We start from the raw sequence: 144179 nt of genomic DNA on the forward strand, positions 1-144179 counted from the left end.
CCTGGGTTGCCCAGTCGTCAGGATCCCCCTCTCGGCCTTGCTGATAAAATCCAAAGGAATGCTGAGCATGACGTTTGGCATCAGGTTGGCTGCAGGAGCTGCCAAAACAGTGTTTGCAAGGCACCAATCCGCCTTCGGGGCTCCACTCCTGATTTTGGAAGGTTTACTCCTTTACACATGGTCGTTGAGTCTATATAAATGTATAGACCTCCTCCGCCCTGGCCGTTTGCTGGTTTGTTCAGCTCATCCGCCCAACGGTGCAGTGTAAACACCAAGTCTACGGGTATTACATACCCAGGTTTGTAGTCAGAGTTGTCCTTCTCCTAGGAAGACGTCTGGCCAAGGATGTTGAGCTCTTCCTACCCTGCTAGATGGCCGATGGGCGAGTGCCCTTTGGCCTTTGGCGAATCTTGTTTTTGCTTCCACCAGGGTGTCTAGCCACCCACCTCAACAGCCCCAGTTGGGGACTGATGGGAGTGCCAGTTGAGTCGCCGGCAGCCCGACCCTGAAACAGGTTGTACTGGATTACAGGTTACCAGTAGGTAGGACGCCGAGATGAGCGGTCACACCCTCTTTCGCTCCCGATCGGGAATTCAAACAACTGCTCGGATTATCCCACACTTCCTCCTTTTTGTACTGTGGATCACAGATTTATATTTTAAACCTCCTCGGATACTTCACCCTCTTGAAAATGAGAGTCAAGAACGCGAAATGGACATCCATAGTGACTTTTATCTCCACGACAATACATCGGCGAAGCACCTTGGTTTTGGAGCTAACGTGTTAGCATCGTGCTTGACTGCACATCGAGGCAAAGTGAACATGCCCCTGACTGGAAGGATAGACAGAAAGTCAATAATACTACTATTACTTCTACTATCAGGAGACACTGAACTCAACCCTGGACCTGTAACAACACGGTTAATGTTGTCCCGACTGGCGAAGACTAGCAATGCTACTGCTAGCGTCGCCATCGAAGCTAACTCAGCTACCGGCTCATCTCAGCTCAAGCTCACCTGTGCTCCAGCGGTCGGCGGCTCGGCGGAGGACTTCGCCCCGTTCATCGACACGGTCGGAGGCTCGGCGGCGGCGTTGGAGGACGACCCAGTCATCAGAGAAGGCAGCGACTCAGCGGCGGTAAACGACGCGGCGGCTGCGGTGGACGGCGACCCAGCCATCGGTGATGGCGGGGGTCCACGCGGCCTCTCCCCGGTCCATGACGGTCGAGGACGTGGCATACACTGGATTTAGAGGCGCCTTTACAAAAACATTTTCGTTGTTCTCTTTGTCTTCAAAAAAGCCCGCCAAAAATAAATCCACCACCAGCAACCCTACCTGGCATCCCCCTCTCCCCCTCTCCAACTCCGCTCCTCCCCCTCCCTCCCCCTTCACCTGGAGGAAGAACAATATGCCTCTCTCTCTCTCTCCTTTCTCTTCCTTCTGTTCTTCAACTTCAACAGCAATAATAACCAACAACTTTTCTGGTCAGTACCACAACATAGCGGACTCTGATGCCCTTTTTGGTTCCAGTGGACTACACATCATCCACCTTAATGTGAACAGCCTCTCTGGAGCCAAACTCGACCAAATCAGAGAAATGTTCCTCAACACGAAGGTAAAAATCTTGTGTTTCTCTGAAACCAAATTTGATCAAAGTATTTCTGACTCAGAGATAGAAATAGAAAACTTTTCGGTTATCAGAAAGGACAGGAATAAACACGGTGGGGGCGTTTGTATGTATATTCACCAAGATATTAAAAACATAACTCGCACTGATCTTAACCACAATGACCTGGAATCTGTGGGCGGAAATCAAATTTAAAAACGCTAAGCCGGTACTAATAGGGACTGTTTATAGACCCCCTAATCAGAGTGATTTCTATGGGGTTTTGGAAGAATGCTTGGCGGGGACAGACAACGTGGAGAAAATTATAACTGGGGATCTGAACACAGATATTCAACACAAAGATGCGCCTGTCTTCAGATCCTTCAGCAAGTTTTGTAATCTGCACGGTCTTTCCCAGCTAATAGCGCTACTTACAAGGGTGTGTGATTCCACCCAATCAACCATAGATCTCATTCTCACTTCAGACCGGCCTAAAATAAAAAATAGTGGGGTCATGATCTGTGGTCTTAGCGACCACTATCTAACCTTCTGCACCCGCAAAATAGCTAAACCTAAAGCCAATGGCCACATAACAGCCCAATCCAGATCCCTCAAAAAATACTCCAATGACAATTTCAATTTAAAATTAGATGAGTGGGACTGGTCCCCTGTGCTCGCGAGCAACCTGGTCGATGTTGCTTGGGATCGCTTCAAAACGGCGTTCCTAAAGATACTAAATGACATGGCTCCCGTGAAAACAGTCAGGATCTAAGCCCGCTCGGAACCATGGATGAATCCGGACCTATTAGCTGCCATAAAAGACAGAGACAGGAAATACTCTGAATACCAAAAATGTAAAACAGAAGTAGATAAACAACCCAATAATATCAACCTCAAATTACTCCTTTCAACTCTCAAAAAGCAATGCAATAAATTAAGAAATAAGTCAACCAACCTGACTAAATCCTTAAAAAAAAATTACATTAACGACAAAATAGAGGAAAACACAAATAAGCCACGTGAGCTCTGGACAATTCTCAACAACCAGCTTCCTGGTTGCAGCCAGAAACTTAAAACAAGACTCACCAACATCAGCATCAAGGAGGGTGACTCCCTCATTACAAACAAAATGGAGGTAGCTAGCAGACTTAACATCTTTTTCACCAGCATGGCCGCAACCCTTGTCAACGAGCTGTCCCACCACTCTGGTCGCTTTGGTGTAGAACACATTAAAGCCTTCTACAGAAAGCTAGGAGTATCCAACGATGATTTCAAATTAGAAATGGTCACAGCTGATGAGGTGTTTAAAAAATTGAGCACGCTCCATCCTAACAAGGCCACCGGCCTTGATAATATTCCCTCCAGATTCCTCAGGGACTCTGCCTCCATCATTGCCCCGATCATCACGCACATAATAAACCTATCAATTACACAAGGCCAAGTACCAAAAGATTTTAAGATTGCAAGAGTAACTCTCCTCTTTAAAAAAGGAAGCAAATTGGAACATGGCAACTACCGACCTGTTTCTATTCTCCGAAAGTAATGGAAAAAAATGTTTATGAACAGGTCGATAGTTACCTTGCCACTAATAAACTCATGTATAAATTCCAATCCGGCTTCAGAACTAACCACTCCACTGACACTTGCTTTCTCTATCTGACCGACCACATCAAACATGAGGTGGACGTGGGCAAATACTGCGGCATGGTCATGCTGGACCTTCAGAAGGCTTTTGACACCGTTAACCACACTATACTGTTGGATAAGCTCAGAGCAATCGGATTTAACAAAAACTCATGGAGCTGGATGCAATCTTACTTGGAGGGGAGGGAGCAGGTGGTAGAGGTGAACGGCACCGTGCCCCCCCCCCCCCCCCCTCTCGGTGAGCTGTGGAGTCCCCCAAGGCAGTATATTGGGACCTTTACTGTTCCTAATATACATAAACGACATGTCATCGGCATGCGACTGTGAATTGTTTTTGTTTGCGGATGACTCTGCCTTGCTGGTATCCGGCAAGGACAAGTCACAGGTGGAGAAAATCCTCAGTGCTGAGCTCTGTAGAACTTGCACCTGGCTCGCTGACAACAAGCTATCCATACACTTGGGTAAAACAGAATCCATCCTGTTTGGGTCCCACATCAACCTCAAGAAAGTCAATGACTTCACCATAAAAGTGGGTGACATTGTTATCACCAGGAAAGATGAGGTCACCTACCTAGGTTCCATTCTAGAGGCTAACCTTTCCTGTGATAAAATGGCAACCAAGGTAATCAAAAAGGTTAACCAACGAACGAGATTTCTCTACAGAATCTCCTCTCTGGTCAACAAAAGCACCTTGAGGATTCTGGCGGGAACTATCGTTCAACCCTTTTTCGATTACGCATGCACCTCGTGGTACCCTAGCACCTCCAAAACCCTCAAATCTAAACTCCAAACATCTCAGAACAAGCTAGTCAGGTTACTTCTAGACCTCCACCCCAGATCCCACCTCACTCCTACCCACTTCTCTAAAGTGGGCTGGCTCAAGGTGGAGGACAGAGTTAAACAACTAGCACTGAGCCTAGTCTATAAAATCCGCTACACCTCCCTGATTCCGAAGTACATGTCAAACTACTTCCTTAACGTAAATGACCGCCATAACCACAACACCAGGGGGAGCTCCACTAACCACGTTAAACCCAAATTCCGAACTAACAAAGGTCTTAACTCATTCTCTTTCTATGCCCCATCAATGTGGAATGCGCTCCCAACAGGTATAAAAGAAAGGGCATCTCTATCCTCCTTCAAAACCGCAATAAAAGTTCACCTCCAGGCAGCTACAACCCTAAACTAACACCCTCCCCGGATTGCTAACAATCAAATGTAAACAATCAAATGCAGATACTTTTTCTTATGCCTTCTGATCTCTCTCTCTCTCTCTCTGTCTCTCTCTCTCTCTCTCTCTCTCTCTATGTCCACTACTTGATGTCCATATCCTAACCCCCCCCCCCCCCTCCACACCCCTGATTGTAAATAATGTAAATAATTCATTGTGATTATCTTGTGTGATGACTGTATTATGATGATAGTATATATGATAGTATATATCTGTATCATGAATCAATTTAAGTGGACCCCGACTTAAACAAGTTGAAAAACTTATTCGGGTGTTACCATTTGGTGGTCAATTGTACGGAATATGTACTTCACTGTGCAACCTACTAATAAAAGTCTCAATCAATCAATCAAAAAAGATCCAACCAACCTGACCTGACCAAACTGCATACTAGGCATTGATATTAATGAATATTGTGTTAAAATTATTTAATCTCAATTAGTAGTTTACGGTGATTAAATTTAGTTCCCTATGAAAATTTTTATAAAATATTAGGGATGGCTACCAAATTAGTTACTTTTTTGGGTACCAACTGTACCGTTTCATGTAAAGTCAAACAGTGCCAGGCTGGAACATTCCTGCACACATAGCATTTCTAGTACAATAATACATTATTCACATAATGTTTTTTCTGTAGTGACTGTGCCAGAGGTGAACATGCATTCTACTGAGGTGGCAAATCATGACGCGTTCAATCTGTCGCAGCACCAAGCAAACAATCTGAAGATCCCCATCATATCAATTCCTAGATATGATCGAAATTATTTAAGGCGCACTACACAAATTAAACGTAACGTTATTAATATCACTACTACGGATACCATTAACAAAATATTTCTCAAAACAGCCCACTACCTATAATGTGGGCTTTTTAAACATCAGATCATTGTTATACGTTATTAGTTAATGAGGTCATTACGAATTAACTATACGAATGCACATATCGCTCGTCCCGTTAAAAGCGTCTCCTTAAAAGAGGTGAGGGGTCGCACTAATTTACAATGAAAACCTTAACCTTACACCTAACCTAAGTTATGAATATAAATAATTTGAGGTGCTTACTATGAGGTCTGTCCCACCGCTACCTCTCTACCTGGCTGTTATCTACCGCCCCCTGGGCTCTATTCAAACTTTATCAGTGAATTTTCAAAGTTTGTCGCTAATCTAGTAATGCATGCAGATAATATAATTATAATGAGATATTTTATATCCATATGAATACCACGTCAGACCCTCCGTGCGTGGTGCTCCAGACTATAATTGATAGTTGTGGTCTTACACAAATAATTAAATGAACCCAAGCATCGCAACGCTAATACGATAGATATAGTCCTTGTCCGTGGTGTCACCACCTCCAAAGTTATGGTACTCCCGTACAATAAAGTAATGTTCGATCATTACCTTTATAAAATTCGAAGTTCTGACTCACTGTCAAATCTACAATAACCACTGCTTAGCAGCCATAACATTAATGCTGTAAAAGCTATGGCTCTTGCTGGAGTACTGAAACACACAGAAAGGACCCAGGACCTTCATATTGTGAGCCACATGCACTAACCTCCGTTCCACCGTGCTGCCCACATAGTAACCAAATTAATAATAATTATGACTAAAGTGGTGAAGCTGTATTTTAATCTTTTTTTAAATTGTATTGACAGTATTTTCAAGAAACAGGCTCCAGCACCCCTCGCAAACTCGAACGGGACAAGCGGTTTAAAATGGATGGATATATATTATTATTAACATTGTAACTAAATTAATAATAATATATATGTTTCTTGAAAATACTGTCAATAAAATGTAAATGAAGATTAAAATACAGCTTCACCACTTTAGTCATAATTTTTTACTTTTAAGACATTCCTCTATGACTTTGGCTCCACACTTCTATTTGATATAGTCATTTCTGCCACAAGTGGCGGAAAAATGTATTACAACAGAGTACCATTGGGGCCCTTACGGACCACAGCTGAGAAACGATGGCAGAGCCGTGAACAATGCTTGGTTAAGAAACACTGTTTTAAAGGACTCAACAACAGAAAAGACCGGCACAATTTGCTTGATGGCAAAGACTACTTTCTAATGATAGCAACACACCGTAGCCAATACACTACTGCCATCTAACGTCTTGGAATTGTAAAGCTACTATGTAATACTAGCAAATAATGTACAGAAGTTTAGAAAACTAAATAACTGTTATAATAAAAATGTTTAAATGTTTTGTTTTAAACAATTAACATTTATTAACACATTTGAACACTCACAAAAGTACCTAAAATTAGTACTTGTGAGTATCGGTACCTACTAGGGTTGTACGGTATACTGGTATTAGTATAGTACCGCAATACTAATGAACCGTATTCGGTACTATACCGCCTCTAAAAAGTACCGGCCCCCACCCCCCCATCGTTGTCACGTCGTGTCATTGCTGGTTTATGAGCAGAGGAGCATGTTCGGCAGCGCACCGTCACAGAGTACTTACAAGCAGACACAGTGTGTAGACAGAAAAGGGGGAATGGACGCATTTTGGCATAAAAACTAACGATAAAGGTGAAGTTATAACACTGAAACGTCCTCAGGAAGAGGTGCTCTGAGACATGGCTAGCTAGCTAGCAGCTAAAGTCCATCTGCAGTCGGCAGTGTTTTAGCTACTTCTAAATCACTAATCCTCGCCTCCATGGTGACAAATAAAGTGAGTATCATCCCTGCAGGACGAAGAATAGCTAAACATGCTTCACTACACACCGTAGCTCACCGGCATCATTCCTGAATGTAAACAAACACCATGGGTGCATCTGCACCTAAAATCCACTGTAATGATACCAAGTACAGGAGCGTATCTAGTCGATACTACTACGATTACATCAATATTTTTTAGCATCACAAAATCTTCTTTTGTTTTAAAAAATGTATATTATGTTTACAAACTCAGAAAATATGTCCCTGGACACATGAGGACTTTGAATATGACCAATGTATGATCCTGTAACTACTTGGTATTGGATTGATACCTAAATTTGTGGTATCATACAAAACTAATGTAAACCATCCAAACAACAAAATAATAAGTGATTATTACATTTTAACAGAAGTGTAGATAGAACATGTTGAAAGAGAAAGTAAGCAGATATTAACAGTAAATGAACAAGTAGATTAATAATTCATTTTCTACCACTTGTCCCTCATAATTTTGAAAAAATAATAGAATGGAAAATGACACAATATGTTACTGCATACGTCAGCAGACAAATTAGGAGCCCTTGTTTGCTTACTTACTACTAACAGACAAGTTGTCTTGTATGTTCACTATTTTATTTAAGGACAAACTTGCAATAAGAAACATATGTTTAATATACCGTAAGATTTTTTGTTAAAATAAAGCCAATAATAAAATAATTTGTGGTCCCTTTAATTACAAAAGTATCGAAAAGTATCAAAATACATTTTGGTACCGGTACAAAAATGTTGGTATCGGGACAGCACTCGTACCTACCGTATCGATTGATACTGTATGTGAAAGGTGGCCATGCCTAAACAATTTTATAATATGTATTAGTGCTGTCAATTTCTAAAATCAGATTAATAACAAGGTTGCTGTGGATTCATTTTGATTAGTCACACATTAATATTAATCCTAAAGTGATCCGTCTTATTTTGCATCAGCAAAGAGACCCGAGAAATAAGCAGCAATGTAACCAGCCTTTGTTGCTAGGCAGATTTCAATCATAACACAACACAACTTTCTATTATGTACACTAATTTCATTGATCATAAAATATAAATATGAGCAAAACAGCACCTTCTGGTGGAAGCCAGGCAGTGTGTTCATGCTGGCACAGTGAGGGTTAAATCCTGCCCGGGGAGCCTGAGAGAAGTGCAGCAGGCAGCAGGCAGCATCATCCTCTCAGTCGGTCCACTCTCCTACTGGATGGAGAACACTCTGCGGTCCTGAGGAGGAGGAACCGAACCCAAGTCTTCACCGACTGGGTCTACTTGTTGATTCACCAGGAGAGGAGGAGGAGGGATGCACACTTGACGTGACGTGTCTGTCGGGGGAAAAAATAATCAGAAAAAAAGAGCTCCATTGCTCTCCAGATCCACGCTGCTCATGATGCCTTCATCACAGCCTCAAATCCAGACGGTTTGGCAGCTTTTTGACACGGGTGACACCGGAAGGGAGATGCTGCACGATAGCTTGGTATGTTCACATATTTTTATACATTCTATTCTGTTTTTATTTTTCTAATATTTGTGAAACTTTTTTTGGATTCTATCGAAAAGTCATTGTTTACCGTTTATTGTTGTGGTTGTGAAAGTGATGGTTTCAGCACCAAAGTCAGTGGACAGCGACTTCAGCACTGGATAGCTCACACGCTGTCATTAAAACATCATACTGGACAAATAACTTGCAATCATACAATCATTTGTAGACATTTGATTATTAATAACATTCAAATCACTTTTTGTGTTACATTTATTTAAGTCCAATTGATACTATTGGAATACAATTCATTAAAAAAAACATCCCTCACTGATGCACTTCTATACCCCAGTGCAAATATAAACAATGTTCTGTATATATATTTTTATTATCCTTGCAATTCATTTTAAGAGAATGGCGAAAAAATGCAATTACAGCTGTCCCTCGCCACATCGCAGATTTTGGGGGATATTTGTGGTATTGTTAACGCGTATTCTACCATTCTTTGCTCCGAAAATAAACATGATCAAGCATTAAAATGGCTAAAAAAACTTTAAACTATCAATATGACAGGATTATTGGCCACTAGATTAGACCGAATCAATCAGAGCGTATTGTGGCCACTGATTGGCTCAGTCCCAAGCAGCATTACCATAGTGGATTAGAAGAGTGGAAAAGTGACTAAAGGGTTTTATTTCAAATCTAGAGGGCTCTCATAGAGTTGAAAAAATTATTTAAAAGGCAAAAAATCATGTTCTTGAAATCATTTTTTATTGCATCAAACACATTTTCTCAGGTTTCTAGGAACATTACTGTCATATTGAGTAAAAAAAACAACTAATTTTGTGTTTGCAAACCTTACAAAAGCACATGTTTCTATTAAAACTCACAAAGATACATTAATATAGGTATTATTAGACATTGCATGTTTGGTTTCGGCGTTATGCTTGAAACAATTTTTTATTGCTTCAAACTAATTTTCTCAGGATTCTAGGAACATTAATGTCATATTGAGTAAAAAAACTAAATGTTGTGTTTGCAAACCTTACAAAAGCACATGTTTCTAGTAAAACTCACCACGATACATTAATCCAGACATTATTAGACATATTGCATGTTTGTTTTTTTATATCCTCCAGCTATGAAAATATTTGATCCATAATTAATTATTTCTAATTTGCGGAAATTCATTTATCGCTGCCATGTCCGGAACCAATTAACAAATTAGTACATTAAAAATAAATACTTAAATACCTGCTTGACTTATGATTTCAAAGAAAGTTATCCATCAAAGTGTACACTGTAAAAATGACAATATATTTTATGGTAAAAAACTGGAGGCTCAATCCCCAAAGTTTTTCTGTAAAAAAAACAGTTTAACCGTTTTTCTATTTTCCGGTTAAAAAAAACTGGCAGCCTAACCGCATGAATTCAACTAATACTGTAAAAAACACCATAGTTTTACAGTAAATTTAATGCGGTTAGGCTGCCAGTTTTTTTTTTTACCGGAAAATGTACAGGGTTTTTTCAACAGTGTATGTAAACATATAATGATGAAATGCATAGGCAATTGTGTAACAATATCATTAAATGAATCCTTATATATTTATATTCATATGTAGAATTACTGTTACCGTAACTGCAGTGTGGCCCTCAAATAAACAGAGACCCCCCAGTGTGGCCCAGTATGAATACAAATAAAATACAGTAAAACAAAAAAACACTGTAAAACAAATAGTTAAATTATATGTTTAACCTTGGGTGCAGAATAACAAACATACTATTTTTTTTTACCAGCCCAGCACTAATGTTGCGTGCCACTGCAGACAATGAGAATATTTGGGTACATTTCCTATATTATTTTTATGACTGACAGGATGGGGCTAGGAATATGTGTGTGGTAGAATTCCATAGTGATCAATTGATTTTTGTGAAGTATGAATTATTAATTATACATTTTCATTGATAAGGCATAAAAATAAAAAAAATACCTGTTTTCGACCTTCAAACCCCATTTCCATATGAGTTGGGAAATTGTGTTAGATGTAAATATAAACGGAATACAATGATTTGCAAATCATTTTCAACCCATATTCAGTTGAATATGCCACAAAGATAACATATTTGATGTTCAAACTGATACATTTTTTTTTTTTGTTGCAAATAATCATTAACTTTAGAATTTGATGCCAGCAACACATGACAAAGAAATTGGGAAAGGCGGCAATAAATACTGATAAAGTTTAGGAATGCTCATCAAACACTTATTTGGAACATCCCACAGGTGAACAGGCAAATTGGGAACAGGTGGGTGCCATGATTGGGTATAAAAGTAGATTCCATGAAATGCTCAGTCATTCACAAACAAGGAGGGGCGAGGGTCACCACTTTGTCAACAAATGCGTGAGCAAATTGTTGAACAGTTTAAGAAAAAACTTTCTCAACCAGCTATTGCAAGGAATTTAGGGATTTCACCATCTACGGTCCGTAATATCATCAAAGGGTTCAGATAATCTGGAGAAATCACTGCACGTAAGCAGCTAAGCCCGTGACCTTCCATCCATCAGGCTGTACTGCATCAACAAGCGACATCAGTGTGTAAAGGATATCACCATATGGGCTCAGGAACACTTCAGAAACCCACTGTCAGTAACTACAGTTGGTTGCTACATCTGTAAGTGCAAGTTAAAACTCTCCTATGCAAGGTGAAAACCGTTTATCAACAACACCCAGAAATGCCGTCGGCTTCGCTGGGCCTGAGCTCATCTAAGATGGACTGATACAAAGTGGAAAAGTGTTCTGTGGTCTGACGAGTCCACATTTCAAATTGTTTTTGGAAACTGTGGACGTCGTGTCCTCCGGACCAAAGAGGAAAAGAACCATCCGGATTGTTATAGGCGCAAAGTTGAAAAGCCAGCATCTGTGATTGTATGGGGGTGTATTAGTGCCCAAGACATGGGTAACTTACACATCTGTGAAGGCGCCATTAATGCTGAAAGGTACATACAGGTTTTGGAGCAACATATGTTGCCATCCAAGCAACGTTACCATAGACGCCCCTGCTTATTTCAGCAAGACAATGCCAAGCCACGTGTTACATCAACGTGGCTTCATAGTAAAAGAGTGCGGGTACTAGACTGGCCTGCCTGTAGTCCAGAACTGTCTCCCATTGAAAATGTGTGGCGCATTATGAAGCCTAAAATACCACAACGGAGACCCCCGGACTGTTGAACAACTTAAGCTGTACATCAAGCAAGAATGGGAAAGAATTCCACCTGAGAAGCTTAAGAAATGTGTCTCCTCAGTACTGAGTGTTGTTAAAAGGAAAGGCCATGTAACATCGTGGTGAACATGCCCTTTCCCAACTACTTTGGTACGTGTTGCAGCCACGAAATTCTAAGTTAATTATTATTTGCAAAAAAAAATTACGTTTATGAGTTTGAACATCAAATATCTTGTCTTTGTAGTGCATTCAATTGAATATGGGTTGAAAAGGATTTGCAAATCATTGTATTCCGTTTATATTTACATCTAACACAATTTCCCAACTCATATGGAAACGGGGTTTGTATGTGTTTTACCAATAGAGAGCCCACATAGTCACATTTGCAACATTTTAATCTATTATAGTAATCTTCATTGAGGCGTTATGATTGGTTTGGTCTCCTTTAGCGGCCAATTCTACTGTATATTAAAATTGTTTATTCATTTGGCATTTTTTGTGGTTTGAAAATACTTAATTTAGCCCAAAAATATGTGGAGTATGCTTAGAAAAAAAATCTGAAGTCAAGTCGCAAACTGAAGGAGCGGTGTGGCGAGGGACGTCTGTCTGTCTGTATGTATGTGTATATATATATATATATATATATATGTATATATATATATATATATATCCATCCATCCATTTTTACCGCTTGTCCCTTTTGGGGTCGCGGGGTGTGCTGGAGCCTATCTCAGCTGCATTCGGGTGGAAAGCGTGGTACACCCTGGACAAGTCGCAACCTCATCGCAGGGCCAACACAGATAAACAGACAACATTCACACTCACATTCACACACTAGGGCCAATTTAGTGTTGCCAATCAACCTATCCCCAGGTGCATGTCTTTGGAGGTGGGAGGGAACCCACGCAGTCACGGGGAGAACATGCAAACTACACACAGAAAGACCCCGAGCCCAGGGATCGAACCCAGGACCTTCTTATTGTGAGGCACATACACTAACCCCTGTGACACCGTGCTGATACCGTAATTAAGTAACAAAAATAAAATAGCTGTATGATTAAACAAAAATGTTTAAAAATTGTGCACAATCCTTAAACTTTTTCATGGGGTTTACGTTGCTAAAAAGTAACAGCGGTGCAGTAGCGAGTACAGTAAGTCTATTCTCGCCTCCACCCTTGTCAGCAAGAAAAGCGGCTGTGCCTCCTAAAGCAGATTAGAATATCTATTCTGTTGTCTGATGAGTGGATAAACCAGCTGACATTGCTGCTGTACAGTAGGACACCTCCACTGTACCTTCACCGCACAATGAGAGTGGAAGGAAAGGTCAGTTGCTAATATTCCATAACAGCAACACCACAGCACAAAAGCTCTGTACTGTACAATGTACAAACATGATACTGTTTAGTAATATGAATGATTAAAGTTGTTTACAAAATGTATAGAAGAAGGTTGACATCCATTGTGTTTGATATCAGTTATCCTAGATGTTAATTTAACATTATTTACTGTATACCAGTGTCCAATGAAATGTATCATTAATTGTTTATTTAGCATTATATAATGAATACCGGTGTCTCATATCATTCATTCTTTATTATTCATTCTTTATTATTCATGTATCATTATTTAACGAATGCTTATTTACCCTGAATCGATTAATTTATTACTATTTCATAAAAGTATTACGTATGAAGTATTATACAATTTATCCTACATTTCTTTATTCGTCAATATTTAATGATTACTACAGTACCTGCTATTATTTATCCTGAATTAATTCATTTTACAATTTATTAACCCCACAGTGTCTGATATAACTCCAGGAAAACATTCAATGGGCAGGGATGGACTTCAAGCCAAGCAAGTCATGCAGCATCTCCATCATAAAAGGCCAACTAACAGGTGAGCGGTTCCACATCAGCGAGGAACCAATTCCAACACTCCTAGAGAAGCCCATCAAGAGCCTCGGAAGATGGTATAATGCAGATCTCAGAGACACCCAGCAACTTGAACAACTGCGGCAGGACATGGCTAACGGCCTCAGGCAGATTAATAGCACTGCACTACCAGGGAAACTGAAGCTCTGGTGCCTGCAGTTTGGGTTGCTACCCAGACTCCGGTGGCCGTTAACTATGTATGAGGTCTCAATATGCCATGCTACTCGCTTGGAAAGGCTAGTGAACTCGCATGTAAGGAAGTGGCTCGGACTTCCAAAGTGCTTCAGCAGCGTTGGACTCTACAGCAACGGAGCCCTGTCGCTGCCAATTTCTAGCCTGGTCGAAGAGTTCAAATGTGCCAAGGTGAGGCTGGAGATGTCCCTCACTGACTCCCGGGACCCTGTGGTGAGAGCCGCCGCTCCTTGCCTCGTTACAGGGTGGAAGTGGACCCCAGTCACAGCTGTGCTACAGGCCAAATCAGCTTTGCTCCATCGTGACGTAGTGGGCCATGTCCAAGAAGGCAGAGGAGGCTTTGGCCTTGGAACCGTAACTCCTCTCTGGCAAAAGGCATCTGCAACCGAACGTCGAACTATGGTTGTAGAGGAAGTGCGTCGTCAGGAGGAAACAACCAGACGTTCCAAAGCCGCAACACAAGCCAAACAGGGCCGCTGGACAAGGTGGGAGGGTGTTGTAAAGAAAAAACTCACGTGGAGCGAACTTTGGGGAATGGAATCCAACAGACTGAGTTTCATCGTTCGAGCAACATATGATACGTTACCATCTCCCATAAACCTACAATAATGGTTTGGAAAGGACCCATCCTGTCCCCTGTGTACAACCCCAGCAACACTCAAGCACATAATGGTTGGCTGTAGAACCAGCCTCACTCAAGGCAGATATACGTGGAGACATAACCAGGTCCTCAGATGTCTAGCTGACAAACTTGAGTGCAGGAGGATATCCATCAATGCCCAACCCATCAACAACCAGGAAGTGTGCCGACACCTACCAGCGTTTGTTCGGGAGGGGGAAAAGCTGAAGACGAGACCTTCAAATCCTGATCTAAGCCCATTGAATGCAGCCAGGGACTGGCAGATGCGAGTCGACTTAGATCAGAGGCTCATTTCCCCCCCGGCGATCGCAACGACCACCCTGCGTCCAGACCTCGTCCTATGGTCTGAAACCTGCCATACAGTCTATATTATTGAACTGACAGTTCCGTGGGAGGATGCCATCGAAGAAGCGTATGAACGCAAGAAGCTGCAATACTCCAACCTTGCAGCTGAGGCAGAGGACAGAGGCTGGAGGGTAAGGGTGCGCCCAGTGGAGGTGGGCTGTAGGGGCTTTGTAGCAAGCACAACAGCAAAGCTCCTTAGGGAGGTTGGAGTCAGGGGGCAGGCTCACAGACAGGCCATTAAAGAGTTGGCCAACACAGCAGAGAGGACGAGCCATTGGTTGTGGTTGAGGAGGAGTGACACCAGCTGGGCTGCTAAGGCTAACACCTAATGGGATGCACACACCCAGGGATTTGATCGCCCTGGGGTGGGCCCTTCCTCGGCAGAGGGTGTCTTGTGGTAAGCCGGGCCGAAACACAGAGTGACGCTGGGGCACACAACTGAAGATGTGTCCCAATGGTGGAAAAGCCTCCCAGCAGTGTCACTTAGCCTCATTTAGGTATGCGGTCAGGTGCAAGCCTGGCTCAGGGATGAGGACGCCCCTGCCATGCAGAGTCCCCAGGGATTGTACCAACTAGTCCTTTCAACAAATGTATCATTACCTTATTTACTATAAATACGAGTGTTGGATATTATTTATCCTAACTTTATTCATCTACCATTATTTAATGAATACTAACATATTATATGATTCATCCTTAATTGTTCATTGATCATTATTTACTGAATACCAGTGTCTGATATCATCCATCTTTAGTTGTTCATTAAAATGAGTGTATAAGATTCCAGTTTATTTATCTATTTATTTTTATTTATTTGTATTTTTTTCTAAATATTGTTGTTAGTTACCTGTTCTGCGCCGAGTACATAATCCGTGCCCAACATTATGCTTGTGCAAGGACAATACATATTCTTATTTGACCTCATTTTTTAATTATATAATGAATACCAGTGTTTGATTATTTATCTTAAATTGACTCATGTATAACTATTTCATGAAAAAAGAGTAATACCGTATATCATTTGTCCTAAATTCCTTTTTTTGTCATTATTTATGAATACTACAGTGTCAGTGTCTGATATTATTTGTCCTGAATCCATTCATTTAACATTTAATTAACCCCACAGTGTCTGATATCATTCATCCTGAATTAATTAATTTATAATTATTAATGTAATACCACAGTGTCTGATATTATTTAACCTAAATTAATTTATTTAACATTATTTAATGAATAACAGTGTCCTAAATTAATTCATTTATATACTTTTTTATGAACGCCAGTGTCTGATATCATGTATCATATCCATATCCACTCGGCATCAATTGCATTGGTCACCCAAGGGGGTCCCCACATCTGCGGGTTTCACGTTATTCCCATTGGGTTGAGTTTGATTCTTGCCCTGATGTGGGATCTGATGTCGTTGTGGCTTGTGCAGCCTTCTGAGACATTTGAGATTAAGGGCTGTATAAGTAAACTTTGATTGATTGATTGATCATACAATGACTTCATTCATTTATCCTTACTTAAAAAATACCACAACGAATACGAATAGTGTCTGATATCATGTATCCTATCTTCATCTATTCATCGCCAATTAATATATATTAGTGTCTGATATCATTTCTTCTGAATTCCTTTATTTATCATTATTTGATGAGTATCACTTATCATTTATACGGTATTTAATGAATACCATAGAGTCTGGAATGATTCATCCAGTTTACAATCATCAATATCCAATGAATAGTTGTGTCTGATAATATTTATCCTGAATTCAGTCATTTATTATTATTTAATGAATCCTGCAGTGACTGATATCATTGATCCGGAATAACCCATGTATTATTATTTTATGAATACCAGTGTCTGATATTGATAATTCAGTTTAGTTTCATTTATTTGGAACATGCATCTGATACAATGTAATGCATCACATATTTCCAGTTGTTTCTTTACAGCACGTCCAAAAAGGAGTAGGAAGAAGCTGAGTTTATTTAATCCTACCCCTTTCATACCATAGCAATTTTATCCCATTTCCTTGTTCTCTGTAACAGAACAGTGAATAAATAATCAAGAAATAATATACCATAGTAAGTAAACAAATATTAAATACATAAATAATCTTTATCTAAAAAAAAAAGGGTTGAAGATGTTCATCATAATTCTTGTTCTGTGTACTTTGTGAACAATTGTAGTTTGAACAGTCTCTTAAACTGAATCATATTTGTGCTTTGTTTGATTTCTTTGCTTAATCCATTCCATAATTGAATTCTACATACAGATATACTAAAGGTTTTAAGTGTTGTACGTGCATACAAATGTTTTAAATTAGATTTTCCTCTAAAGTTATACTTCTCCTCTTTTGTTGAGAAGAATTGTTGTACATTCTTGGGTAACAGGTTATAGTTTGCAATGTACATAATTTTAGCAGTTTGCAAATTCACCAAGTCGTTGAATTTCAATATTTGTGATTTAATAAATAAAGGGTTAGTATGTTCTCTATATCCAACATTATGTATTATTCTAATTGATCTTTTTTGTAACACAGTTAGTGAATGAAGCGCACATTTGAAGTTGTTTCCCCATATTTCTACACAATAACTCAGACATGGTAACACTAGCGAGCAGTAAAGAATAAGAAATGATTTTTGGTCTAGAACATGTTTTGCTTTATTCATTATTTACGTGTTTCTTGCTACTTTATGTTGTATATTTTTTTTACATGAGATTTCCAGTTCATCTTATCATCTATTATTACACCTAAAAATGTGTTTTATTTTACCCTTTCAATATGTACTCCGTCTATCTGTATTTGTGTTTGACTTTCTCTTCTACTGTTACAATGTTATAATGCAATGTTATAAATGAATGGATTCATTCATTTATATTCATTAAGTTGCGGGGCCAGCACGGTGGAATAGGGGTTAGTGCTAGTGCTGATACGAAGGTCTGGGTTCGATATTTTTGTGTAAAGTTTGCATATTCTCCCCGTGATTGCATGGGTTCCCTCCCGGTACTTAACATTGTCTATCAGTGTTGGCCCTGTGATGAGGTGGCGACTTGTCCAGGGTGTACCCTGCCTTCTGCCCGAATGCAGCTGGGATAGGCTCCAGCCACCCCAAGAGGGACAAGCAGTAGCAAATGGATGGATGGCATTAAGTTGTGGCTTAAATGTTGTTCTTTTTCCAGAAGGAGAAGAGTGCAGACCCCGATGAGGTCCCCCAAAAGACCATGTCTTCTTAACCCCGACCGCACCGCACCTACATTCTTTGGTACAAGTGAAAGATGATCCAAACGGTGTCCAGGTCGGACAGCACGTTGCTGCCAGACGCCATGGACATCATCCGGAGCAAGCACACCCGCCGAGTGAGGCTCAACGTGGGGGGTCTCCTCCATGAGGTCCTGTGGAGGACCCTGGACCGGCTGCCCCGCACCAGACTGGGCAAGCTGTGGGACTGCAACACCCACGACTCCATCATGGAGATATGTGACGACTACAGCCTGGACTGCAACGAGTACTTCTTCGACAGACACCCCGGCGCCTTCACGTCCATCCTCAACTTCTATCGCACGGGGAAGCTGCACATGATGGAGGAGATGTGCGCCCTGTCCTTCAGCCAGGAGCTGGACTTCTGGGGCATCGACGAGATCTACCTGGAGTCCTGCTGCCAGGCCCGCTACCACCAGAAGAAGGAGCAGATGAACGAGGAGCTCAAGAGGGAGGCGGAGAACATGAGGGAGAGGGAAGGCGAGGAGTTTACCACCACGTGCTGCTCGGAGAAGAGGAAGAAACTTTGGGATCTCTTGGAGAAACCCAGCTCCTCGTTTGCTGCCAAGGTAAAGTCTGAATCATTCCATCTTACACACCTCCTCATGCACCATCAATGTGTGGAACATTAGGAACTCACATAGATCATCTTGTCTTATAGAAGACACTTCGCCTTTCTTCCTTTGTCAGTTCATGCTCAAAGACTAGATAGGACCGCTCTCATGCTGCACCACAAACGAGCAAAACCATTCTTGTCAAGGCATGATCAGGCATGTCTCTATCTTAGAGAATAAATACTGTATTTTCCGGACCATAGGGCACACGGCCGATGAGCAGGTCTTTTCAGGTTTATTTTCATACAAAATTATTATTATCAGATTATAGGGCTTATTAAAAGAGTCATATTATTATTATTTTTTTCTAAATGGAAAACACTTCTTTGTGGTCTACATAACATGTAATGTTGCATAGATTATGTTTTACAGATCATCTTCAAGCTGCTTTCTGACAGTCGCTTCAGGATGCACCGTTTTGTGGGCGGTCTTATTTACGTGGCTCACCTTCGACAGCGTCTTCTCCCCGTCATCTTTGTTGTAGCGGTGTAGCGTGCAAGGACGGGAGTGGAAGAAGTGTCAAAAGATGGAGCTAACTGTTTTAAGGACATTCAGACTTTACTTAAATCAATAACAGAGCAGCATCTTCTCATCCGTGGCTCACTCGTGCAATAACAACGGTGGAAATGTGTCCCGCGAAAAACCGTCCGACCGGAACTCTGTAATAACTAAAGTTCCGTGGCTGAATAATGTAAACTCACGACACTGGTATGTTTTAGCGCTTTCATGGCGAGTTTACTGACAGATATAAGTAAGAACTTTAAACTACTTTATATTAGAAATGGCAACAGCGGAGGATGAATGTCCCATAACAAGAAGATAGAGAAAAAGAAGAAGCTTATCCACTACATGGACTACAAAGGCGGAAGCGCGCAAATTTTCAGAACTTATGCATATCCCAAATACAGATCAGCAGGTACCAGAAGGTAAGAAAAGTTGCTTTTGCATAATATTGCGAAACAAAACGCCAGATAATACGTCTTACCTTGTACACACCATAATAATACTTGTATGTTGAAGCACAGTACAATCCATCAAGCGGTGCGGATTCATAGCTTACCAAAGTCGTACTAAAACATTTTGATAGATTTTTCAGTGCCGTGTGTAATGTTCTATATTTTCAATGGAACATATAACATTTGACTGGTTACACTTATCATTTCACCATGTACCAAATAAAATAGCTTCGAGGTCTGTAAGCACAACCAACATTTTTCCGTACATTAGGCACACAGGGTTATAAGGCGCACTGTCGAGTATTGAGAAAATAAAAGGATTTGAAGTGCGCCTTATAGTCCGAAAAAAACGGTACTTTAAACCCTGCACTATCCTCTGAAACTAAGGCTGTCCTATCTCGTCTGTGAGTATGAACTGATGAAGCGTTTTCAAAGACAACCTGAACAGTCCAATTTACAATGTCCTACAAATGGTACCTTTACTTTTGTAAAGTCAGAATTGTTCCATACACTTCTTATTAGGGATTTGAATAACAACTGGTTTGCTTATGAATTTAACGTGTAGTGAAAAGGATCGCTGATGAATCGTGTCTTGAAGCAATTGAGGCAAAATGGAGTTTACTACTGGACTACAACCAGCAGAGGCGCTGTTGAATCTTAACTAGTTTGACTTATTGAACGACACATCTTTTAAAATGATGGTTTGGCGTTTCTAAAAGAGAGACTCCCATCTCATTAAATACTGTAAAACAAAAATGATCTTTAGATAGTATGGTAAAAAAAAGCACAGTTGCCAGAATTTTATCGTAAAATTTACTGGTGTACACAAAAGTATTGTAAATTTATAAACGCTGCCGCTGTTATTTTTCCGATAACATTTTAGCAACTGAGCTGCCAGTTTTTTGCGAGTTTTTTTTTTAACGTAAAATCTATGATTGTTGTTTTTACAGTGCATTACTGTACTGTAAATGGTAAAACAGTACCACTTTTATTTCGACAGTAAAATTCTTGCCACTTATTTGACCGTTTTGTACCGTAAAATTTACAAATTATTTTCACAGTGTAAATGCTACAAATACTGCTAATTTTACTGTAAAATGTACAGTGTTTTTACCCCAAATGAATGTAAATACCACTATTTTTTAACAGTTTTTTTTTTTTTTTCACCCCAAAATCTACGACTGTTGTTTCTACAATGCATTACTGGAAATAAAAAAAAACGGTATCACTTTTATTTTTTCAGAAAAATCCTGGCGACTGGGCTTCCTTTTTACTGGAAAATCTACAAATTGCTTTACATTGTAAATGCTACAAATACAACACATTTTACCATTTAATTGACAGTGTTTTTTTCCCACTTTTTCCACTGTTATTTATAAAGGTAATATTAATTTAAGGCTATATAATGCTAATAGGCATCACGGTGATGCAGTGGTTCGCGCTCCTGCTCACAGCAAGAAAGTTTTTTTTTTTTTTACCGTAAAATGTACAGTCGTTGTTTTACTGTGCATTGCTGTACGTGAAAAAAACGCTACCACTTTTTTATTTACTGTAAAATTGTGGTGACTGAGCTGCCAGGTTTTTTTTTTTACCCAAAAATCTATCAACTTTGTATTTTTACAGTGTAAGTACTACAGTATTTTTTTATTGGTTATTTTTCACATACTGCGATGAGGTGGCGACTTGTCTAGGGTGTACCTTGCCTCCTGCCCGAATGCAGCTGGGGCAGGTTCCAGCACTTCTGTGACCCTGAGAGGGACAGAAAATGGATGGATAGATTTTTCACATAGTCAATCAAGGAAGGTCAGAAGGTCATTATTTTGCACATTTGTACCTAATGAAGTGGTTGTTGGGTGTAATGATTAGGAGTGCAATCAGTGTTGTCAAAGACAAATTATCATATCAGAAGCTTAAAATCATCGTATTTTGAGAAATATTATTATAAATAGTAGGGATATTAATTTTACAACAACTCAAGATTTAGTTTGATTCTCAATTCTTGGGATGACGATCCGATTCACAATCAATTCAAACTGATTCTCGCAACATATTATTTGCTCTATAAAACATTTTCAAAACAAGTTACAGGTTACAAAAACAACCCTTTTGGCTGCTGTATAACATAAGGGTGGGGATGGTCAAAAACATTTTTTTAAAAAATAAATTCTTGAAAAAATGTAATTATAATGAATAAAAATCACAATTCAAATGTGAATTGATTTTTTACACCACCCCTAATACATCACAATACACTTTTATTTGTAAATATTCTAATGACACTAACAAAGCTGGCAGAAGAGCATCCTCACCTGGCTGTAAAAAGGCATGTAAGGGAATGCACAACATTTGCATAGCCATGTTTTGAAGGAGTACAATTATCCTTCATTTTGGGATTAGGGAAACAAATTAAGGCCCGGGAGCCACACGTTAAGCTTTTCAATTTGGCCCACCGGATATTCCCAAAAATTTTTTTTAGATCTTTAAGATGGAAACTGTAGCTGCCATTATGATGTGCAGTGATGTTTTCTAATGACCGTAAATCTTGAACTATATAAAGTATTTCAATGGTTGGAATCTGCGCTTTTGCATGATATACTAGTTACTATGGTAATCTAATTAGTTACTATGGTAATCTAATTAGTTACTAAAGTAATCTAAGTCACAGCAGCTCAGACGAGGCACCAAGCAGTGTGGGTGGGGAGCGTTTCCACACAGTGTTTCCAGAGCGGCCAGCCTGAAATGCGGGTGTCAGGGACAGACGCGGAAGGAGATTTTTACAACAAAGTTCTAAAGCTTAGTGATATATCAAGTGTATCAGATTGTAGGTGGGTTTAGTTTTTACCCTTCACGTTCATATTTCGCTGTGTTTGTTGCATTTTTGTTGCGTTTCGCTTGATTGTAAAATATATCGATGGAGAGGTCTGTCATAACGTTTTTAACATTCAATGAGACATTATTGTGAAGTTTTGTATTAGTGTTCCTAAAAATAGATATACCGGCCCCCAGACACATTTTTTTCTCTAAATTTGGCTCCCCGAAGCAAAATAATTGCCTTGCCCTGGATTAGGGGGATTATTGATTGTTCATTAAATTATTGTATTAATACAATCATTTGTGTACAAAAATTCAAGCAAAGTTTCCTTTCAGTTTGCATCCAGAGGTTGTAAATCTTTGTGTTGAAATGTGACGTTGCTTCCAGTGCCATGTTGGAGATTTTTATCTGTAATTTTCAGCCTCAGCAAAAAGAAGTAATGAAAAAAAAAGAATCCACTTGGAAGAGAAATATTTTCATCTACTAACCCCAAAACCAGTGAAGTTGGCACGTTAGGTAAATGGTAAATAAAAACAGAATACAATGATTTGCAAATCCTTTTCAACCTATATTCAATTGAATAGAATGCAAAGACAAGATACTTAACGTTCAAACTGGAAAACATTGTTATTTTTTGCAAATATTAGCTCATTTGGATATTGAGGCCTGCAACATGTTTCAAAAAAGCTGGCACAAGTGGCAAAAAAGACTGGGAAAGTTGAGGAATGCTCATCAAATCAACATTTCTCAACCAGCTATTGCAAGGAATTTAGGGATTTCACCATCTACGGTCCGTAATATCATCAAAAGGTTCAGAGAATCAGGAGAAATCACTGCACGTAAGCGATGATATTACGGACCTTCGATCCCTCAGGCGGTACTGCATCAAAAAGCGACATCAGTGTGTAAAGGATATCACCACATGGGCTCAAGAACACTTCAGGAAACCACTGTCAGTAACTACAGTTTGTCGCAACATCTGTAAGTGCAAGTTAAAACTCTACTATGCAAAGCAAAAGCCATTTATCAAAAACACCCAGAAACGCTCCAGGCTTCGCTGGGCCCGAGCTTATCTAAGATGGACTGATGCAAAGTGTAAAAGTGTTCTGTGGTCTGACGAGTCCACATTTCAAATTGTTTTTGGAAACTGTGGACGTCGTGTCCTCCGGACCAAAGAGTAAAAGAACCACCTGGATTGTTATAGGCGCAAAGTTCAAAAGCCAGCATCTGTGATGGTATGGGGGTGTATTAGTGCCCAAGGCCTGGGTAACTTACACATCTGTGAAGGCACCATTAATGCTGAAAGGTACATACAGGTTTTGGAGCAACATATGTTGCCATCCAAGCAACGTTATCAAGGACGCCCCTGCTTATTTTAGCAAGACTATGACAAGCCATGTGTTACAACAGTGTGGCTTCGTAGTAAAAGAGTGCGGGTACTAGACTGGCCTGCCTGTAGTCCAGACCTGTCTCCCATTGAAAATGTGTGGCGCATTATGAAGTCTAAAATACCACAACGGAGACCCCGGACTGTTGAACAACTTAAGCTGTACATCAAGCAAGAATGGGAAATAATTCCACCTGAAAAGCTTCAAAAATTGGTCTCCTCAGTTCCCAAACGTTTACTGAGTGTTGTTAAAAGGAAAGGCCATGTAACACAGTGGTAAAAATGCCCTTGTGCCAACTTTTTTGCAATGTGTTGCTGCCATTAAATTCTAAGTTAATGATTATTTGCAAAAAAACTATTAGTTTCTCAGTTCGAACATAAAATATCTTGTCTTTGCAGTCTATTCAATGGAATATAAGTTGGAAAGGATTTGCAAATCATTGTATTCTGTTTTTATTTACGAATTACACAACGTGCCAACTTCACTGGTTTTGGGTTTTGTACGTTTAAAATTTGGGAACTCATTGTGTGCTGTATGTAATCAATGTCAGCCATGTGTGTTTTTCTAAGTCAATGATTAACATCTCTTCCGTGAGACAACCTTTATTGTCTCTCATTATTGGATTTTTCCCCTCTAAGTGTTGTTTGGTCCCTGGAGATTATTAACGACACTTTCTTGACGACACCTATTGTTTAATTTATTGTTACATATTTATAGAGCAGCAACTCTCCATTCAATCTTGCTGCTCTTAATATAGTGGAGGTGCGTCACTTGGGATCAATACACACGCCGTGCTTAATGAAGCATGTTTCAAGTCAAATGTGGCTTTAATGAGACACAAAAGCAGTGTAGACTGTAGACCGGAGCTTTAGGATGCCTGCATTGTTCACGCTTCTTGTCAGCCTTTGATATATATATATATAATTTTTTTACAGTGTAATGTGGGCTGATAGTTGAAGCGCGTATCATTGGCTGCTCCGCACTTTGAAATGTATCAGCAAGACAGGAAGGGAGCTTCTAAGCGTGCCCCGAAACAAGACATGGCGGTCAAAACATGACTAAAAGGAAACTTCAAACGCCTCCTGGAAAGAACTTCTTGCATAATTTAACTGGCTCATCTCCTGACATGACCTGAATTTGAATAGATCTTAATTATTGTTTCCTGCGCAGATCACGTTGGTGGAAGGCGAGCTTCATGAATGACACTTGCTGACCCTCCCTCCCCTCATCTAATTTTAGTAATGTGTAATTATTAACTGTCGTTTTTAGATGAAAAATAATAGTGAAAACCACAGCGCTCTCTCACAGGGGCTGTTTGCCAACATCTAAGAGGATGCCTAAGGGGCGCTACCTTTGCAAAGTGTTGCAAGCGTTTAGCACATAAAGATGGAAACTACACCCATACGTAACCAGTGTTTGGACAATTACTTTAAGAAATTGATTAATTACAGTAACTCATTACTTTGCCAAAAAGTAATAGAATTACTAACATAATTAGTCTTTATTAAATGTAGTTAATTACTACCTTCAAATATCAGAATCAGAATCAGAAGTACTTTATTAATCCCCGAGGGGAAATTGACATTTTTAGCACAATCCCATTCAAGATCAGACAAACATTACAGGGAGACAGAAAAAGGATCGCTGCCATCGGGCCTTTTGGCTCCTTGAGTGGCTGCCAAATTTGCCGATACACCAGGGCAATGCCCAGCCCAATCAGCAGGTGCCCTGCGATCACGGTTCCAAATAGGTCCAAATATCAAACAAATGCAGTTGAGATGTTTCATGAGACCAGAGTGTGTGTGTGTGTGTGTGTGTGTGTGTGTGTGTGTGTGTGTGTGTGTGTGTGTGTGTGTGTGTGCTGTGTGTGTGTGTGTGTGTGTGTGTGTGTGTGTGTGTGTGTGTGTGCTTTTAAAAGGCGGTGCCTGTTGCAAAATGGCATTTGACGTCAGCGCCCAGACAGAGCAGGATTAGCTCAGCTGTGTTTGTTATTTCAGACTCAGTTTGCCGGCAGTGACGGCAGTTCTGTTGAATCTTTTCACTGGATTGTTTTAGTACTCTTGAATAAGGAGATTGAATGTGCTTCCATGGCGGCTGTCTTTTTTGTCCTTGTCCACAAATGGGCTATTTTAGAATTGCAAGTTTGTCACTTCAATCGTTGGTTTGTTGCTCATTATTCCCACGTAGTAGTAGTGTGTACGTGTGTGCGTACTTACATGTTGTGTGTTTGCTGTGTGATGTTACCTCATCCTATTTGATATCAAGTTCATTTTAGTGTGGGGCTAATTGTTACTTTTATTAGTAAAAATGTACTTCCTGCATTGAACTTGCTGCGCCTCTGACTCTGTCATGTTGACATACAACCACATCATAAGTAGCATGCCACGTTACATCAAAATCCTCGCTAACGGCGTTATAACGTAAGTAAAAGTGATTAATTAGATGACTCATCACTAGTAATAGTAACAACGTTAGTAAAGCCATTATCATATAACGTCGTTATTCCGAACACTGAACGTAACACACATTAGTTTTGTGTGTGGCCAGCTCATGATTACCATTGAGCTAAATGTGGCTACTATCATTAATTGTATTTTATATCATAACAACAACATGACTCAAAATTTTTAGTTGCTTCTCTTGGACCGTTAGTGTGTGTGTGTGTGTGTGTGTGTGTGTGTGTGTGTGTGTGTGTGTGTGTGTGTGTGTGTGTGTGTGTGTGTGTGTGTGTGTGTGTGTGTGTGTGTGTGTGTGTGTGTGTGTGTGTGTGTGTGTGTGTGGTGTGTGTGTGTGTGTGGGGTGTGTGTGTGTCTGCACGCTTTCTGTGCTTGAGTTACACCTTATTTTAGTAATCGAGTAATCTGTTGATCAATTTGTTCCATTAATCAAAAATATCGGATAAAACACACCTAAAAGTCTCAATGCATATTTTAGGGGAAATATTTGAAATAAAAAAACATTTTCTGCCTTCATTCTTTTTTCTAATAAATGCAAATGAAATTGCACTTTTGACATATGTATCTAATAAAAATTTGAGCGAAAAAAATCCACCCTGCTGTTCGCCACCACACACATCACAGCACCCACACACCGCCGCTCTCATTTGCTCTTTAATGCAGCCGCCATGCAGAAACTATGTCTGCTTATTTAAAGTTCTGTGCAATCCATTTAATATTTTTTTATTACTTACACTCATTAGACGATTAATCAAAGCAACATGCTATAAATCACATTTTTTTCTTCTTGATTTAATCCATTAAACGTTGTTGTAACGTCGTGGTGACTGTTTTACCCTCATGTTTACTTGTTCCTGGTGTGTGCTATTTTAGTTCCTGTCCTGTGCCCTCATTTTGTTATTTTCACTTCCTTCTATGCACACCTGCTACCTGGCTGGCTCACATGAGCCTGGTTGCCAATCTGGCTCCTATTTAGAAGGAGTCTGTCAGACAGCGTCGGTTCATTGCTGTTTTTCTTGTCACATATTAATGCTAATACTTGGTCAAAAAAGTTCCATGACTTGTGCTTTTCTTTAGCATTCGCTTTCTTTGTTTTTTTCTTCTTCTGTTTTTCTGTTTCTTTTGTTTAGTAGTTTATTTTTCTTAGTATTTTTCTCACCATCTCCCGTCCATCTCAACTGCTGCATCTTGGGGTCACATCGCTGCTGAAGATACCTTCTACTCTTCATCCAACTCATGCTAGTTGCAGCCCTAACTGCAATTAACAATTATTTTGATAGTGGACTAGTCAGTGATTGTTTTTTTGATTAGTTGACTGGTCAAATTATTATTGACGTTGTTTGATGTTGAGTCAATGACTTGATTTTATCTCATTTTTAAAACCTATTACAGTAAACTCCATTGTAACACAATAATCATAAATTACAGAGAAACAAATATTTTTTATTTTTTTACACAAAGTACATAACCACGGTGACAATAAAACAACAGACTTCAGTGACAAGCATGAATGTCAGACAAATTCCTCAAACTGACGAGCATTTTCATATAATTTCATTATAATTTTTGAAAAATATAGTAATTTAAAAATATGTACTATATTTTTCGCACTATAAGGCGCACTTAAAATCCTTTCATTTTCTCAAAACTCGACAGTGCGCCTTATAACCCGGTGTGCCTAATGTACGGAATCATTTTGGTTGTGCTTACCGACCTCAAAGCTATGTTATTTGGTACATGGTTAAATGATAAGTGTGACCAGTAGATGGCAGTAACACATAAGAGATATGTGTAGACTGCAATATGATGGCAGTCACACATAAGAGATACATGTAGACTGCAATATGACTCAAGTAAACAACACCCTATGGTTCAGAAAATACAGAATATCATGTTAAACAACTAATGGTAAAATAAGCTAGCCCGTAATTTTCTTGTAATACTTTTTTTGGTTTAAAAAACTTTTAACAAATTGCAAACAGGCCCTTTAAATGTAAATATTCTCTTATTACATACATTTTAGCCCGAAAACAAACAACAAAACAAAACGTAATATTGATTTAAAGGATCAAAAAGAAAAAAAAAATAGAGACAAAGCAATGATATTGTGAGACATAATAAAATGTTTTAAAATAATATAATTAAAATGAAAACATTTTTATTTTTTATTTTCAATTGAAAAACGATCGCAAATCAGAGAGGAACCATGATAAATAGATTTTGGAAAACTGCAAAAGTCGAAGTAACGACTTTCTATTTAACAACAAAGTCAAAACAACAACAATTAGATGAACTGGCCTCGTATGCAGCCCCCCTGCCTACACGCACACACACTGTCATTACTCTGTGGCGCACTCACAGTTTGAAATCACAAAACTCCTTAACAGCCAGGTCACTACAATGATTAGTAAATAAAAAGTCAAATATACTTGACCTTATCAGTTAATCTTGTTTGCCTGTAGCAGAAGAGAGGGAGAGGCAGTGTCGACAACACTGTGAATACTGCTTGAATGTTTCAAACTGCACGTTGCTTGTCCATTGCTGTCTTTGGACTCATTCCAGCGCTCAAAACTTGAAAATGCTGTTAAAAAATAAGCTAAAATCACACAAGACAAAGCATATTTTATTCAGTCTCGGGTTTATAAATCAAAAAGTTTGTACAATGAGGGGTTCATAAATTGAGGTTCAAATGCACGGGAATAAAAGGGCCCAGCAAAGAAGTACACAATATTTCCTTGGAAACATTTGCAGGTCTGAACTTGACACCTTATCAGCATGTAAAGCCATATCAAAATCTCCGGATATGTGGTACTTATTCTTGTACTAACTTACAGCAAGTCTGCTGTGACAGGATGTTTCAAAAGCAGCTCGAATCCCAGATCAGGACCTGAGCAAATAGAAATCTTGGCTGTTTGCTCTGCTGCTGCTCACGATGCCTTCTAAAAAGGACAAAAAGCAAGGAGCATTACGGAATAATCACTGTCGTCAGTCAATCAATCCACAACTCAGACAGCTTGTGACGGAACCAATGAGCCAAGAAGACTTTTTGTCCTATAGTTCCAGTTTAGACCATAGGTGTCAAACTCAAAGCCTGCGGACCAGATCTGGGCTGCCACATCATTTAATGCTGCCTGAAAAAACCTGGTAAAAATGTGTGTTACCTATTTTTTTTTAAATTTTTGACTAAATGCATTTGCTCTCTTAAGTGTGACAGAAAAAATACACATCTTTTAAACTTTATTGTTGTCTGATCATGCCAAATATCATATTATATATATACATTATATTGCCAAAAGTATTTAGCCGCCTGCCTCTACTCACATATGAACTTGAAGTGCCATCCTATGGAATGGTCCAAAATGTTTTGGTATCCTGGAGCATTGAAAGTTCCTTTCACTGGAACTAAGGGGCTAAGCCCAACTCCTGTAAAGCAATCCCACACCATAATTCCTCCTCCACCAAATTTCACACTCGGCACAATGCAGTCCGAAATGTAGCGTTCTCCTGGCAACCTCCAAACCCAGACTGGTCGATTGCCAGATGGAAAAGCGTGATTCATAAGTCCAAAGAAGGCGTCTCCACTGCTATAGAGTCCAGTGACGACGTGCTTTACACCACTGCATCCCACGCTTTGCATTGGACTTGGTGATGTATGGCTAAGATGCAGCTGCTCGGCCATGGAAACCCATTCCATGAAGCTCTCTGCGTACTGTACGTGGGCTAATTGGAAGGTCACATGAAGTTTGGAACTCTGTAGCAATTGACTGTGCAGAAAGTCTTTGCATAATGCGCTTCAGCATCCGCTGACCCCTTTCTGTCAGTTTACGTGGCCTACCACTTGGTGGCTGTGTTGCTGTTGTTCCCAAACTCTTCACTTTTCTTATAATAAAGTTAACTTTATTATTAAATATTTAGGAGCGAGGAAATTTCACGACTGGATCTGTTGCACAGGTGGCATCCTATGACAGTTCCACGCTGGAAATCACTGAGAGCGGCCCATTCTTTCACAAATGTTTGTAGAAACAGTCTCCATGTCTAAATGCTTGATTAGGACACCTGATTCTCATCATTTGGATGGGTGGCCCAATGCTTTTGGCAATATAGTGTATCAGGCGTGTCAAACTCGTTTTCATTGAGGGCCGCAGCGCAGTTATGGCTGCCCTCAGAGGGCCGTTTTTTACAGTGAATAATATACAGTATGAATATAGATGTGTATATATAACACATGTGCATAATTGTCTGTCTTTCTTTACGTACGCTGCACAAAACCAAATCTTTAGAATGTACTGTATAAAACTGTCAGCTCAGTCGCCACAATTTTACCGAAATATTTGCAGTTTTTTTTATATATCCATCCATCCATCCATCTTTTTCCGCTTATCTGAGGTCAGGTCGCGGGGGCAGCAGCCTAAGCAGGGAAGCCCAGACTTCCCTCTCCCCAGCCACTTCGTCCAGCTCCTCCCGGGGGATCCCGAGGCGTTCCCAGGCCAGCCGGGAGCGATAGTCTTCCCAACGTGTCCTGGGTCTTCCCCGTGGCCTCCTACCGGTCGGACGTGCCCGAAACACCTCCCTAGGGAGGCGTTCGGGTGGCATCCTGACCAGATGCCTGAACCATCTCATCTGGCTCCTCTCAATGTGGAGGAGCAGCGGCGTTACCTTGAGCTCCTCTCATGGCAGAGCTTCTCACCCTATCTCTAAGGGAGAGCCCCGCCACCCGGCGGAGGAAACTCGTTTCGGCCGCTTGTACCCGTGATCTTGTCCTTTCGGTCATGACCCAAAGCTCATGACCATAGGTGAGGATGGGAACGTAGATCGGCCGGTAAATTGAGAGCTTTGCCTTCTGGCTCAGCTCCTTCTTCACCACAACGGATCGATACAGTGTCCGCATTACCGAAGACGCCGCACCGATCTGCCTGTGGATCTCACGATCCACTCTTCCCTCACTCGTGAACAAGACTCCGAGGTACTTGAACTCCTCCACTTCGGGCAAGATCTCCTCCCCAACCTGGAGATGGCACTCCACCCTTTTCCAGGCGAGAACCATGGACTCGGACTTGGAGGTGCTGATTCCTATCCCAGTCGCTTCACACTTGGCTGTGAACCGATCCAGTGAGAGCTGAAAATCTTGGCCAGATGAAGCCATCAGGACAACATCATCTGCAAATAGCAGAGACCTAATCCTGCAGCCACCAAACCAGATACCCTCAACGCCCTGACTGCGCCTAGAAATTATGTCCATAAATGTTATGAACAGAATCGGTGACAAAGGGCAGCCTTGGCGGAGTCCAACCCTCACTGGAAACGTGTCCGACATACTGCCGGCAATGCGGACCAAGCTTTGACACTGATTATACAGGGAGCGGACCGCCACAATAAGACAGTCCGTTACCCCATACTCTCTGAGCACTCCCCACAGGACTTCCCGGGGTACACGGTCGAATGCCTTCTCCAAGTCCACAAAGCACATGTAGACTGGTTGGGCAAACTCCCATGCACCCTCAAGGACCCTGCCGAGAGTATAGGGCTGGTCCACAGTTCCACAACCAGGACGAAAACCACACTGTTCCTCCTGAATCCGAGGTTCGACTATCCGGCGTAGCCTCCTCTCCAGTACACCTGAATAGACCTTACCGGGACGGCTGAAGAGTGTGATCCCACAATAGTTGGAACACACCCTCCGGTTCCCCTTCTTAAAGAGAGGAACCACCACTCCGGTCTGCCAATCCAGAGGTACCGCCCCCGATGTCCATGCGATGTTGCAGAGTCTTGTCAACCAAGACAGCCCCACAGATCTCATCTGAGCGGATCTCATCCACCCCTGGCTTTCCACCGAGGAGCTTTTTAACTACCTCGGCAACCTCAGCCCCAGAAATAGGAGAGCCCACCACAGATTCCCCAGGCACTGCTTCCTCATAGAAAGAAGTGCTGGTAGGATTGAGGAGGTCTTCGAAGTATTCCCTCCAGCGATCCACAACATCCGCAGTCGAGGTCAGCAGAACACCATCCCCACTATACACAGTGTTGACATTGCATTGCTTCCCCTTCCTGAGGCGGCGGATGGTGGTGCAGAATCGCTTCGAAGCCGTCCGGAAGTCGTTTTCCATGGCTTCCCCAAACTCCTCCCATGTCCGAGTTTTTGCCTCCGCGACCGCTGAAGCCGCACACCGCTTGGCCTGTCGGTACCTGTCTGCTGCCTCCGGAGTCCTATGAGCCAAAAGAGCCCGATAGGACTCTTTCTTCACCGATGGGGAGGGATGCCGTGGTGTAATTGTGTAATAAAAATGTGTTGATTACACACACACACACACACACACACACACACACACACACACACACACACACACACACACACACACACACACACACACACACACACACACACACACACACACACACACACACACATTTATTGTATTTGTTACCTTCTTGAGACCCCCGCCTACCTCTTTAGGACCACCCTTTCTAGATATATAAATATTTGTATTTACAACATTAATAATATATACTTACTATGCAAATATAAAAAAGGTAAGCTTTTAGTGAATTTTTTGTTTGTAATTGGTTTTTAATCTTCATTATTTACTTCAAGTTATTACAGTATGTCTCTATATAAATATTTATTTTATTTTTTTAGAATACATTTTGGCCAAAGGGGGCACATTTCAATTTCTTACACACACTTGTTATTAAATATGTTGGCCAGAGGGGGAGCACTTCAAATTGGTACACACACTTGTTATTTCATATGTTGACCAGAGGGGGAACACTTTTAAAACCGACACACAGTCAATTTGAAAAATCCCTCCTTTTTTGAGACCACCCTAGGTGAGGGATCAGACAAAGAGCAGCTCGAAGACCTCAATGAGAAATAAAAACTATGGACCCAGATTTCCCTCGCCCGGACGCGGGTCACCGGGGCCCCCCTCTGGAGCCAGGCCCGGAGGTGGGGCACGATGGCGAGCGCCTGGTGGCAGGGCCTGTCCCCATGGGGCCCGGCCTGGCACAGCTCGAAGAGGCAACGTGGGTTCCCCCTCCAATGGGCTCACCACCCATAGCAGGGGTCATAGAGGTCGGGTGCAATGTGAGCTGGGCGGCAGCCGAAGGCAGGGCACTTGGCGGTCCGATCCTCGGCTACAGAAGCTAGCTCTTGGGACGTGGAACGTCACCTCGCTGGGGGGGAAGGAGCTTGAGCTAGTGCGCAAGGTGGAGAAGTTCCGACTAGACATAGTCGGACTCACTTCGACGCACAGCAAGGGCTCTGGAACCAGTTCTCTCGAGAGGGGCTGGACTCTCTTCTACTCTGGCGTTGCCGGCAGTGAGAGGCGACGGGCTGGGGTGGCAATTCTTGTTGCCCCCCGGCTCAGAGCCTTCATGTTGGAGTTCAACCCGGTGGACGAGAGGGTAGCTTCCCTCCGCCTTCGGGTGGGGGAACAGGTCCTGACTGTGGTTTGCGCTTACGCGCCAAACTGCAGCTCAGAGTACCCACCCTTTTTGGATTCACTCGAGGGAGTACTTGAGAGTGCTCCCCCGGGTGATTCCCTCGTTCTACTGGGTGACTTCAACGCTCATGTTGGCAGTGACAGTGAAACCTGGAGAAGCGTGATTGGGAAGAATGGCTGCCCGGATCTGAACCCGAGCGTTGTTTTGTTATTGGACTTTTGTGCCCGTCACAGATTGTCCATAACGAACACCATGTTCAAACATAAGGGTGTCCATATGTGCACTTGGCACCAGGACACCCTAGGCCGCAGTTCCATGATCGACTTTGTAGTTGTGTCGTCGGATTTGCGGCCTCATGTTTTGGACACTCGGGTGAAGAGAGGGGCGGAGCTTTCTACCGATCACCACCTGGTGGTTAGTTGGCTGCGATGGTGGGGGAGGATGCCGGACAGACCTGGCAGGCCCAAACGCATTGTGAGGGTTTGCTGGGAACGTCTGGCAGAGTCTCCTGTCAGAGAGAGTTTCAATTCCCACCTCCGGAAGAACTTTGAACATGTCACGAGGGAGGTGCTGGACATTGAGTCCGAATGGACCATGTTCCGCACCTCTATTGTCGAGGCGGCTGATTGGAGCTGTGGCCGCAAGGTAGTTGGTGCCTGTCGTGGCGGTAATCCTAGAACCCGTTGGTGGACACCGGCGGTGAGGGATGCCGTCAAGCTGAAGAAGGAGTCCTATCGGGTTCTTTTGGCTCACAGGACTCCTGAGGCAGCGGATAGGTACCGACAGGCCAAGCGGTGTGCGGCTTCGGCGGTCGCTGAGGCAAAAACTCGGACATGGGAGGAGTTCGGGGAAGCCATGGAAAACGACTTCCGGACGGCTTCGAAGCGATTCTGGACCACCATCCGCCGCCTCAGGAAGGGGAAGCAGTGCACTATCAACACCGTGTACGGTGAGGATGGTGTTCTGCTGACCTCGACTGCGGATGTTGTGGATCGGTGGAGGGAATACTTCGAAGACCTCCTCAATCCCACCAACACGTCTTCCTATGAGGAAGCAGTGCCTGGGGAATCTGTGGTGGGTTCTCCTATTTCTGGGGCTGAGGTTGCTGAGGTAGTTAAAAAGGTCCTCGGTGGCAAGGCCCCGGGGGTGGATGAGATCTGCCCGGAGTTCCTTGAGGCTCTGGATGCTGTGGGGCTGTCTTGGTTGACAAGACTCTGCAGCATCGCGTGGACATCGGGGGCGGTACCTCTGGATTGGCAGACCGGGGTGGTGGTTCCTCTCTTTAAGAAGGGGAACCGGAGGGTGTGTTCTAACTATCGTGGGATCACACTCCTCAGCCTTCCCGGTAAGGTCTATTCAGGTGTGCTGGAGAGGAGGCTACGCCGGATAGTCGAACCTCGGATTCAGGAGGAACAGTGTGGTTTTCGTCCTGGTCGTGGAACTGTGGACCAGCTCTATACTCTCGGCAGGGTCCTTGAGGGTGCATGGGAGTTTGCCCAACCAGTCTACATGTGTTTTGTGGACTTGGAGAAGGCATTTGACCGTGTCCCTCGGGAAGTCCTGTGGGGAGTGCTCAGAGAGTATGGGGTATCGGACTGTCTGATTGTGGCGGTCCGCTCCCTGTATGATCAGTGCCAGAGTTTGGTCCGCATTGCTGGCAGTAAGTCGGACACGTTTCCAGTGAGGGTTGGACTCCGCCAAGGCTGCCCTTTGTCACCGATTCTGTTCATAACTTTTATGGACAGAATTTCTAGGCGCAGTCAGGGCGTTGAGGGGATCCGGTTTGGTGGCTGCAGGATTAGGTTTGCTTTTTGCAGATGATGTAGTCCTGATGGCTTCATCTGGCCAGGATCTTCAGCTCTCGCTGGATCGGTTCGCAGCTGAGTGTGAAGCGACTGGGATGAGAATCAGCACCTCCAAGTCCGAATCCATGGTTCTCGCCCGGAAAAAGGTGGAGTGCCATCTCCGGGTTGCGGAGGAGACCCTGCCCCAAGTGGAGGAGTTCAAGTACCTCGGAGTCTTGTTCACGAGTGAGGGAAGAGTGGATCATGAGATCCACAGGCGGATCGGTGCGGCGTCTTCAGTAATGCGGACGCTGTATCGATCCGTTGTGGTGAAGAAGGAGCTGAGCCGGAAGGCAAAGCTCTCAATTTACCGGTCGATCTACGTTCCCATCCTCACCTATGGTCATGAGCTTTGGGTTACGACCGAAAGGACAAGATCACGGGTACAAGCGGCCGAAACGAGTTTCCTCCGCCGGGTGGCGGGGCTCTCCCTTAGAGATAGGGTGAGAAGCTCTGCCATCCGGGGGGAGTTCAAAGTAAAGCCGCTGCTCCTCCACATCGAGAGGAGCCAGATGAGGTGGTTCGGGCATCTGGTCAGGATGCCACCCGAACGCCTCCCTAGGGAGGTGTTTAGGGCACGTCCGACCGGTAGGAGGCCACGGGGAAGACCCAGGACACGTTGGGAAGACTATGTCTCCTGGCTGGCCTGGGAATGCCTCGGGATCCCCCGGGAGGAGCTGGACGAAGTGGCTGGGGAGAGGAAAGTCTGGGCTTCCCTGCATAAGCTGCTGCCCCCGCGACCCGACCTCGGATAAGCGGAGGAAGATGGATGGATGGATGGAATAATATATACATACTATGCAAATATAAAAAAGGTATGGTTTTAGTTAATCTTTTTTTCTTTGAATATTTAGTTTGTAATTGATTTTTAATCTTCATTATTTACTTCAAGTTATTACAGTATGTCTCTATATACATATTTATAAAAAAAAATGTTGAATAAATTTTGGCCAAAGGGGGCGCGCATTTCAATTTCTTACACACACTTGTTATTACATATGTTGGCCAGAGGGGGAGCACTTCAAATTTGTACACATACTTGTTATTTCATATGTTGACCAGAGGGGGAACACTTTTCAAACCGACACACAGTCAATTTGAAAAAAACCCTACCTTTTTGGGACCACCCTAATTGTGATAGAATTCACCACCAGGGGTGTAAATGAGACATTCTCTATTAGATGCAATGGTTTTCCATATTGGGACCATGATTTATGTCCTAACTTGTTCACCGGTCCTCATATGGAAGGCACTTTTCCTTGTTGATGTCTCAAGAAGGGTAGAAATTAGACATGTCTGATAATGGCTTTTTTGCCGATATCCGATATTCCGATATTGTCCAACTCTTAATTGCCGATTCCGATATCAACCGATACCAATATATACAGTCTTGGAATTAACACATTATTATGCCTAATCTTGTTGTGATGCCCCGCTGGATGCATTAAACCAGAGGTCTCAGACTCAATTTACCTGGGGGCCACTGGATGCAGAAATTGGGTGAAGCTGGGCCGCAAAAAAAGATTTCTTAAAAAAATCTAACAAGCACTTTTTAATGAATTCACCTTCTTTGAATGGCTATCCCGCCCTAGCAACATACTTGCCAACCCTCCCGATTTTTCCGGGAGACTCCCGAATTTCAGTGCCCCTCCCGACAAACTCCTGGGGCATCCATTCTCCTGAATTTGTCCCGATTTTCACCCGCACAACAATATTAAGGGCGTGCCGTGATAGCACTGCCCTTAACGTCCTCTACAACCTGTCGTCTCGTCCGCTTTTTCACCATACAAACAGCGTGCCGGCCCAGTCACATGTTGTATGAAGCTTCTGCAAACACACGTAAGTGACTGCAAGACATACCTGATCAACAGCCATACAGGTCACACTGAGGGTGCCTTTGCGTGCCGACCCAATCACATAATATCTACGGCTTTTCAATTCACACAAGTGAATGCAAGGCATACTTGGTCAACAGCCATACAGGTCACACTGAGGGTAGCCGTATAAACAACTTTATCACTGTTACAAATATGCGCCACACTGTTTACCCACACCAAACAAGAATGACAAACAGATTTCGGGAGAACATCTGCACCGTAAGACAACATAAACACAACAGAACAAATACCCAGAACACCTTGCAGCCCTAACTCTTACGGGCTACAATATACACCCCCGCTACCACCAAACCCCAAGCCCCCCAACCCCGCCCACCTCAACCGACGGGGTTTGGTGGTAGCGGGGGTGTATATTGTAGCCCGGAAGAGTTAGGGATGCATGGGATTCTGGGTATTTATTCTGTTGTGTTTATGTTGTGTTACGGTGCGGATGTTCTCTTAAAATGTGTTTGTCATTCTTTTTTGGTGTGGGTTCACAGTGTGGCGCATATTTGTAACAGTGTTAAAGTTGTTTATACGGCTACCCTCAGTGTGACCTGTATGGCTGTTGACCAAGTATGCCTTGCATTCACTTGTGTGAATTGAAAAGCCGTAGATATTATGTGATTGGGTCGGCACGCAAAGGCAGTGCCTTTAAGGTTTTTTGGCGTTCTGTACTTCTCCCTACATCAGCGGCGTTTTAAAAAGTCATACATTTTACTTTTTGAAACCGATACCGATAATTTTGAAACCGATACCGATAATTTCCGAGATTACATTTTAAAGCATTTATCGGCCAATAATATCTCTAGTAGAAATACAAGAACACACACACGCACGCACGCACGCACGCACGCACGCACGCACACACACAAACACACACACACACACACACACGCACACAAACATATATGTAGTTGATTATACATAATATTAGTGCTGTCAAATGATACTTTTTAAACAATCAGATGCGTCACATTGGATTTTTCCATTAATCATGATTAATCACAGGTTATTTCCCTTATGCATAATTTAAATACATTTTTGAAAAAGTGGCCCTCTAAAGAAAGGCATTACTGCGATGTGGCCCTCATTGAACATCTAAACGATGGCGGTCCTTAAATGCGGTATTATTTCACTGAAGTGTTGTATTGCAACAACTTTCTGCCTGATTTATCTCTCAGCACCGATGAAACTTTAATAGCACATTAATAAGGCTTGACTTAGCTGCAGGATGAGAATGTGTGCAACCTTACAGATCATGTAACTGACAGGAGCGCTCACTCGGTCGAGGCATTCTCACGCCAGCGCAGCAGCAGAGGACGTGCGCACATGCAGCGTTTGATGGCCCAGCTCCCTGCTTTGAAGTGTTGAGGCGTTATTGAATAGTTTGAGGCCCACTTGAGTGCGCTGATGCACTGCAGGCCCCGCTGCCCTCTAAATAATTAAACTAACAATATGGGCTTCAGGAAATCCTGCACGTAATCAGTGCATCAATAAAACATAGTCCGCCGCGGATACATGCTAAGTGTCGTTACTTTAGTTCTGAGAGGCGCAATGTATGAGGGAGTCTATTTTGTTCTGATGTAGTTCTAAAGAGATGAGCAGCCATGAGCCTGATCAAATTGTTATTTTTCACCAGATAGAAAAACGCATCACTCGATGTGAAGCACTGTTGTTTTCCGTCACAAGCATGTTTAATGCTAGGACCACTGTTTATAATGACTCCAGGGGTACTTTGCCACAAACCCCATACCATCACAGATGTTGGCTTTTGAACTTTGCACCTATAACAGTCTGGATGGTTCTTTTCCTCTTTGTTCCGGAGGACATGACGTCCACTGTTTCCAAAAACAATTTGAAATGTGGACTCGTCAGACCACGGAACACTTTTCCACTTTGCATCAGTCCATCTTAGATGAGCTCAGGCCCAGCGAAGCCGGCGGCGTTTCTGGGTGTTGTTGATAAATGGCTTTCGCTTTGCATAGTAGAGTTTTAACTTGCACCTACAGATGTAGCGACAAACTGTAGTTACTGACAGTGATTTTCTGAAGTGTTCCTGAGCCCATGTGGTGATATCCTTTACACACTGATGTCGCTTTTTGATGCAGTACCGCCTGAGTTGAGTTGAGTTTGAGTTTATTTCGAACATGCAAGGATACAACATGATACATCACAATTTCCAGTTTCTCTTTTCAACATGGTCGAAAAAGAGTAGGAAGAAGCAGAGCTTATTTAATCCTACCCCTTTTATTTTACATAACAGTTGCTAAAACTTTTGTTCACTTCCTGTTCTCAATTTATTCACAATATACTCCATAAGTAATCACAATAGAAATAAATAAATGATACTCGGTGGAGTAAGTTACATTTCATATGGTGAGATGAGTAAGATTATTTAGAAAATGAATGGATGGATGAAATAAATTCAGAATGTTTATCATGGTTCTTCTTCTTTGTACTTTGTAAACACTCTAAGTTTGAAGAGTTTCTTGAAGTGTATCATATTAGTACATTGTTTGATTGCTTTGCTTAATCCATTCTATAATTTAATTCCACATACTGATATACTGAAGGTCTTAAGTGTTGTACGTGCATACAAATGTTTTAAATTAAATTTTTCTCTAAGATTATATTTCTCCTCTTTTTTTGGGAAGAATTGTTGTATATTCTTCGGTAGCAGGTTATAGTTTGCTTTGTGTATAATTTTAGCTGTTTGCAAATTCACTATGTCGTGGAATTTCAGTATTTTTGATTCAATAAATAAAGGGTTTGTATGTTTTCTATATCCAACATTATGCATTTTTCTAACTGATCTTTTTTGTAACGCAGTTAATGAATAAAGTGTACTTTTGTAGTTATTTCCCCATATTTCTACACAATAACTCAGACATGGTAACACTAGCGAGCAGTAGAGAATAGCTTGTTGAGAAATGTTGTTCTTACACTGTTTGAGAATTTGTTCACGCATTTGTTCACAAAGTGGTGATCCTCGCCCCATCCTTGTTTGTGAACGACTGAGCATTTCATGGAAGCTGGTTTTATACCCAATCATGGCACCCACCTGTTTCCAATTAGCCTGTTCACCTGTGGGATGTTCCAAATGAGTGTTTGATGAGCATTCCTCAACTTTCTCAGTCTTTTTTGCCACTTGTGCCAGCTTTTTTGAAACATGTTGCAGGCATCAAATTCCAAATGAGATAATACTTGCAAAAAATAACGTTTACCAGTTCGAATGTTAAGTATCTTGTCTTTGCAGTCTATTCAATTGAATGTAAGTTGAAAAGGATTTGCAAATCATTGTATTTTGTTTTTATTTACCATTTACACAACGTGCCAACTTCACTGGTTTTGGGGTTTGTACTTTTCATAAGAGTAATTTTTCGCCCAAATTTAGATCATGTTTTCATATACCTCACTTATCATACGACTGAACATTGCATGTAACAAACAAGTCAGTTTGCCTGTGTATTGTTGAAGAAGCAAACACAAAATGTCTGATGTTTTTTTATATTTATTTATTTTATTTTTTTAAATTTTCATAAAGAAATACAATCAGGTGTGCTTACGTACTGTATCCCTGCAGATTGTATTGATCTATATTGATATATAATGTATATATAGTGTTTTTAATAATGATTTAATAAAAATAAAAACAATACTTGTGCGGCCCGGTACCAATCGGTTGGGGACCACTGGTCTATGGGATGTTCGTTTTCCCGAGTTGCAAGGAAGGTTGGAGTGGACAAGACGTGCCGGTAAAGACATGATTTTATTTTAACACTAACAAAAGGTACAAAACTAAAGGCGCGCACAAAGGCGGAGAACAAACTTGACTAATGAAACAAAAACTAAATTGTCCAAAATGTCTTTCATCTTTTCCCACTTGGATTTTTGTGGGTGCAGAAAAAGAAACCATTTTCTGGCATGGGCGTGGCATGAAAATCAGATGGCTTGACATGACTTGTTCTAATGTCCAAAAACATGTTCTGATAAAGTTTAGTTATTGACATGGAGTCTTTAGTTGGGAGCGGTTGACTGAAAAGAGAGTTGAGGAAAAAAAATCTGTGTCTGTGATGTCATCCTCTGGCGATGGCGTGACGTCATCCTGGAGAAGCCGGGCAGGAAGTAGCCTGTTTCCGCCCGGAGGGGGAGGAGCTTGCGGGAACGAAGCGACCCGTCCGCTCGCGGAAGTCTTCCCAAACGTCCTTCGTCTTGGGCGTCGCTTCCGCGGCTGGGGCGACGTGCCAACGTCTTCGGACCAAACGGAGCTAAATGCCTCTTCCATCGCGTGCAGGACCGTCCACGCTCCCTCGTCCAAACCTCTTGCGGAAAAACTTTTTGATGCTGGCAACATTCTGTCAGGACGTGGTCTATGGGATGTTCGTTTTCCCGAGTTGCAAGGAAGGTTGGAGTGGACAAGACGTGCCGGTAAAGACATGATTTTATTTTAACACTAACAAAAGGTACAACACTAAAGGTGCGCACAAAAGCGGAAAACAAACTTGACTAATGAAACAAAAACTAGCACTTGGGCAAAAAACTATGAACATGAAACAAATAAACACTTACTGTGACAAGAATATAGACAAAACTCACTTGGCATGGAACTATGGTAGCATGGGTAACGTGGGTAGCAGAAGTCATAGAAGTCAAACAGAGTTAACAGATAGCATGGGTGTCAAGGAGGTAATGTCGCCAGACAGACTGCCTGGCAACTGAAAGCTTAAATAATACCGACATGATTAATGACAGGTGTGTGAGTCCAAATGAATCAGGTGCGTGACATGGACAGGTGAAAACTAATGGGTTGTCATGGAAAGAAAACAAACAAGAGTACACATAGAGTCCAAAAACCAAACCGAACATAACCAAAACAAAACATGATCACACAGACATGACAAAGAGTGGGACAGGGGGATACATATACAATCATGTGTGCTTACGGATTGTATCCCTGCAGACTGTATTGATCTATATTGATATATAATGTATATATTGTGTTTTTTATGTTGATTTAGTGAAATAAATAAATAAATAAATAAATAAATATATATATATATAAATATATATATATATATATATATATATATATATATATATATATATATATATATATATATATATATATATATTTATATATATATATATATATATATATATATATATATATATATATATATATATATATATATATATATATATATATATATATATATATATATATATATATATATATTCTTTTTTTTTTCTTGTGCGGCCCGTTACCAATCGGTCCACAGACCGGTGGCCCGGTGGTTGGGGACCACTGCTGTAGGTGACTAACAGATATTTAGTAGAGCTTTGTTTTACAGCTCTCACATCTGTAGTTGACTGAGTATTGCCTGGTTTAGAGCTGTTTTGAGATGTGTAGTGAAGCCTGTTTTCTTTTTACAAAGTTAATTTTATCCACTTTTTACCTAATTACTGTAATTTTGCACTTGTCCAACTTAATGCCATTTATCACATACAACAACTTAACATGTGTCCCATGTCTGTACTGTAGGTGACTAACAGATATTTAGTAGAGCTTTATTTTAAGATATGTAGCAAAGCCTGCTTTTAATTTTTTTTTTTTTTACAAAGTATACTTTATCCACTTTTTACATAAACACTGTAACTAAGCACTTGCCCAATGTATTATACACCATACATCACATACAATCACGTTACACTAAGGAGTGGGATACTTATGTTAGCGACACTAGCATAGCTATGTGGGCTTAAGTCATCAGTCAGGAATATGAAAAGTGTACTATAAAGTAGCTAGTAACAAACGTGTCTGCATCATTTAATTTACTGCGCCATAAGCTTAACCTACTGAAATATTGTGGCCAGTAGCTGTCACCAAAAACAATTACCACTCCACTTCAACTTAAATACAGCATAAGTCCATTCTAGACCGCTAATAATACATAGTTTAGTGTTGTTCATACCTACCATTGTTCTCTGTTTGACTCATTTTGCTTGATCAGGACTTTTCTAACATTCTAAAATAACAAAAGTATGTATGATTTGTCAATGATGAACCTATTTCTATGAAATGATCTCAAAGCCAAACACATGGGACTTTACCTTTCACGGGCTGTGAATTTCTTGCATATTCCAGGAGTTATTACTGTTGGAGGATTTTAATTCTTAGAAAAAAATCCTCGTAGGCAGCAGGTTCTGGTCCAGAACGGAATAGTGATGACTGACACTTTTCTTGGGGCTGAAGCTCATTGAGCTAAGTGCAGGGGAAGATTTTCCTCTCAGCGAGTGAGCCGTGACTGGAGGTCGTTTCCCAGATGGCCGCCTGACTGCACTGGAGTATAGTCAGAGACGTCAGTGTCCTCGGCACTTTGGGCCCGTTGGGCGTGTAGACTCTTTTTTGGCCAGAAAGCGGAGGAAATGTATGGCGAAGGCATGGAGTTGTTAGGCGTTTATGTGACTTCCCACATAAACAGAGGTACATGCGGTCTAACGGTAACACAATTATTATTCCATAGTGACCCTCTGTGGCTGCGAGTAAAGAAGAAAACGTTTTCCACTCACTGGATTAATGCTGTTAATAAGCTGACATGGGACAAGCTAGCAAAGCTACAGGAGTGTGATGGCATCACTTGCTCTCCGATCAGTGACTCACCCTTGACAGATGCTTGGAACAGCAGGAACACAACATCAATGTTTGACTGTAAACGTCACTAAAGTTGGCTTAGTGGGTTTAGAAAGGATGTTTCTCTTTATTTTTCTTAAGCTGTGGTGCCTCCCACAAACTTGGTTTTAAAGTGAACTAGGGTTGTCACGATACCAACCGGTACCGGTACCAAAATTTATTTTGATTCTTTTCGATACTTTTCGGTACTTTTCTAAATAAAAGGGACCACAAAAAAATTTCATTATTGGCTTTATTTTAACACAAAATCTTAGGGTACATTAAACATATGTTTCTTATTGCAATCGAAGAACAATTTTGTCCTTAAATAAAATAGTGAACATACAAGACAACTTGTCTTTTAGTAGTAAGTAAACAAACAAAGACTCCTAATTAGTCTGCTGACGTATGCAGTAACATATTGTGTCATTTCTCATTCTATTATATTGTCAAAATTATGAGGGACAAGCTGTAAAAATTAATGATTAATCTACTTGTTCATTTACTGTTAATATCTGCTTAATTTCTCTTTTAACATGTTCTATCTACAGCTCTGTTAAAATGTAATAATCACTTATTATTCTGTTGTTTGGATGCTTTACATTAGTTTTGGATGATACCACAAATTTAGGTATCGATTTGATACCAAGTAGTTACAGGATCATACATTGGTCATATTGAAAGTCCTCATGTGTCCAGGGACATATTTCCTGAGTTTATAAATACAATATGAGTTAAAAAAAAAAAAAAAAAAAGAAAAAAGTGTGACGATAAAAAATATCTATGTAATTTTAGTAGTATCGACTAGATACACTATTGTACTTGGTATCATTACAGTGGATGTTAGGTGTAAATTCACGCATGGCATTTGTTTATATTCAGGAGTGCTAGCTTGCTGTTAGCTATTGTATCCTCCTACAGTGTGTAGTGAAAATGGAGGCGAGGATTAGTGATTTAGAAGTAGCTAAAACACTGCCGACTGCAGATTGATGTTCGCCGCTAACTGGCTTAGCACATCTTAAAGCACCTCTTCCTGAGGGCGTTTCAGTGTAATAACTTCACCTTTATCGTTAGTTTTTAGGCCCAAATGCGTCCGTTCTCCCTTTTCTGTCTACACACTGCGTCTGCTTGTAAGTACTCTGTGATTGGGCGCTGCCGAACATGCTCCTCTGCTCGCAAACCCAGCAATGTCACGACGTGACAAACTTACTTACTTACTTTTCAAACAGAGTATAGTACTGTTTTTGATTTATTAGTACCGCGATACTATACCAGTACCGGTATACCGTACAACCCTAAAGTGAACAGAAGTCTGCATGGAGAATGTGTATATGCAAACTACGTCCGCTCACACCTCCCTCTCCAAACCCACCTGCGTTGTTTGCCACGCACTTATCAGAAATTGTAACCTTGCCTCGACCACAATGGCTGGGATTGGTCAGACATGATTTCCTGTGTGTGTACAACTTGTTCAGAGGGCGTACGCAAACGTCTTCTGCTCTGATTTCGAATAGTCATTCGCAATCAGCATGGCTGTTCTGACGCATCGGTTAGTTCCAGCTCTGATAACATATGGCGCCAGAACACTTCCAGCACGATATGGTAACCCCCAAAAATATTGACATTGTAGAAAAAGTTGTATTGGCACCGAAACAAGTTTTGGCAACAAATAAATACAATTATTGAAAAAATACAAAATTTTTGGTTGATGTTTTCGATGCCAATATTCACATTGTTGTAGACGTTTATTGTTGTGTGTTTCAAAGGTTTTTATGATTGCTTCTCTTTTTTACGATTTTGTTTCTTTTTTTTCGGTTTCGCTTCTTTTTTTTACAGTATCAAAATAATGGCCTTTTTTTAGCGTGAGGGGCTTATAACCAATGCCGATGCCAATTAAGGTTCTTCAATATTCTTTTAGTATCTTAAAGGGGAACTGCACTTTTTTTGGAATTGTGTCTATCATTCATTCTAATGTAAAAGAAGAACTCATGTTTTTCTTTTTTTTTTAAATGCATTCTAACTCGTAAATAAATGTCAGCAAAAGTCAGCTAAAATGGAGCCAAAGAGAATTGCTTTATTCCGCCTATAAAGCGCTCTAAAAAAATTCAAAAGCCTCCATCACTGTAAATATATATCTAATATAGTAACAATCACATTCATAATAACATGTAATATTTATGTATTTTGCTCATTTTAAGCATTCAACAGTGTATTAATCTCACAGACGCATCACAACGTTGGCTTTTCCCATTCACAACAAACCTAAGCATCATGTAGCAGTGTTGCTACGTGCTAAATAAGAAATACAAACTACTAACATAATAAAACAATCACTTACTATACAATCTGCTCTCACTGGGGAGGCCGACTGATGGGATGTTCATATCTTTCCGTTTAGATGACGAATTAATCATAACACTCACAAAGGGTTAAAAAAAGTGCCCCAAACGAGCATCTTTTCGTGTCTTGCCATCTCCGAGTATAAATTGAACGTCAAAGTTGACCAACTTCTCGGTTTATGTCAACAACCTTTTACTCTCCAGGTGAAAGGCATGATTTATAATCTAAAATTACCTTTCACAAACTTTGAGGCAAAGCAGCAGCTCACCAATGTCAATATAGTAGCATAGGCTAGTTAGCTAACTGTGATCACGCCGCCGCTATAAAGAGTTTGTTTGCATTAGCGCTCATAATAACAATATCGCTAATATGTAGTTAATATTCAGGTCACGGGATGTGAATGGAGTATTGTTGGCAGTTTTTGGATGTTTTTAAGAGGTTTTTATGAGTGCAATGGTGTACTCCCATTAGCTGCTTTGTTAGCCACTTTGTACTTAACAACTTCCAATGCATAAAAAAGAAAAATATGTGTTCTCGTCTTACATAGGGACTGTGAATGAGAGGCAGAATAAAAAAAAGGGTAGTTTCCCTTTAAGTATTACGATTAAAGGCCTACTGAAATGAAATTTTCTTATTTAAACGGGGATAGCAGATCCATTCTATGTGTCATACTTGATCATTTCGCGATATTGCCATATTTTTGCTGAAAGGATTTAGTAGAGAACATCGACGATAAAGTTTGCAACTTTTGGTCGCTGATAAAAAAGCCTTGCCTGTACCGGAAGTAGCGTGACGTCACAGGTTGAAAGGCTCCTCACATTTGCACATTGTTTTCACCAGCAGCGAGAGCGATTCGGACCGAGAAAGCGACCATTACCCCATTAATTTGAGCGAGGATGAAAGAGTCCTGGATGAGGCAAGTGAGAGTGAAGGATTAGAGTGCAGTGCAGGACGTATCTTTTTTCGCTCTGACCGTAACTTAGGTACAAGGGCTCATTGGATTCCACACTTTCTCCTTTTTCTATTGTGGATCACGGATTTGTATTTTAAACCACCTTGGATACTATATCCTCTTGAAAATGACAGTCGAGAACGCAAAATGGACATTCACAGTGACTTTTATCTCCACGACAATACATCGGCAAAGCACGTTAGCTACGGAGCAAACGTGATAGCATCGGGCTTAACTGCAGATAGAAACAGAAGAAATAAGCCCCTGACTGGAAGGATAGACAGAAGATCAACAATACTACCAAACCCTGGACCTGTAACCACACGGTTAATGCTGTCCAGCCTGGCGAACGACGCCATTGAAGCTAACTTAGCTACAGGACCTCGACAGAGCTATGCTAAAAACATTAGCTCTCCACCTACGCCAGCCCTCATCTGCTCATCAACACCCGTGCTCACCTGCGTTCCAGCGATCGACGGCTCGACGAAGGACTTCACCACGATGATTGGTGCGGTCGGCGGCCCAGAGACGGAGGAAGTCAACCCAGACAGGTGAGGACAGCGGCGCGGAGGCGGACGGCGTTGTAGCTTTCGACGACACCCCGGCCGCCATCAGAGTCGGCAAGAAACATATATTTCCCCAAAGTTACGTACGTGACATGCACATATCGCCACACACGTACAGGCAAGCGATCAAATGTTTGGAAGCCAAAGCTGTACTCACGGTAGCGCGTCTGCTATCCAAGTCAAAGTCCTCCTGGTTGTGTTGCTGTAGCCAGCCGCTAATACACCGATCCCACCTACAGCTTTCTTCTTTGCAGTCTCCATTGTTAATTGAACAAATTGCAAAAGATTCACCAACACAGATGTCCAGAATACTGTGGAATTATGTGGTGAAACCAGACAACTTAAGCTGGCCACTGTGCTATTCCAAAATGTCTGCTTCAACCCGTGACGTCACGCGCAAACGTCATCATACCGAGAAGTTTTCAGCCGGATATTTCCCGGGAAATTTAAAATTGCACTTTATAAGTTAACCTAGCCGTATTGGCATGTGTTGCAATGTTAAGATTTCATCATTGATATATAAACTATCAGACTGCGTGGTCGGTAGTAGTGAGTTTCAGTAGGCCTTTAAGTATCAAGAATAAATATGTTTCACACTGAGTAAGAGCAAGTCAAGAGTAGGCATTCTACTAGGTAAGCTAACTGCTAAGATCGCTTGAAACGACACAATAAATAAGTGCTTAGCGAATAATAATGTAAGCATACTTTTGGGACTAATTCCCTGCACACAGGAGGACTTTGAGGGCAAAATCCAAAGGATAGTTTTTCTTTAGTTTAGTTATTGTGTACTATTGACCTTGTTTTGATTAAACAGTTGCATGTCATAAAAGAGAAAACGTTTAAATATTGTGTTCATATTGTTAAAGTGTCAATAGCACTCACCTTAGACCAGGGGTCTGCAACCTTTACCACTCAAAGAGCCATTTTGACCCGTTTTACAAATTAAAGAAAACAATGGGAGCCACAAAACTCTTTTGAAATTTAAGATGAAATAACACTGCATACAAAGTTTTTTTTTTGCTTTGTGCTATGTATAAACCAGGGGTCTCAGACACGTGGCCCGCACCTTAATATGAACATGTAATGTTAGTGCGGCCCGCAAGTTTTACATGAATGGCGCTTGACAGCATCACACTTGCCAACCCTCCCAATTTTTCCGGGAGACTCCCGAATTTCAGAGCATCTATTCTCTTGAATGTCTGCTGATTTTCACCCAAACAACGATAATAAGGGCGTGCCGTGATGGCACAGCATTTAACGCCCTCCACAACCTGTACAAACAGCGTGCCGGCCCAGCCACACGTTGTATGAGGCTTCTGCTTGCACACGTAAGTGACAGCAAGGCATACTTGGTCAACAGCCACACAGGTTACACTGACGGTGGACGTATAAAACAACTTTAACACTGTTACAAATATGCGCCACACTGTGAACCCACACCAAACAAGAATGATGTTGAGTATTAAACTCTGCGACTGTTTTTTTCGGATATTGACCACGTTGGGGTTCCGGTCAGAGAACACACAGTCATCATTTGGACTCCTCCAACTTTAATGGTGCATATTGGTGTAGGTTCATTTAGTTAGTTAGTTAGTATCTGTAAACCACAAGCAAACACCCATCAACATTTATGTCATTTAACTAAACAACAATATATATATATATATGCCTATATATATGCTCAAAGTAAAATACTAGAGACATAATATATTGCATTTCCACAATGGCATATGAGCTAGCCACATTAGCAGCAGCAATGCTATCCTTAACAGGGAGATGTTAGCTCGTAGCATTCTGACAACACAGCATCAATAATATTATTAAAACACCCCTAAATGTTACACAAACACAGTGATGTCTATTAATAAACGAAATTAGTCTTATATAATAATCAACATACTCACATCGTCAAAGACTAGAGCACCGATTAAACGTAGCAGAGAAAACAAGTCAGCACACATTAACACACGTCAAAAGGGAAGCAGAAGTGACCCCTACAGGAAGGAAGCGGAAGTGACACTGTCATGAAATGCTTCAAAATAAAGTATCTGAAACGTAGATAACATGGGGAATTCTTAACAAATGACAAACACATTTCGGGAGAACATCTGCACCGTAACACAACATAAACACAACAGAACAAATACCCAGAATCCTATGCAGCCCTAACTCTTCCGGGCTACATTATACACCCCATTATACATATATGTGGCTGAGCTGGCACGCTGTTTGTACAAGTTGTAGAGGGCGTTAAATGCTGTGCCATCCCGGCATGCCCTTATTATTATTGTTAGGGTGAAAATCGGAGAATATCTGGGAGAGGCACTGAAATCTGGAAGTCTCTCGGGAGTGTCGGCAAGTATGCAGCTGAGCCGCATCAGAGTGGTCAAAGAGCCGCATGCGGCTCCGGAGCCGTGGGTTGCCGACCCCTGCCTTAGACAAATGGAGAAATGTAAAGTTAATACATGTGATCGGTATCGGCCAATTCTCCTCATGGATGATTGGTATCGGAATTGGCAGCATAAAACCCTATTCGGAACATTCCTACTACAAAACCCAAAACCAGTGAAGTTGGCACGTTGTGTAAATCGTAAATAAAACAGAATACAATGATTAGCAAATCCTTTTCAACCTATATTCAATTGAATAGACTGCAAAGACAAGATACTTACCATTCGAACTGGAAACCTTTGTTATTTTTTGCAAATATTAGCTCATTTGTAATTTTATGCCTGCAACATGTTTCAAAAAAGCTGGCACAAGTGGCAAAAACGACTGAGAAAGTTGAGGAATGCTCATCAAACACTTATTTGGAACATCCCACAGGTGAACAGGCTAATTGGGAACAGGTGGGTGCCATGATTGGGTATAAAAGCATCTTCAATTAAATGCTCAGTCATTCACGAACAAGGGTCACCACTTTGTGAACAAATGCGTTAGCCAATTGTCGAAAAGTTTAAGAACAACATTTCTCAACAAGCTATTGCAAGGAATTTAGGGGTTTCATCATCTAAGGTCTGTAATATCATCAAAAGGTTCAGAGAATCTGTAAAAAAATCACTGCACGTAAGTGGCAAGTCTGAAAACCAACATTGAATGCCTGTGACCTTCGATCCCTCAGGTGGTGTTGCATTAGTAATAATAATTATAATAATAATAATACCTGGGATTTATATAGCGCTTTTCTAAGTACCCAAAGTCGCTTTACATGTAGAACCCATCATTCATTCACACCTGGTGGTGGTAAGCTACTTTCATAGTCACAGCTGCCCTGGGGTAGACTGACGGAAGGGTGGCTGCAATTTGCGCAAACGGCCCCTCCGACCACCACCTATCATTCATCATTCAATTCACCGGTGTGAGGGGCACCGGGGGCAAAGGGTGAAGTGTCCCGCCCAAGGACACAACGGCAGCGATTTTTGGATGGTAAGAGTCGATGAGTGAACCTGCAACCCTCAGGTTTCTGGCACGGTTGCTCTACACACTACGCCATGCCGCCCCTAGTTAGTGTGTAAAGGATATCAGCACGTGGGCTCAGGAACACTTCAGAAAACCACTGTCAGTAACTACAGTTTGTCGCTACATCTGTAAGTACAAGTTAAAACTACTATGCAAAGCGAAAGTCATTTATCAACAACACCCAGAAACGCCGCCGACTTCGCTGGGCCCAAATTGACGAGCTGACGAGTCCATATTTCAAATTGTTTTTGGAAACTGTGGATGCTGTGTCCTCCGGACCAAAGAGGAAAACAACCAGCCGGACTGTTATAGGCGCAAAGTTCAAAAGCAAGCATCTGTGATAATATGGAGGTGTATTAATGCCCAAGGCATGGGTTACTTACACATCTGTGAAGGCACCATTAATGCTGAAAAGTACATACAGGTTTTGGAGCAACATATGTTGCCATCCAAGCAACGTCTTTTTCATAGACGCCCCTGCTTATTTCAGTGTGGCTTTGTAGTAAAATATTGCGTGTACTAGACGGGCCTGCTTGCAGTCCAGACCTATCTCCCATTGAAAATGTGTGTAGCATTATGAAGCCTAAAATAACACAACGGAGACCCCAGACTGCTGTACATCAAGCAAGAATAGGAAATAATTCCATCGGAAAAGTTTCTAAAATTGGTCTCCTCAGTTCCCAAACGTTTACTGAGTGTTGTTAAAAAGAAAGGCCATGTAACGCAGTGGTAAAAATGCCCGTGCCAACTTTTTTGCAATGTGTTGCTGCCATTAAATTCTAAGTTAATGATTATATGCAAAAGAAAATTACGTTTTCCAGTTCGAACATTAAGTATCTTGTCTTTGCAGTCTATTCAATTGAATATAAGTTGAAAAGGATTTGCAAATCATTGTATTCTGTTTTTATTTACGAATTACCACACTTGCCAACCCTCCCAAATTTTCCGGGAGACTCCTGAATTTCAGTGCCTCTCCCGAAAATCTCCCGGGACAACCATTCTCCCGAATTTCTCTCGATTTCCAGCCAGACTTAAGGCAAACCCCCTCCAGGCCCGTGCGGACCTGAGTGAGGACAGCCTGTGGTCACGTCCGCTTGGCCAACAAAAAAGTAACCACAGAACACTATACCGTATAGTGCTCTGTGGTTACTTTTTGGTTGGCCAACGGTTTACGTTGTATCGCGCACCCTGACCGCAAGTGTGGTAGTCGGTTCTGAAGTATGAAGTAAAGAGACGTAACTTCATCACCTCGCCTGGTTATTGACTCCAACCCAGAATATTACACTGCCCATACCTACGCTCCTTCAAAGGCTGTGCTACTGGCTGCAAAGCATTGCACTTTCAAATACAACGATGAGTAGAGAGGAGTGTTATGTGTGTATATGTGTAAATAAATGAACACTGAAATTCAAGTATTTATTTTATTTATATGTATATATATATATATATATATATATATATATATATATATATATATATATATATATATATATATATATATATATATATATATATATATATATATATATATATATACATATATATATATATATATATATATATATATATATATATATATGTCTGTGTGGGAAAAAATCATAAGACTACTTCATCTCTACAGGCCTGTTTCATGAGGGGTTCCCTCAATCATCAGGAGATTTTAATAGAAGCATTCACATACCATGGTTTATATAGGGCACAGTACGGGTAGGTACAGGCAGGCGTAGGGGCGTGGTGATTGGCTCATGTGTTACCTAGGAGGTGTTTCCGTCTGTGACGGCATGCTGATACAATTTCGCTGCGCTTGTTGAGGGATGACAGGTCTGGGTGGTATATAATAAACAGTTTCTCTTTTAAGCATAGGTTGCATCTTTTATTACCACTGTTGTAAGGTGTGCTGAATGCAAGAATTTGCCATGTGATTGAATATTCAACATTATTGTCTTTGAGGTTCCAAATGTGCTTGCTGAGTTCTGTAGTATTCCGCAGGCTTTGGTTCTGAAAGAAGCCTTGTGATTGTTCCATCTGGCTTTGAACTCTCCCTCGGTTAATCCTACATACGTGTCAGATGTGTTAATGTCCTTACGTGTTACCTTTGATTGGTAAAGGACTGATGTTTGTAAGCACCCCCCGTTGAGAGGGCAATCAGGTTTCTTGCGACAGTTGCAGCCTTTGTTGGTTTTGGAGTCGCTCTGTCTAGGGGCAGACGGCCCCTTTGCAATTTCTTTGTTGTGATTTGAAATAATTTGTCGTATATTGTTCATACAGCTGTAGCTCAATTTAATGCTGTTCTTGTTGAATACTTTTCTTAGGGTGTTGCCTTTGGGGAAGTGTTTGTCGATCAGAGTGAGGAATTTGTGGCCAATATTAGTTGAGCCGTTTTTGCTGTATGGGGGGTTGTACCAGATAATGTTGTTTCGTTTTCTGCTCTTTTTTGGTTGGTTTCCTGGCGTGGGTTCATAGGTGAGGGTGAAGTTGTATCCGCTTTCATCAAGTGCTTTTTGGTACGGGGGGGTTGCTTGGTCGAATTCAGCTTTGCTAGATGACAGCATCGATAGCCTTTTATTAATTCCGGTAGGTATTCTTTTCGTGGTGGCGGGTGGGTGGTTGCTGTCATGGTGCACGTATTGGAGTGTTGTGTTGGATTTCTTTGAATGGTTGGTAGCTGTTATTTCTCAGGTTGAAAGTGACGTCGAGGAAGTTGACGGTTTGCTTGTTGGCTTCAATCGAGATCCGTAGGCCATTCTCTTTGAAGATTTCGCATATGCGCTTCTTGGTATTCTCGCTGCTCCTTGGCGAGGCGCGACACACTGCCAGTCCGTCATCACGGTAAATACCAAGGTTCAGGTTGAGGCTAGCGAGCTGGGAGAGGAGGAAACTCCCAACGAGTTCACACGTTTCTGCTCCGTCAAAACTCCCCATAGTAACGTCAAATGTTGAATTGTTCTTTTTTTGCCATGGTGTACTGTTGCGGATGAGTATGGAGTTCTTTGCGTGGATGATGATGTTTCTTTCGTTGCCTGTGATTGAGTCGTAGTCCGAGGCGAAGTCTAGTGCTTGAGTCAGTAGGTCTTGCGTGATGGAAGGGTAAAATTATTCAATATCGAAGGAGATAAAGTTGTGCTGTTGTTTGTCTTGGATGTTGTTAAACCATTTGATTACTGCTGCTGTATTTCTCCATTGGTTGAGTGGTGTTTTGTCTGTGATTTTTGTGTTGACTCTGTCCAGGATTATTTTGCTGATTTTTCCTATTTCGGATTTAGTTGGGTTTATTAGTCGGCATGATGGGTTATTTGCAAAGTTGGGTTTGTGGTCCTTCAATGTGATGAAGGCTTCCTTGTTGACTGTGGCGTCCACCCTGTCCTCAATATCCAGTTCAGCCGCGATCCGTTTATTTTCCAGGTGGATGTTCTGTAAAGTGTTGGGTTGTGCTTTTTTGTATGATTTGGTGATGCTTCTGTCCAGTAAAGTGTTATCAATCAATCAATCAATCAATCAATGTTTATTTATATAGCCCTAAATCACAAAAGTCTCAAAGGGCTGCACAAGCCACAACGACATCCTCGGCACAGAGCCCACACAAGGGACGTTGATGTGAATGACTATGAGAAACCTTGGAGGGGACCGCATATGTGGGTAACCCCCCTTCTAAGTACAGTCCCTAGTGGATCCACATAACAGTGAGAGTCCAGTCCATAGTGGGGCCAGCAGGAGACCATCTCGAGCGGAGACAGGTCAGTAGCGCAGAGACGTCCCCAACCGATGCACAGGCGAGCGGTCCACCCCGGGTCCCAACTCTGGACAGCCAGCATCTCATCCATGGTCACCAGAACCGGAATAACCCGACGAGGGGGCAAAGGAGAAAAGAAAACGGCAGACCAACTGGTCTAAAAAAGGGGGGTCTATTTAAAGGCTAGAGTATACAAATGAGTTTTAAGATGGGACTTAAATGCTTCTACTGAGGTAGCATCTCTAACTTTTACCGGATGGGCATTCCAGAGTACTGGAGCCCGAACAGAAAACGCTCTATAGCCCGCAGACTTTTTTTGGGCTCTGGGAATCACTAATAAACCGGAGTTCTTTGAACGCAGATTTCTTGCCGGGACATATGGCACAATACAGTCAGCAAGATAGGCTGGAGCTAGACCGTGTAGTATTTTATATGTAAGTAGTAAAACCTTAAAGTCGCATCTTAAGTGCACAGGAAGCCAGTGCAGGTGAGCCAGTATAGGCGTAATATGATCAAACTTTCTTGTTCTTGTCAAAAGTCTAGCAGCCACATTTTGTACCAACTGTAATCTTTTAATGCTAGACATAGGGAGACCCGAAAATAATACTTTACAGTAATCGAGACGAGACGTAACGAACGCATGAATATTGATCTCAGCGTCGCTAGTGGACAAAATGGAACGAATTTTAGCGATATTGCGGAGATGAAAGAAGGCCGTTTTAGTAACACTCTTAATGTGTGACTCAAACGAGAGAGTTGGGTCGAAAATAATACCCAGATTCTTTACCGAGTCGGCTTGTGTAATTGTTTGGTTGTCAAATGTTAAAGTGGTATTATTAAATAGATGTCGGTGTTGAGCAGGACCGATAATCAGCATTTCCGTTTTCTTAGCGTTGAGTTGCAAAAAGTTAGCGGACATCCATTGTTTAATTTCATTAAGTACGCCTCCAGCTGACTACAATCCGGCGTGTTGGTCAGCTTTAGGAGCATGTACAGTTGGGTGTCATCAGCATAACAGTGAAAGCTAACACCGTATTTGCGTATGATGTCACCTAGCGGCAGCATGTAAATACTAAAGAGTGCAGGGCCAAGAACCGAACCCTGGGGGACTCCGCACGTTACCTTGACATAGTCCGAGGTCACACTGTTATGGGAGACGCACTGCATTCTGTCAGTAAGATAAGAGTTAAACCATGACAAGGCTAAGTCTGACATACCAATACGTATTTTGATACGCTCTAATAAAATATTATGATCGACGGTATCGAAAGCAGCGCTAAGATCAAGAAGCAGCAACATAGATGACGCATCAGAATCCATCGTTAGCAATAGATAATTTGTCATTTTTGCGAGGGCTGTCTCCGTAGAGTGATCTGCCCTGAAACCGGATTGAAAAGGTTCACAGAGATTGTTAGACGCTAAGTGTTCATTTAGCTGCTGTGCAACAATTTTTTCGAGGATTTTCGAGATAAACGGAAGGTGGGACACCGGCCGGTAGTTTACCATGAGGTCAGGATCGAGGTTAGGTCTTTTGAGTAGAGGATGAATAACCGCTTTTTTGAATGCTAGGGGAACAGTGCCAGAGGAAAGTGATACGTTTATAATATTTAGCACTGATGGACCTAATAATACAAAAAGCTCCTTGATAAGTTTCCCAGGAAATGGGTCAAGTAAACATGTTGTTTGTTTTGTCCCATTTACACATCTTAACAATTCCTCTAATGTTATTTCATCAAAGAGAGAGAAACTATTTTGGAGGGCGGTATCCGTCGTATATACAGTCGTATCTGTGTTAATAGAACCCAGTTGTAGCTGGGATGCATTGTCTTTAATCTCCTTTCTAATGACTTCAATTTTCTTATTAAAGAAATTCATAAACGGCGTGGCGAAGTTGGTAGAGTGGCTGTGCCAGCAATCGGAGTGTTGCTGGTTACTGGGGTTCAATTCCCACCTTCTACCTTCCTAGTCACGTCCGTTGTGTCCTTGGGCAAGACACTTCACCCTTTGCCTCTGATGGCTGCTGGTTAGCGCCTTGCATGGCAGCTCCCGCCATCAGTGTGTGAATGTGTGTGTGAATGGGTAAATGTGGAAATACTGTCAAAGCGCTTTGAGTACCTTGAAGGTAGAAAAGCGCTATACAAGTATAACCCATTTATCATTTATTTATTTATATAAAGTCATCTGCCGAGTGGGTGGAGCTACTGGGAGGAGTCCCTTGTTGGGTTAGCGATGCTACTGTACTGAACAAAAATTTAGGATCATTTTTGTTGAGGTGGATGAGATTTGAGTAATATTTAGCTTTAGCTAAGGTAAGCATGCGTTTATAAGTTATTAAACTATCACTCCATGCTTGATGGAAAACCTCAAGTTTAGTTGCGCGCCATTTACGTTCCAGCTTTCTACATGATCATTTATGGGCTTTAGTTTCTTTTGTAAACCATGGGGTACGCCTTTTAGGGGCCCTTTTTCGCTTTAGCGGTGCTACACTATCAATGGGGTCGCGCAGGGCGTCGTTAAAGTTGTTAATGAGGTTATCAATAGAGCCAACATAATTTGGGAATGGTGCCATTACCGAAGGCAGTAGGCCAGCAAGAGTCGTCGTTGTGGCAGCATTAATGTTGCGGCTGCTATAGTAGTTATTATTATTATTAGTTTGTTGACAATGAGTCAGAACTTCGAATTTTATAAGGTAATGATCGGACATTACTTTAGTATACAGGAGTATCGTAACTTTGGAGGTGGTGACACCCCTGACAAGCACTAGATCTATCGTATTACCGTTGCGATGCGTGGGTTCATGTATTATTTGTGTAAGACCACAGCTATCAATTATAGTCTGGAGCGCCACGCACGGAGGGTCCGATGGTATACATATAGATATTAAAGTCCCCCATTATGATTATATTGTCGGCGTGCGTCACTAGATCAGCAACAAACTCTGAGAATTCACTGATAAAGTCCGAATAGGGCCCAGGGGGGCGGTAGATAACAGCCAGGTGGAGAGGCGGTGGTGTGATAAACCTCATAGTGAGCACCTCAAACGAGTTATATTTATTATTTAGGTTAGGTGTAAGATTAAAGTTTTCATTGTATATTAGTGCGACACCCTCTCCCCTTTTAAGAGGACGGGCAACATGTGCATTCGCATAGTTAGGAGGAGATGCCTCATTTAGCGCAAAAAAATCGTCTGGTTTGAGCCAGGTCTCGGCGAGACCAACGACGTCAAGTTTGTTGTCTCTAATGACCTCATTAACCAATAGCGTTTTGGAAGATAATGATCTTATGTTTAAAAAGCCCATATTATAGGTAGTGGGCTGTTTTGAGGATTGTTTGTTAAAATTATCCGAAGTAGCAATATTAATAATGTTGCGTTTATTATGCGTAGTGCACTTTAAATAGTTTCGACCATATCTAGGAATTGATACGACGGGAATTTTCAGATTGTTTGCTTGGTGCTGCGATAAACTGAACGCATCATAGTTAGCCACCTCAGTAGAATGCATGTCTACCTCTGACACAGTCACAACAGAAAAAACATTATGTGAGTTGTTTTATTCTAAGAGAATTGCTATGTGTGCAGGGATTATCCAGCCTGGCGCCGGCTAGTTCTAGTTTAAATGACTTCTTACCCGGACACTCCACGCTTCTTTGAGGATTAGCCTTTCGCTTTGTTGTTAGCCCCACTCGGCATCCCCGCTTCTGCTTCCGCTCACACCGCTTACGTCTCCTCCATTGACGGTCCCCGCTAGTACTTGACTCCGCTGCTACAAAGGCCGCTCGATGTAGCCCGCGAAGTATTCCCATGCTAGCGAGGAGGTCCACCGTACATGCATCTTTCAGTCTATAACGACCCGATCTATCCACATCCAGAATTGTCTGTCGGTCGTATGTGATCACAGAGTGTCCACGCTTTGAGCCAGCCATGAAATTGACAGAATTGACGGGTATTTTTGCCAAATCGCTCTACACTCCCAAGAGCATCTGCAAGCCGCTGCCATCAGGGCCCCGCCATCTTGCCATCTTGTTATGTTCTGGTATGTCCATTCTGTAGAAGTGTGTGGTTTTATCGGCGGCTATGATGAGGTTGCTTACTTTCTTGATGCGCTCCGTGTCATTTTTCAGCTTGGTGAGGAGTGGGTTGCGGACTGGCTTGAATTTGACTGATTGTATCATTTTGAGCATGTCGTTCTCAAAATCCTTTAATTCCTCAACTGTGGGTGGGTTCTTGGTAGATTTGAATCCGTAAGTTTTCGTTTGTGTTCCTTTTGTTTCAGGGTGGAGGAAAAAGTGTACTTTCCACCGCATCCTAGTAGTAGTAGTCTTGTGATTTTTTTCCCACACATACATATATTGCGCTCAACCACGGTATCGAGCACTATTTTTTGGATAATCTAATTAAGACATATATATATATATATATATATATATATATATATATATATATATATATATATATATATATATATATATATATATATATATATATATATATATATATATATATATATATATATATATATACTGTATATATATATAATAAAATACATATATATATATATATATATATATATATATATATATATATATATATATATATATATATATATATATATATATATATATATATATATATATATATATATATATATATACCTAGAATTCACTGAAAGTCAAGTATTTATTTTATTTATATATATATATATATATATATATATATATATACCTAGAATTCACTGAAAGTCAAGTATTTCTTTTTTTATATATATATATATATACCTGTATATATATGTATATATATATATATATATATATATATATATATATATATATATATATATATATATATATATATATATATATATATATATATATATATATATATATATATATAAAAAGAAATATACTCCCCCCTTAACCCCACCCACCCCGACCCCGCCCACCTCAATCCCCCCAACGTGCCAACTTCACTGGTTTTGGGTTTTGTATTTTCCCAAGGTCTTACATGTTTTTTTTTTCGGAATATGGTACTTTTTCAGTTTTTCCTTTTAAGAAGACTTCTTCTACAAAATGACAACCATGCTTTCATTTTTAAGCAATCAGCTGCAGCGTGCTGGTAGACTAATGGAGCTGGCCGCTGAACACCATTAGCATTATTGATTTGCAAGCAGGCTTTTGATGACGTCCTGATCAGTGTGAAGAAACACATGAATGGAAACTCACATTGGGATAAACGGCTGCACGTCAATACAACACACACATACACACATACACGCACACACACCTGCAAACACACGCACACACATATGCACAGTTTTTGTTACATTATATTGTTTGCTTGGAGGGTCTATTTATGAGAGCAATCTGTTTATCTGTCTATTGAATCTACAGTAATAAAATGTTCCCATGATTTTTAGTATGATAAATTCAAAAATGGGATTAAAAATAATCACTCTTTCTACAATGCACTAAAACCTATGTGTCAAAGTCAAGGCCCGCGGGCCAGATCCGGCCCATGAATGAATTATCTATGGCCCCCGGGATGATATTTGATTAGCAGGCCACAGCCGCCTGCTGCTGTTTTGTACGCACCAATACTCCATCAGTGTTGGCGCTAGGAATTTTCAAAATGGGGTCCCAGGGACCCCATCAAGTCATAAAAATGGGGTCCCACAGTAAATTTTTGGGGTCCCACTTTTTTGTAAGCATTTTGAAAACAAATGATAAATGTATGCATTATCCTGTTATATCTCACATTCTATATTGTGTTTTGGAAAAAGGTTCTCATAAATGTCACTTAATTCATTAAAAAAAAAAAATACATAAGAAAACAAATTTTTATGCATATGTAAATATATTCAGTTATAAACATTCATTCACTTTCTTTTTACTTCATGGATCTAAACTTTACCGCTGCCGGTATTTTTTTCTATATTTTTATTGTAATATTTTCAGAATGTGTTTGTTCTATTTTTGGCCAAAGTAAGACAAAGAAAACAATCTGAAGTTGTCTTTAGTTTTTAGTTTTAATGCCATGATTTTAATAGTGCGGCCCGCGTGTGCACAGATTTTCCTCCATGTGGCCCCTGAGCTAAAATGAGTTTGACACCCATTAGAATGGTGGATTTTTTACTAATAATGACATTTTGACAAGGATTTGACCATGTTAAAATGTATTAATACACACTTTTAATACTTAGGAATTTGACATTTTAACCCCCAGAAAAAAAATACTACATTACACAACTTTTTATTTTACTTTAGTAACATTTTAGTAATATTAATCTAGCATATCCATCATTATATTATACATAAATAGATAAATAAGGATTTTGATACAGTATATAAAGTACAATTTGGTTCATACATTTTTTTTAACGCATTTATTTTTATTAAATATAGAATACAATAACAAATAAATAAATAAATTATTTATTTGACTCCGCTGCTACAAAGGCCGCTCGATGTAGCCCGCGAAGTATTCCCATGCTAGCGAGGAGGTCCACCGTACATGCATCTTTCAGTCTATAACGACCCGATCTATCCACATCCAGAATTGTCTGTCGGTCGTATGTGATCACAGAGTGTCCACGCTTTGAGCCAGCCATGAAATTGACAGAATTGACGGGTATTTTTGCCAAATCGCTCTACACTCCCAAGAGCATCTGCAAGCCGCTGCCATCAGGGCGCCGCCATCTTGCCATCTTGTTATGTTCTGGTATGTCCATTCTGTAGAAGTTTGTGGTTTTATCGGCGGCTATGATGAGGTACAGTAACATTACTATTTATGTGTGTGGTTTTAATTTAGTGATAAATTAACATTAGTACATAATAAAATATATTTTGATATTTTCTTAAATGTCATTTTGTGCATTACTGAATGTATTATACAATCTTTCATTTGAATTATATTTCACAATTGTAATTATATGTATTATGTATATATTAATACAACACTTATTATAATGCAATACATTGTTATTCATTAAACTATTTATTTACGACAGACACAACAAACCAAAAATATAAATTGCATCTCCATTACATTATTGGAATTCCTAAAAATACAAAAAACATTTTGTGTGTCCGAAAAGAAGCAGAAAGAAGCAAAGCTCACAGTATAATGTCTTGCCCCAACACTCAGCATTTCATCAAATGTTATTTGTATCACTGCATTACACCTTTAAGATATGTTGTTTATTTTTTATATTAATTAAAATATATTACTTTGTAACATTACGATTATTTAAAATAACTAGACATATTCAATAACATATAATAATATGTATAGACAACTGTGTATGATATTGTTATAGTATTGTGTTTAATATTTTGTATTTGATAAAAAAATGATTGTTTTACTGTCTTTTTGAGAGCCATGTGGCTTGTTCCCAAATATGTAACTTGTATTTTCTGCATCGTCGCCATAGAGACAGAGGTGATATTCAACAATACATTAGTCTTTGGAGTGAGCCAGCTGGGCAACGTGTTGAAAGTGTCCAGAGAGCGCGCTGAAAAATGGCAGAATATGTCAACCCAACAGACGGCATTTTGGTTTAGAATATTTGCATTACGTCCAGGAATATGTTACCAAAGCTCTTTATAAGTATATTTTAGAAGCTTTTGGCGACATTTTAATTAATAGAATTAGAGGATATAAAAATGTGTTCAACCCAGCAGACGCAATTTTGGTTTAGAATGGTTTAGGTACGTCACATGATATGTCACGGCTGCCCTTTCAAATTATATTATAGAAGCTTTTGATGAGTCAATGTTAATATTAAATAAGAAACTATACAAATTGATTACCGTATTTTCCGGACCATAAGGCGCACTGCCGATGAATGGTCTATTTTTGATCTTTCAGCATTAATGGCGCCTTCACAGATGTGTAAGTTACCCATGTCTTGGGCACTAATACACCCCCATACCATCACAGATGCTGGCTTTTCAACTTTGCGCCTATAACAATCCGGATGGTTCTTTTCCTCTTTGGTCCGGAGGACACAACGTCCACAGTTTCCAAAAACAATTTGAAATGTGGACTCGTCAGACCACAGAACACTTTTCCACTTTGTATCAGTCCATCTTAGATGAGCTCAGGCCCAGCGAAGCCGACGGCGTTTCTGGGTGTTGTTGATAAACGGTTTTCACCTTGCATAGGAGAGTTTTAACTTGCACTTACAGATGTAGCGACCAACTGTAGTTACTGACAGTGGGTTTCTGAAGTGTACCTGAGCCCATGTGGTGATATCCTTTACACACTGATGTCTCTTGTTGATGCAGTACAGCCTGAGGGATCGAAGGTCACGGGCTTAGCTGCTTACGTGCAGTGATTTCTCCAGATTTTCTGAACCGTTTTTGATATTACGGACCGTAGATGGTGAAATCCCTAAATTCCTTTCAATAGCTGGTTGAGAAAGGTTTTTCTTAAACTGTTCAACAATTTGCTCACACATTTTTTGACAAAGTGGTGACCCTCGCCCCATCCTTGTTTGTGAATGACTGAGCATTTCATGGAATCTACTTTTATACCCAATCATGGCACCCACCTGTTCCCAATTTGCCTGTTCACCTGTGGGATGTTCCAAATAAGTGTTTGATAAGAATTCCTAAACTTTATCAGTATTTATTGCCACCTTTCCCAACTTCTTTGTCACGTGTTGCTGGTGGCATCAAATTCTAAAGTTAATGATTATTTGCAAAACATTTTTTTTTTATCAGTTTGAACATCAAATATGTTGTCTTTGTAGCATATTCAACTGCATATGGGTTGAAAATGATTTGCAAATCATTGTATTCCGTTTATATTTACATCTTACACAATTTCCCAACTCATATGGAAACAAGGTTTGTAATAGAGAGCCAAATACTAGAGTCTGTGAACATTGCTCCAAAGTCAGGATTTTTGTTGACTTAATGTGCATACAAAAGTAAACATTGACAGGTGCAAAGGCAGCAATATATGATAAAACAAGACGGCAGCTAAAGAAGAACTTCCCTATTCATCCCCGAAAAAACCCGCCAGGTGAACAGCTGACTTTTGTCATAATTTTGCCAAGTAAAATTCAGATTATTATTATAATATTGCCAACATTTTTATGTTTTCTTATATAATTGTGACTTTTGTCAAGTAAAATTACGACTATTTTCATAAAATTGCCAAAATGTTAAGCTTTTTTTTGCAAAATTGCAACTGTTATTGAGTAAAATTCCAATTTTTATCATAATATTGCACAAATGTTCAATTTTTCTTGTAAAATTTTGACTTGCGTTGAGTAAAATCACAACTTATATTATAATACTGCCAAAAAATTTCTTGTGAAATAGTGACTTTTTTATATTTGCATAGTATGTATATATTATTAATGTTGTAAATACAAATCTTTATATATCTAGAAAGGGTGGTCCTAATGAGGTAGGCATTTTTCAGAGGTCTCCACAAGGTATTTAATACAAGAATGTGTGTGTGTGTGTGTGTGTGTGTGTGTGTGTGTGTGTGTGTGTGTGTGTGTGTGTGTGTGTGTGTGTGTGTGTGTGTGTGTGTGTGTGTGTGCTTAGGCGGCTGACATTTTAAAAAGGTGAGGGGTCAAATGCGAGGGGATGAAGACTACTTTTCTGCGTGGCTTCATTCATTATTTAGACGTGGCTGTCAGGGTCGGAGCATCACTCAAGGCAATGTGTGACGACAAGTGGTCTGTGGCGTTGCAAGTTTCCAGAGAGCGCACTGGAAAGCTCTGCCGTTGTTTTCATCAGTCAGGACTCTAAAAGGGTCTGAAAAGGTGACTTTTTAGTCAGGAATGCAAAGCATGGGTGAATAAGCCGATGGGAATCACAGATTGCGTTTGTGGGCCTCTTGTTGTAAAAACACGCTTTAAGGTCCTCGTCATCGATGGTGACAGCGCAACAAAAGCGCCGCTCCTGCATTTTTTTAACAAGAAGAAAATGCTGTCAGTGAGAAAGTCAAGGTGTCGGTAGGCAGACATTGTGCTTGCCTCCACTCGTACGTCCCACACCTTCCGAACCATCTTCTCGCTTGGCTTGAATTGTCAAAATGGATGACAGAATCAAAGGGGCCCCCATATGTCAGCTGTGCTACTCAAGAACAGTCTGGGCCATCATTTCAAGCGCCGGTCTTAAAGCAAACGTCTGACACACGTGCAGGTGAGGGCTTTCCTGCCAGCAGTAATTACCTGAGATGTCCACGGATGAGCAGTCAGAGTCCAGAGGGTCCATTTACAGTGTTTTCCAGTCGCTAGGACACATTTCCCAACACTTAGACTTAGACAGTTCTCCAAACCAACTTTTAGCTCGTCACATCAGTTCATTTCACTTTCAAAATGCACTAAAACTACCAAATCACTTCATACATGTCTCAAATCAACTCATTCTTCCAGAACACTAACAAAGGTTGACAGACAACAAACACACTTTTTCACCCACAAAACAATGACCTAAAAAACACTAACAACGGGTAGCATTTTACAATGTTTTCTTGTGTAAGACAAGGACATCACAGCAACATATACTGTATGTTACTGCAATCAATCAGACATGATACAGAATGCTTCAATATATTTTATGAATTATGTTCTTTTTTTTGCACTGAGTAATTCCAAAATACAAGAATTTGTATACACACCATCCACTGATACAGATACAATAGTTTTGCTAATCTAGGGCAATACACCTAGGAAATAATCTTCTGGAATGCCTGATCCATCCCTGGCAATCTTCTGCTGATATGTCCAGGCATTCAGCATCCATTGCATCCAGGAGGGACATTTGATCATGTGGATGGTGGTCAAATACGATTTAAAATATATTTCATTAAAATATTACTGTAGAATTGTAGCAAATTGCTGTCTTATTCAAGTTTGTGTTATGTTATTGTTTTGAACTTAAGTTGAACAGTTTTGAAAACAGTATGTAAGCATGTGCAAATTGGCCTGAAGTACACAGAGCTTTGGCGGGTGTTGTGTCGAAGTGAGAAAATAATTAATGTAATTTGAAAGATGTAGCCATTGAATACATTTTGTGCCAAAGCAGTGATAACTGATCCTCAGTTCAGCCCATTTATTCTTCTGTTGTGGTCACTGTGTGAAGAGTTTTGAAAAAGTGACCCAAGTATTGGGAAATGTGTCCTAGCGACTGTAAAAAAAACTGTAACACCTCCAGTTTCTCTCAGCAGACACACTACACAGCCTCAATCAGAGCCAGTGTCCGCTTGCGCTGGCAGCAAACATATCGCCTTGCATGGTTCCATCCTTCAATGGCGTCGACTTTTCACAAGCATGTGATGCCATACAAAACCGTTTTGTCCCAAAATAAGGACATCTGAACTTTGTTATGCACCAAATAATCAGACCAACCAAAGCAAACAACAGGGAAAAAAGCATGCAGACATAACAAATATGGGGAACCCATTAATGTCGAGACTTGACACCCCTCAGACTGGCTTACTGACGTCGACATAAGCGGTTGTGGACGTAATGAAAACCAACCAAACAGTTGCTTGCAAATGTACTTGTACCTTGAGCAGGTTTCACTGTATTATCATTTTGTAATACTTCATGAAAGCTCTTTCAAAGTATATTTTAGAAGCTTTTGGTGAAACCTACCATATTTTTCGGACTTTAAGGCACACTTAAAATCCTTTAATTTTCTCAAAAATCGACAGTGCGCCTTATAACCCGGTTATGCTTACTGACCTCAAACCAATTTTATTTGGTACATGGTGTAATTATAAGGGTGACCAGTAGATGGGAGTCACACATAAGCGATACGTGTAGACTGCAATATGATGGCAGTAAACAACACCAAAACTTTAAATGTTCCATTGAGAATATAGAAGATTACACGTGGCGCTCAAAAATCTGTCAAAATGTTTTAGTATGACTTTGAAGCCACACCGCTTGATGGATTATCGGCGCATTAAACATACGAGTATTTTTATGGTGCGTGTTAAAGGACCGCAAAATGGCACCTACTAACAGACATATTACCTGGTGTTTTGTTTCGCAATATTATGCAAAACCAGCTTTTCTTACCTTCTGGTACCTGCTAATGTCTATTTGGGATCTACATAAGTCCTGAAAATTTGTGCGGGTCCGCAATTGTAGTCTGTGCCAACACCGTAGTCATAAGCTTCTTCTGTTTCTCTATCTTCTTGTGTGGCATTCATCTTCCACTGTTGCCATTTCTAATATAAAGTAGCATAAATATCTGTCAGTAGACAGATATTTGCTGTAGTGAGTTCAACCCACGGAACTTTAGTTATTAGAGTTCCGGTCGGATGCTTTTTCAAGGGAAACATTTCCGGCGTTGATTTGCATTATTTAGCCACGGATGAGAAGATGCTGCTCCGTTATTGATTGAAGTAACGTCTGAATGTCATTAAAACAGTTAGCTGCATCTTTTGACACTTCTTCCACTCCAAAGGTGAGCCACGTAAATAACACCACCCACAAAACGGCGCATCCTGAAGCGACTGTCAGAAAGCGACTTGAAGATGATCTGTAAAACATAATCTATGCAACATTTTGACCAAAGAACCACCATTACATGTTATGTAGATCACAAGGAAGTGTTTCCATTTAAAAAACCAACATAATAATATGACCCCTTTAATGCGCCTTTTGTATGAAAAAAGACCTGAATAGACCCGCTCCTCGGCAGTGCGCCTTATAATCCTGTGCGCCCTATGATCCGAAAAATACAGTAAATTGTTTAATTAAGCAGCATATTTAAATAGCCAATGTGTTCAACCCAGCAGGCAACATTTTGGTTGGGAAAATTTGACTTACATCACACAGTAGGTCACAAAAGCTCTCAAAAAGTACACTTTAGAACACAGGTGTCAAAGACGTTTTCACTGAGGGCCACATCGCAGTTATGTTTGGCCCCAGAGGGTCGCTTCTAACAGTGAATACTATTATTACACAATTTTTTAATGCATTTTTTTAGTAGATTTAAAAACTAAAATGTAAAAAAAATATGGTAAATTGCAATAATTTCACCTCAAAATGTAGTGTATATTACTGTAAATAGAAAAAACAGTACTGCTGTTTTTATGGTTAAAAAAAGACAGCTCAGTTGCCAGAATTTTACTGTAAAATATACATTTGTTTTTTTACTGTAAATTAAAACAACTACAATTTTAAAGTACATTTTGGCACCTGAGCTGCCAGTTTGTTAGTTCTTTTTTTTACCGCAAATCAACAACTGTAGATTTTTTGGTGTAATACTGTAAATGCCAAAACGACACCACAGTTTCTTACAGTAAAAGAAGTACAGTTTTTTTCATTTAGAGAAAAATGCTGTATAAACCACAATACATTTCACAATTTTACCATGAAATTTATTGTAAATGTTTCATTGCACAATTTGATGGATAACTTGCTTTAAAATCATTATTAATAGTATTGATTTCTATTTAAAAAATGGTTTGAATGTTTGACAATATATTTTTGCATAATTAGACAATATTTAACTTAACATAATTTGCGATTACATGGAGTACATATATTTTTTTTCTCCCAAAATAGAAAGAAATAACACACTTAGTAAGAAAAGTTACAGTACTTTATTGATACATATTATTTCCAGGCTTTCAAGGGCCAAATAAAATGAATTGGCGGGCCAGGTCTGGCCACCGGGCCTTGAGTTTGACATCTGTTCTTTAGAAGCATTGGGGTAAATTTGAGCTGGTGAAAATAACAGAATAAATAGTCAACGTAACGTGTTCAATCCCACAGACTACATTTTGATTTGGAATATTTGAGGTTTGCCGAGTGATATGCCAGGAACAATCTTTAAAAGTATATTTTGAAGCTTTTGGTGAAATTTATAAAAATAGCAGAATATAAAATAACTTACAAGTAAAACCCAACAGATGGGGGGTATATATTTTCAAGTATTTCTTTATATATATATATATATATATATATATATATATATATATATATATATATATATATATATATATATATATATATATATATATATATACACACACATACACTACCGTTCAAAAGTTTGGGGTCACCCAAACAATTTTGTGGAATAGCCTTCATTTCTAAGAACAAGAATAGACTGTCGAGTTTCAGATGAAAGTTCTCTTTTTCTGGCCATTTTGAGCGTTTAATTGACCCCACAAATGTGATGCTCCAGAAACTCAATCTGCTCAAAGGAAGGTCAGTTTTGTAGCTTCTGTAACGAGCAAAACTGTTTTCAGATGTGTGAACATGATTGCACAAGGGTTTTCTAATCATCAATTAGCCTTCTGAGCCAATGAGCAAACACATTGTACCATTAGAACACTGGAGTGATAGTTGCTGGAAATGGGCCTCTATACACCTATGTAGATATTGCACCAAAAACCAGACATTTGCAGCTAGAATAGTCATTTACCACATTAGCAATGTATAGAGTGTATTTCTTTAAAGTTAAGACTAGTTTAAAGTTATCTTCATTGAAAAGTACAGTGCTTTTCCTTCAAAAATAAGGACAGTTCAATGTGACCCCAAACTTTTGAACGGTAGTGTACATATATAAATAATCCGTTCATGAATGAGTATATTTGTTCGGCCACCGTGTTCAATGGAGAAGTTTGATCTACAAGATTTGCAGGCAGCATACCCCTTCCCCTTCGAGCTGTCCTGGATGAACTGAAATTATTTTTTCCAATCATTTTGGAACTTGCAAGTGTACTTCTTCTTCTTACTCGTCGTCGCCATGTCTCTTTTTCGTTCTTCTGCTTTGTCTCTGTTATGTTTTTGGACATTACTACTTGCCGTAGTTTTGAAGCAATGCATGATGGGAATCCGGATGTTGTGTGTCAGTGTATTAACGTGCCGGCTGGAAGAAACACACGCTGAGAAATAGCACCGTGCCTGCCTACTTTATGGGTTATATAGACTGACCATACGTCCTCTTTTCCCCGGACTCTTTTGCGGGGCTGTCCGGGCGGAGTTTCTTAAATGCCTCAAATATCCGGCATTTTGAGTTAGGGTTGCGTGCATTTTCAATGTAAGTTCAGGGTTAAGAAGGGGTTAAAAACAAAACAAATTGTGAAGGTGTGCGCACGCAGCAGCATTCGTGAGGGAGGGGCAGAGACAGAGAGAGTGAGAGAGCGAGGGAGTGGAGAGACAGACAAGACACCCGGTTTGCTTGTTTTTTTTTTAATTGTATCGATTATCGCTTTCCGCCAGTGTTTTGTTTTGTTTATATTTGCCGGGTCAAATTTCCGTCCCCGTTTATTGCGTTTTTATTTTGATTCGCCAAAAGTTTCATCAATGACAAATACTGCCTCAGTTTGCACTCGGACAAGTTTACCACGAGGGGCTGTCAAAATAAAGACTTCTTGGTAAACACTAAGGTGAGTGTAAAGTCAACATTTTAAACTCCAGTAAATGAGTTATTTTAGTCTTTGTGAGTCTGTGGAAACTTCACTTTTATCTCCCGCTGGATCCACATCGTTCGAGGATGGAGACAGGTTAGCTGTTAGCTTCAAGCTAACCAGCACCCGAGCAGACTCCTCCACCTCAAAAACATACATTGCAGGTCAAAAAACGGGGCAATTGTTTGCCTTTTGAATTTTTAATGTGAGAGGAGTGTTCAAAAGGAGTCTCTTGGAGAAGTGGCTGACAAGTTAGCATCGCTGACGTCATCGCCATCATTGTTTACTGAAGCAGAGATGGTGACTGTGCGTTATGATAAACGCGCATGCGTCACCAGGCTCTGCTTTTTATCAATAGATTTATCAGATTTAATTTTTTATTATCTATAGCAGGGGTGTCAAAAGTGTGCCCCGGACACCATTTGCGGCCCACAGCTAATGTTTTAAAGGCCCACGGCACATTCTAAAAATACTATTAAAATAAACAAAAACATAACAAAAGTGAAATAAAAAAGCTTAAAGGTGAAATTTAATTTAGAAAAAGTTGCAATGTTGACTAATAAAACAAAGCTGTTTTTTTTTTCTTTCAAACTGCCATTGCTCAAAACATAATATTGAATCAAAATCAATGTTATTATGAATTATTGACCTATTCAAGGTTCCGATTACTTCACATCAAATATTCCACTTTGAAAAATATTTTTGGTGGAAGATTTTGCTTATTTTGTGTTTGCCATTAAAAACATAGTTTTGTTTGACAAAAAAGGGCAGAAAACAAACAAACAAAAAACACAAACAAAAACCACAACACAAAAAAACACTAAAACATTTTGAAATGAGGGATAGATTTGAAGTTGATGTAGACTCCAGAGATTTAAGTGTTAAATATAAAATGTATGTATGCCCTGGCACACCATTATCATCATTTCATGACCGAAGCAAAACCCTTTTTTACACTTTTATACTGAAATAAATACACCTACAACTTATTAAATAAAAACATAGAAAAAGCTACCAGCAGCGGTAAAGTTTAGATCCATGAAGGAAAGAAGAAAGTGAATGATTGTTTACATTTACATATGTATACAAATTTGTTTTATTTTTTAATTTATTTTTTTAATGAATTAAGTAACGTTTATGGCAACCTTTTTCCAAAACACAATATAGAATGTGATATTTAACAGGATAATGCATACGTTTATCATTTGTTTTCAAAACGCTTACAAAAAAGTGGGACCCCAAAAATGTACTGTGGGATCCCATTTTTATGACTTGATGGGGTCCCTGGGACCCCATTTTGAAAATACCTAGCGCCAACACTGCTGTCAACAGAGGAGAAAAAATGCTTTATTTAAATAAATATATTATTTATAAAGCAAGTTCGAGTATCATTGGCAAATTTTCACCTAGTCCCGGCCTTGGCACACATATATGTGTCCTCTTTTTGGGATTTCAGAATATGTTATCTAGGTTATAGATAAACCTATGGATAACAGAGACATATATAATAGTCTCCTTTTCAGGTGAGAGAGGACGCTAAAGGCAGTGCCTTTAAGGCACGCCCCCAATATTGTTGTCCGGGTGGAAATCGGGAGAAATTCGGGAGAATGGTTGCCCCGGGAGATTTTCGGGAGGGGCACTGAAATTCGGGAGTCTCCTGGGAAAATCGGGAGGGTTGGCATGTATGGTTGTGCCAGGCTGCCAATCAGGGACAGGTGAGGGAACCGAGCGTTTAGGGAGACATGCAGGAAATGGAACCAAAGTAAGAGCGCTGACAGGAAATAGACACAAACACAGAGGAAAACCCAAACATAACCAAAACTGTCACTAACAAGCCTGACAAATAAAAAATTACCTAAGTGTTTAACCCCGCTGAAAAAAATTTGGCTTGGGTTATTTGAGTTACAATAAGTTACATGACACAGAGGCTCTTTAAAAGTACATTTAAAAACTCTTGGTGAAATCTAAATGATTAAAAATAACGAAATATAAAAATAGACTATATGTTCAACCTGGCAAACACTTTTTTTTTGGCATGCAAGATGTCATAAAAGCTTTTTAAAATTACACTTTAGAAGCTTTTAGTGAAATGTGAGTTGATACATACAGCAGAATATAGAAATAACCTACACAGTCTTTTTCAAGTGTTTGGAACGGACCAGAGTTGAACCACAAGTGTGAACGCAGCCTGAGGCTGAGGTCATCGTTTGTTTCATTCGTGTGCTCGAGTGGGAGTGAGACAAGCGCTTCCATCTCCCGGGAGTCCCCTGATTGATAAAACAGAAATATTATTTATGCCAACACAGGGAGTCCACCATGAGGAGTTCCCTTTGATACAGCATCCAAATGTCCGCCTACGCTTTGTAATCTCGTAAACATAGCGCAAACAAGACATCCAGACTGAGTGTGGCGAAAAGCAGGAATAAATAACTCTCTGATTAGTGCCCGGGAGCAGGTGAGCGTCCCGAACACTAATCAGAGGCAGGTGAAAATAATCAGCACCCATGGCAACCAAGAACACACAAACCCAGGGGTGCTGAAACAGAACTTAGGTAGTCTATAACTAAACAAAACATGATCCGGGCAATGGATTGTGACCTTAATAGGCTCCAGTTTACCTGCAATAGACAATAAATAGATGAAGTTTATTTTAGAAGTTGTATTTTTTCATACAAAAAAAACTCATAAGAAATTAATGCAAACAAGAGATATATCCTTTTTTAAAGATATATATTAAAACTTAAATATGTATAAATGTGTAAGTCATTGCCACATTTACGTAAACATTGTATATTAAAAAAAGTTATGTTAAATATTTAAAAAATAAATATATAAACCCATAATTAGGTGTAGCTATTTATTGTTAATTATTTTCAATAGGGTGTTGTGTGTGAAGAAGCGTGTGTCAAATGTAAATTATTGAATGACAAGGCGCCTTATATGACATTTTACCCCAAATGTATTAATGTTTTTATTTTATTTTTTTAATAATCAGTCCAACAAAATAATACCCAATTTCCATCCATCCATCTTCTTCCGCTTATCCGAGGTCAGGTCGCGGGGCAGCAGCCTAAGTAAGGAAGCCCAGACTTCCCTCTCCCCAGCCACTTCCTCCAGCCCCTCCCGGGGGATCCCGAGGCGTTCCCAGGCCAGCCGGGAGACATACGTAGTCTTCCCAACGTGTCCTGGGTCTTCCCCGTGGCCTCCTACCGGTCGGACGTGCCCGAAACACCTCCCTAAGGAGGCGTTCGGGTGGCATCCTGACCAGATGCCTGAACCACCTCATCTGGCTCCTCTCGATGTGGAAGAGCAGCGGCTTTAGTTTGAGCTCCTCCCGGAGGACAGAGCTTCTCATCCTATCTCTAAGGGAGAGCCCCGCCACCCGGCGGAGGAAACTCATTTTGGCCGCTTGTACCCGTGATCTTGTCCTTTCGGTCATAACCCAAAGCTCATGACCATAGGTGAGGATGGGAACGTAGATCGACCGGTAGATTGAGAGCTTTGCCTTCCGGCTCAGCTCCTTCTTCACCACAACAGATCGATACAGCGTCCGCATTACTGAAGACGCCACACCGATCCGCCTGTCGACCTCACGATCCACTCTTCCCTCACTCGTGAACAAGACCCTGAGGTACTTGAACTCCTCCACTTGGGGCATGATCTCCTCCCCAACCCGGAGATGGCACACCACCCTTTTCCGGGCGAGAACCATGGACTCGGACTTGGAAGTGCTGATACTCATCCCAGTCGCTTCACACTCGACTGCGAACCGATCCAGGGAGAGCTGAAGATCTTGTCCAGATGAAGCCATCAGGACCACATCATCTGCAAAAAGCACAGACCTAATCCTGCAGCCACCAAACCAGATACCCTCAACGCCCTGACTGCGCCTAGAAATTATGTCCATAAATGTTCTAAACAGAATTGGTGACAAAGGGCAGCCTTGGCGGAGTCCAACCCTCACTGGAAACGGGTCCGACTTACTGCCGGCAATGCGGACCAAGCTTTGACACTGATTATACAGGGAGCGGACCGCCACAATCAGACAGTCCGTTACCCCATACTCTCTGAGCACACCCCACAGGACTTCCCGGTCGAATGCCTTCTCCAAGTCCACAAAGCACATGTAGACTGGTTGGGCAAACTCCCATGCACCCTCAAGGACCCTGCCGAGAGTATAGAGCTGGTCCACAGTTCCACGACCAGGACGAAAACCACACAGTTCCTCCTGAATCCGAGGTTCGACTATCCGGCGTAGCTTCCTCTCCAGTACACCTGAATAGACCTTACCGGGAAGGCTGAGGAGTGTGATCCCACGATAGTTGGAACACACCCTCCGGTTCCCCTTCTTAAAGAGAGGAACCACCACCCCGGTCTGCCAATCCAGAGGTACCGCCCCCGATGTCCACGCGATGTTGCAGAGTCTTGTCAACCAAGACAACCCCACAGCATCCAGAGCCTTAAGGAACTCCGGGCGGATCTCATCCACCCCCAGGGCCTTGCCACCGAGGAGCTTTTTAACTACCTCAGCAACCTCAGCCCCAGAAATAGGAGAGCCCACCAGAGACTCCCCAGGCACTGCTTCCTCATAGGAAGACGTGTTGGTAGGATTGAGGAGGTCTTCGAAGTATTCTCTCCACCGATCCACAACATCAGCAGTCGAGGTCAGCAGAACACCATCCCCACCATTGACATTGCACTGCTTCCCTTTCCTGAGGTGGCGGATGGTGGTCCAGAGTCGCTTCGAAGCCGTCTGGAAGTCGTTTTCCATGGCTTCCCCGAACTCCTCCCATGTCCGAGTTTTTGCCTCTGTGACTGCTGAAGCCGCACACCGCTTGGCCTGTCGGTACCTGTCTGCTGCCTCTGGAGTCCAATGAGCCAAAAAGAACCCGATAGGACTCTTTCTTCACCGATGGGGAGGGATGCCGTGGTGTAATTGTGTAATAAAAATGTGTTGATTACACACACACACACACACTTCAGCTTGACGGCATCCCTCACCGATGGTGTTCACCAGCGGGTTCTGGGATTACTGCCACGACACGCACCAACCACCTTGAGGCCACAGCTCCAATCGGCCGCCTTAACAATAGAGGTACGGAACATCGTCCACTCGAATTCAATGTCTAGCACCTCCCTCGTGACATGTTCAAAGTTCTTCTGGAGGCGGGAATTGAAACTTTCTCTGACAGGAGACTCTGCTAGGCGTTCCCATGCAGACCCTCACAATGCGTTTGGGCCTGCCAGGTCTGTCCGGCATCCTCCCCCACCATTGCAGCCAACTCACCACCAGGTGGTGATCGGTAGAAAGCTCCGCCCTTCTCTTTACCCGAGTGTCCAAAACATGAGGCCACAAATCCGATGACACAACTACAAAGTCGATCATGGAACTGCGGCCTAGGTTGTCCTGGTGCCAAGTGCACATATGGACACCCTTATGTTTGAACATGGTGTTCGTTACGGACAATCTGTGACGAGCACAAAAGTCCAATAACAAAAACACCACTCGGGTTCAGATCCGGGCGGCCATTCTTACCAATCACGCCTCTCCAGGTTTCACTGTTGTTGCCAATATGAGCGTTGAAGTCCCCCAGTAGAACGAGGGAATCACCCGGGGGAGCACTCTCAAGTACTCCCTCGAGTGAATCCAAAAAGGGTGGGTACTCTGAGCTGCTGTTTGGCGCGTAAGCGCAAACAACAGTCAGGACCCGTGCCCCCACCCAAAGGCGGAGGGAAGCTACCCTCTCGTCCACTGGGTTGAATTTCAACATGCAGGCTCTGAGCCGGGGAGAAACAAGAATTACCACCCCAGCCCATCGCCTCTCACTGCTGGCAACGCCAGAGTGGAAGAGAGTCCAGCCCCTCTCGAGAGAACTGGTTCCAGAGCCCTTGCTGTGCGTTGAAGTGAGTCCGACTATATCTAGCCGGAACTTCTCCACCTCCTTCCCCCCAGCGAGGTGACGTTACATGTCCCAAGAGCTAGCTTATGTAGCCGAGTATCGGACCGCCAAGTGCCCTGCCTTCGGCTGCCGGCCAGCTCACAATGCACCCGACCTCTATGGCCCCTGCTATGGGTGGTGAGCCCATTGGAGGGGGGACCCACGTTGCCTCTTCGGGCTGTGCCCGGCCGGGCCCCATGGGGACAGGCCCGCCCACCAGGCGCTCGCCATCGTGCCCCACCTCCGGGCCTGGCTCCAGAGGGGGGCCCCGGTGACCCGTGTCCAGGCGAGGGAAATCTGGGTCCTTCGTTTTTATTTTTCATGGAGGTATTCGAGCTGCTCTTTGTCTGATCCCTCACCTAGGACCAGTTTATTTTGGGAGACCCTACCAGGGGGCATAAAGCCCCCGGACAACATAGCTCCTCGGATCATTGGGACACGCAACTCCTTTACCACGATAAGGTGGCAGCTCAGAGAGGAGTAATACACAATAATACCATAATAATTCCAATTCCAAAACAAACCTGGCGCAGCAACATTCAGAATAGCAATCAACAGAACAATTAAGGACACACAAACATGACACAAAACAATCCAAAAATAGTCAAACAAAAATGAATAATATCAACAACAGTACCAATATTAATAAGAATTCCAACATAACAGTGATAAAAAAAATCCCTTATTTACATTGTCATCACAGCCATTTATAAAAAATACAATAAAAACATTTAAAAGATAAACAATAGTGTCACAGTGGCTTACGCTTGCATCACATCTCATAAGCTTGACAACACATTGTGTCAAATATTTTCCACAAAGTTAAAATAAGTAATATTTTAGGTTCATTTAATTGTTTGTATAATGGATCCCATATTCCAATATATGACTCATTATCTAAACTAAATGCAGTTTTTTCTACTGATATCATCTCCATAGCTTGTGTATACCGGTCAGTATGACTTAGACTATCCACATCTATCCTTTTTTGTAATATTACATATGCATATTGAAAGAAATGCATTTTCACTCTTTGATGACATGTTACTAAACTGATGCAGATCACCAAGAATACACGTTTGCAGTGTCATTGGGATGTTTATATTTAGGAATGTGATTGCTTCTTTTGTTGTTTTCAACCATAACACTTTTATTCTCTGACATTCCCACAATAAATGAACAACAGTTCCCTCAGCTGCCCGACACGTCATACATAAAGTACTTCTGGACATGTCATTTGCTGCCGCTGATTAGAATATTAAGATACATTTCTCCCGTGACTTCAGAAGGTCGTGAGTTCAAGTCCATGTCGGGTTTGAAGTAAAGTTCCCAAGTTTATGTTTTAATGATGTTGGAATTGTTTAATACACTTTACTTCAATATAGTAATTAAAAAGTGGATTGTTCATTGTGTTGTTCAAGGTAATATGTTAATGGTGCCAGGAAAACCCATGATTTCAGCCTTTCCAAGCTTCTCTTGGACCACCATTTTTTGACCTCAGTATTTGTTATGGCCATGGTGCACACAAATACACACCCTACACACGCACATGCACACACACTCACACACACACACTCCAACACACACACACACACTAGGGTTGTACGGTATACCATTACTAGTATAGTACCGAGATACTAATGAATCATATTCAGTACTATACCGCCTCTAAAAATTATATCCCCCTCTTTTTTTTTTTTTAAACGGGCATGACGGCGCGTCGTCACATCCTGACATTTCTGGTTTTACGAGCAAAAGAGCATGTTCGGCAGCGCACAGTCACAGAGTACTTAAAAGCAGACAGTGTGTAGACAGAAAAGAGAGAACGGACGCATTTTGGCTCAAAAACTAACAATAAAGGTGAAGTTATAACACTGAAATGCCCTCTGGAAGAGGTGCTTTAAGACATGGCTAGCTAGCTAGCAGGTAACATCAATCCGCAGTCGGCAGTGTTTTAGCTACTTCTAAATCACTAATCCTCGCCTACTACTACTACTACTATACTACTTGGTATTGGATTGATACCTAAATTTGTGATATCATCCAAAACTAACAGAAGAATAAGTGATTATTACATTTTAACAGAAGAAAGTAAGCGGATGTTAAAAGAAAATAAACAAGTAGATTAATAATTCATTTTCTACCACTTGTCCTTAACAATTTTGACAAAATAATGAAAGGAAATGAAAATGACACCATATGTTACTGCATATGTCAGCAGACAAATTAGGAGTCTTTGTTTGCTTACTTACAAATAAAAGAAAACGTGTCTCGTATGTTCACTGTTTTATTTGAGGACACAATTACAACAAGAAATATATGTTTAATGTACCGGAAGTTTTTTGTTAAAATAAAGCCAATAATGCCATTCTTTGTGGTCCCCTTAGAAAAGTATTGAAAAGTATTGAAATACATTTTGGAACCGGTACCGGTACCAATATATTGGTATCAACACACACACATACACACACACACACACGCACACACAAACACACACACACACACATACTGGTTATCATTTGGAATGGGGACCAAGTTTTTGGTCATCACTTGTGGAGACAAGGGAAAAAATATATTAGTTTTAACTAAGGATGGATACCATACAGAATTATAGTACTATTAATGCCAGGATAACACATGTTTCACTTTTCAAGAAAACTCATTTAAACTTTCATTTTTACTTTTTATTTTGAACAACATTGAACATAAAGAACATAACAAAACTGTTCTACTTAACCAGTCTTGCTGATTATCTCTTAATCTACTATTTTACCTGCAATCTCCTTTTGTAGGCCGTAATGCGGTTGTACACATAGAACTTCAATGCTTGCCATTCCCGGTTTTGGAGAGCTTCCTGTTCGTCCCTCAAACATTTTAAACAGTCACTCTTTCCTGGTACAATACCAGAAGGGATGAATCGCTTCATGTGCTTCGACAGCCTTCGCCTCTTTCTGTGTCCAGGGTCGCCTTTTCTGGGCAGCTTTACCTGCAAGTGACCATACAAAATATGTGTATGAAAATAAAAGAAATAAAAGAAGATTAAGAAATTAAGTTATACATTGAGTTGAGTTGAGTTGTTATATTTCATATGATGAGATGAGTAAGATTATTTTGAGAATGAATGAATGGATGGAAGTATAAATTCAGAATGTTTATCATGGTTCTTCTTCTTCAATGATGGAAAAAAATTATAGACAAAGGAAACAACAAAGATGACAACATACCATTGGAAGAATGTCTCACTGCACGATGTCGTGATGATGCATCCGTGTCTTTTGAAAGTTGTGTCAGCCTCTTGGGGGGCGGGATGTGTTTATTCTCAGTGGCTGGAAAGGACACCTCTTCTGTGGGTTCAATGTAATAAACATTCAGTGTCATGCTTACCATAGGCCACATTTAATAAACCACAAAAATGAGTATTGACATAACATACCATTGTCAGGACATGAATAGTGTTCTTCCTCTCTGGTGAGATCTTCCTCTTCAGTTTCCAAAACACATTCTGTGGTACACATAAAATGTTAAGCTTATAATTGAGTTCAAACCAAACAAACAACAAAGATGACAACTTACCATTTGGACCAAGTTCTTTCCATGGAACTCAGATAATCGACCTTGCTCGAGTGCCATCAAAACTTTGCAGATTTTTGCCAGCTGCAGCATACTTGCCAACCTTGAGACCTCCGAATTCGGGAGATTGGGGGCGTGGGGGCAGGGTTAAGGGGGAGGAGTATATTTATAGCTAGATTTCACTGAAATTAAAGTAATTATTTTATATATATATATATATATATATATATATATATATATATATATATATATATATATATATATATATATATATATATATATATATATATATATATGTATATATAGTACAGTAAACAGTAATGAAAACACAGTTCTACTAACTGTACTGTACTTGCTGCTTACTTTTAAAAAAATAACACTTACCTTTCACTATTTGAGTAGCTTTTGTTCTGCCATTTGAGTACTGGCATAATCCCAGGAATGTAGGTTCATACGACTTCTTTGTTTGTCTTGTCTTTATTGCACAAGATGTAATTCAACCACACAACAGCTCCAATGTGTGTCTATCCCTTTTCCCGGCAAAACTCGAACACCCACTTCCTATTAACAACGTCACTTCCCTATCCCTCCCGGAAGTCCCGCCCCCCAGCCACAGTCAGGGGCTAACACCCCATAGCCAGCCGCTACAGCATTAACGTGCCGGCTGGAATAAACACACGCTGAGAAATAGGTCCGTGCCTGCCTACTTTATGGTTTATAGATAAACATATATGCAGTAAATATATATATATATATATATATATATATATATATATATATATATATATATATATATATATATATATATATATATATATATATATATATATATATATTCAGGTGAGAGATGACGCTGGAGATTTTCGGTAGAATGGTTGTCCCGGGAGATTTTCGGGAGAGGCACTGAAATTCGGGAGTCTCCCGGAAAACGTCGGGAGGGTTGGCAAGTATGAGCTGCAGTGTCTTTTCAGGAAGTCTATAGAACTCACGATGGATTCTAATATCATGGCCAAGAAAGTTGGCCAGCTGGTCCATCTCTGTGTCTGTCATGTTTAGCACAGTTGAAAGGGTGGCAGCATGTTTTCGTAGTTTCGTGTATGTAAGGGAAACAGGACACTTTGCATGACATGCTTTTGCATAGTCTCGTATGCAGTCAGAACCACAGAAATGTGTCATCGCTGTGGGTCTTGCAAACAGGTAACTGTTGTCTTTGAGAACCCCACAAGTTTCCCTGTACTTATCGAGAAGTTCTAATGCACACACCATTTTTGGAGTCAAGAGAATAGGAACAGGTCTGCCTCGTTTTCCCCTGATGACAATCCTTGAAAAATGTCTGCAGTTTTTTTTCCACTTCAGAGAGAGCCCAATCAACATCTTCATGAGGATCAGTTGTGTCTCTTGACAAAAAAGCCAACAAGGGCATGGCTGCTACCTCTCCTTCTCTCCGTCTGTTAAAAAGGATGATCTGTGTCAAACATACTTTTGTCAGGTCTGACCAGGCCTTTGTGGAAGAATTTTCAGATAGCGCACTGCTGCACTCATCATGCATTTGACTGAGAAACTGATGCATTTTTGAACATCCTCAGTGAAGGGCATAAGTTGTGGTACATTCACTTCTCTTCGGCTATATTCCTCAGGGCTGTTGCAGAGATCAACTCGTTCCACTTCTCACGATGGACATCTTGGAACTGAGTGGCATTCCTTACCAACTCTTCATTGTTGTTTATGAAACCTTGTGCTTTCAAGAGTTTGCTGACTTTAACCAGATAATTCCCAAGTTTAGTTGCCAGTGATGGAATGCAGAATTTGTTAGTGTCACTATCATAGCCACAAGTACATTTGACAGCTTTGACCATCTCCAAGTAGTTCTTAGGATCTACAAAATCCTCCATTTTTTTCAAAGTAGTTACTCTCCTGGCATTATGAATCAGTCTTCCTAATTCCCGCATCTTCTCTCTGACACATTGTTGATTTTTTGCTGACATACCACTTTTGTTCAACAGTTGCTGCCCAACATCTGTGATGACATGGTCATCTTTTATTATTTCTGTGATTGGATCAGGAATCATGACACTTATTACTCCCCACAGTTGTTTGGATACACTTGAAGGCACAGGCCCAGTATATGTGCACATCAGTGACATGCAGTGACGGCGTGGCGAAGTTGGTAGAGTGGCCGTGCCAGCAATCGGAGGGTTGCTGGTTACTGGGGTTCAATCCCCACCTTCTACCATCCTAGTCACCATACATGTTCACATTATTTATTGACTGTATCTAAAAAATATATTTTTATTTAAATTAAGATATGAAATAATCCTAAATGAAATACAATGACTTGGTTTATATTATTGTATATACTACGTCATAAAATCAGTGTCAGTTGAGTCGGTCCATAGGTTGCCTGTAGGGATTTTTAATGTCCAGCAGATGTCAGTATTTAGTGACACAGTATCGACACAATATCAATACAGTTTTGCAATGTGTCGAAACGCTTCATGGCGCCTCATTAACCCATCACTATGTTCTACTGTACATCTGTCTTTCATCTAAAATGTGTGAAACAAAATCAATGTGAGGTTTTTAAAATATCCTTAATCTCCAATGTCCAGCATAACTATACATATAACTTCTTAAAAGGCCTTATAGACAACCAATTAGCATTAAATTAGAGCAACTTTGACTATAAACCAGTCCAAATGCCAAAAAAACCCACAAAGTGATTCACAAGCTTTTTTTTTAGCAAGGCTCATGTTCTTAATTAAATGCACCCGTTGGAAAAGGTTTGCTTCGCTGCTAATTTTTTGGCTTAACATGGTCATAAACACATTAATCTTCTACGAATGATAGTCAATAACCTCCATTTGTAAGAAAGATGTGCATACCTTTTGGTTTAAACAACACATGTTCGTGTCTTGTCGGCCGACATGTCCTGCACCTTCCTGCACTGCGCTCACACTTCCTTCGTTTGGTGCAACAGGTGTACATTGTTAAGTAATCAATGAAGGAACAGCGAGTGCAGTACCAGCTGCCCAATTAGCCCAAAAAGCTTAAAAATCACTTCGGCATCTTCAGAATGGATCTGACTATTATTTAAAAAGGTTTCCCTTTAGGGGACCTGTGTTTGTATCCCCATAACGTCAAAGGTCCCCTAAAGTGACTTTGTAAACAGAGCGACGTCCCCAATACGTAAGCATTGCCAGAACACACACACACACACACACACACACACACACACACACACACACACACACACACACACACACACACACACACACACACACACACACACACACACACACACACACACACACACACACACACACACACACACATTTCCCACCCAGCCTCTGGCTTCCTTTGAAACATGCAACCTGTTATGTTCTCACGCTTTCTGCCTGTGAAACACGCTCCTTAAATAGGTGCACTAGTGTTGGAAGTTGGAGCAAGCAAATCATTGTTTCCTAATCCTACAATTTAGTCTAGAAAACGTTTTTTCCCAAGATTTGTTAATGTATTTTAATTGAATTGTGCAGGTTTAGGCCTTCCTAATGTTGTGGCCATTGCTGCATTTCAGCCCCGCAGCACGACTGGCAGGAAATGTTAGTCGACTTTCTGGTCCTGCTGTCGTTGCTCAAGAGCAGTCTTACTTAGTCTTGAGTCTTGACGGAACACAGCAAGCAAAAGCCTTTCTGAGGCTTCGCAGACAAAACATGTTTCACACCGAAACGCCAAAGAGTCGTGGGAACTCTTGATACAAAATGTTTCACAAACTCAAAAAAATTGTTTCGCAAACTCAAAAATGTTTAAAAAACTCATAAAATGTTTCACAAACACTCCTGAAGTAGAACATTTTTTTTTCTTCAAGTTAATACTTTTGGCACGGTTTTTACACTTTTTGGTTTCCCACACGCAGAAACAGTAGTTTGCACTCTTTAACGACAGGGGGCGCTGATGAGTCAATAAGAAATAACAGAAGAAAAATATAAATATTTCTCTAATGCATAGGTGTCAAACTCAAGGCCCGGAGGCCAAATCTGGCCCGCCACATTATTTTATGTGTCCCACGAAAGCCTGGAAATAATATGCGTTAATAAAATGCTTAATCTTTTCTTAGTAAATATATTTGTTCAATATTATCAAAATCTAAATATTGTATCATCATGTATTTCAAAAAATTTTTTTGTTAAAATAAAGATAAATACTGTACTTAAATATCTGCTTGACTTATGATTTCAAAACAAATTATCAATCAAATTATAGACTGTAAAATTGACAATAGATGTTACGGTTGCATTATGCCGACTGAGTTTTTCACCGTAAAATCAACTTTGGTACTATTTTTTTCCATATACAGTAAGACACTAAAAGATTTAAAAACAAACAAAGAAAAACATTAAAACAACAAGATTTTACTGGCAGCTCTGTTGTTTGAATTTTACCGCTAAAAACAGTGCTATTTTTTTTCCATTCCATTCATTCAATTTTTTTATATGCTGTAAAAAACCCATTACTTTTACTGTAAAATTCTGATGACTGATCTGCCAGGTTTTAAAGTAAAATTTTAATTTTTTTTTGCAGCTTATATAAATAAAATATATTGTTAATATATATATATATATATATATATATATATATATATATATATATATATATATATATATATATATATATATATATATATATATATATATATATATATTACTCATTGTTAAAAGCGGCCCGCTGAGGGCAACCATAACTGTGATGTGGCCCTCAATGAGTTTGACACCCTTGATGCAATGGAACACTCATGATCATTTCTGTGTTGTTACTATCTGCTTCAGTAATTGGTTCTTTGCTATAATTTTTCATATCACATTTGTACATATTCTATTTGCTGATGTTGTTCTGTTGTTTTTGTTCTTATTGTTGTTGTCTCTCTATCTTAACCATTTCTAGTCCCTGCAATTTCCCCCTCTGTCTTCCTTTTTTTTTTCTTTTTGTCCCCTCCTGCTCCAGTCCGGCTGCACCAAACATTAAATAAATCCATTTAATAAAGTCAAATAAGAATAAGGCAACAAAAGAAGTATCCCACACTTCTGTTTTGTAAAATAAATCTGTATAACAGATATGGGCATCTACAAAACCCAAAACCAGTGAAGTTGGCACGTTGTGTAAATCGTAAATAAAAACAATGATTTGCAAAACTTTTTCAACCTATATTCATTTGAATACACTGTAAAGACAAGATATTTAACATTTGAACTAGTAAACTTTGTTATTTTTTGCAAATATTAGCTCATTTGGAATTTGATGCCTGCAACATGTTTCAAAAAAGCTGGCACAAGTGGCAAAAAAGACTGAGAAAGTTGAGGAATGCTCATCAAACACTTATTTGGAACATCCCACGGGTGAACAGGCTAATTGGGAACAGGTGGGTGCCATGATTGGGTATAAAAGCAGCTTCCATGAAATGCTCAGTCATTCACAAACTAGGAGGGGGCGAGGGTCACCACTTTGTCAACAAATGTGTGATCAAATTGTCGAACAGTTTAAGACTAGGGATTTCCGATAATGGCTTTTTGCCGATATCCAATATTCCGATATTGTCAAACTCTTAATTACCGATGCCGATATCAACCGATACTGATATCAACCGATGCTGATATATACAGTCGTGGAATTAACACATTATTATGCCTAATTTGGACAACCAGGTATGGTGAAGATAAGGTCCTTTTAAAAAAAAAAAAAAAATAAAAATAAGATAAATAAACTAAAAACATTTTCTTGAATAAAAAAGAAAGTAAAACTGTCAGGCTTGTCCCTGACAGTTTGGTTATGTTTTAGTTTTCCCTCTGTGTTTATCTTTATTTCCTGTCAGCGCTTTTATTTTGGTTGTTTCCTGCTTGTCTCCCTGAGCGCTGTGTTCCCTCAGCTGCAGCTGATTGGCACCTGGCCACACCTGGTGTCAATCAGCCAGCTACTATTTAAACCTGCCTTGCCATCCAGTCTGTGCTGGAGTATAGTCGCTAGAGCTACAACCTGTCTGATAGCTATTTACAGTTTGCTGTCTCCTAGCTCCTTGTTTTGTGTTTTCCTTTTAGCCAGATCCTGTTAGCCGTTAGCTATTTCCAGTTTTTCTGTTTTCTGGTTCCTGTTTCCAGTTTGGCCTTTCCTGATTCCTGGTTTGGGTTTTACTTTTATTTTGGACATTAAATTATGTATTCCCGCACAAAGCCTGCCTTCTCTGCATCTTGGGGTTCGTCACCAACACTCCGTGACAAAAACAATATAAAAACAGTTGCATAGAAACTAGTAATTAATGAAAATGAGTAAAATTAACTGTTAAAGGTTAGTACTATTAGTGGACCAGCAGCACGCACAATCATGTGTGCTTACGAACTGTATCCCTTGCAGACTGTATTGTTATATATTGATATATAATGTAGGAACCAGAATATTAATAACAGAAAGAAACAACCCTTTTGTGTGAATGAGTGTAAATGGGGAAGGAAGGTTTTTTGGATTAGTGTACTAATTGTAAGTGTATCTTGTGTTTTTTATGTTGATTTAATAAAAAAAAGATTAAAAATAAAAAAAGATACCGATAATTAAAAAAACAATACAGATAATTTCCGATATTACATTTTAAAGCATTTATCGGCCGATAATACCGGCCTGCCGATATTATCGGACATCTCTATTTAAGACCAACATTTCTCAATGAGTATTGCAAGGAATTTAGGGATTTCACCATCTACGGTCCGTAATGTCATCAAAAGGTTCAGAGAATCTACAGAAATCATTGCACTTAAGCAGCAATGCTGAAAACCAACATTGAATGCCCGTGACCTTCGATCCCTGCATCAAAAACCGACAGCTGTGTGTAAAGGATATCACCACATGGGCTCAGGAACACTTCAGAAAACCACTGTCAGTAACTACAGTTCGTTGCCACATCTGTAAGTGCACTCTACTATGCAAAGCAAAAGCCATTTATCAACAACACCCAGAAATGCCGCCGGCTTCGCTGGGCCAGAGCGCATCTAAGATGGACTGATGCAAAGTGGAAAAGTGTGCTGAGGTCTGACGAGTCCACATTTTCTGGACCAAAGAGGAAAAGAACCATCTGGACAGTTATAGGCGCAAAGTTCAAAAGCCAGCATCTGTGATGGTATGGGGGTGTATTAGTGCCCAAGGCATGGGTAACTTACACATCTGTGAAGGCACCATTAATGCTGAACGGTACATACAGGTTTTGAAGCAACATATGTTGCCATCTAAGCAACGTTTTTTTCATGGACGCCCCTGCTTATTTCAGCAAGACAATGCCAATCCATATTTGCACGTGTTACAACAGTGTGGCTTCATAGTAGTCCAGACCTGTTTCCCATTGAAAATTAATAACAAAAACAAACTATTAAAGAATACCGTATTTATTTTAAAACCCTACAGATCTGTACAGAAACCTGAGCGATGTACTCAGCAGCTTTAATACTTTATTTACATCAAATACATCAATTCACAAAACTGATCATTTAAAAGTCTGCTTTTTGTTAGGCCATAGAAATATATTTAAGTGCCTTGTTTAAAAAAAATAAAATAAACATTTAAAAAAATAAGAAGTACAGTACAGTATATCAAACAAACCTTTAACAATGAGATAGGCTCCAGCACCCCCCGCGACCCCAAAAGGAACAACGGTAGCAAATGGATGGATGGGGATGGGAGTCAGTAGCGCCCCCGTGCGTCATTCATTGCAATGACAAAAGAGTGAAAGTGGTTGAAATTGTGGCGTTAATACTTCTACCCCTTGTTCATTTTTATATTCTTGTTCCCTTTTAGGTATTTTTTATACATAACATTAATAAAACATGAAAATATCACTGAACATGACGTCGCAAGGCTCTGTCGATAAAAATTGCAAGTCCAGGAAGTGACGTAGTCTTCGCGCATGCGTGGACCGATCATGTCTTCTGGTACCGATCACGTAGTGACAGTGTCTCTTCTTGTTCTTGTTTCTGTTCTTGTTCTTCTTGTTTTTCTTTTTATTGTTCTTCTTCTTCTTCTGTAATTTCTTATTAACGGCATAAGCTCTATTAGCCTTAAAGGAGCTTTAAAGGAGCCATATGTAAAAATGTGGCCAGAAATGGTACTGCAATGACGGTCAAAATTCTGTAGTCCTCTCCCCCTTTCCCTGAACGAGGTAGCCAGTATGCAGCCGAATCCAGCTTGATCGACTGGGCTACTCCAAGGAACTTCAAACTTCCACTGCCTCTTACTAGGAGTTGAGGTACTGGGACCATAATAGCGAATAGACAAGGGTTTTTTCAATAACAAATCACTAACCAACATATTTTACACAGACATTAGGCTATTTTCAGGAAGAAGTATGCCATGCCTGGGTACAATATCACAACAAATGGCAATCATATGATTATTGTCAGTACTATCAGAAAACAAAGACTAAAACAAACTACAACCAACGCTAGCAATGGTTATACTGGTGAAAATAAGTAGAGCATGCTTAGCAGCCTAATGTACGCCCAAAACTAAAGAGGAGACATTTTACCAAGGTATGCCTGTAGGCTACTGTTTCAGATTGCCATATAATTTGGTACATATAGTCCACAATATTCAAACATGAATGAGAAATTATTTTATCATGTGATTTGGCTGTCTCCATACATTTCACATTGCCATGATGACAGCCGTGCTAATGTTGGAACCCATTTCCTCAGCGTATCAGCATATTGAGAACGAAATAGGCACTGACACTACCCATATCCACATAGGTTTTATTTGTCGAAAATATATTTTGCCCTGTCAGTTGGATTACACATCGACATACAGGCTAACAGGCATCTATTTCCCCCTTTAGCTAATATGTCGATGTGTCATTGACCGGGCTGGCATGCTAAGCATTCGTTGCATACTAGCTTTGTTAGACAAGATCATACACTGTATTGAACAATATAGTTTACATACGAAATGTCCATTTATATTCATTACAAATAATGAGAAAACGTAAATGCCTCACTTACCGTATTTTTCGAACTGTAAGGCACTCTTAAAATCCTTTCATTTTCAAAAAAATCGACAGTGCGCTTTATAACCCGGTGTGCCTAATGTACGGCATAATTCTGGTTGTCCTTACCGATCTCAAAGCAATTTTATTTGGTACATGGTGTAATGATAAGTGTGACCAGTAGATGGCAGTCATACATACGAGATATGTGTAAACTGCAAGATGACGCCAGTAAACAACACCAAAACTTTAATTGTGTCACGACCTGAACAGGACTCTGGACACAGATGCAGGAGTTTGACAACAAATATATATTCCAAAGAAGGAAAAGGGTCAAAAAGGGGAGAAACTTAACAGGCTATCAAAAGCCGAGCTTACCTAACCTCTAAACTAACAAAAATCTCAATGAACTCAAAACGCTCCAGCTGCGGAGGGAAAAAGGTTGCAAAGAGAAAAAATATGCAAAATATAACAAAAGGCGCTCCAAGGGAGGCAATGCTAAACAACTAATCTTACCTGACAAAAAGGGTACGAATAACGTGGCAATGGCTGTGGACATGGAACGCTGGCGGTTCGCACAAAAGATACGAAAACACTCTGGCACAGGACAGAAGGAAGATGAGCCATTTATACACATGAGGGTGGGTGACAGGTGGACACAATCAGGCAATCAGGAACTAAAAAAGAGTCCAAAAACCAAGCAAAACATGGCCAAACAAAAACATGATTAACACAGACATGACAAAATGTTCCATTGAAAATATAGAACATTACAAACGGCTCTCAAAAATCTGTCAAAATGTTTTTAGTACGACTTTGGTAAGGTATGAAGCCGCACCGATTGATGGATTGTCGCCGTATTAAACATACGAGTATTATTATGGTGTGTGTATGAGGACCGCAAAATGGCACCTATTAGCAGATATATAACCTGCCGTTTTGTTTCGCAATATTATGCAAAACCAACTTTTCTTACCTTCTGGTACCTGCTGATGTGTATTTGGGATCTGCATAAGTCCTGAAAATGTGCGCGCATCCGCCATTGTAGTCCGTGAAATGAGCATATTCCGGCTGAACTACTGTTACCAGTTATTAGGGTTGGGTATCGAGTATCGAGTATCGATTGGAACCCGGACTAACTTTCCGATTCTCCCGGAATCGTTCAAAAGTTTAAATTTCGATTCCTAGTTTCGATACCCAGTCGAAAAAAAAGAATAATCGCCGACCGGAAGAAGAAGCCGCTCGGCTACATAGGCTCGGCTGTGCTAACACTTCCGGCGGTGGGCGCTTCTTTGTTGGTGTGGTGTTCACACCAACGAAGAAGCGCCCACCGCCGGAAGTGTTAGCATAGCCGAGCCTATGTAGCCGAGCGAGTCAGTCAAGCATGGATAGCGGGCGTCGGCGGTCGAAAGTGTGGCTTTATTTTACTAAAAAAAATGAAATATCGGCGAAATATAACACGTGCGACAGGACTTTTTCGTGCTTAGGAGGGTGCACGTCGAACATGGTGAAGCACCTCCGAGTTCATGAAGTACAAATATATGCATGTCCCGTCTTCGACGCGCTGCGCCGACCGTCCTCCTCCTGCTGTCAGATCCCGCTTTCTCCTATTTATGCGTTCAAGCTTCTTCCCCACCCAGCGAACGTGTATTTTCCACAGCAGGAGACACTATCTGTCCAGAACGCTCACGCATCCTGCCTGAGAAGGCGGATATGGTCATTTTCCTAAACAAGAACTGTCTCTGATTTTATACTGTACCTGCTGCTAATCTGGACTGGGTTTTGCAAGTTGTTTCTTATTGTTTATTTGCTTTTCTGCACCAGGTTAGCCCAACAGTGGGAGCACGGTAACATGTTTAAGTACCTGCAGCATCATACACTTGTGTGTGTAAATGTGTTTTCATGAGGTTTCCTGCAGCATCATACACTTGTGTGTGTAAATGTGTTTTCATGAGGTTTCCTGCAGCATCATGCACTTGTGTGTGTAAATGTGTTTTCATGAGGTTTTCAAAAATAAAGCTCTCTTGAGGAAAGTGTACCCCTGTGAAAATGTATTTATAATATTTATATTCAAGTTCATAGATTTGATATTTATATTCTAGTTGAAAACAGCCCTGTGAGGAATTTATAGTAAAGTTCATAAAAAGTTAATAGAATTAAAATTGATGGAGAATGTCAGACTATTTCATTCAGAAAGACTGTATGTAGGTTAGCTAGCTCATTTAAAATATCCAAAACTTTTTTGACCCTGCCTCTTAAAAGAATCGGAATCGAGAATCGTCAGGAATCGAGAATCGAAACAAAGAATTGGAATCGGAATAGGAATTGTTCGAATTCAAACGATACCTAACCCTACCAGTTATAGAGGTATTCGAAGGAACATGATTTATTAATGCCTTTTGACATATCAGGGCCATTTAATGATGACTTGACATGGAATTATTACATATGGCTCCTTTAAATTGACTCAGTCCTTTTAGTGTATTTGTGAAACATTTTCATCACCTCGACACATCATCTGACACCCGTCTCTCAGATATAGGCCAGACAGCAGGTTAGGCATCTTGCTTCTACTGGAAGTGGGCCGCAGAGGAGGAGAATTTAGGTTTAATAAAGGTAGAGCAAAACTGGAATAAAGGTCAATTAAAAGTTTAAATAAAAGGTAGAAAAAACGGTTAATAAAGGCAAAATGAAAGTGAAATATAGGTAATATAAAGTATGAATGAAAGCAGAAAAAGATGGAATAAAAGTTGAAATGAAGACAGAATAAAAGTGAATGAAAAATAAAAGTTCAAACAAACGATGGAATAAATGGTTAAATAAATGTAGAATGAAAGGTAGAAGTAGAACAAAGATGGAATAAAAGTCAAATAAAGGTGGAATACAGGTAAATAAAGGTACAATGAAAATATAATACAGGTAGAGTAAAAGTAGAATAAAGGTAAACCAAAGGTAAAATAAAAGTAGAATGAAAACAAAATATAAGTAAAACAAAAGTAGAGTGAATATTTTAAAAAAGGTAGAATAAAAGTAAAAAAAGGAAGAATAAAGGCCAAATAAAAGTACAATAAAGGTGGAATAAATTTAGAATAAAGTTGAAATGTAGGTGGAATAAAAGTTTAAATAAACTGTACTATAAAAGGTTAAATAAAGGTAGAATGACAGTTAAATAAATACTAGTAGTATAAAAGTAAATAAAAGTAGTGTAAAGACAGAATGAAAGTCAATTAAACATAAAATAAAGGTAGAATTCAAATGGAATGACATGTTATAAAAGGTAGAATACAAGTAAAAAAGGTGAAATAAAGGCAAAATAAAAGTAAAATAAAGGTTGAGTAAAAGTAGAATGAAAGCAGAATAAAAGTAAAACAAATGTAGAATAATAGTAGAATAAAGGTAAAATAAACACAGAATAAAGGTAGAATAAAGTACAATAAATGTATGATATGTGGAATAGAGGTATAAAATGTAGAATAAAGGTAGAATAAAGTATAATAAATGTAGGAAATGTAGAACTGAAGTAGAAAATGTAAAATAAAGGTAGAATAAATGCAGAATAAATAGCCCCAAGCAGCATGGATCAGAGTAATGACGTGGACTACACGTCAGCCGCTCCATGTTTGGGAGGTGGAACACAAGCAGAGATTAAAGTGAGCACTTTGAACAAGGTGAGTGTGAGTCTGTGGGAAATGAGACTCTGCCTGTCCACACTTATGACGCGTGTCAGGTTAGTAGTGTGTGTGTGTGTGTGTGTGTGTGTGTGTGTGTGTGTGTGTGTGTGTGTGTGTGTGTGTGTGTGTGTGTGTGTGTGTGTGTGTGTGTGTGCGTGCGTGCGTGCGTGCGTGCGTGCGTGCGTGTGTGTGTGTGTGTGTGTGTGTGCATGTGCGTGTGTGCGCGTGTGTGTGCGTGTGCGTGTGCTCTCATGAAGACACAATGACAGGTTGGATTAGCTCGTTGGATGATAAGAATGCTTTTTAATTTGAAATTCTCTACATCTTTTTGTTTCTGGGAAACATCCAATTAAATTGAAAACAAGTCAAGTCAGGAAAAATTGGAATTTTAAATGAATTAGCTCCACCCGAACAGGGTGTTGAATTGGAATTACAGGAAGTGGAATTAAATTCATTGCATTGCAGATCAATTATTTATAGAAAAAAAGGAACAGGAATAGTCTATCACAGTTTACAAAAGTGTCAGCTTAAATAATAATTAAAAAAATACTAAAAAAAAACCACCAAAATGTTACACAATTTCCCTCCATTTTGAATACTTGAATAAAGAAGAGCATTCTGGGAAATGAAGTGTTTTTCCAGTATTTGGCTGGTTGAAGTTTATTTCCAACATGTATACAGTTTCAAAATGTTACATCACATATTTTACATATTTTCTTTTTTTTCCTTCAACATTTGAAAGTTACAATACATCAAATTAAATTATGTGTTTAATAGAAGCTGCTTTTATTCTTTGTTGTTTCTTCATTGTTCCATATTTACATATTTCTATGAAATATGTGAATACATAGACTGTAAAGCATGATTCTTGAACACAAAAAAATTATTGTAAAATTGCAATTCTACTTCCTGTCTGCAACCAAAGTTCTATTCAAATTCATGGAATTGATTTGGAATTTGGGGGATATTTTCGATTCAGAAAGCTTGTTCATTATTTTGTCATATTTTGATCAATAGGTCTATGGATGGATGGAGGTCTATTTATGGCCACCGCATTTTTATCAATTACACACGGTTGGTCTTTTATTCTGTTTTAGTCAGGACATTTATAAAAGGTAAACATGGTAGGCTATAGGCTATTAGGTATTAGCAGCTACACAACAGCTAAGCACACAATAGCACACAAGCTAGACATACGTAATAATAATCTAACAATATTGCAGTCTAAAACAGCACATTTGTCAAAATAAACAAGTATTAAATAATTATAGTTGCATATTACTTACAAATAGAAAGTCTCCAGAGTAGAAGTGTGTTACAAAGTATCCAGTAACAAACGTGTCCGCATTTAATTTACAGGATCACAAGCTTAAATTCATAAATTGCTGTGACCACTAGGTGTCGCCAGAAAAACAATTACCACTTCATTTCAACTTAAAGACAGCAAAAGTCCCTTCCAAACGGTTCATAATAAATAGGTTAGTGTTTTTCATACCTACCATTGTTCTCTATTTGACGAATTGCACTTGATCAAATGTTTTCTTACATTACACACTACAAAATAATAAAAGTATGTATGATTTGTGCTTGTATCGTATCGGATCAAAATCTTTACCGCCCAATACTCAAAGCTCCAAATCGGTACGGTATCAGAATTGAAAAAGTTGTATGGGTAACGGTAACAATTGTCAGCATTATGGTTATTTTATCGTTATCTTTATCAGTGTTGGCCCTGCGATGCGATGAGGTGGCGACTTGTCTAGGTTGTACCCCACCTTCCGCCCGATTGTAGCTGAGATAGGCTCCAGCGCCCCCCGCAACCCCGAAGGGAATAAGCGGTAGAAAATGAATGGATGGATGGATTATCAGTGTCACTATCACTATTGTTACAGATATCATGATTATTGTCATCGTAGCCATCTGCTCATCATCTTATTTTTTCATCAATATCATTGATACCAATATTATTAGTGTTGTTGTCAATGTGGTTGTCATTATCATTACCTTTGTCATTATTATTTTCAGTACCATCATTATCGTTATGATTATTGCTATCGTAATTTTTATTGCTACATTACACAGATCGTAATGGTCATTGTCATCATTATCAATTAATTTTCACTACTCTCATTATCATTATTAATATTATCATCAGCATCGTTGTGATTGTGAATACCATTTTAGTGATCATTACATTATAATGCATTATTATTAATTAATATTATTGATATTGATATTTTTATTATTATGATTGTTATTATTATTATTATAAAAAGCTAATGTTAATAATAATGATAATGAAAATGATCATCACAATGACAACAACATTAATATTGATAATAATAAAACATATTATGATTTCAATGACATTGATAATTATTACTATTTATTATTATTATTATTGGGGACGGCGTGGCTTGGTTGGCAGAGCACTAAACTTGAGGGTTCCAGGTTCAATCCCCCGGCTTCCACCATTTATCATTTATTGTATTATTAGTAGAAGTAGGGCAGCACGTGTATGTGTAAGGTCCTGGGTTTGATCCCCGGGCTCGGGGTCTTTCTGTGTGGAGTTTGCATGCGACTGCGTGGTTTCCCTCTGGGTACTCCGGCTTCCTCCCACCTCCAAAGACGTGCACCTGGGGATAGGTTAATTGGCAACAATAAATTGGCCCTAGTGTGTGTTAGAAACATTCTGGTCACCTTATGTGACCAGAATGCCATTTGTGCCATTTGTTTACAACTGAATGGAATGCTTACACGGGGAATTCCTACTGATTTGCACTGGGGGTAGTCGATCCACAGCGATCGTGCTGCCACACAATGAGGGGAATTTATACTTCAACGACTGTCGTTGGCTCTGACAGTTAGGATTGCTCGTTTGCATCAAAACAGTTGTTTTTCTCACTACAATAGGGCGAAACCATCCTTGCCCAAGCACACCCTCCTGGTTTTTGGAATATAAATATTTGGAGTTTTGGCACCAGCCGCTGGACTAGATCTGACCAATCTAAGGCCATGTCTACACCAAGTCGTTTAACCCCTTAAACGAATAATTATTTAGCCTAAGCCCGTTTTAGCCAAACTAAACCAGATTTAAGGTTCCACTCCTCGGACAATTTTTTACGTGGCTAAGTGCGCCGTGTATTTCTTGAATCTCCGGCACTTAGCTTTGTATGGACTCATTGATTGCTTACAAACTGAGTTTGGAGAGGAAGTAACGCCAGAAAGACCGCGCCCCACACAGGAAGTGACGTCAGAATTAAAACGCCACAGCCAGCTTCATAATAAAGCGGTTTCGTAACTCGGAGCTAACCACTGGAAATATGAAGGCGAGTCATCCAGACATGCCCGTGTTTTTCTTTCCGTCTGTGCAGACGCTTGTGGATATCACACGTGACTACTTTAAGAGAAAGCGATTGCAGCTATTTCGGATACTACACATCTCAGACGGCAAGATAACTTTCCAATGTCTGGGCCAGCTGTGATTCTACTTACCGAAAAACTTTTTCCATTTGTCGAAGGAGAGTCAACGAGAATGCGAGCTGCCGTGGATGTGATTAAAAAAGGTAGCGTGTGTGTATTACCTGGCCGTCGAGGGAAGACTACGGAAAACATCGAATGCATTTCGACTGGCAAAGCAGACTGTATCAGTTATTGTCCGCCATGTATGTCGCAGATTCAACGTCTAGGTCCAGAGTATATGAAGTCACTAAAAACGAATGGACAATGAAGGTGAAGGCAAAAGAGTGAGGAGTGTCCTGACCAGATATCTAGATCACTAGTTTGATTGACGTAAAATTTTCTTTATCACATTGTTTACGTGTCTAATAAAGATGTGATTAATTTATGATGGCACAGGTGTGATTCACTACAATAGGGTCCCACAGCACACTGGATTCCAGTTAATTGAAATACCACAACACTGGATATTGTTTAGATAAGTTAAATTTAAGAACTTGCACACAAAGTAGCACCGGAGATGACTATGACGTGTGCATTTTCCGCGCATACGTATTAGGTCGCGTTGCGCCGGCGGACGGAGGGGGGGGTGGTCTTAAACGGTGGCACTGTTGTGTGTGGATACGGATAAGGTTAGGTGGGATTTACCCTGGATAACCTTATCCAGTTTAGTGTAAACAGGGCCTAAGTCCTTGAGCATGAACTGATGAGCGGCGAAATGTCTTCCAAGACAAACTGATTGAATACCCTGAGATGACAATGACCTGCATGAATGAGAACCTTCATAGACATGTTTCTAAACATTTTGGGTTACATACCCTAAAAATGGTGCGGGAATATGAAAGGTTGGCTCGTAAGGTTGCAGACTACCGCAACCACCTAAGGTTTAACCTGATATGTAGACAAAATGGCCTCAAACCCACAAGCCTACGCCTTCGTTCTACCATGAAAGGCCACAGGACAGACACAATCCTGTTGAAAGCGCAAAAGCAACTTTTGAATGAGAGAGTAAGACAAGTCAATTTTACAATTGAAAACCTCAGAGTAAAATCTGATGAATTACTCCTCAAATTGCAAAATATCTTACCTGAAGAGATCTGAGAAAAGGTGAAAAATTTCACAATCAAAGCCCAACTTGGAGAACACAACAGCACCAAAGCAAGACAAACAAGAACATTTCAAAAACTACAACTTAGTAAGAACACCCTTACACCGCAAGTACTCATCTGGAGACAAAGACCTGGGAACTCAACTGATTATTAATCACAGAATAGATGGGTAAAGAATTTGTCCAGCGGAAATCTTACCCAACCAGCAAAAGACGTATTGGCAAAACGGTTGAACTTTGCCATGACTCCACATCAGGCTCCTACAGTTGATTTGATCACAGCGACGGAATCAGCCAGTAGGAAAAACAACCTAACAGAAACCGAAGGGGAGAAAATATGGCTGAAAGTGACAGCAGCTCTTTCTAATGCCAAGCCTCCACCACCAAAACCTCTCCTTTGAGGAGAAGAAATCAGTAACATCACTGAGCAAGGATGAAAACATCACAACCCTGCCACCTGACAAGGGGAGATGCACAGTCATTCTCAACACAATTGACTACCAAAACCAGTTGCTTACACTCCACAAAGACTCCAACACATGAAATACTCAAAAGGGACCCCATAAGTGGGTACACCAGAAGAATCATCGAGTGCTTACAAACTCTACAAAAGTCAAAAGCCATCAACCGGGCATTACCGCTTATACCCACAAGAAACCATCCCTGGTATTTATGGCCTTCCAAAAATACACAAAGACCCATTGTCAGCAGCATTAACTCTGTGACATACAAAATTGCTAAGAATGTGGCCAGCATCTGAGCACCTTTGGTCAGCAAAACTCCACATCATGTCCAAAACTCAATTGACTTTGTAGCTAAGATCAGAGATTTGAAACTGGACAAAAATGAAACTATAGTTTTATTCGACGTCACCTCCCTGTTCACCTGTATTCCAACCCAGGATGCAGTAGAGACAGTGAGGCAACGTCTACTAGGTGATTGCACCTTACAGGATAGATCCACACCAAACCCCAAACATATTTGCCTTTTGCTGGAACATACTTTCAATTCATAGAAACTTTTTCTGACAAAAACATGGTTGTGCCATGTATCCCCATAAGTAGCAAACCTTTACATGGAGGACATGGAAAAGAGAGCTTTGAGCTATTTTAATGGAGCAGCACCAAGTTATATCTGGATGACACATGGGTGAAAATCAGAAACCAAGAAGTGCAATCCTTCACCGAGCACATTAACTCAGTGGACAAAAATGTCAGGTTCACACATGAGGATGTCAAAGACAGTAAGTTTCCTTTTCTGGACTGTGATGTCCACATTGGAGAAAACAGGGGTCTCCATGTTGGGGTTTACCGAAAACCCACACATACCGATTGTAGAGCATTCACGTAATGCTCTCTTAGTATATTGTACCTTGGCAGCCACCGTATTTGTTATTGTGTACCGCGCATGCGCAAGCCGGTTCTTGTCTATATATGCTGTGAGATCAACCAGTATGGCTGACAGCTGTACCAGCGAGTTGAGAATAAACACCATCCCTTTATGAAGTATTTCCCTCCGTCTGGTCATTCAACACCGATCAATACCTAATTTTTGACTCACACCAGCCACTGGAACACAAACTGGGTGTTATCAGAACCCTACAACACAGAGGTGACAATGTTCCAACCAGTCCACAGGCCAAAGAGAAAGAGCATAGGCATTTGAGGGAAGGCATCAAAACCTGTGGCAACCCCAGCTGGTCATTTGTGAAAAGTGCATCCAGTTCCAGAAATAACAAAAACAGAGTGGATGAGGAGGAAAAAGGTGACAGATGCAAAAATATTGTCATTCCATAAGTATCAGGTCTATCTGAGAAACTAAGAAACATTTTTAACCAACACAACATCCCAGTACAATTCAAACCAGACAGCACCCTGAGACAGAGACTGGTGCATCCTAAAGACTGGACACCCCACACCCACAAAAACAATCTGGTGTATGCTATCCAGCGTAATGATGAATGCACTGTTCATTCGATTGGACAAACAAAACAACCACTAAGCCGACACATGGCACAGCATAGAAGGGCCAACTCTTCAGGTCAAGACTCAGCTGTCTACCTGCACCTCAGGGAGAAGCAGCACTCCTTTGAGAACAAAAATGAAAGAGGAGTGAGGGAAGTGTTGCGTTGAACAGCATTCCTCCAATGGGGAATTCAAATTGCTAGTCTCTCCCAGATTCTTTTTATGGCAATAAGCTGATGTTTATATTCAATCACCAGGCAGACGTTGGTATTTTGTGGTTTATTCTCCAAGCTTAGAGGACAAACGTGAGACCAATCTAGTACACCAGCGTTCCCCCGCCCGGTCTAGCTCGGTCTCCTTTCCAACTCATGGAAGTGCTGTGATTTTCCCCTTCCTCCTCCTCCCCACCTGCTGTTTCCCCAGTATAGCTGTGCTCCTTATCTTAGGAATGTAATGGCAGTCTCAACAAAGAGAATAAACAGCGCTCTGACTCTAACCAAGGACACTCGAATCCAAGTACTTTGTACCACACGAGACATTAGCTGATGTAAATATGACTATAGGAGTTTTAGAAAGAAGTAACACTTAAATATGGATATGATTCTGATCTGCTTCCCACAAGTCCCCCTTTAAGATCTTCTTATAAGATCTTTATTACTTGTACAAAACTTATAAAGCACGCCCCACATTAAAGTCTTAAAGTTACCACTTTGCTAGACCCCCTTTAGTGACACTTAGCACAAGGGGATGTGCGGTTCTGGATGGTCTTGAGGGAGGTCGGGGCAAGTTGTTCAGCAAGTCCCTCAACTGCGTCACGAGTCAGGTTGGTTAGTCTCAACGGCGGTGGGGAGTTAGAGAGGCCGCTGAAACAGGAGTTCCAAGGGGTGTTAATTTGGTGACTGGGGTCATCAGTCTAACCATAGCACAAAGCCCAATGGCTGACGTCGGGATTCTAATGTACAACCTGTGCTCCCCACAACACCAGAATAAGTCAGCTCGTGCCCAAGGGCCTATCCTTGAGCCATCTATCAGTGTGGTGCACCAGTAACGGTTAATGTCACCCAATTTGTTGGGGGACGAAGAGGGTCCTGTAATTTGAAAACGCGTGTAATTCAGCTTTTGGGCCACAAAGGGAAGAAGTCGAGTGGCATTGTCAACAGAAGGGTACACATGTCAGTCAACTTAAAAGGGGCGGCGTAAGTGTGGGAAAAGGGACGTCCAGCGGAAGAAGCAACACAGTCACCCAGGTTTTGGCATCCACCTGAGCCACAGGTTGTCTGCACCCGCTCCTAAGGTCAAAGTTACCAGGCCTTCGGTGGTGATGTCATTAGCACGCACAGATGTGAGAGCCTTTGAAACACCACCGAGGTGGGGTGGTACTTTAGGTGCTACAGAGGGTGTAGAGGTAGTTAACGCCCTCTCAAGGACATTAATTTGAATAATTCCTTTAGAGTCTGTATCAGTCAGGTCAACCCCCAAAACAACATAAAAGGGACGATGGGCACCACTTACCATAGTATGTTGTCTGCATCCGACACCAATGGTTCAGGGTTGGGTCGTAACAAATATAGAGGTTATTACCACGGTAATAGCTATTGTGTCTCCCGTACTTAATCACACTGCACAGGTAAAAAAATAAGTCTTGCTATCCCCTTTGACCCAGTCTATTTAAAGTCCGCTGTATGTTCTTAGACACTTGTCAGTCACTGTCGTCAGGAAGGATGAACTGAGACACAAAGACAGTAGAACACGCCCAAGCACCAGTCCGTCAGAGAATACTAGTCGGGTGTAACATCCTGCCTTTCGTCTATCAATATCAGAGTAATTTAGGTAACAAAACGGGGATAAACATCAAACTTTTCACTTAATGTAACGACACATATAGTTATGCTGAAAACAAGCAAGAAAAACTAAGAACCATTTAGCATACTGGATTGGTCTCACACAAGGATATACAATATAGAAGTTGAAAAGAGTAATGTAGGTAGAAAATCTCTCTCGTCTCCTGGGCTGTGGGGCAGATGATGTGGCGAGGGGGTCAAGAGGGGCAGATGTTGTGGCGATGTCAGCAATGACATCCGCTGGTAATCTGTCAGGTTCTTCAGCAGTAGTGCAGAGGGAGAGGTGGTACCAGGTGTCCCCTTTACCAGCCAGGCGAAGGGCGTGGGACGTCCGTTCCATGACCTTGAAGGGACCAGTCCACCTGGGCTCCGTCCACTTGCGTTTGATGACCTTGATCTTGACCCTCTCAGCGGGCGGGAGGGAATCTGTACAGAAGAACTGGCACACAAATTCTGCAATTTTTTTTGTAAAATACCATTTTGGTTTTACGTTGATTCCTCCTTCCATGGGGCTGCTAGTCCTGGGAAGCGCTGACCTGTATGCAGCTCATAGGGTGAAAAACTCTAAGGGCAGTAAAACAGTTTTATTCACGGACCTTTGAATGATCATTAACGCTAATTGCAACATGTCAATCCAATTAAATTTGGTCTGTGCACAGATTTTAGCCAATTAGTTTTTGATGTTCTGGTCCAACCTTTCAACCTTACCTTGGGACTGACGATGGTACCCCAAACCTGTGTTCTAGTCCGAAAGCCTTTTCGACCAAGGCTAAGTGAGTTTTGTTTTTTTAAATGGTTGCCGTTGTCTGACCTAATCTTTTTGGGGAAACCATGTCGGGGTAATAGGTCATTCACAAGTCATTTAATTACTGATGTTGCATCCTCTTTTGAGGTTGTTGTTGCTTCCGGCCAACCACTGTGATTGTCAACACAAGTCAGTACGTACCTTTTCCCTTGTACCGTATTGATCATATCAGTGAAATCAAAGACTATACATGGTTCACCCTCACCTCCTCCATATTCTAAATTTGATATACTAAAGTACTATCGATGTGTAAAATCGTTATTTTCAAATTAAAATGAGTTATAACTTCTTACCCACGGGAAAAACGTTAAAACTATGGAATGTGTCAGAGTCGGATGATTGTCGATTTTGTTCCAAGGAGTCTGTATCCACCCTCACTCACCCCCTCCTGTTTCTGAAAAAAAGGACTGTGTTAGTCATACTATCACTTTCAGAAACATCTAAGAAAAAGGTCAGCTAATAGTCAAGTAGCGGAGGACAGGTCATATTTGAGGTCAATGAAAGTCTCTTCAGCCTCTATGGTCCACTGGGGGGTGGTGTTAGGGTAGGGGACCCCTTAGCAATATCACAAATATCTCAAACTCAACTAAACCCTAACTTTTATGTAACTTATTCAATATGGTGAAAGTAACAAAATATGCTTATATTTATATTGTCACCAATACTAGAAAAATACTACCCTTATGGCGGATGCTTTAGCAATAGTATTTTTGAAATTTTACCACACCTGGTGGCCCCAATAATTCATTCATGTTGTAGAAAGTCGAATGATGCGGACATGTTTGTTACTGAATACTTTCTATCAGACTTCTGCCATGGCAACTTTGTGTATGTAATGAGCAACTATAATTATTTGATATGCTTATATGTAGAGATGTCCGATAATATCGGTCTGCTGATATTATCGGCCGATAAATGCGTTAAAATGTAATATCGGAAATTATCGGTATCGTTTTTTTTATTATCAGTATCGGGGTTTTTTTTGTTGTTGTTTTTTTTAAAAAATTAAATCCACATAAAAAACACAAGATACACTTACAATTAGTGCACCAACCCAAAAAACCTCCCTCCCCCATTTACACTCATTCACACTCATTCACACAAAAGGGTTGTTTCTTTCTGTTATTAATATTCTGGTTCCTACATTATATATCAATATATATCAATACAGTCTGCAAGGGATACAGTCCGTAAGCACACATGATTGTGCGTGCTGCTGGTCCACTAATAATACTAACCTTTAACAGTTAATTTTACAAATTGTCATTAATTACTAGTTTCTATGTAACTGTTTTTATATTGTTTTACTTTCTTTTTTATTCAAGAAAATGTTTTTAATTTATTTATCTTATTTTATTTTATTCATTTTTTTTAAAAAGTACCTTATCTTCACCATACCTGGTTGTCCAAATTAGGCATAATAATGTGTTAATTCCACGACTGTATATATCGGTTGATATCGGTATCGGTTGATATCGGTATCGGTAATTAAAGAGTTGGACAATATCGGCATATCGGATATCGGCAAAAAGCCATTATCGGACATCCCTACTTATATGTGTAATGTGTCATTTTAGCTCAGCTGTTGTGTAGCTGCTAGCTCCTCGTAGCCTACAGGTGTCTAAAGTGCAGCCCATAGTTATGTGTTTAACATAACCCTGGGCTAAACCTAAACAATTGAAAATGTGTAATTTGGGTGTCGGTGTAATTTGTGGCAGCTACGCCGTGTCTTATCATTGGACCTAAGTTCTTTGGTTTTGTAGGCGAGACAGAGAGCAAGGGAACAATGTGGGACATCAATTGTGTCCATCTTATACCATGCTAGCTGTTGCAAAGATAGGTCAACATGAGCAGCCACACCTTGAGTTCCAACATATATAAATATAAAAAGGAGTCAAAGGTCTCCTGGTATGAGTGTCTAACTGGTAATCATAACATATGGCGAGTCGGGTGGCAGAACACACGGAAGCATCTCAGCCAGCCAGGGTTTTCACTGTTAGAGCAGTTGGATGTCAGCCATTCCTGTTGTTTCAGGCTGTGGTATGAGCTCATGGAGGAGCCTTGGTAGTGGTGTCGCAGCTTGGTGGTTGAGCCGAGCAGGTAACACCAGGAAGGTTCCTTCTGTGCGATTTGAATGTCAGGTTACAGTCTGTAAAGGAGGTCCAGCAATCTGAACTGGAAGTGGTTTGGTGACAGGTAACCTTCTTGTGACCCCAGCGAAGCCTTCGACCTTTAAAGAGGAAGCACACAGTTTTTTTGGTACCTCTGCATTCAGAATCGAATGGGCGGCTGCCGTTGACCCTCATGTCCAGCAGGGGTCCTGTCGGTACTTCCTGCTGGGGCTCCTGATGTGGCCGTCCTCTGCCACGCCTTCGTGTTCGTTTGTCGGCACGACGGAACCTTTCCTGTTCGGAAATGTTCGGACAGTCACGACTCCAGTGACCAGGCTGGTCACAGCCGAAACAGTTTCTACCCCAGACTGGCTTTGAAGCATTTCGTTGTCCACCACCCGAGTCCAACCGTCTGATTCTTTCCTCCACCTGTTGGAACTCAAAAGCAAGGTCACCCACTGCTGAATATACCCTAGCTGATCTTTGACCTTTTGTTCTTTTAACTTTTTATCTTCAGTGATCTGTAATGTAAGTAGTCGTTTCCTTGTTGCTCTGTCATTAGCCCAATTTTGTATGTGATGTATAAGGTGCCTTTCCCATGTAGCACTGTCAACCCCTGGTATATCAGGATTAGCATCCATCCTGCGTCTCACCACAGTTGTCATTGCGTCAAGTAAGGCTCGTCTAAAAAACTGTCGGTGTTCCCCTTCCTTACTGGGGTGCAGAGTAAATAAGGTGACTCACCATCTTTCCACTGATAGGTGGGTGTGGTATTCTGACATGGAAGAGGAAAGAGACTGCGCATAGCAATAGCTATGTTTGTAGTGTATGATGCAAAGTCGCAGATTCAGTCATTAATCCTGCTTGTTGTTCCATATTTTGGCCATCTTGTGTGGAAACACAACGATACAAAATACCTCTAAAGTCCGCCACGGAGGGAGTGTATCCTGCTGTTAATTTGTCTAATGTGTTGAGCCAAAGACTCCCTCCTTCCGCCACAGGAGGGAGTTTATCTACAATGGCCTGCACGTCTGCAACAGCGAAAGGCTTATATTGAAATCGGCCCCTCATGTCAGGATAAATCGGATATGCGTGTTCCCCCCCTGTTTTGAGCATGTTATATCCGGGTAACCCCCCCATGGGTTGTACGCATGTGGATCATGTGGGATATTGCCAATGTACCCTTGTAGTGAGCCGTTAGCAGCTACAGGAGACCACAAAGGCTGGCCCTGTTGTGTTTGATGTGCACGTGAGAGGCTGTCATCTTCTGGGCAGTTCACGACTTTTTGAGTATTGTAAACTCCCTCTTAACCCTTTCAAGGAACGTTCCCCCTTTTTTTTTTTTTTAAACTGTACCTGCTAATTCCATTGTCGACAACCGTACATTCAATTGATCATTAAACAATAATGATTCATAACATTCCTCCCCGACCGCCATCACATTCCTATCCATCACACTTGTTCATGTCAAACCCCGTGGTCATTGTGTCTCTCATGCCCCATCCGTAACCCGAGAATGTATTTCTCGTATTTTTCATAAGGACTTTAACCTTGAACTCTATTAGGGGTGACCAAATCCCCAGGGCGAACTACAGCCGACTATTTGCTTACTCGTCAGTGAAGCAGCCCGTCACGGTAATCTTTATCGTATTATTAATAAGGACTCCAACCTCAGAATTAAAAATATGAACGGACTTTAACCAACAACTTTATTGTATTATTAATAAGGACTCCAACCTCAGAATTAAAAATACGAACGGACTTTAACCAAGAACTTTACCGTATTATTCAGAAGGACTTTAACCTTGCGAATTTAATATACGGACGGACTTTAACCAAGAACTTTACCGTATTATTCAGAAGGACTCTAACCTTGCGAATTTAATATACGGACGGACTTTAACCAAGAACTTTATCAGGCACAGATGAAAGATTCAAGACACAATGACATGAGTTGACCACTATGTACAACTATTATGTAAAATGGCGGACAGGGCAAAAATGCAATCAATCTATCAAAATCACCACTCTGTGCCTGGGATTACAAAACAGTGTTTGACTTACAGACTTCAGGACAGACTCCTAAAGCATATTTTTTTTTAAAAAGGCTCTGCTTACCTTGAATTGGCCAATTGAGTCTGTCCAGAAGATTGCAAGAAGTCATCAATCAACAGCGTGCCATCTCGGACGAAGCCCCCAAATTGTTGCGTTGAACAGCATTCCTCCAATGGGGAATTCAAATTGCTAGTCTCTCCCAGATTCTTTTTATGGCAATAAGCTGATGTTTATATTCAATCACCAGGCAGAAGTTGGTATTTTGTGGTTTATTCTCCAAGCTTAGAGGACAAACGTGAGACCAATCTAGTACAACAGCGTTCCCCCGCCCGGTCTAGCTCGGTCTCCTTTCCAACTCACGGAAGTGCTGTGATTTTCCCCTTCCTCCTCCTCCCCACCTGCTATTTCCCCAGTCTAGCTGTGCTCCGTATCTTAGGAATGTAATGGCAGTCTCAACAAAGAGAATAAACAGCGCTCTGACTCTAACCAAGGACACTCGAATCCAAGCACTTTGTACCACACGAGACATTAGCTGATGTAAATATGACTATAGGAGTTTTATAAAAAAGTAACACTTAAATATGGATATGATTCTGATCTGCTTCCCACAGAAGCTATCTATGTCAATGTTGAAAAAACATCCCTGAACAGAGGAGGTGGTCTGCAACACCACCTGTCTCCCACATAAAACACTGTCCTTCCAACCATTCCTGAAAGACTGCAATTTAGCCTCCAAAAAATTACAGGAGAAACATTCTGGTCACAAAAGGTGACCAGATTGCCATTTGTGCAATTTGTTTACATCTGAATGGAATGCTAATGTGGGGGATTCCGACTATTTTGGACTGGTAGTAGTCAATCCACAGCGATCATTCAGCCACACAATACATCAATACTACTGAGAGAAAATTACACTTCAATGACTGCCGTTGGCTTTGACAGTTAGGATTGCCCGTTTGCATCAAAACAGCTGTTTTTCTCACTACAATAAGGCGAAACCATCCTTGCCCAGGCACGCACTCCTGGTTTTTGGAGTATAAATATTTGCGCTTTTGGCACCAGCCGCTGGACTAGAGCTGACCCATCTAAGTCTATGAGCATGGTGTCCTGGATGAATAAGAACCTTCATAGACATAATTTGTGTATTATTATTTTTATTATTAATGTTGTGGTCATTGGGATTATCAATGTCGTTATTATTATATTTTTATGTTATTGTTGATATTATTAGAGTTGTTGTCATCGTGATTATCATTGTATTATCATTATATAATTAAATATATTGTATTTTTATTATTATTATTATTATTATTGTTGTTACTGTTTCTGTTATTCTTATTCTGATAAATATCATTCATTATGTGTCATGCTCACATGGCATGTTTACCCTCTTATAATATTGATGTCTTGTTGCTAGGCAGAATTCATAGAGCTCCATCTTTAGTGACCCGCTGGCCTATGAAAAAAGTGTCAGTCGTCTCATTCTCTCGGCAGCTTGAAACAAATTAACGAGTAGAAAATAGCCTACAGGACCATGACACATTCATTTATACACATGAATCACTGCTCTCTATTCCATGTAAAATCCACATTGGAAAGAAAGAAACGTGCATACTGCAACACTGAGTGCCCGTGTCTGCTGACGGAAGATGCTGTGGACTTGATTGCAGTTCTGGTTGTGCGTGTTCCAATCCGGGGTCAGCACGACCATATTTGGCAGTGATTGGCTGCAGACACGCTTGACTGTCAGCCAGTTTACACAATGAATGAAGGAATGAACGGATGAATGGATTGAAGCATCAGGCACCAGCCTGGCATGTCTTCAGTCTTTTGTCTTTTTACTTGATGTCAGGGATCCACACTTATTATTATTATTATTATTATTATTATTATTATTATTATTATTATTATTATACTTATCATTATTATTAGACAGCCCACTTTACCTAATTAAAATAATCAATTAAATCCTTCCAAGAACAAATGTCTCTCTTTCAGGACACAAATGATGATGTCACACTAGTCAACACTCCCTGTTGTAATTTAGGGTTTTGTTCCACCTGCAAATTATTGCCAGTGTCATTCCTACTTTATACAACTGGGATGTTTTTGTTCCAGACTGGGGATCAGCACTCTGGCTGGAACAGGCTGCACACAAGTGGGGACATGCCGTTCACCTCCCGATTCATCTTTTATTCTCCTTTAACGACTCAACCTTTCACATCTTTCCGTTTATAACGCACTTTTTTAAAAACATTTTAGCACATCAGCGTTTAGACTTCAAATTACATTCATAAGTATGTTGTGAAAGTCTAAAAACTGGAGCAATTATAAAAATCTTATCACTCATGCAAAGCCTTGTGCTAATAAAAAAGAACTGAGCAATGAGAAATGTTGGACACTAATTAACACACTTTTTTTCAGCAAGACATTCTTAGACTTGAAATCATCTTTATAATTACAGTATTTTGTGGCAGTCTAAAAATTCAAGAAATTATGAATGATCTGATCATTGCAAGTGCAAAAATGAATGCCTATAAAATAAACCGGAGCAATGAAAAATGTTTGACACTAATTAACACACAGTAGGGAAGGGATTCGTATGGCCCCATTCCTGGGGGATCTTGCGTGGGAGGACGAGCGGGGGTATAATAATTTTGCAATGTAGTCTGCTGAAAATGATGGAAAGCGCCACTCTACATAGTAACTGATGCTGTGGTCAAAGTTGGAATTGCCACAAAACACATTTTGAGATATTTAAAACTCTAATGCCATCTTGCGGCAGAAATTGATAGTTTCTGCCCGCATTGGGTGTGGTCTCTCGCTGGCTGACCCCTGCTTCTCCCGTGCCTTGTCCTCTATGGCCTGCCGCTGGCTCTCCCGGGCGGCACGGTGGGGTTCCTGTCGCTGGCCGGCCTGGCTGCGTGGGGCTGCTGGTCCCTTGTTCCTTGGGCGCCCCACCTGCTGTTTTGGGTTGGGCTCTCTGGGTGGCTGGGGCCGTACTCTGGTTCCCGCACATTCTGGGACTCAAATATATTGTACATACAAATACACATATATACTCACATACACACACATTCATACATATATACATACATATGCGCACACATAGGTACTGACGGAACCAGATTTTTTACATATATCCATATTTAAGTGTTACTTCTTTACTTCCATAGTCATATTACAAAACAGCTAGTGTTTTTCCAGTTCAGTCTGCAAAGTACTATGTGTAGGCCTTGAAGCATTGGAATGCAAACAGTAGACATAACAACGAGGTGGGGAGGAGAGAGGGGAAGAGGGGGCTAGGAGAGAACGTAAAGGGGGAAGCGAAGGCAGACCAGATAGAGCCACGCATCTGAATGGGTTATGCAAGGCTGGTCTCATTATTGTCAAATAATTGAGAATAAACCACAAAATGCCAACTACTGCCTGGTGATCAATTTAATTAATTTTTTCTACGCTCCCACATACATACACAAATACAGAACATACATACACACTAGAGATGCACGGATAGGCAATTATTTCATCCGCAACCGCATCACAAAAGTCGTCATTCACCCGCCATCCACCGGAACTAACATTTTATCAAAACCACAACCGCCCGCCACCCGCCCGTTGTTATATATCTAATATAGACGATGCAAGGCATTCCTGTTAAAGAAAGGAGACTGATCCAATGCAGCAGAGACATTCAATGCGTGCCACGCATTAATATCTCTTGGCCACGCATTAGAGGCTAAGAGATATTAATGTGTGATAATATTATTTATTATTATTATAATATTATTGTCATTTCTATTAAGAAAGTGTTGACTATTATTGTTATTTTTTTCCCCTGGTCTTTAGTATTCCCTTTTTTAGTTTGTCGCGTACCACGTTTGCAGCCGGCGTTGCAATCTTTTTATTTTTTTCTTCTTCTTCTGTTCTGTTGTGTTGTGTTGTGGTGTGCTGTGTCACGCCAAATTTCTTCCCCCTACAAAAACCTCCCCCCCCCCCCCCCATTTACTTCCGTGGTCATGTTTCCTCTTACGTCATTGACAGCGATCGATAGCACTTCGGCTTTGACTGCCCGTCGCTGGAAGGATACTTCGTCTTTGACAGCTGCTGGAATCTGAAGAAATCAATTATTGTTTTTTTTTGTACAGGTGCGAAACAGGACAGTCACGTGCGGGTTAAGGACCCCCGGCAACTTTGTGACTTTATTGGACGCAGCCCCGGAAGTAAATGGGGGGGGAAGAAATTTGACGTGACAGCTGCAGCAGTGCCTGATGAATAATTGCCTGTTTCAAAGAGTGTTGCTCGTTTTTCGTATGTGGGTAACAACATTTAACTATGTATTTTTTTTTTCTGAATTGGTTCAACCGCCACCCGCCCGAATCTATTTAAAATCTATTTTTTTCGTCATGCATCCGCCCAACGTATTATCCGCAAACCACGCATCTCTAATACACACTCAAAGTTTTTACATCCACACACACATTCACTGTACAAACATACATATACTGTACATATGCAAGCACATATACATACATATAGTCACACATGTAATCACGTTTCATCAAACATATATTAACGCTGTTCCCCTCGGGGAAACTGGGTAACATATGGCACACTGACAAAGCTTAACCTAATGTTACTATAACAATCTACAAGGTTAATGTCATGTCTGTTCATGTTTTTGTTTTGGCCATGTGTTTGTTTTTTGGACTCTTTTTAGTTCCTGGTTGCACTTCCTTGTTTGGTTTGGTTTCCATGGTCACCCATTAATTTTCACCTGTCTTGTCACGCACCTGTTTCACATCTCGAGTCACGCACCTGTTTTCACTGATCACGTCACTATTTAAATCTGTCTGTTTCTGTTGTTTGTGCTGGCGTCCTCACACATTCACACTATTTCATCACTCTGCTCCATGTCTTGTCACAGTTCTTTACCAAGTAAGTTTTGTTCATTTATGCCACAGTTAGTGTTTTTGTTTTATTGTTCATAGTTTTTGTGCCCTCGTGCATGTCTTTTGTTTCATAGTCAAGTTTGTATTTCCGCCTTTGTGTGCGCCTTTTGTTTGCTTCCTTTTTTTGTAGTTTATTAGTGTTAAAAAAATAAATAATGTATTTAAATTCACGCCTTGCCCGCGCCAATTTTCCTTTGCCTTCCGGAGAAGCAAAACCTAAGAACCTAGTCCTGACAGTAGGACGCCAGCAGAAGAGTTTCTCCGCAAAAAAATTGGACAATTTTGACGAGGCAACATGGGAGGTCCTCCGCGCGATGGAGGAAGAGACGCTGCGTTATTCCTCCGGTAAGCGCAGAGACCTGATGTGGGGGCCAGATGGAAATCTGGTGCCATTGAGCTCCAGTTGGTCCGAGGACGGCGCTGCGTCACCGCAGTCCCGGAAGCGCCGCTCCAGACCAAGGACATCAGGGAAGGCGAGCGGACAGCATGCGGCGCTGCCGCAGGCTCCTCCCTCTCCGGGCGGAAGCAGGTTGCTGCCAGCTCCACAGCTCCAAAATGACATCACAGACCAGGATTTTTTTTTTCTGAACTCTTTTTCTTTTGATCATCCGCCTCCAACCAAAGACTCTAAAAACATGATAAGACATTACCAGGACATGTTTTTAGAAATCAGATCCTGTCAATCCAAGCCACCCAAATTCCATGCCCCGCCCCCCAGGACTCAAGCCACGCCCAAGTCACACTTTTTTTTTTCAAGCACAAGATCCCAGGTACAAGAAGATAGACTTTTTGGACAGTTTGGAGGGGAGGATTCTGCCCCCCTCCTGACCACCCTCCACCCACCCAAAGAAACGATTCCAGACCGCAGGGCGCGCGTCTGGTATCCGCTCCTTGAGGGGGGGGGCTAGGGCTGGGAATTGTTCAGGTGGGGTGGCTCAGTATCGTCACGCCAAGCCACAGCCTCCAGCACGACCACCACCACCAGTCTTTCATCACGCCAAGCCACAGCCACCAGCTCGGCCACCACCACCTGTCTTTCGACCTGCCAAGCCACAGCCACCAGCACGGCCGCCACCACCAGTCTTTCGACCTGCCAAGCCAAAGCCTCCAGCTAGGCCACCTCCACCAGCTCCACGCCAAGCTCCACCACGCCAAGCGCCACCAGTCTCAACTCCACGCCAAGCGCCGCCAGTCGCAGCGCCACGCCAAGCGCCTCCAGTCGCAGCTCCACGCCACCAAGTGCCGCCAGTCGCAGCTCCACGACGCCAAGTGCCGCCAGTCGCAGCTCCACGACGCCTAGTGCCGCCAGTCGCAGCTCCACGACATCTAGTGCCGCCAGTCGCAGCTCCACGACGCCTAGTGCCGCCACTCGCAGCTCCACAACGCCGAGTGCCGCCAGTCGCAGCTCCACGACACCAAGTGCCGCCAGTCGCAGCTCCACGACGCCAAGTGCCGCCAGTCGCAGCTCCACGACGCCTAGTGCCGCCAGTCGCAGCTCCACGACACCTAGTGCCGCCAGTCGCAGCTCCACGACGCCTAGTGCCGCCAGTCGCAGCTCCACAACGCCAAGTGCCGCCAGTCGCAGCTCCACGACGCCAAGTGCCGCCAGTCGCAGCTCCACGACGCCAAGGGCCGCCAGTCGCAGCTCCACGACGCCAAGTGCCGCCAGTCGCAGCTCCACACCAAGACCAAGCACCCCCAAGCCAAGTCCATGTCCAAGACCAACCACGCCAAGTCCAAGTCCAAGACCAACCACGGCAAGTCCAAGTCCAAGACCAACCACGCCAAGTCCAAGTCCAAGACCAACCACGCCAAGTCCAAGCCCAAGACCAACCACGCCAAGTCCAAGTCCAAGACCAACCACGCCAAGTCCAAGACCAAGACCAACCACACCAAGTCCAAGACCAACCACGCCAAGTCCAAGACCCTCCCCAAGTCCAAGACCCCCCATGCCAAAACCAAGTCCAAGACCAACCATGCCAACTCAAAGTCCAAGACCAAGACCAACCATGCCAACACCAAATCCAAGTCCAAGACCAACCATGCCAAGACCAAGTCCAAGACCAACCATGCCAAGACCAAGACCAAGTCCAAGACCAACCTCGCCAAGACCAGGACCAAGACCCTCGCCAAGACCCTTGCCAAGACCAAGACCTTCCAAGCAGCCAAGACCCTCCAAGCGGCCAAGACCAAGCTTCGCCGCCCGAAGTGCCACGCCAAGCTTCGCCGCCTGCTTCGTCTGCTGCACCCGCACCTGCGTCATCTGCGGCTTCCACGCCTGCAATGACGACGACGCGCCTGCCTCCTCGTCTGCCACGGTTGTGGCCACTACCTGGTCGTCCGCCACACCAAGTGCGCCCACCTGATCGTCGGCCACGCATGTGGCCCTTCCCGGGTCGCCCACCTCGCCTGTGGTGGCGGCGTTCCACTCGCCGCCGCCACATGACTATGCCTCGGTGGATTCGGGGCCACTTGGCCTGGCGACCCACCGCCATGTCCCCCTCCCGCCCTCCCATGACTCTTGATCCTGTTTTTTGGACATCTGGGATCTGTCCGTAAGGGGGGGGTTCTGTCATGTCTGTTCATGTTTTTGTTTTGGTCATGCGTCATGTCTGTTCATGTTTTTGTTTTGGCCATGTGTTTGTTTTTTGGACTCTTTTTAGTTCCTGGTTGCACTTCCTTGTTTGGTTTGGTTTCCATGGTCACCCATTAGTTTTCACCTGTCTTGTCACGCACCTGTTTCACATCTCGAGTCACGCACCTGTTTTCACTGATCACGTCACTATTTAAATCTGTCTGTTTCTGTTGTTCGTGCTGGCGTCCTCACACATTCACACTATTTCATCACTCTGCTCCATGTCTTGTCACAGTTCTTTACCAAGTAAGTTTTGTTCATTTATGCCACAGTTAGTGTTTTTGTTTTATTGTTCATAGTTTTTGTGCCCACGTGCATGTCTTTTGTTTCATAGTCACGTTTGTATTTCCGCCTTTGTGTGCGCCTTTTGTTTGCTTCCTTTTTTTGTAGTTTATTAGTGTTAAAAAAATAAATAATGTATTTAAATTCACGCCTTGCCCGCGCCAATTTTCCTTTGCCTTCCGGAGAAGCAAAACCCAAGAACCCAGTCTTGACAGTTAATACAGTTCGCTTCTCTTTCTTCTCCTCCATTTATCTCCTTTCTTTTGTATTTCAAGTTATCATTACATATATGTATTTTTGCATTTGAAACAATTGTATTGTTGATAATAGAGGTAATTATTGTTATTATTCATTATCAATAGTGCTATTTCTATTGGTATTTGTATTGCTCCATTTGCAGTGTAATAATGCTCATTGTCATTTTTGTGTTATTAATATTTACTTCACTAACTGCTTCTTTGCATCACTTTTACCATCATATTCTGTTGTTGTTGTTGTTGTTGTTATTGTTATTGTTGTGTTTGTTGTTGTCTCTGTCTCATCCCCCTCTTGTCCCTGCAATTCCCCCCTCTGTCTACCCCTTTTTCTTCTTTCTATCCCCTCCTGCTCCGGCCCGGCTGCACCAAATAATAATATAAATCCATTTAATAAAGGCAAATACAAATAAGGCAACAAGAGAAGTATCCCACACTTCTCTTTAGTAAAGTAAATATGTACAGGTGATATGGGCATCTAGATCAACTATATGATTTGCCTGAGTAGCTGGACAGGACAAAAAAAAAGGGAAAAAAAGTGGATTGTGTATGGCCCGAATTTGTCACGTTTCATGTGTCAGGTAAATCGCGATAAATGCGGCCATATTAATCCCTTTGCTACGATACACTTTTTTTTCCAGAACCTTAGCTCTGAGACTTGAAAGTACCTTTATGAATACGCTGTGGCAGTCTAAAAACTCCAGATATGATAGAAATCTGATTAACACTCATGCAAAGCCTGTTAATAGAAAAAAACGGCGCAACGAGGAATGTCTGACATTATTAACATGCAATATTTTTCTCAGAGGGGATCTCACAACTATGAATAGGTTGTCTCAGTCTAAAACTCCGGAAATGAAAAAATCTCATTATCACTCGTGCAAAGCCTGAATACTTATGAATTAAAATCAGAGTAATAAGAAATGTTTGACACAAACTAACAAACCTCTTTTTCCAGCACAGACAGTCTTAGACTTGAATCCATTTTATAAATATGCTGTGGCAGTCTAAAAAGGGAATTTCCTTTACTTTAAAGAAAATGTCCCGTATTTTCCTAACATTAACAGGTATGGTACGTGTATGATTGGCTGTGTCCTGAATGAAGCGTCTGGTCTGACTTAGTGATGTATCATTGGAAATTTAACAGCTACTAGCATTGACCTTTCTCATCCAAATTTAAAATCAGCCAATTGATTTGCCAGAATTTTTGTCACAGGAAGTTGTTATGCCAGGAAGTTACATGCACACTTCTATCATATCATTGTTGTTTTGTTTCCTTGTAAACCGAAATAATGGACTAACATAAAAAGCGGGCCGTCATTCGTAGTTATGAAGAGAAAACCGCAAAAGTAAAACAAGATTCATAATCATAAATGCTCATTTTTGCACTGTTTTGTCTTAATGTCAAATGAATTTTAGATATAGAGGCTGAATACTTCCACTGTTTGAAGTGGGTAATGTTAGCATCCAGCTAAGCCAAGTTTGTGGTAAAAATTATTAATGGGATACAAATTTGTTGTTGTTTTTCTTTAACATTTGCGCATTTAAGTGATTTAGCATGGTTATGTATAGTGACAATGACTATGGAATATTACGAATACAGTGTAGGATTGTAAGGTATACCAGTACTAATTATAACTAATTAGTTATAATTAAGTACTAATGAATCATAAACGGTACTATACTGCCTCTAGTAAATACCGGTTCCTCCTTTTTTGTTAACGGACATGACTGTATGCCGTCATCACGTCGTGACATTGCTGGTTTTACGAGCAGAGGAGCATGTTCGGCAACACACACGCACAGAGTACTTAAAAGCAAACACGGTGTGGTGACAGAAAAGCGAGAATGGATGCATTTTGGCTTAAAAACTAACGATAAAGGTGAAGCTTTATCACTGAAACGCCACTCAGTAAGAGGTACTTTAAAACATGGCTAGCGAGCTAGCGGCTAATATCCATCCGCAGTCTGCAGTGTTTTAGCTACTTATAAATCACTAATCCTCACCTCCATGGCGACAAACAAAGTAAGTTTCTTACAAGTGATTATTACATTTTAACAGAAGTGTAGATAGAACATGTTGAAACGGAAAGTAAACAGATATTAACAGTAATGAACAAGTGGATTAATAACCAATTTTTAGAGCAATTTTGAAAAAATAACAGAATGAGAAATGACACAATATGTTACTGCATATGTCAGCAGACAAATTAGGAGCCTTTGTTTGCTTACTACTAAAAGACAAGTTGTCTAGTATGTTCACAATTTTATTTAAGGACAACATTGTTCTTCGGCTGCAATAGGTATCGTACTTTTTTTTTTGTTAATTTAAAGCCAATAATGCCATTTTTTGTGATTCCTTTTTTAAAGAAAAGTATCGAAATACATTTTCGCACCTGTACCAGAATATTAATATTGGGGCAACCCTCATAGAGTGTATCGATAAGTTTTTATTGGTTCCTTGACGGAGCTCGTAACCTAAAATACTCTTATCTCAAATCAACGTTATGCATTGAAATTAATTTAGATTCTGTTATTCCGTTCTGCCACCCCCCACGCCCCCCAATAATACAATAAAATGTACTCCAAACAACTACAGTAATTTTATGATGTAGTGTATTTACCTTGAATAGTGGATTTTTACAGTATCTTCTTCCAGCTTCTTCTCCGCCAAACACACCATCTACAGCTTCTACATATTTTCATAGACAAATGTCCGCTGTTTAGATATTATTTTAACGTTTTTGACTGGTATGGTGCAAGCTAACATTATTACGCTAGTACTGCTTTGCTAAGTTGGCCATACTTAAACTTTGGTAATTTTTTCTGATATTTCTCTCTTTAATTCAATGGATATAGTTCACTTTTTCTTCCCAGCACTGTCTTTCATTCTCACTTTCTCCGTTCTCATGGTTGGAAAAACAGACTTACATATATCGATAGCTATCCAAATGTTACAAGCTAATGCTAGCGAGTAAGACCGGATGTTTTGGTCTGATCTTACGAGGTCCAGTTTATTATTGGCCATGCAAGCTAGTGGTAGGGAGGCTCATAACCAAGTTTTTGCTCGCAACCTAAAGCATAACAATTTGCAAAGCGACAGCTCTTATCCTGTAAATCTTGTGAGTTGAGGGGCTCGAAAACCAAAGTAACACTGTGTAGCCAGAGCCTCATTGTCCTTGGTACATACAGTGTACAGTATGGTACATACAGTATACTATTCATTAATTAAACCCCACCCATCTTTGTTTGTTATGTCATAGTTATGTGCCTGTGATCCACATTTGTTGCAGTGGTCCAATAACTAGGCACACGACTTAATATGCTGCATGGGCTGAAAAGTGACATTTATTGCTTCATTCGGGACAGTTTTAATTGTACTGTTGTTCTCAAGGATGTAATTACTTATTTAACAAAAATAGAAATGGATAAGGATTTCTAGAATTATTATTGATTTAATTTTTATTAATTTTTTTGGACACAACAAACCAAAATAACTACACTAATAATCTACACAATTCAAAGAAGAAAACTAATATATCCAATACAATATTTTTTTGTAAAAAAAATAAAAAATAAAATGTAATATTAAAACAAAATTTAAAAAAAGAAAATAATGGTGTGTTTGAAAAGGAGCAGGAGCAAAGGTTATAATGTCCTGCCCCAACACTCAAATATAGTAATTTGATGTTGATCAACAATACAATACATAATCACCTGATATATAACAATCTACAGTATATTATTAAAAGATGCATATCATAAAATAACAATATCATAAACATTTATATTTTTAAATCTGTTAGTCTTTTAAAATTGTACACTCTTTTATAATGCATTTTTAGCGTTTTAAAAAGTGTTTATGTGTGTGTGTGTGCGTGTGAGTGTGTGTGTGTGTGTGTGTGTGTGTGTGTGTGTGTGTGTGTGTGTGTGTGTGTGTGTGTGTGTGTGTGTGTGTGTGTGTGTCACCCTCTATAAGGACACACCCCAGATCTTAAATAGATGGGCTGAACATTTCAACACTCTCCTTAACTCCGAAAATCCCTCTGACCAGGACATTTTCACCAATTTCCAAACCACTCCCCATGTCGACCACCTGGACTCCCCGCCTACCTTTGCTGAGGTCCTAAAAGCCATCAAGGGCCTAAAAAACAACAAAAGCCCCGGCCCTGACGGTATCCCAGCTGAAGTGCTGAAGTTTGGTGGCTATCTCCTCACCCGCCGGCTTCACCAATTGATTGACTCCATCTGGTCCTCTAAAGCCATCCCCCAGAAATGGAAGGATGCTGCTATAATAACCATTTTTAAGAGGAAAGGTGACAAAGCCGACTGTGGAAACAGCAGAGGAATTTCCCTGCTCTCGGTTGCTGGGAAAGTTCTTGCCCGGGTCATGCTCTCTCGTTTAGTTACTCACATCTCTGAGAACATCCTGCCTGAATCACAGTGTGGCTTCAGAAGAGATCGCAGTACTACTGACATGATCTTTGTAGCCAGGCAGGTACAAGAAAAGTGCCGGGAACACCACCAGGATCTGTACATCGCCTTCATCGACCTGTCCAAGGCATTTGACACTGTAAACCGGAATCTCCTCTGGGACTTACTGGGAAGGCTGGGGATTCCGCCAAAGTTCCTCAACTTCCTCAGACAACTACACGATGGAATGCGAGCCTGTGTCCGCGTTGAAGGCCAGCAATCCCCCTCTTTTAATGTGAAAGTCGGGGTCAGGCAGGGATGTGTCCTAGCCCCTGTCATATTCAACCTCTTTCTCTCAGCAGTCACCCTCCTCTCACACAAAGCTCTGGGAACCACGGATGGCATCCACATACAGTTCCGGCTAGACGGCAGTCTCTTCAACATCCGGCACCTCCAGGCCTTCACTAAAATTACAAAACAACAGATCCTAGAACTTCAGTATGCTGACGATTGTGCTCTCCTTGCTCACACGCCAGAATCTCTACAACATGCACTTAACGTGGTCTCATCCACGTACAGTGTCCTAGGACTCAAGGTCAACATTTCAAAAACACAGATCATTACGCAACACTCTAACCACCAGTCAGAAGTGCCTGTCTTCAACATTGATGGTCAGCAGCTCACCATCGTTCCACATTTCACCTACCTCGGAAGCGTCCTGTCCCCCACCTGTAACATCGATAATGACATCCAGGTCCGTGTTGGGTTAGCGCAGCGTTTCTCAAAGTGTGGGGCGCGCCCCACTAGTGGGGAATAGAGACATGACAGGTGGGGCGCGAGGAACAGGAGGAAATATCACTTTAAATGTTTGTTATTTTTTATTATATTCTTAGATTTTTTTTTTTACTATACTTTAATTTTCTATACACGCTGTAAATCACTTTGTGATTCTGTCTGTGAAATCCGCTATATAAATAAATGTAAATTACTCATTTTTCCTGTAGGCTTTAAATTTCTAGGTAGGAGCGAAAGTTTGACAGACATAGCAACAGTAACTAATGGGGGCGCGGCTAAGCGGAACAAACTTTCGCGCGGATGGGTAGCAGGCTAATCAATATCCACTCATTGGGCAGAGAGCTGTGTCCATTCTTCTCCCCTTTGCCACATCTTATCTGTGTGAGATAGGCTTTTCAGCTGTTGCTTCACTCAAAACGAAGTACAGGTCTCAGCTGAACGTCATTGAGCATGACTTAAGAGTGGCAGTGTCAAGCCTGCAACCCCGATTTGAAAAGCTGTGCAGTGCAAAACAGGCTCATTGCAGCCACTAATGCTGGAGTACTGTAAAACTCATGTTCACTAGCTCTGTCTTGCCAAATGCATAGCTCCTCCTTTTTTTTTTGCAAAGATTGCAAAGTGGCACTTATATTTTATTTATTATTAAACTTGATGCAAGTTATTTGATTTATTATTGAACTTGATGCAAGTTATAACACTTTTATTTGATTTATTATTGAACTTGATGCAAGTTATAACACTTTTATTTGATTTATTATTGAACTTGATGCAAGTTATAACACTTGTATTTGATTTATTATTGAACTTGATGCAAGTTATAACACTTTTTTTGATTTATTATTGAACTTGATGCAAGTTATTTTATTTATTATTGAACTTGATGCAAGTTATACCACAGCTGCACAGTTATTTTATTTATTATTGAACTTGATGTTATTTTATGTTATTGAGTTTGAATGTATACAACTTGATGTTACTTGATGTTCAATAAATTTGAAAATGTTAAGCTTAGCATTAGCGTTCTATTGGGGCGATGGGGGCAGGTGGGGCTTGAAAACTCCCCCTTGTCCAAAGTGGGGGATGACAAAAAAAGTTTGAGAACCACTGGGTTAGCGTCTGCTGCCTTCGGTAGGCTCAAAACCAGGGTCTTCCTGAACAGAAACCTGACAGTTTCCACCAAAGCAGCTGTTTACAAAGCAGTTTGTCTGTCCACACTGCTATACGGCTCGGAAGCCTGGACCCCTTACCAAAGGCACGTCAGAATCCTGGACAGATACCACATCCGCTGCCTGCAACGGATCCTGGGTCTGACCTGGGAGGATAGAGTCCCACATGTGGATATTTATGACCGGACCCAAACACCCAGCATCCTAGTGTTCCTTGTGCAAAGACATCTGCGCTGGGTGGGGCAGGTAATCCGCATGCCCGCCCAGAGGCTCCCCCGGCAGATCCTCTACGGCCAACTCCAGGAAGGCTGTAGGTCTCCTGGGGTTCAGCGGAAACGCTACAAAGACCACATAAAAACCCTCCTGAAGTGCTGTGCTATCCAGCCTTCCGCACTGGAAGTCTTGGCTGCTGATCGCCACACCTGGCGCAACTGCAGTCACGCCGGCATTGCTCATCTTCAGGAGCAGACCACTGAGAGGAGAAAACAACAACGTTTACAGCGACATCAACGCGCTGCAGGGGCCCCCCTCTCAAGCGTGGACTACATCTGCCCCACATGTGGCAAACCATGCGGGTCGCACATTGGTCTACACAGCCACATGCAATGGCATATACGAAACCCCCCTCAATAACCCAAAGAGAAGAAGAGAGACATATATATATATATATATATATATATATATATATATATATATATATATATATATATATATATATATATATATATATATATATATATATATCCATCCATCCATCTTCTTCCGCTTATCCGAGGTCGGGTCGCGGGGGCAGCAGCCTAAGCAGGGAAGCCCAGATGTTCCTCTCCCCAGCCACTTCGTCCATCTCCTCCCGGGGGATCCCGAGGCGTTCCCAGGCCAGCCGGGAGACATAGTCTTCCCAACGTGTCCTGGGTCTTCCCCGTGGCCTCCTACCGGTTGGACGTGCCCTAAGCACCTCCTGAGGGAGGCGTTCGGGTGGCATCCTGACCAGATGCCCGAACCACCTCATCTGGCTCCTCTCGATGTGGAGGAGCAGCGGCTTTACTTTGAGCTCCCCCCGGATGGCAGAGCTTCTCACCCTATCTCTAAGGGAGAGCCCCGCCACCCGGCGGAGGAAACTCATTTCGGCCGCCCTTACCCGTGATCTTCTCCTTTCGGTCATGACCCAAAGCTCCTGACCATAGGTGAGGATGGGAACGTAGATCGGCCGGTAAATTGAGAGCTTTGCCTTACGGCTCAGCTCCTTCTTCACCACAACGGACCTATACAGTGTCCGCATTACTGAAGACGCCGCACCGATTCGCCTGTCGATCTCACGATCCACTTTTCCCTCACTCGTGAAGAAGACTCCTAGGTACTTGAACTCTTCCACTTGGGGCAGGGTCTCCTCCCCAACCCGGAGATGGCACTCCACCCTTTTCCGGGCAAGAACCATGGACTCGGACTTGGAGGTGCTGATTCTCATCCCAGTCGCTTCACATTCGGCTGCGAACCGATCCAGTGAGAGCTGAAGATCCTGGCCAGATGAAGCCATCAGGACCACATCATCTGCAAAAAGCAGAGACCTAATCCTGCAGCCACCAAACCGGATCCCCTCAACGCCTTGACTGCGCCTAGAAATTCTGTCCATAAAAGTTATGAACAGAATCGGTGACAAAGGGCAGCCTTGGCGCAGTCCAACCCTCACTGGAAATGTGTCCGACTTACTGCCGGAAATGCGGACCAAGTTCTGACACTGATCGTACAGGGAGCGGACAGCCACAATCAGACAGTCCGATACCCCATACTCTCTGAGCACTCCCCACAGGACCTCCTGAGGGACACGGTCGAATGCCTTCTCCAAGTCCACAAAGCACATGTAGACTGGTTGGGCAAACTCCCATGCACCCTCAAGGACCCTGCCGAGAGTATAGAGCTGGTCCAGAGTTCCACGACCAGAACGAAAACCACACTGTTCCTCCTGAATCCGAGGTTCGACTATCCGGCGTAGTCTCCTCTCCAGTACACCCGAATAGACCTTACCGGGAAGGCTGAGGAGTGTGATCCCACGATAGTTGGAACACATCCTCTGGTTTCCCTTCTTAAAGAGAGGAACCACCACCCCGGTCTGCCAATCCAGAGGTACCGCCCCGATGTCCACGCGATGCTGCAGAGTCTTGTCAACCAAGACAGCCCCACAGCATCCAGAGCCTTAAGGAACTCCGGGCAAATCTCATCCACCCCCGGGCCTTGCCACCGAGGAGCTTTTTAACTACCTCAGCAACCTCAGCCCCAGAAATAGGAGAGCCCACCACAGATTCCCCAGGCACTGCTTCCTCATAGGAAGACGTGTCGGTGGGATTGAGGAGGTCTTCGAAGTATTCCCTCCACCGATCCACAACATCCGCAGTCGAGGTCAGCAGAACACCATCCGCACCATACACGGTGTTGACAGTGCACTGCTTCCCCTTCCTGAGGCGGCGGATGGTGGTCCAAAATCGCTTCGAAGCCGTCCGGAAGTCGTTTTCCATGGCCTCGCCGAACCCCTCCCATGTCCGAGTTTTTGCCTCCGCGACCGCTGAAGCCGCACACCGCTTGGCCTGTCGGTACCTGTCCGCTTCCTCAGGAGTCCCATGAGCCAAAAGAACCCGATAGGACTCCTTCTTCAGCTTGACGGCATCCCTCACCGCCGGTGTCCACCAACGGGTTCTAGAATTACCGCCACGACAGGCACCAACTACCTTGCGGCCACAGCTCCAATCAGCCGCCTCGACAATAGAGGTGCGGAACATGGTCCACTCGGACTCAATGTCCAGCACCTCCCTCGTGACATGTTCAAAGTTCTTCCGGAGGTGGGAATTGAAACTCTCTCTGACAGGAGACTGCCAGACGTTCCCAGCAGACCCTCACAATGCGTTTGGGCCTGCCAGGTCTGTCCGGCATCCTCCCCCACCATCGCAGCCAACTCACCACCAGGTGGTGATCGGTAGAAAGCTCCGCCCCTCTCTTCACCCGAGTGTCCAAAACATGAGGCCGCAAATCCGATGACACAACTACAAAGTCGATCATGGAACTGCGGCCTAGGGTGTCCTGGTGCCAAGTGCACATATGGACACCCTTATGCTTGAACATGGTGTTCGTTATGGACAATCTGTGACGAGCACAAAAGTCCAATAACAAAACACCACTCGGGTTCAGATCCGGGCAGCCATTCTTCCCAATCACACCTCTCCAGGTTTCACTGTCGTTGCCAACATGAGCGTTGAAGTCACCCAGTAGGACAAGGGAATCACCCGGGGGAGCACTCTCCAGTACTCCCTCGAGGGTATCCAAAAAGAGTGGGTACTCTGAACTGCCGTTTGGTGCGTAAGCACAAACAACAGTCAGGACCCGTGCCCTCACCCGAAGGCGGAGGGAGGCTACCCTCTCGTTGAACTCCAACGTGCAGGCTCTGAGCCGGGGGGCAACAAGAATTGCTACCCCAGCTCGTCGCCTCTCACTGCGTGCAACGCCAGTGTGGAAGAGAGTCCAGCCTCTCTCGAGAGAACTGGTTCCAGAGCCCTTGCTGTGCTCAGGCTCCTTCCCCCCCAGCGAGGTGACGTTCCACGTCCCAAGAGCTAGCTTATGAGGCCGAGGATCGGACCGCCTAGTGCCCTGCCTTCGGCTGCCGCCCAGCTCACAATGCACCCGACCTCTATGGCCCCTCCCATGAGTGGTGAGCCCATTGGAGGGGGGACCCACGTTGCCTCTTCGGGCTGTGCCCGGCCGGGCCCCATGGGGACAGGCCCGGCCACCAGGCGCTCGCCATCGTGCCCCATCTCCGGGCCTGGCTCCGGAGGTCGGCCCCGGTGACCCGCGTCCGGGCGAGGGAAATCTGAATCCTTTTTGTTTCCTTTCCATAGAAGTCTATAGGTCTATGTATATATAAGTCTATGTATATATATATATATATATATATATATATATATATATATATATATATATATATATATATATATATATACATATATATATATATATATATATATATATATATATATATATATATATATATATATATATATATGGGTTATGGCCGAAAGGACAAGATCACGGGTACAAGAGGCCTGGTGGCGGGGCTCTCCCTTAGAGATAGGGGAGAGCTCAAAGTAAAGCAGCTGCTCCTCCACATCGAGAGGAGCCAGATGAGGTAGTTCGGGCATCTGGTCAGGATGCCACCCGAACGCCTCCCTAAGGAGGTGTTTAGGGCACGTCCAACCGGTAGGAGGCCACGGGGAAGACCCAGGACACTTTGGGAATACTATGTCTTCCGGCTGGCCTGGGAACGCCTCGGGATCCCCGGGAAGAGCTGGACGAAGTGACTGGGGAGAGGCTGCTTCCCCCGCGACCCGACCTCGGATAAGCGGAAGAAGATGGATGGATGGATGGATATATATATAATAATTTTTCTTTTTTTAAATTGTATAGGATTAAGGTTAACATTTTTTTGAATTATTATTTGTCAAGGGGGCAGCACGGTGTCACAGTGGTTAGTGCTCGTGCCTTACAAAAAGAAGGCCCTAGGTTCGATTCCCGGGCTTTGCATTTTCGCCCTATGACTGCAGCCATGACGCTACCACCACCATGTTCGACTGTGAGCAATCATATTTACTCACTTGGACTATTATAGGTATAATTTACACAATAATGGCTGTGTGTTAAAATGGTAAATATAAACTGTGAAACAAGCTGTACACGGACTACTATTCTTTCTATAGTATTTACAGTACTTGAAAAGATATTTAGTGGTAAAAATGCTTGCTGAACTGTGTGGGTTGTACTGACTAACTACAAACATTTGAAAGCAGTCTGAAAATGTTTGACAGTTGTTATTGACTTATTAATCTTTCAATTCCAATTGTGTTGATTTGTTGAGTTAAGCTGTCAACAATATAAAAAAAAAAAAGGGTTACTGGACTGAAAAAGTTCACCTCAAACAAGGATGAGAAGGAAACTTGACAGACTTGACTCGTAGTGAGAGCATTTACAACTGACAAGGCCAAATGCTAAATTGGTTCCCTGAAGCCATGCAGAGAAAATTTAACTGAAGTGCGTGTGCGTGTGCGTGTGCGTGTGTGTGTGTGTGTGTGTGTGTGTGTGTGTGTGTGTGTGTGTGTGTGTCTCGGGTATCAACTTGGTATCTTCTCCAAGCAAGCGCCTCGCTGGGCTCACATGCAGCATCTTCCTGTTGTTTTTGTGAATGCTTTGCTGCATGTCTTTATGCAAATTCTAAACAACCTTGCATCGCCATGGCAACTACCAGCTGTGCTACAAAGCAGTCTCCCCATAATGAGTATGTGCTGAAATGTGTGTGAGTGTGTAGTTATCCTAGTGTGTGTCAGGTCATTTTAAAATTTCCTCCTCAAAAAAAATCATGTTCAAAATGTTGCTATATCTCAAGAATGCTTATTTTAAGAATTGCAAGTTGAACAGTTCTTGTTCAGTGCCCTGTCCACACTGTGTATAGTGGGGGCGGAAACCTGCTGACCACGACTGGGGATATAGTGGTGGAAGGAATACTTTGAGGATCTCCTTAATCCTACAGAAACACCCTCCGCAGAGGAGGCAGAGTCTGAGGTCACAAACGCGGACATGTCCATCATTGGAGCCAAGGTTGCTGAGGTAATCCAAAAACTGGCCGGTGGCAAGGCCCCAGGATAGGACGAGATTTTGCTCTGGCAGTTGTAGAACTGTCGTGGCTGACACATCTCTTCAACATAGCGTGGAAGTCTGGGGCGATACCTCTAGATTGGCCGACCGGGGTGGTGGTCCCCCTTTTCAAGCAGGGAGACTGGAGGGTGTCTTCCAATTATAGAGGGATCACACTTCTCAGCCTCCCAGGGAAATTCTATTCCAGGGTGCTGGAGAGGAGAGTCCGGCTGTTAGTCGAGCCTCCGATTCAAGAGGAACAATATGATTTTTGTCCTGGTTGTAGAAAGCCAGGACCAGATTTATACCTTCGCTAGGGTACTGGAGTGCGCATGGGAGTTTGCTCAACCAGTCCACATGTGTATTGTGGATTTGTAAAAGGCATTCGATGGTGTCCCTCACGGTGTCCTGTAGGGGGGTGCTCCAGGAGTACAGGGTTCAGGGTCCATTGCTATGGGCCATTTGGTCCCTGTACCTGCGGAGCAGGAGTCTGGTTCGTTGGTAGTAAGTCAGACGTGTTTCCAGTGGACATTGGACTCCACCCGGCCCTTTGTCACCAGTCTTGTTTATTAGCTTTATGGACCGAATTTATAGGCGCAGTCAGGATAGAATAGAAAGTACTTTTTGATATCTAGGGGAAATTCATCACCACAGTTCGCTCACAATAGACAAGAATAATAATAAATAATAGAATATATATAACATATTATATATATAATATATAATATATAAATAATATAAATATATTCTACACATACGCTATATTTAAGTGCAGTCAAGGAACATATGCATTATACAGTCTGATCGCTGTCGGTATGAAGGACCTCCTGTGTCGTTCCTTGTTGCATTTTGGGAGTCTGAGCCTTCCAGGACCTTGTCTGAGCCACTGTGTCAAACCTGGTAAAGAACTGGTTTAGCTCATTGGCCCTCTCTTTGTCTTCGTCCACCCCCCTGTCCCCTGATGGTTTGAAGCCGGTGATGGTCTGCATACCTCTCCAAACCGCCTTCATGTTGTTGTTCTTTAGCTTCCCTTCCAGCTTCCTCCTGTAGTTCTCCTTGGCCTCCCTGAGTTTGGTCTTCAGCAGCCCCTGAACTCTTCTCACCTCCTCCCTGTTACCAGGATGTGGAGGGTTTCAAGTTTGGTGGCCAGAGGATCGCATCTCTGATGCGGTCCTGTTGGCTTCATCAGGTTGGGACCTTCAGCATTCACTGGGTCGATTTGCAGCCTAGTGTGAAGCTGCTGGGATGAGGATCAGCACCGCCTGAGGCCATGGTTCTCAGTCAGAAATGATTGGACTGTACCCCTCGGCGAGTGAAGTTCCGCCTCAAGTGGAGGAGTTCAAGTATCTCTGGGTCTTGTTCATGAGTGAGTGAAGAATGGAACGCAAGATTGGTCCAGCCTCTGCAGTGATGCGGTCACTGCACCAATCTGTTGTGGTGAAGAAGGAGCTGAGCCAGAACTCAACTGTCAACTGTCAACTTTCCACTTTATTGTCAATTCGTCACATGTACAAGACATACAAGGATAGGAAATTTCATTTTCAGCACAGTCTCACTCAAGAGCAGGCAAACATTACAGGGAAACAGAGCAGGACCGTTGACGGGTCAGCCAACTTACTAAAGCCCCTTAAAAAGGTGGGGAAACTGGTAAACATTGGGTGGGGGGCAGGGGGAGTAAAACAATATTCAGTCTCAGGCTGAACTCCAAAGCAATGCTTACTGCAATCAGCAGATGCCTGGTTGTCATAAATCTGAATAGGTGGATACCTTCATGTCATCGACTGAAGGATCGCCAGGCACGCGGCACTCCTTCTTCTCCCAAGAGTCCGTCGTGTGTCCAGCAACAACTGCTGCGTCAAGACAGGCAGGTTTCCCCCAAACCCAAGATCTTGTCAATTTCGTTCAGAGGCCAGCTAATTAGTTCCATTGTTTAGATTTGGAGAGCAGTGCAAAAAGAGGCAACAAGAAAGTTAAGATAAGACAAATAAAAGAAGCAAGCAGGAGAGATAAGGGAGAGGGAAAGGGAGTGTCCACTCTCGATGAGTGCGAGTGAGAAAAAAAAGGTGAAGCTCTCGATTTACCGGTCAGTCTACGTTCCTACCCTCATGTATGGTCAGGAGCTTTGGGTAATGACCGAAAGGACAAGGTCGCGAATACAAGTGGCAGAAATTAGTTTATTTCGCAGGGTGTCTGGGATCACCCTCAGAGATCGGGTGAGGAGCTCGGTCATTCGGGAGGGACTCAGAGTAGAAAGGCTGCTCCTTCACGTCAAGAGGAGCCAGCTGAGATGGCTCGGGCATCTACTACGGATGCCTCCTGGACGCCTCCCTGGTGAGGTGTTTTGGGCATGTCCAGCCGGCAGGAAGCCTCAGGGCAGATCTAAGACATGTTGGAGGGGCTATGTCTCACAGCTGGTCTGGGAACGCCTCGGTGTCCCCCCTGTGGAACTAGAGGAGGTGGCCAGGGACAGGGAAGTCTGGGAATCTTTGCTTAGACTGCTTAGACTGCTTCACCTGCGACCCGGACTCGGATGAAATGGATGGAATAAAATACTTCTATCTTAAAAGTCCTGCTAATTTCTAGTTATACAAATCTTAGTTTGGTAGCTTTGGTCTGATTTTACGGGGTACACTGTGACATTCGCTAGCGTTAAGGAGTAACCTAAAACATAACAATTTTAGCGAAAGACTGGTAAGCTACTTTTGTATGCCGAGGTACCAAATACTGTAGGTAAATGTTTTTGTAGTAGCTAAATAAATAGTAGGAAGACCCTTTAAAGGTAAATGGATGATCTTTCATTGCTTGCATACGACATGGCGCGGTTGGAAGAGTGGCTGTGCCAGCAACCTGAGGGTTCCTGGTTCGATCCCCACCTTCTACCAACCTCGTCACATCCGTTGTGTCCTTGAGCAAGACACTTCACCCTTGCTCCTGATGGGTCGTGGTTAGGACCTTGCATGGCAGCTCCCGCCATCAGTGTGTGAATGTGGGTGTGAATGGGTGAATGTGGAAATAGTGTCAAAGCCCTTTGAGTACCTTGGAGGTAGAAAAGCGCTATGCAAGTATAACCCACATTCAGTGCAAGCAAACACAATGCATGTATTACTGCGTGTATACTTTCACTTTTTGTGTATAGGCTCACCTTGTTTGTTCATCATTGCTCTCATAATTCATATTTTAAAGCTCTTGGATCCGATGGTGGGGGAGGATAACGGACAGACTTGGCAGGCGCAAACGCATTGTGAGGGTCTTCTGGGAACTTCTAGCAGAGACTCCTGTCAGAGAGCGTTTCAATTCCCACCTCCAGAAAAACTTTGAATATGTCACGAGGGAGATGCTGGATATTGAGTCCGAGTGGACCATGTTGTGTATTGTCGAGGCGGCCGATTGGAGCTGTGACCGCAAATTGGTTGGTGCCTGTCGTGGCGGTAAATCTGGAACCGTCAAGCTGAAGAAAGAGTCTTATCGGGTCCTTTTGGCTCATGGGACTCAGCTCATGGGACTCAGCGGACAGGTACTGACAGGCTAAGCGGTGTGCGGCTTCGGCGGTCGCGGAGGCAAAAACTTGGGAGGAGTTCGGGGAAGCCATGGAAAATGACTTCCGGACCACTACCCGCCGCCACAGGAGGGGGAAGCAGTGCATGGTCAACACCGTGTATGGTGAGGATGGAGTGCTGCGGACCTCCACTGCAGATGTTGTGGATTCGAAGACTTCCTCAATCACACTTATACGTCTTCCTATGAGGAAGCAGTGTCTGGGGAATTTGTGATGGGCTCTCCTATTTCTGGGGCTGAGGTTGCCAAGCTAGTTAAAAAGCTCATCGGTGGCATTGGGTTGGATGAGATCCGCCCAAAGTTCCTTAAGGCTCTAGATGCTTTGGAGCTGTCTTGGTTGACTAGACTATGCAACATTGCGTGGACATTGGGGGTGGTACATCTGGATTGGCAGACCGGGGTGGTGGTTCCTCGCTGTAAGAAGGGGAACCGGAGGATGTGTTCCAACTATCGTGGTATCACACTCCTCAACATTCCCGGTAAGGTCTATTCAGGTGTACTGGAGAGCAGGCTATGCCGGATAGTCGAACCTCAGATTCAGGAGGAGCAGTGTGGTTTTCGTTCTGGTCGTGGAACTGCTATACTTTCGGCAGGGTTCTTGAGGGTGCAAAGTAGTTTTCCCAACCAGTCTACATGTGTTTTGTGGACTTGGAGAAGGCATTAAACCTGGAAGTCCTTTGGGGAGTGCTCAGAGAGTATGTGGTATCGGACTGTCTGAATGTGGCGGTCCGCTCCCTGTATGATTGGTGTCAGAGCTTGGTCCGCATTGCCGGCAGACAGTCGGACTAATTTTCAGTGAGGGTTGGACTCCGCCAGGGCTGCCTTTTGTCACCGAGTCTGTTCATAACTTTTATGGACAGAAGTTCTAGGCGCAGTTATAGCATTGAGGGGATCCGGTTTGGTGGTTGCAGGATTAGGTCTATGCTTTTTGCAGATGATGTGGTCCTGATGACTTCATCTGGCCGAAATCTTCAGCTCTCACTGGATTGGTTCGCAGCCGAGTGTGAAACGACTGGGATGAGAATCAGCACCTCCAAGTCCGAGTCCATTGTTCTCGCCCGGAAAAGGGAGCAGTGCCATTTCCAGGTTGGGGAAGCGATCTTGCCCCAAGTGGAGGAGTTCAAGTACCTCAGAGTCTTGTTCATGAGTGAGGGAAGAGTGGATCATGAGATCGACAGGCGGATCGGTGCGGCGTCTTCTGTAATGCGGACACCGTATCGATCCGTTGTCGATCCGTTGTGCTGAGCTGGAAGGCAAAGCTCTCAATTTACCGGTCGATCTACGTTCTCATCCTCACCTATAGTCATGAGCTTTGGGTTATGACCGAAAGGACAAGATAACGGGTACAGGCGGCCAAAATGAGTTTCCTCCGTCGGGTGCGGGGCTCTCCCATAGAGATGGGGTGAGAAGATCTGTCATACGGCAGGAGCTCAAAGTAAAGCCGCTGCTCCTCCACATCGATAGGAGCCAGATGAGGTGGTTCAGGCATCTGGTCAGGATGCCACCTGGAAGCCTCCCTGGGGAGGTGTTTAGGGCACGTCCGAACGGTAGGAGGCCACGTGGAAGACCCAGGACACGTTGGGAAGACTATCTCTCACGGCTTTCCTGCCTCGGAATCCCCCGAGAGGAGCTGGACGAAGTGGCTGGGGAGAGGAAAGTCTGGGCTTCTCTGCTTAGGCTGCTAGCCCCGCGACCCGACCTCGGATAAGCGGAATAAAATGGATGGATGGAAAGCCCTTGTCTCGTTTTTTTCCACATTTTTATTAAACGGCTGAGGTTTGGAGAACAGAAAATATTCACACATCCAGCGTTTCAACTGAGGTGTGTCAGAAAAAATAGGTAACTTTTTTATGTCTTTTGCCGTTGGGCATTTTAATGGCTTCGCACCTCAGCTGCATACATTACACACTCTGAGCTTTCCACATGTTTTTTTCCTCTCTCCAGGGTGCTTCTTTCTGCATTATGCATCCCTGGCCTCGCTTTACCACACTGGCTTTCCCAAAGTGTCCTGTCCCTCTAGAGCAGGGGTCTCAAACTCAATTTACCTGGGGGCCACTGGATGCAGAAACTGGGTGAGGCTGGGCCGCAAGAAAAGATGTATTTAAAAAATCTGACATGCAGTTTTTAATGAATTCACCTTCTTTGAATGGCTATCCTGCCCTAGCAACATACTTGCCAACCCTCCCGATTTGTCCGGGAGACTCCCGAATTTCAGTACCCCTCTCGACAATCTCCCGGGGCAACTATTCCTCCGAATTTGTCCCGATTTTCACCCGGACAATAATATTAAGGGTGTGCCGGGATGGCACTGCCTTTGACGTCCGCTACAACCTGTCGTCGCGTCCGTTTTTCACCATACAAACAGCATGTCGGCCCAGTCACATGTTGTATGAAGCTTCTGCGGACACATGTAAGTGACTGCAAGACATACTTGGTCAACAGCCATTCAGGTCACACTGAGGGTGGAAGTATAAACAACTTTATCACTGTTACAAATATGCGCCACACTGTGAACCCACACCAAACAAGAATGACAAACACATTTCGGGAGAACATCCGCACCGTAAGACAACATAAACACAACAGAACAAATACCCAGAACACCTTGCAGCCCTAACTCTTCCGGGCTGCAATATACACCCCCGTTACCACCAACCCCTCCCCCCAACCCTGCCCACCTCAACCGATGCATGGAGGGGAGAAGGGGGGGGGGGGTTGATGTTTGGGGCGCAGGGTTGGGGGGGCGGGGTCTGGTGGTAGAGGGGGTGTATATTGCAGCCCGGAAGAGTTAGGGCTGCATGGGATTCGGGGTGTTTGTTCTGTTGTGTTTATGTTGTGTTACGGTGCGGATGTTCTCCCGAAATGTGTTTGGCATTCTTGTTTGGTGTGGGTTCACAGTGTGGTGCATATTTGTAACAGTGTTAAACTTGTTTATACATCACCCTCAGTGTGACCTGTGTGGCTATTGATCAAGTATGTCTTGCAGTCACTTACGTGTGTGTACAGAAGCCAAATACAACATGTGACTGGGCTAGCATGCTGTTTATACAGATTGTAGAGGGCGCTAAAGGCAGTGTCATCATGGCACGCCCTTAATATTGTTGTTTGGGTGAAGACATTCGAGAGAATGGTTGCCCTGAAATTCGGGAGTCTCCCGGAAAAATTGGGAGGGTTGGCAAGTATGACGCTGTCAAGCGGCATTCATATAAAACTCGCGGGCCGCACTAACATAACATTTTCATAGTAAGGTGCGGGCCGCAAAATAACGTCTCGCGGGCCGCATTTGGCCCGCGGGCCGCGTGTCTGAGAACACTGCTCTAGAGGCTGCGCTGCCTTGTGCAACAATGAGCTGGACATGGAGGAGGATACAGTGGTCTGACACTAATGGTGGAGACATGATGTACTCTCACAAAGACACACACACACACACACACACACACACACACACACATTGCTGTCTTCAGTGGTCAGGCAGTAAGTTCCTTAGCCTGCCCTTGCACTCCTACGGAATCATTTAGATGGATGCTGGAGAACACAGCAGGTGTTTCACTGGTGCACAATAAAAAATTATTTATGTAACCCTTGGAATACTTATGTATGTGTTCACTATAGAACAAGATATCCCTACGTAGAAGCAAATGTGTTTTCTTGGCTTCTTGCGCAATATTAGGGCGGCATGGCCCGTGTGGTAGAGCGGACGTGCCAGCAATTTGAGGGTTCCAGGTTCGATCCCAGCTTCTGCCATCCTAGTCACGCCCGTTGTATCCTTGGGCAAAACACTTCACCCTTGCTCCCATGATGGGTCGTGGTTAGCACTCGCCATCAGTGGGTGAATATGCGTATGAATGGGTGAATGTGGAAATAGTGTCAAAGCGCTTTGAGTACCTTGAAGGTAGAAGAGTGCCATACAAGTGTAATCCATAATCCATTCAATATTAAACACACTCTTGTTCTCTGTTTTCAACACAGTGGTTGCCGCTCCACAGTGTTGTGTGTTTATGTTCCACCTACTCCGCCTCGGTCCAAAATACAGTGTGTGCAGTAAATAAAGGTTCAGTTGTGAAGGAAGGAATTAGTTCACTTGCTGATTAGAGTACAGCACTATAGTTAATAGGCAGCAGCAGTTTTAGCTATGGGCCACACAGGCAATTGCATTCTCTAGGGCAGGGTTTCTTAACCCATTGATGGGCCGCGAGCACTCCCTAGAGGGCCGCCAAAAAACATCTGTTTCTCAGCTGTGGTCCATATGTGCTGCAGCAGTACTCAGTTGTAATACACTTGTCTACCACTTACGGCAGTAATGATAACATCAATCAATCAATCATCCATCCATCCATTTCTACCGCTTATTCCCTTCGGGGTCGCGGGGGGCGCTGGAGCCTATCTCAGCTACAATCGGGTGGAAGGCGGCGTACACCCTGGACAAGTCGCCACCTCATCGCAGGGCCAACACAGATAGACAGACAACATTCACACTCACATTCACACACTAGGGTCAATTTAGTGTTGCCAATCAACCTATCCCCAGGTGCATGTTTTTGGAGGTGGGAGGAAGCCGGAGTACCCGGAGGGAACCCACGCAGTCACGGGGAGAACATGCAAACTCCGCACAGAAAGATCCCGAGCGCAGGATCGAACCCAGGACTACTGGGTACCTTCGTATTGTGAGGCACATGCACTAACCCCTGTTCCACCGTGCTGCCCATCAATCAATCAATCAAAGTTTATTTATATAGCCCTTAATCACAAGTGTCTCAAAGGGCTGCACAAACCACAACGACATCCTCGGTTCAGATCACCACATCAGGGCAAGAAAAAACTCAACCCAATGGGATACAATGAGAAACCTTGGAGGGGACTGATTACCTCCAAAGTCTTCAGGACAGCCTAAAATAATCAGCCCGGAGGTTGGGTCTTGGGCGCAGTTGGGTGTTCCAACAGGACAATGACCCCAAACACACTACAAAAGTTGTAAAGCAATGGCTAAATCAGGCTAAAATTAAGGTTTTAGAATGGCATTCCCAAAGTCCTTACTTAAATGTTTGGACAATGCTGAAGAAAAAAGTCTGTCAGAAAACCAACAAATTTAGCTGAACTGCACCAATTTTGTCAAGAGTCATGGTCAAAAATTCAACCAGAAGCTTGTGCGTGGCTACCAAAAGCACCATATTGCAGTGAAACTTGCCAAGGGACATGTAACCAAATTAACATTGCTGTATGTATACTTTTGACCCAGCAGATTTGGTCACATTTTCAGTAGACCCATAATAAATTCATAAAAGAACCAAACTTCATGAATGTTTTTTGTGACCAACAAGTATGTGCTCCAATCACTCTATAACAAAAAAATAAGAGTTGTACAAATTATTGGAAACTCAAGACAGCCATGACATTATGTTCTTTATAAGTGTATGTAAACTTTTGATCGCGACTGTACCTGGTCTTCTCTGCACATAGGAAATTAATTCCCGTAACTGCCATAAAATGAAATAGGGTGAATACACATCGCCCACCAACCTTGTTTTTTTCTTTTTAATCTTCTTCTGGGTGCTAAACTCCAAGTGTCTGCATATGAAGACGATGACGTGACACATGCACCACAAATAGCTCCACTCTAATAAAAGCACATGGCAACAGTTTATTGTCACAAATCAATTATTCTGCGAAATGACGCTCTCTCTCATTCAGGTCATGAACTCTGTTGTCCGATGTAATCTTCCTCACGACTAATCTGCTGCCAGCTGCAATTGATGGACTAACAAATGATGTGTGCACCAATCGTTTGTTCCACTTCCTCTTGAGCAATGAACGCATTACCACACCCACACTTAGGGTGACCATATTTGGCTTTGTTGGAGGGTTTGATATTACTTTACAACTAAAACCACATATGAAATGATATAACATCCAAACTCCAGTATCTCCCTAATGCTGTTTGACAAATGTTAATTACATAATCTAAAGTGGATAAACATGTTCTTAAAGGGGAACTGCACTTTTAAAAATGTTGCTTATCATTTAAAATTTTATGTATGAGACAAGAACACACGTTTTTCTTTTTTTAATGCATTCAAACTAAAAAACACAAAAGTCAGCTAACAATGGAGCTAAAAAAAAAAGCTCTATTCCGCCTATTAAGCGCTCTAAAAAAAACATTAAAAATCCTTTATCATCTTTTTATATACATTCTGTAACTTGATAACAGGCACATTCATAATAGCATGTAATATTTACATAGTTTGGTCATTTTAAGCATTCAGTAACATTAATTTCACAACTTTCACATTTCCCTTCAACCACCAACATGACTACTAATCATGGCGGACTTCATGAGAGACAACAATGACTACTTTGGGAGAATTTATGATCCTAAACCTTATATTTTTTAGCCTTAATATACAGAGGATGAGCTACAAATTTTAGAAGCTGAGTGATCAGCAGATTCAGCAAGTATCACTATTGCTAAGAGCTAAACAAGAAATACAAAATACCAACTGTAGAGGTCTTGCTCTACCGAGTTCTCTGGAGCACCCAAGATGGACATTACAGCAGTGTACATCTTTGCGTACAATGATTTATTTTTCAATAACTGGTGCTTTTCAGCTATGTCTCACTTTCTCCACCATCAACAACCTTTCTCCTTCCCAACCGCTGCCTTTTACAGAGCGGCAGGTCATCAGACAACCACTCACAGCTGTGTCATCTACGCACCTGCCGCTAATCTCGAAGCCGGTCCTGACACGCCCCGCTTCTCCGCAGGCCCGCAGGCCACGCCCCACCACACCAACATAATAAAACCATCACTCACTCACTGTACAATGTCTGTTGTCACTTGGATGCAGACTGATGGGATATTTATATCTTCCGGTTAAGATGTGTCACGTTCTGGCAGCTGTGCTGCCACCCGTATGCTTTGTGTTTCAGTGCTTGATTTTCAGGCTCGGCGCCAGTTGATTCCTGATGCTTCACCCTTCTAATCGTGTTCATCTCCTCTGCTCTGGCTCCACTCACGCTCCTTGTTCTTTCGGCTCTGATCCAGCTCTGCCGTGTAGTGTTTACTTGTTTCCTCTCCACACCTTTTGTGTGCTTCCTTAGTTGTTTTTTCTCACTCGTTATTCAGTGCGCTTTTTGTTTTTATTTTTCTTCTTTCTACTCTGCGTTGGAGTCCTACTCTGGCGAAGGCCGACCGGGACAAGATGAATATTGTGTGAATGCTCCAAAGCCCCCTTCAAGTGAGAGGCATGATTCATAATCTAAAGTTCCCTTTTCTCAGTCATTCAGATCATAGTTGGTCAATCAAGCCAAGTGTTTGTTTGTTAAAGACATTGCAATCTCATCCAAAAGCTTTTTTCAGTTGTAAATTCTAGGTGCGGCGTTTCACTATTTATCGAAATTTCTGGACCATAGGGCGCACCTAGGTATAAGCCGCTCCCACTTAATTTATGGACAAATTCTGTTTTGCACATATATGAGCCGCCTATTAGTCCCAAGTGTACACATTGAAACAGGAAATATATAGAGTACATAGGCACTTGTGTTGATTCACAAATTCAACAAAAGACAGTAATGCCTGTGACACGACATACAGTACCAGTGCCTTCTCTTCTTTTGGCAGCCTGGCCTTTCTTGGCCCATCAGTAGTGGTGGATTTCGGTTTTATGCGGCTGTTTTGGTGCTACTGTCTTGCAAAAGAAGGCGAATCTAGCTACAAAACAAATCTAGCTAGTAAATGAAGTATCATTCACACATTTCTAACTTACTGTTATTACTTACCATATCATTGTCTCCTCCATTGCCATAGATAGTGGTCACTAAGCCCGTCATTAAAAGTAGGGTTTTTTTTTCCTGAAAATATATATTTGTGAATGTTTGTGGACAGCGCTGGTCTTTGCACACACTCAAAGCGACGTCTTCACAATTGAAAGCACATTGCCACGTTAAAAGTAAGGCACTTTTTACTTCAGATGAGTTAAAGTTAAAGTACCAATTATTGTCACACACACACTAGGTGTGGTGAAATTTGTCCTCTGCATTTGACCCATCCCCTTGTTCACCCCCTGGGAGGTGAGGGGAGCAGTGGGCAGGAGCAGTGGGCAGCAGCAGTGGCCGCGCCCGGTAATAATTTTTGGTGATTTAACCCCCAATTCCAACCCTTGATGCTGAGTGCCAAGCAGGGAGGTAATGGGTCCCATTTTTTTAGGAGAAAAGGACAAAAGTTTGTGTAGTGACTTGTGCTGGTTAAAGCAAACAAACAACAGCTTCTGTGGGTTTCATCATCGACATAATGTTGTAACACAGCCGGTTTTACACAAATTTAAATGGGCTGACTCACGGAAGGATGTTTGGGTAATTGACTACTATATATAAATAATCTGCTGACGTGACACTTAAACAATGTTCCAAAGAGACCGTTTAGAGGAAGTCGGAAGGAAGGCAAGATTGTTTTATAAAATGTCTCCATGGTTTGATTTCCGGGCAGCACGGTGGTAGAAGGGTTAGTGCATCTGCCTCACAATACGAAGGTCCTGAGTAGTCCTGAGTTCAATCCCGGGCTCGGGATCTTTCTGTGTGGAGTTTGCATGTTCTCCCCGTGACTGCGTGGGTTCCCTCCGGGTACCTCCAAAAAACATGCACCTGATGATAGGTTGATTGGCAACACTAAATTGGCCCTAGCGTGTGAATGTGAGTGTGAATGTTGTCTGTCTATCTGTGTTGGTCCTGCGATGAGGTGGCGACTTGTCCAGGGTGTACCCCGCCTACAGCCGGAATGCAGCAGAGATGGACTCCGGCGACCCCAGCGGGGACAAGCGGTAGAAAATGGATGGATGAATGGATGAATGGTTTGATTTCCAATTTTAGAGACTTACTTTATGCAGATACCAAAATAGGCCAGTACTCTCAGGTAAAAAATAGCTGGTTTTGTATAATAGGGCCCCTTTAAATGACCACCAAATGTGACAGTTTAACTGAACACGACTAAAAACAAGACCACTTTGGTTTATAAACCCTATCTGTACAAAACAATATAAGTATTTTCCGGACCATAGGAGCACACCGGATTATAAGGCACCGGATTATATTTTTTTCTAAATTGAAAACACTTCTTTGTTGTCTACATAACATGTAATGGTGGTTCTTTGGTCAAATTGTTGCATAGATTATGTTTTACAGATCATCTTCAAGCCACTTTCTGACAGTCGCTTCTGGATGCGTCGTTTTGTGGGCGGTCTTATTTACGTGGCTCACCTTCGGGATCGTCTTCTCCCCGTCATCTTTGTTGTAGCGGTGTGGCGTGCAAGAATGGGAGTGGAAGAAGTGTCAAAAGATGGAGCTAACTGTTTTAATGACATTCAGACTTTACTTAAATAAATAACAGAGCAGCATCACCTCATCCGTAAACAACAACACATATGTGTCCCGTGAAAAACCATCCGACCGGAACTCTCTAATAACTAAAGTTCCTTGGGTGAATAATGTAAACTCACTACACTCACTGTTTTAGCGCTTTCATGGCAAGTTTACTGATAGATTTAAGTAAGAACTTTACACTATAAATGATAAATGGGTTATACTTGTATAGTGCTTTTCTACCTTCAAGGTACTCAAAGCGCTTTGACAGTATTTCCACATTCACCCATTCACACACTGATGGCGGGAGCTGCCATGCAAGGCACTAACCAGCAGCCATCAGAGGCAAAGGGTGAAGTGTCTTGCCCAAGGACACAACGGACGTGACTAGGAAGGTAGAAGGTGGGAATTGAACCCCAGTAACCAGCAACACTCCGATTGCTGGCACAGCCACTCTACCAACTTCGCCACGCCGCCCCCTACTTTATATTAGAAATGGCAACAGCGGAGGATGAATGTCCCATAACAAGAAGATAGACAAAAAGAAGAAGCTTATCGACTACAGTGTCACCACGGACTACAAAGGCGGACGCGCGCAATTTTTCAGGATTTACACGGATCCGAAATACAGATCAATAGGTACCAGAAGGTAATAAAAGTTGCTTTTGCATAATATTGCGAAACAAAACGCCAGATAATATGTCTTACCTTATACACACACCATAATAATACTCATATGTTGAAGCACAGTACAATCCATCAAATGGTGCGGCTTCATAGCTTACCAAAGTTGTACTAAAACATTTTGATAGATTTTTTAACGCGTGTGTAATGTTCTATATTTTCAATGGATTATATAAAATGTTGGTGTTGTTTACTTGAGACACATCATAGTGCAGGCTACATTTATCTCTTATGTTTGACTGCCATCTACTGGTCACACTTATCATTACACCATGTACCAAATAAAATAGCTTCGAGGTGGGTGAGCCCAACAAAACGTGTTCCTTACATTAGGTGCACAGGGTTATAAGGCGCATTATAGAGAGAAAAAAAGGATTTTAAGTGTGCCTTATAGTCCGGAAAATACGATAATTGTTTTAACGACAACAAGGCATTCTGGGAAACCTTGCTTCTCGGACACATGCTCAGACTTGCCAACTCTTCTGGATTGTGCAGAAGACTCTCAGAAAATGCCTAACGAAAAGGCATCAATAAAACCTGTTCGTCCTGTGATCTTAAGTGTGCTTTGCAAACTCTGTATGATTGAGTTTGACACTCCTGGCATATCTGGTGGCAAAATTATCTTTAGTGGCCACTCTTGCTGTGTAATGAGACAATCTTGCCTTGGAGACTTTGTATGTCTAAGTAAAATGCAGATACTTATTTTTATTGACAAAAACAATTATTCACTTGTACTCCATCAAATATTTTCAAAGACTTCAAATTGAATATTTTGGAAGTGAATATTACAGCTTTGATTTGAACAAGGGGTGCAGAATGAGTGACATGATAAATTACTTTGCAAGTGGGCGGTACTGACGTGACCAAAAAGAGGACATCTATAGTCATCCCACCCACAGTTGAATCCGAGACAGATGGATACCCTTCTTCTCCTGACTCATCTTCTGCTTAAGGCTTCTTCCTGTTTAGCTTGTGTGAGATTTGTTTTTACTCCTGCTGTTGTCATTTGAGGCTTCATAAACAAAACTGAGCTAAATTTTAAAAAAATGAATAAGCAATGATTTCACCGAGTACAACATAGCCAAATGCTCAATTTGGACAGATTTAATGATGATTCATCACTTGTGGTGTGCAACACTACTGTCTCTTGGAGAGTGAGCAACTACCATAGCGGCAAAACAAGGATTTCTAACTTGGTCATTTTCAGGCAGCTCTGCACTGGCCGCTAAGTCACTGGGTGATAGAATTGAACACAATGATTGGACAGACAACAATATTGGGGAATTGTACCAGACAACTTTATTGAGCTGGTGGTCAAATCAAGAAACAGTAACAAAGGCATTGGTTCATACTGCACAACTGATGCAGAAAGGGAACTGAACAGGTGACTGACATTGTTGGCTTACGATGAATGGATTCGAAGTACCGTATTTTTCGGACCATAGGGCGTAGTGGATTATAAAGCGCTCTGCAGATGAGCGGGTCTATTCAGGTCTTTTTTCATACAAAAGGCGCACCGGATTATAAGGCGCATTAAAGGGGTTGTATTATGATTTTTTTTTCTAAATGTGAAACACTTCCTTGTGGTCTACATAACATGTAATGGTGGTTCTTTGGTCAAAATGTTGCATAGATTATGTTTTACAGATCATCTTCATGCCGCTTTCTGACAGTCACTCAGGATGTGGTCTTATTTACGTGGCTCACCTTCGACAGCGTCTTCTCCCCGTCATCTTTGTTGTAGCGGTGTAGCGTGCAAGGACGGGGGTGGAAGAAGTGTCAAAGGATGGCGCTAACTGTTTTAATGACATTCAGACTTTACTTAAATCAATAACGGAGCAGCATCTCCTCATCCGTGGCTCATCGAGTGCAACAACAAGGCCGGAAATGTGTCCCGTGAAAAACCGTCCGACTTGAACTCTCTAATAACTAAAGTTCCTTGGGTGAACAATGTAAACTTTAGCGCTTCCACAGCGAGTCTACTGACAGATATAAGTTTGAACTTTACGCTACTTTATATTAGAAATGGCAACACCGGAGGATGAATGCCCTATAACAAGAGGATAGAGAAAAAGAAGAAGCTTTTTGACTACAATGGCGGACGCAAGCAAATCTTCAGAATGTATGCAGATCCCAAATACACATCAGCAGGTACCAGAAGGTAAGAACAGTTGGTTTTGCATAATTTTGCGAACCAAAACGCCAGATAATGTCTGCTAGTAGGTGCCATTTTGCGGCCCTTATACACGCACCATAATAATACTTGTATGTTTAATGCGCCGACAATCCATCAAGCGGTGTGGCTTCATAGCTTACCGAAGTCACACTAACAACATTTTTGACAGATTTTTGAGCGCCGTGTGTAATGTTCTATTTTCTCAATGGAACATTTAAAGTTTTGGTGTTGTTTACTGGCGTCATCTTGCAGTCTACACGTATCTCTTATATATGACTGCCATCTACTGGTCACACTTATCATTCATTACACCATGTACCAAATAAAATTGCTGCGAGGTTGGTAAACACAACCAGAATTATTCCGTACATTAGGCGCACTGTCGATTTTTGAGAAAATGAAAGGATTTTAAGTGAGCCTTATAGGATGAAAAATACAGCCCTTACATATGGTACAGATTTCCTCACAATTGTATAGTTATTATTACACAAATAGACAATGACTTATGGACTTATTAGTTGCTAAGCTTGATGGCGGCCTTGTTTCTATAACCATTTGTATACCAAATGTGGTGGTGATTGGGCTAAACACCTAAGGTTACAGTGGGTGTTTTGTAGAGTCGTGCGAGACATTTCAAGTGAATCTGACTAAAGGGTTTACAAATGGTGTTTTTGTCAGAGAAATGTTAATTACATGGGATATTCTATTTCTTCTCTAGTAAATGAACACTGAAATGAACGAACACTTTTTTGCCATCAGTGTCCTTTTCAGAGAGAGTTATGGATTGATAACGTACTGCACACACACACACACACACACACACACACACACACACACACACGCACTCACACAAACAGTAACCTGACACCTCTCTCACACACACTTATGTTTTTAACACCACCTTCACGCTTGTAAAAGGACACATGGTGCGCATGGTGTGTTGCACAGTACACTCATCCATCATCTCACCCCATAGGCAACTCCCACCATGAAGAGGTCACATTTGTGTGTGGTGTGTGTGTGTGTGTGTGTGTGTGTGTGTGTGTGTGTGTGTGTGTGTGTGTGTGTGTGTGTGTGTGTGTGTGTGTGTGTGTGTGTGTGTGTGTGTGTGTGTGTGTGTGTGTGTGCGCGTGTGTATGTTTGTGTGTGTGCTTGTCCATATTTGGAGCATGCTTAATGACACCGACTTTAGTGTTGGAAACAGATGGAAACGTTACTAGAATGATTGTACAAACAAATAGATAGAAAACAAGTGTCTCAAGGGTTGCCAGCAAACAACAGATGAGGAGTTAAGATGCTAATTTTAAGATAAAGCTTTTCTTCCAGTCATTCACATAAACCTATTGGATGAACGTGTCTTAAAGGCTGTTTGTTAGCAAGTTCCCAAACAACAGATGAGGTGTTATAATGCTAATTTAAGGACCCAGGGAGAGCTTTTCTTCCTGACATTCACCTAAACTTACTTGAATAAAACTTACTTGTCTTAAAGCCTGTTAGCATATTATCAAACAACAGATGAGGTGTTATGAGGGAAATTTTAATATAATGGTGGCCTAGTCAGATCTTTTCATCTTGTCATTCACAGGGACCTACTGGATGCAAGTGTCTTAGGTCCTGTCTACATTAAGTTGGATAACTCCTTAAACAGATAATTATTTAGCCTAAACCCCGTGTTAGCCACATTAACCCATCGTTTAACGTTTTACACGGGTAAGTGCGAAGTGTATTTCTTGAATCTGCGGCTCTTAGCTTTGTGTGGACTCATTGAGCGTTTACAAACTGAGTTCGGAGAGGAAGTGACATCAGAAAGACCGTGCCCCACACAGGAAGTGAAGTCAGAAAGAACGCGCTACAGCCAGCTTCATAACAACTGGTTTCGTAACTCAGAGGTCACCACTAGAAAGATGGAGGCGAGTCATCCAGAC

At 41.7% G+C, this 144179-nt stretch overlaps 1 protein-coding gene across 3 annotated transcripts; it reads left to right on the forward strand.

The window, feature by feature from the left end:
• Positions 1-8401: 8401 nt before the first annotated feature.
• Positions 8402-110646, forward strand: LOC133631475 (potassium voltage-gated channel subfamily B member 1-like). 3 transcript variants are annotated; one of them, XM_062023737.1, is made up of 3 exons: positions 8402-8679; positions 18212-18859; positions 110476-110646. In XM_062023737.1, the coding sequence occupies exons 2-3, from the start codon at positions 18308-18310 to the stop codon at positions 110578-110580; spliced, it is 657 nt and encodes a 218-aa protein (XP_061879721.1). In that variant the 5' UTR covers positions 8402-8679; positions 18212-18307; the 3' UTR covers positions 110581-110646. The 3 variants fall into 3 exon arrangements, with proteins under 3 accessions (XP_061879721.1, XP_061879804.1, XP_061879890.1); XM_062023820.1 differs by lacking the exon at positions 110476-110646 and adding an exon at positions 85242-86717; XM_062023906.1 differs by lacking the exon at positions 110476-110646 and adding an exon at positions 25231-25321.
• Positions 110647-144179: the final 33533 nt, after the last annotated feature.

This window comes from Entelurus aequoreus, linkage group LG01, assembly GCF_033978785.1.
Source record: "Entelurus aequoreus isolate RoL-2023_Sb linkage group LG01, RoL_Eaeq_v1.1, whole genome shotgun sequence".
In the NCBI taxonomy this organism is placed as follows: Eukaryota; Metazoa; Chordata; class Actinopteri; order Syngnathiformes; family Syngnathidae; genus Entelurus; species Entelurus aequoreus.

Excerpts from the sequence above, each read along its gene's own strand:
- LOC133631475 (XM_062023737.1), top strand. The coding sequence starts at position 18,308 with ATGATCCAAACGGTGTCCAGGTCGGACAGCACGTTGCTGCCAGACGCC. Across the intron at positions 18,860-110,475 it reads GCTCCTCGTTTGCTGCCAAG|GTGCGAAACAGGACAGTCAC; the intron begins GTAAAGTCTGAA and ends TTTTTTGTACAG.